Source organism: Telopea speciosissima, chromosome 11 (assembly GCF_018873765.1).
Source record: "Telopea speciosissima isolate NSW1024214 ecotype Mountain lineage chromosome 11, Tspe_v1, whole genome shotgun sequence".
Lineage (NCBI taxonomy): Eukaryota > Viridiplantae > Streptophyta > Magnoliopsida > Proteales > Proteaceae > Telopea > Telopea speciosissima.
This window is the reverse complement of record NC_057926.1, coordinates 37,269,388-37,413,566: the sequence shown is the minus strand read 5'-3', so window position 1 is coordinate 37,413,566 and position 144,179 is coordinate 37,269,388. Positions and strand designations below refer to the sequence as shown.

Below are 144,179 nucleotides of genomic sequence, written 5' to 3'. Positions count from 1 at the left end.
CCCCCCCCCAATGATTATGTTGATGAATGAGAATATGATTTGAGCATTACTATTGTCCTGGCGAGAGGATGAAGGGTTGGTGAGAGCCTGGTTGAGAGAGCCGAAATCCTATCCCCCTTATTTTCTATCTTTCTATCTCTTTCTTCTTCATTATCTCTCTATTCCCAATCGAGCCTACTTTCCCTGTTGCTTGAGACTGCCATTGAGTGCTGCTGCAGCATCTGAGAAGGACCAGAAGACAACCCAAACAACTGCTGAAGTTGTTGTTGCTAATCAGAGAACAATGAAGGCATCTACACACCTGTGGTTGCACCTCCTCCTAACTTCCTGCTGCTGCAATTGAAGGAGTTAATCTCAGCATCCTTTCCTCCATCAACAGTGATATTTGGAGGACTGATTCAGACCCTCAAGAGGTCCACTCGATGGTGCTTGCCTTCCCCAACTGCTGGCCAGATTGCCCTCTGCACTAAACATTCTATTTTTAAGTCATCTTCATATCTCAGCCTTCAGCCTTCAGCCTTCAGCCTTCAGCCTTCAGCCTTCAGCCATCAGAATTGGCTGTAATTTAGAGCACAGAGCCTGATCAACATCACCTCCACTCGACCTAACTTTGGTGAAGTTCTGTTTGCTGGTTTGATCTCTACCTCCTAAGTTACCAACTCTGATTTTATTTCTATTTTGAAGTTCTGCTGCAACCTGTCATCTATCCTATTGTAAAGTGGTTCTTAGTTGAACGTCTTCTACATTAGTAGCTCCAATACATGATAAGTTATGAGGAAGTTATTTGAGGAGGCATGGACATGTGCAACGGAGGTCTTAAATGCTCCAGGAAAGAGAGGTGATTTAATTCAGATTGAAGGAGCTAAAAGAGTCGGGGACTCAGGGATAGACTTAAAATGACACTAGGAGAAGTGGTAAGGAAAGACGTGCATAGTTTAGGACTAGTAACAAGTATGGCTTTGAATAGAGCTGATTGGGAAAAAAAGATCCTTGTAGCCGACCCCATTTAGTTGGTATAAGGTCGAGTTGAGTTGAGTTGATTATCCAAGCAGTGCCTTGAAGCGATCCGAAATGCATCTTGCGTTTTATTGTCTGCGTGCTTTACTTTGTTTTCTGCATTTATAGCTATAGTTCATGTATCTGAGGTTCAATGCCATCTTTTCGTTTGAGAGTAAGCAAATTTTTATGTAGTAGAAGGGACTTATTCTGATATTGTAAAATTAGTTAACTTAAGAATAATATTTCCACTATTTTTGTTCCTCTTTTAGTTTCATGTCTATTTGGTAGAAGGCTATACAATGATACCAAAATTCTGTTTTGTTCATATATCTTTTTATATGGATCTGACATCTTCTTTACTCACTTTGTTTCCAGTGCTTGATATCCAAATTCCAAAATGCCGGCCACAGCAGGTCGTGTTCGCATGCCTGCGAACAATCGAGTTCACAGTAGTGCAGCCCTCCAAACCCATGGTATCTGGCAAAGTGCCATAGGGTATGATCCTTATGCTCCCAACAAGGATGATTCGAAGCAGTCATCCCATCAGAAGTCTAATTCTGAACCTGAGGCTGAGAATGCATATGCTAGCTTTCAAGGTCTTCTTGCCCTGGCCCGTATAACTGGCTCCAATGCTGATGAAGCCCGGGGGGCCTGCAAGAAGTGCGGTCGTGTCGGCCACCTCACATTTCAATGCCGAAATTTTCTTAGTGTAAAGGAAGATGCAAAAGACAAGGATCCTGTTTCTGTCCAGGCTGCCGATGCGTCAGGAATGGATAAATTGAAGGCAAGTGGAGGAAAGATGGAGAACAAGGCTCCTGCAGAGAGCTCTGAAGCAAGCTCGGAGGTGGAGGATGAGACTGAGAGTTCTGATTCCGATGCGGATTCAGAGATTGAGAGGATAATTGCTAGGCGGTATGGGAAAAAGGGTGGCAGCAAGGTGAGGTCTTCGAGTAAGAAGCAGGAGGCATTAGAGGAAAGTGGATCAGACTCTGAAGATAGGAGGAAGAGAGGTAGATCAAGGAGGAGGAGTAGTCGCAAGAGAAGGGATGGTGATTCTGATGATGGAGATGAAAGTGATCAGAAGAGGAAGAAGGACAAGAGGAGGAGAGGGCATGACTCATTGGTTGAAGAGGCTGAACGTCATGCACGTCATAGAAAGAGTAGGAAGGAGAAAAGGAGGAGGAGAAGTCATCATCACTCTGATGATTCATCTGAGTCTGAAGAGTCTGACAGAAGTCGCAAGAGAAAGAGCAGGAAGGCAAGGTCACATTCTGATTCTGATTTCAGTGACTTGGACGATTCACGGGTTGGCAGGGGCACAAAGCGTTCTGAGAAGAGGAACAAGAACTAGAAACCTCTAGTCAAGATGTTGTTTGCGTTTATGAGGTAGTATCATCTTACCATTTACATGAACTTTGCGTATCTTTCTGGTGCATATTATCTTGCTTGAAAAAGGAACTGGAAAAATTATTGCTTGTTTGTTTCATAACACCTTGTGACTTGTGCCATTTATCTGTGTCTTCCTGTAATTTGATTTTTATCTTTCATCCTATTCATTTCAAGTCTTCTAGCTCTTGTTGTCATTCATCACCACATTTTACATTTTAATTTATTTATGTTTTGTTCTACTTTATAGTCCATTTATCATTTGTTGTATGCTTAATGAGAAATGACAAAATTGATTCACTATTATCTTAATAACATGACCTCTTAGGCTCCTGCACTCATTCTTAGTAGGTTTTATAGGACAGTTATAAACACTCTTAGTGTGTTTGAAGTGAGGATGTTGGGATGGATGGGTGGTAAACTAAAAAAGATAAAATAAGGAATGAACAAATTAGGCTAATTTAGGAGTAGCTCCAATACATGATAAGCTGAGAGAATGTCATTTGAGGTGGTGCAAACATGTACAATGGAGGCTTCTGAATGCTCCAGTATGGAGCAATGATATGATTCAGATTAGAGGAGCTTAAAGAGCTAGGGGTAGGCCTAAAATGATCCTAGAAGAAGTGGTGAAGGACTTGCATACTTGGGCATGGTAACAATTATGTCTTTGAATAGAGCTGATTGGTGAAAGAAACCCTATTTAGTTGGTACTTGGTATAAGGCTGAGTTGAGACATGCAGAAACATCACTTAGTGATAGGTAATGTTCATTTTGTGGAAAGATGCGATGATTTATAAGCTACTCTATGCAGGGCAGTTGTTTATCAAAAGGTGCTCAAATTTAGTAAATTCTAGCAAAGATACTGTTCATATTGGGTAGTTCAGTAGGATTTATTGTTAGTCTTGTTTGACTAGCATCAGGGTTAATTATATCAATTCCATATTCTATAAGTGAGGGATCTCCTGGGAATTGACATGAAACTGGGGTGCCTTTTTTGGGTAAATGAGAAGTGACATGATTGTTTTTGCTTCCATGAAATGTTACATCTACTGTCTCCCCCACTTGTGACACCTTTTTGGTCTATTACTTCGGACCAAGGGACATGCTTTCTGGGTTTGCTGCTGCTTCTGCTTCCTTTGGCAAAATTAACCCGATTATCTAATTTTTTATTGGGTAAAGGTTCTCTGAGCAAGCGGCATATGGGAGCACATGAACAAGGAGTGACGTAACGGTTTCGTGCATGGGCAGGCAGAGAGGTCATTTCATGTGAGGAGGAGAGAGATAGAAAGATGCAGTCGGCTCAGAGAACCTTTTCCCTTTTTTATTTTGGTTTTCGATTTGAACCTTTGTCTCTCTCGTAAGTCTGATTTTTTAAGCCCAGACTGTATAGCAAACTGCTGAGCTGGTTACCGTTTTGACTTTATCTAAACTCTACTACTATTCAAGTTCAAAACTGAGGTCAAAACCTTACCGGAGAGGGCAAGTATGTCTGAAATCATAGACAACAATGAAACCCTAGCACCATTGATATTTGCTAAAACTCGTAGATAGACTACATCTCTAACCACAATTTTCATATAGGCTTCGTTGGGTTGCAAAGGGAATTAAAGGGAAGGGAAGTGAAATTTTTAAACCTAAAAAGGAAACTTTACCCCATGTGACTCTATCACTAAGTCTAAATCATTCCATATTTGGTTATTAAATTTCACTTTACTTTGCATCCATTTCCGTTTGGTTTAAAAAGTAAAATTAAAAGGACATGTAAAATGTATCATTACTAAATATGGTAAGAAATTTAAGTAGTTTATACAATCGCATGGTATAATGCTTACAAAAGTTCCTTTTTTAGGTTTAAAAAAATTTCACTTCCCTTCCCTTTAATTCCCCTTTCAACCAAATGTAGCCATAAGGAGTTCAATTCCCACTGCAAAACTTGGGGTAAATTTTTGTCATGATGATACAATTTCTGTATTGATTTCACTGTTTGAATGGTGGATATTATGGGCCTACTAGGATGACAACTTGTGGGAGTGTGACATTCTTCACATTGTTGGAGGTTGGTACATACAGGCATTGGTGTATATTGTGGCATTGATTTCGAGTGACATCTTACCACATGGAAAAACTCTTCAATTTTTTAATTTTGGATACGATATCCATAGTAGTGGTAACTGATTGTCACAGGATTGTCAGCTTTAGACATTAAAACTGATGACCCAGACAGAACAAAGATCTGCCTCTCTTGTTTGTGCTCTTTTAGCAAATCAGCCAGCAATGTCCTTTATCAGACGTAAAAAACAATCCAAATGGTTAGGGACTACCAGTCTACCACACTGCTTGGACTACTTGAATTGTTTTTTAAGCAGTGGCAATGCCCTTTGCTTTGGGAAACTGAAGATGCATCTTGATGAGTGTAGGACATACTTCATCCTTTTCATTATTGATTGATGTGGTTCATTCCTTTTCTGTAGTCGGTTCTTCGATTGGGTGGTTGGGGTGGCGAGGAATACACAATAAAATCATCATATTTGTTACTGTTTTCGTGATTATAAGTTTTTCCTTTGTTATATTGTGTGATTGATTCAGATATGCGTGCATACTGATAATGGTGGTTCAGGTTTTCCTTTTGCAGAAGCGTGTGTATGTGCAATGGGCCTAATGCTAAATGGGTAAATCACTGGCTGACGAATTTGTTGCCCTTTTTGCAGGTTTTTAAGTCACGAGGTTATGAACCTTGAGTTTGATTCTGCTGAATGATTCCCGATCTGTGTGGAACTGGAATGAACCAATGTGTGTTTTGAATAAATTAAAACTCCATTCAAGTGGAAATTGGAATTTATGTGTTCATGTATGAACCTTGTTTAAAATTGGCTCTTGGTATGTAAAAATGTTCATGTTGATATGACTGATTGATTCTTTGAGTGTGTTTTTCTTTATCAGCTTTATTCGTGACTCCGGAAATGAATTTCTTTTTAGAAGGGTCCTTTGTAATTGAAAAATGCCGCCATTCTGGGACCACCCTGTTTTTCTCGTTAAAAGGAAAGCGATGAAAGAGAACACTATTTGGGCATGTGTGGTGTGCTACTCCTACAACCCAGACACACGGTGCAAAATGACTCTTGTACACCGTGGAAAGGCAGAAAATCCTGTGGGTATGCCTGTCATTTTACGTGTCCATGTGTGGATGTGGTTGCGTTCTTTATCCGTAATAAATATGAATAAATTAACCCCAAGGGGTTAGCGCAGCTGACTTGGAGGGGACATGAGATTCGGCCTCAGGAAGCGAGGTCTTGTGATCAAACTTTCGATGCTGCATAATTTCTTGGGGCCACCTGCATGAGGCTCACTAGGGCCCAGAAGCTCCCAGTTCGTGCATAGCGTGGGGTTCATGTACAAGCCCAGGGGGGATTTAGTCGACCTAAAGTCAGATACCCCTCCTGTCTCCAAAAAAAAAAAAAAAAAAAGAATAAATTACATGAATAGATAATAAAGTCTACCATAAGAGCAAAACTAGAAAGTGGTTATTCAAGAGAAAAACTAGCAAGAGTTAACCGCTTTCAACATCGCCATCAAATAGATAACCACCGGTAGCATTTATAAGCAATTGCCCCTTTCTTTAAAGGTTTTAGACACATTATTTAAGCGCACTCTGAGAAGTTGGAATAAAAAAAATGACACATCAAAGAACTCTTTTAAATTACTAATACGTAGAGGTTATTGTTGTTCCTTCAAAAGGTTTGTTACAAGCTTTCTGTCGTATTTAGTAGCGCTTCTCTTTCCTTCTGCCAAAAAAACCACACCATTATCTAGCCTGCTGCACCTAATTCCTTCTCTTGCGTCTTATGAGCCATCGAAATTTGGAATAATTGTCCCATCTGATATAATAGCACGCTTACTCCCAGAAGTTGATGGCAATTCTTGGATCGTCTTATGTCTTTGTAAATCAGAAATAACACTGAAATCCCAATCCATAATTATTTGTTGTGTTATTATGTTCATGGTTCTAAGTATCAGTATCATACGGCCGATACGTACTAGTTTGGTACATAGCCAATCTTGATACTGTGCCAATACCGTATTGGTGACATGGTACGGATAAGGGGTAAAATGGTTAGTAAATCTATTTTTTAAGGATAATTTTGTCTATAATACCGATTCATTCTGATATAGTATCGATATTGTATCGATTTTGCACGTGACCGTTACCTGATCCGATTCAGGGCACTATAACCATGGTTATGCAACAAGGCAACACATATTTTTTTGATTAATTAGTTATGCATGTAACAATGGAAGGTGATGTTTACGAAAATGACAACACAAATATGATCCATCTATTTTTATGGTTTCTTTTAAAAATATTCTAAACCGTCTATTCTCGCTTAGAGTTGGGAGAATATTGTATGGTAATGTCTAGAGTTCTGGTACACATAAATGGATATACATGGGATGTGTGTCGATACAATAGGGGTATTTGATTAAATTAGATTCTAAAATTTGGATACATGACTAATCTAGGTCATGTCTTCTCTATCCACTGCTGAAATGGAAATATCATTTGTCCACGCAACTAAATAAATGTTCTATAAAATTTGGAGATATGACAGACTTCAACGATGATAATAATTGACTATTTTCTTACCCGAGTAAAGACATCATTAGAGATAATAATTTTGGTTCAATCCAACCAAGCTTGTAGCCATTTGACAGTGAACTTGACAAAGCAGACTACCACATTACAAACAAATAGAGGTGGGACTTAACCATGACATGGATTATTCAATTAGGGAAAGCACCTCTTGCATTGAGCTCCTCTCGAGGGACCCCAACGTCTATGGTGTGTTCAGGGGGCATACAACGGCTGATTGGCGCACATCAGGATGTGTGCTGCACAGCCCAACAGTAGGATACCCCATGGCACTGGGCTCCTTGGAGAGGAGTCGGACCCCTCTAAGCGTGATGTTGACTCCAATACAGTAGGACACCACCTAAGTGCCTAACGCTTAAAGTGACTAAGTCCAAGGAAGTGGTCTCCCCCATTAGATGTTAGACGCTGCTGTAACTGGAGCGCTGCTGTTGCACCGCACGATGCGCACAACAGCGCTCCAGTTACAGCAGCAAATAAAAATTCGATGTTAGACATCCTTATTTTCCCTGACCGCCTCTTCTCTTGGGCTGCCACCTCTACTAACCTATGGGCTCTTGGAAAGATCTATTCCCCCCCTCCCTCCCTCCCACCCACCCACGGCACCCCCTAAAAATAAGGAGAGATTAGTCCAGAGACCAATCATATCGTCAAAATCAATGTGGACGAAAAGATTCTTTCTTCATGCAGCTGGCGGAGAACTTTCTCCGTCACTCTTTGAATCGGAAACTACCTAAAAGCTTGAAAATGGAAATCCTAAAATGCTAAATTATAGTACGTAACTTGGAAATGGAACTGGGTTGGTAATTTGCTGCAAAATTTTTAGGTGTAGTCCCGAGTTCAGTTGGAGTTCTTGTTGCATTTCTAGTTGTGTCTCTGCACGAAAACCCTAGAGGACCACTGGGGTTCCATTTCCCTGTTTTGGATTTACTACGTATCTCATTATTAATCCTTTCTCTTTTCAAAGTTTCCCATTTTGTCTTTGTTCCCGACGGTCATCCTCTTGCTCTGTTTTTTTTATTCTATTTATTAGGTTTCCTTCTCTACTTTATGGTTCCATCAAGTAAGTCTGCGACTGAGTTGAAAAAGGTTCCATGCTAGCTGAGATTGGTACATCTCGTTTCTCTGATGATTCATGATCAGAGCCTTAGGTCGATTTCTTGGAAGAGTTGTGTTGCTTCCCTCTTGTAACAAATTCCAAACAGATTACATCTTTTAGGTTTCTTGAGCATTGATTCAAATCTCTGTGAATTGGGTCTTTTGCGGAAGATGATTGGGAGTCAATGGGTTCAGCTGTCTACTTGCCCACCTGTATCACGCACTCCCCTTTTTGCCTTCCAGGGTGAGTCGTCCCGCAACTTCTTGCCATATAGAGCATTGAAGAAACTCGTTCACGTCCGAGCGAGCTCAGCCGACACAGGGGTAGAGTCCACCGGCGTCGTCCTCTTCGGAAAGGAAGAACCCACTTGCGGTTATTTTGGATGTCCCTGCGACTATCTGGAGGCAAACTTTGCGTCCCCTTAGCGATTTTGGGTTTGGTAAAAGGAGCATTTGGGAGGGAGCTGTGGGTCTCTTTGTGGTTTCTGGGGCTCTTCTCTTCTCACTGAGTTTGGTTTGGCTGAGGGGTTTCAATATGAGATCTCGATTGAGGAAGTACCACCAGGGTGTGTTTGAGTTTGCTCATGCTTGTGGCATTTCCATGGGAACGCCCAGTCAGGATCAGAGGTTTGACAGTTGGCAATGTGATTCGTATCAATCCTTCCTTGAAAAGCATTCTTGAAGCGGTCGTTGAGGTGCGTTGCCTGCATTCATTTCTTTGACTTTCGAAAGTTTTGTTAGAATTTGTCACTGTGAGAATTTAATTCTTGAGGAGAAACAATCTCTGATTTACACTAGAATTTGAAACCGAGCCATACACTTTGCAGTCTTGACAGATAAATAATTATTCTATTATTCATACTGAGATGGCTCATTGAGTGGGATCAATGATTGTTGACATGGTTTTGATCGATGATGTTAGAGTGGGGTTAAGGAGGCTTTCAATGGTACTTGTTGGATTCAGAGTTATATTAATGGATCTTGGAGATTTTCAACTTTGTGAGAACTTGGTGAAAGAGGTGTGTCATTGAAATTGAACCTACCATTCAAATGGACACAGTGGTCCAATTAAAGGAAAGATTATTTGAAGATAAGTTTAGGACTGTGACAATTCATGCTTTACAGGAGGGCAACAAATCTATAAAGGTTTTTTTTTTTTTTTTTTGGGTAGAACAAATCTATAAAGTGAGTCAGAGCATTTGAAATAGATGAGTACCTAAATTGGCATATATTGAAGATCAAATACATGTGAGGATTCGAACCACAGATCTTGCAGAATCTTTGGAAAAAAAGTGCGTATTCAGTGCATGAGGATCCCACCACTGTGGGATCTGGGGAGGGTCATAATGTACACAACCTTACCTACGCTTCACGACGAAGCTGTTTCCGGACTCTAATCAGGTCGCAATGGAGCAACCTTACCGTTGCAGAATTCTTGGATCTGAAGATATTTGGTTTCCTAAAATTTAGAATCTTGGTTTCTATTTTCGGCTGTGAGTCATGGATCAGAATCCAGCGTTGGGTTCACTTGAAAGTTTGATGTTTTTTTTTTTTTTTTTTCTGTTGGTTGAGTATTGCACTATTGCCTAAGACCAGAAATTCAGAGAAATCAAAGTCTTGGATTGAGTGTTCTCAGATTTCCTCTAAATCTGGTTTCCTTTACTTGTCTGCGATCCTGTCCTGTGGTTAGCACCTGAAACCTTTAATCAGGTTATATCAGATTGCATTGGGAAGGCTTCAAAAGTATAGTAGAGAAATGGAGAGAACATGGTGGAGTTAATAAGAAGATATTTGAAGACTTATTAATTTGTCTTATCAATAGAAAAGAAATTTTAATAGAAGATAAGACTAAGGTAAATTGGAATGATGTAACAGGATCCATGTAGCTAATTGCAGAAGTTTTTCTTCAGATCCATTTTCGGGTGAAAATCAAATCTATTTATCAGATATTGAAGAATATCTGTTGCTGAATGAGGGTAAATTACAATAGACTTGATATTCGACCAAATTATAAATGTACTCAACTAGTATAGTGCATATGTTCATCCACAGATTTTGATGAGTAATTTAATCATTTCTTTTGTAGGTTGAAGATGAGAATGTAATCATACCTCAGAATGCACTGATTGAGGTGAATCAATCTGCCCTTCTTATGGAGACTCGGATTGATATTATTACTCCTCGGGATCCAATTCCAACACCTTCAGTGGGACCTCTTGATCCTGAATGTGTTAAAGAAGGTCTAATTGTATGTGAGAGACAAAAGATATGGGATGGGCACATCAAGGAGTAAGAGTTTTGATGCATTGGTTGGTATATATATTCACTCGCCTTGGTCGTGAAATGGAAGAAATAGGCATTTCCAGAAGCTATGAATTGGCAGGAACGAGTTGCATCTGTTATTCAAGAGGCAAAACCACTCCTTTAAGTTCTTTTTGAAGTTCATGGAATATACGATGAGAGATGCCGCAGTTTAATCATTTTGGATTCTGAGAAGGATCTTTTAAAGGCGGTGCTAACCCCAAACCAGGAGTATCCAGTAAGAGATCAGCTTGGTGATAGGGTCACAGGGAATAAGGACAAACAAGAATTGAGAGAAATTTAAATAACTAATGAAAGAGGACTTGTCTAATTATGCTCAAATTCTGGTTGAAGGTCTATTATGTACTGAGGACCAGTTTTGCAAAGTTTCACTGGAATCTGAGGGTTAGATCCTCGATCAGTTTTGGAGCAATCCTACTTGAGATGTATTTTTAATAACACAAAACAGGTCCACCGACTTTAAGAAGTTATACCACCTAATAACTAAAACTCCCCTCATAATATAACATCATATCATATCTAAGACTAAAAATAGAACATAGCAACCATAGAAATTGAGACTATACTACACTTACCACTCCCCCTCAAGCTACGGCATACACATCACCCATGCTTAGCTTGGAACATCCTTGTAGAATAAACATTACGAAACAAAGCTTTGGCAAACAAATCCTCAAGTTGGCTATGTACGCTGACAAAGGTAGTGAAGATCAACTTCTTCATCATTGCGTCTTGAACAAGATGACAATCTCCTTCTATATGCTTCGTCCTTTCATGAAAGACTAGATTGTTAGCAATGTAGATGGACGCTTGGTTATCATAGATCATCTCCATGGGTTTGGTGGTTGAATAACCAAGCTCTTGAATAAAGGACCGAAGCCACATCAACTCAATTGCAGTGTGTGTCATTGCTTGATACTTTGCTTCAGCACTCGAATGGGCCACAATAGTTTGTTTCTTATTCCTCCATGTAACAAGATTTCCTCCAAAGAATGTACAATAGCTTGTGGTAGACATCACCATCCGCTCCAGCCCAATCAGTATCTGAATAACCAACAATACTAGTGTGACTATGACAACGATAAATAAGGCCTTTCCCGGGTGCACCCTTAAGTTATCGATAAACTATCTTTTAATGAACTTGCTTAGGTGTTTGCATGAATTGACTAATTACACCAACAACATAGGAGATATCAGGTCAGGTACTAGTAACAATAAGATATAAGTTTGCCGAGAAGTCTTCGATACTGATATTTATCTTCAAACTCTGTCACCAGACACTCCAAGCTTGACATGAGGGTCCAGTATCTATAGGCTAGCATCCTTGTCTCACTTAGAAGATCAAGAACATATTTCCATTGAGACAAACTAAATCCTTTCTTACTACGAACGACCTCAACACAAAGAAAATAATGCAGAGAGCCCAAGTCTTTCATCTAAAAATGTTGTTGTAAGTCTTAACCTATGTAATCCCAGACATGTCATTACCAGAAACAATGATGTCATCAACATAAACAAGCTGTATAATAACTTATTAATTTTAGAGTCCTGACGTTGAACAAAAAATGAGTGGTTTGAATAACACTAAGAAAAACCATATGCAGCAACAACTTTGCTAAATTTATCAAACCAAGCTCATGGGGACTATTTCAACCCATGAATAGTTTTTTGTAGCCAAAAAACTTTCATAGTGTCCTCCTCCTTAGCAACATACTTAGGAGGTTGCTCCATATAAACCTCCTCCTACAAGTTACTATACGCATTCTTGATGTCTAACTGGTAAAGGAGCCAATCAAGATTTACGACCAATGATATTAGGATCCGCATAGAATTTAACCAAGCAACTGGAGAGAATGTCTCAAAGTAGTCAACCCCATAGGTCTGAGTGTAGCCTTTAGCTGTTTAGCAACCAAACGAGCTTTCAACCATTCTATTGAACTATCAAGATTATACTTAATAGTATTTATCCAATGACATCTTAAAGGTCTTTACCGGGAGGTAGCTCTACCAATGTCCAAGTCATGCAAGACAGCAAGGCCCATCCATTGCAGTTCTCCATCTAGGGTTTGACAAAACAGCTTTGTAATGGGGATGAATGGAGTGAGATGTAGAGATTAAGCAAATTGACGAAGGGAAGCAGGTAGATCAGAGATAGAAACATAATTAGCAATCAAATAGGTAACCAAGGAGTTCTAAGTACAGGAACGAGCACCTTTCCGAAGGTAAATAGGGAGATCAGTGTCAGAAGGAGGATCTACTGGCAAAGGTTCAAATGGTGAGAGTAGAGAAATGACAGGAGCATACGATAGTTGCTTCGGGCAGTGCTTGTATAACTATAAGGGCACTCCTGGAGGTTTGCTGGTAGTTGCAGGAGGTGTGGGTTCTGAAACCTTAAGGGGAATGGGTTGAGGAAGAGGTGGTGGACTAGGAGAAATAGCTCAAATAAGACCTAAATTAGAACCCCACCAAAATAGGGTGTGTTCTCAAAGAAGTTAACATCAGAACTAACAAATTACTGACGAGTAATAGGGTTAAAACATTAGTAACCCTTTGGGTATGGGAGGACCTCAGAAAGATACACTTAGTAGCCTAAGGAGACAGTTTAATGAAGCCAAAACAAAGATTATGGATAAAACATTGACAACCAAGAATGCGAGGTAAACCAAACAAGGAACTGTTAAGAAAAACAACGGAAAACGGGGTGTGATTATGAAGAACAGAAGATGACATCCGGTTAATAAAAAAACAGGTGGTCAACATAGCATCACCCCAATAAATTTTTGGAACATTCATGTGGAACATAACAAATGGCAATTAATGCGCTCTGCCAAAGCATTTTGTTGAAGTGTATAAGAACAATTGGTCTGGTGAATAATGTTATTGTTAGACCAAAAAGATGAAATCTCACATTGGGTAATCTGTTGGGATAAGGTTGAGTTGTTGTTGTTTGTTGTTCACATTGGGTAATCTACAAAGCATTGTCTGTACGCAAAATTTTTAAACACACACCAAATTGAACTTTTATTTCATTATAAAATTATTTGAAGACAGACAAATTCTGAACAATCTTTTAAAAGATACGGCTTCGTCATGCAAGAGTGGTCATTAATAATGGACACAAAATAATAAAAACTGGACTGATTCTTGACCCTACATCGGCTCCAAATATCAAAAGGAACTAAATCAAATAAAGTCCTACTCCAAGACTCATTAAGTGTGATGGAAAAACCAGTACAGTGATGCTTGGCAAGCTCACAAGTTTCACACTTAAGGCAAAAAAGAGACTTGCAACTATGGATCATATGTTGTAGCTTGGAAAGAGAAAGGTGCCCAAGTCGGCAGTGCCAATGTAAAGGAGAAACGCCAGTAGAGGTAGCAGATGCTACTGTAGAAGAGGAGGCAATGTCAAAGTAGTATAGGCTATCCCTCTCATGTTCATCACCAACCGTCATCTTTGTCTTGAGATCTTGAAACACATAATGAGAAGGGTAAAATGTTATGGAGCAGTTGAAATGTTTCGTCAATTGACTAAACAAATAAGAGATTAAGAGGCAATTTGGGAACATAAAGAACAATAGATAATGAAAGCATGGAAGACAAGGGGACAACACCATGGTCAGTAACATTAGTAGGAGATCCATTGGCAAGAATAAACTTTGATGGAGAATCAGATTGCTAAAATGAAAAGAACAAATATGGCTTACTAGTCGTATGTAATGACGCACCTGAGTCAATCACCCAAGGAGTGGAGGATGAGGAAGTGAAACATATAGGTGTACCTGAATGAGCTAATGTTGCCTTGAATGTGGAAGATGATGTCTCAAGTTGCTAAACTCTTTTTAGAGGTTGATTGATCATATCAGTATGGGATGAGACACCACCTCCAGTTGAAGGACCATGATTAGTATCATTAGGGGTCATTGGTAAATTGCTATTATGCTCGCTAGGGCTTGCCATACTTCATCCAACATTTATCAATAGTGTGATTAGGGCAACCACAATGTGAAGTTGCTGAACTCTTTTCAGAAGTTGATTGATCATATCAGTATGGGATGAGACACCACCTCTAGTTGAAGGACCATGATTAGTATCATTAGGGTTCACTACTTCAGTATTTCCATCAGAGGCAGTAGTATTCGAAAATTGTTGTTGTGCCCACTAGGCCTTGCCATACTTCATCCAACATTTATCAACAATGTGATTAGGGCGACCACAATGAGTATACCAACGAACAACTGGATCAGAAGGTGGATTGCCACGACCACCCTTACCACTTCCACAACCTCCCTCTGATCCACAACATCTACCGGATGCACCATTACCACGACCACCACCATTAGCAGTGAAGGCTGAATTATCCTTGGAAAAGGGAGTGGAATCAGGTTTGACCCGAGAGGCAGACACAATCCACTGAATTTTGCAACAGGCCTCATTCATAGAGGGGATCTTCTCACCAACTAATATTTGACTCTTGATGGGCTGAAGATCTGAGTCCAATCCAGATAGAAACTTATCAGCAAGGAACTCAGCATTTTGAGTTTTGGGAACAGTAACATCAATGGAGATTGGTTGATTTACATTAAGTTCTTCCACATGCCTTTAAGTGTACTGTTGTAGTCTCCAACATGCCTTCCATTCTGCTCGAAGTAGAAGAATTTTTCATACAAGTCATATATGCGGGAATTACTTTTGTCTTGAAAAAAACTCTCTTTGACTTTGTTCAGACACCTTCTACAGTCTTATGAAACATGACATTGGCAGCCAGAGGGTTCCATGCTGTTCCAGAGCCAACAGAGTAAAGTAGCATTCTCAGATTGCCAATCCTTGTAATTATCAGCAGTGGGAGCAGGTGGAGTCCTAGTTAGATAATCCCTCTCTCGTTTGGCTGTGATATAGACTTCAACACCAAGGTACGTAATCATGGTATCAAGATCGGATTGGCCAAATAAGACGTATTTGCCCCTATTTTTTCATAAAAGCTGTTTTAATTACTATTTTTCCCTTGTCCGTACAGGTGTATCGGATCGGTATCGGGATTGGTCTCGGCTGATACCGATCCGATCCAGGCGATTTTACCAACCTCAAAACAAGATTATGAACACTGTTCCACACCCTATGGCCAGAGAAATAAGGAAGCGCCGTTTAACTTAATAGAAGTTATTTGGACATTAACATTGTCCACATGAGGCTTGGATTCTGCCATATTGATAAAATAAAATACCAGCAATCACCACTGCACTTTGTGAGCAACAAAAATCCCCAGAACAAGTGCTAGAGACAATCGAAATCCCAAGTCAGTGAGGGAAACCGTAATCAGAAACAATCTACATCGCTGAACCTTCCAAAGGGAGAGAACACTGGCCTGAAATATTACTTGAAGAATAGAATCATATGCACAGATTGAGACCTGCCCAGTAAATGCAAATCAGAGTAGCACAGGCAGTTGGAGAGAAAAGTGATTCCAGCACATCAGAGGCTGGGAACAGACTATAAATCAAATCGAAGAACCAGTGTATGAGGACCTTTATTAATGCCCCGAAATCTCAGCCAAATTTATTGGACAGATCTGGAGTAATTTCAGATACAAGATTTCCCAGAAAAATCCATAAACAGCAATGCAGCAATAAAAGAATTGAAATTACTTCGCATTGACAGCTTGGATCAACTTCATATGAGTATCAAAGGTCCCATTCAGAGGGGGATTTGATGCCTTAAAAGCTTGAGAAGATCCAATGGATGGATCAAAAGTAACTGCGATTCAATATCCGCAAAAATCTACCAAAAACAGATAAAATAAAGACATAGGCCTCTAACTAGAGTAACTAATAAAGTAAATTCTCTCTTCATTACCAAAGTCCCAACATGTATAGAACTTAACCCAAGGTTTATTTCACTAAAATAAACCTACTTTTGCTGATTATCTGCATCACTTCTTGGTGGGACTTGCCAAATGAATGGATTTGAGAATGCACCACCATGCACGTAATCCCTCCTTCAATAGCCATTTGGTTACCATTGATGATCATGGAAATGGTGTCCTATCTGGTAAATTATCTGGCAAGGTGTGGGATATGGTTTGCATTTAGAGTTAGAAGGCTAAGCCTGGTTAGAGTGTCTGCAAATCACTGTCACGGAGGTCTTACTTGATTATAATTACCTGTCGTTTATGATTTTTTTGTTGTTACCTCATACTGAATCAGAATACACAAATGCAAATAATACATTTTCTAGTCTACTGATGGTTATTACAGCTGAAGAAGATGTGCAAGGAGGGTGGTTATTGGGGTAAGCCTGAGTAAAGATACAAATGTTTAATCCTGAGGTTTTGTCTGTTTTCAGTGATTTTACTTTTGCAAGGCCCACGTGTGAGGTTTGAGTTGTATGTGAGATTGTTAGTGTACCTTCTATTTTGGGTTTTTAGAAGATTTGGGTTTACCCTTTAGTTTAAGTTTTCATAAAATTTAGTCTATAAATATTTTAGAGACTGGTTAATAATGAAAGGGAGGTTTTTTTCATGGTTGAGAATGGTTCTCAATTCTTGTTTTGAAGGGCATACCATTGAAAGTTGATCGGAAGCTTTCAACTTGGTTCATGGGAACTTAGATTTCTCTTCTTATTTTTTTTTGACTTCTGCAAGTATCTTTGCTTGTGTGCTAGCTTGTTACTAGGTCAGAAGGATATGTGTGTACAACTTGAAGTGTGATCATAATCCACAACCTATAGAACATATACGAAAAACTATGCATCAAACAAAGAACCACAAAAAAGCTGAATACATCACTCTCATTAAAGCATGGAATCCCAGCTGGGAGATGTGCATCCTCTAGCCCAAAAAATTATGTACATGCCACACAAAAATTTAAGTACCTGGCAATATCAGCAGATTTCTTGGGAAAAGCCCTAGGATTTGTCTTAAAAAAAAAAAAGCCTACTATTTCTTTCCTTTTGTAACAAGTTTTAGTTTTAAGCAAGCTAATGATAGGGCATACTTAAACTAAGCAAGACTAGGATATTTCTTAATTTGAGTTTCAATCTTCTAGAGCAAGAAATGTGGTTGGATTGGATGGTTGTCACAATCCCTTCCAAATACTGTTTTCACGTTTTTTTGTGAAGTACAATAGACTAAATCCTTTTAGTTGAGAAAAGAAATTATTGTTGGGTATATTTTGATAATTTTGGAGTGCTATTGGGACAGGTTCTGGATTGGAACCAGGAAGGGAAATTTGTAATAATTGTAAGAGTAAATTCAATAAGACCATGTCTCATTCTGTCATTTCCTTCTGAGGCTTTTGCAGAAAAATGCGATGCTCGGAATTGTATGCTGAATGGGTTACCATGGCTGATAATGGCAGAATGAGGGAAAAATCTCAGTGTCAGTAATCAGTATTAATTTTATGGAGAAGCGATGCGGGACAACCTATGGTTATGGATTTTCTAAGGCTGAATTACAAGGAAAGGTGGTGGGAAAAAGAGTAGGGTGGTGGAATAGAGTTTTTAGAAATAGAAATAATAGGAAAAGAGGAAGAAATAAGCAACTATCATGGACTGAAGAGTAGGGTGGAATAGAGTTTTTTAGAAATAGAAATAATAGGAAAAGAGGAAGTATTATGGACTGAAGAGTAGGGTGGAATAGAGTTTTTAGAAATAGAAATAATAGGAAAAGAGGAAGAGATAAGCAACTCTATTATGGACTGTGAATAGAAACTACGATAGTATCCGAGTAGTAACTGGGGAGTATCAAAAAAGAAAGGGGTAGTAACTATGGATAACAGAAAAAACAGAGAACAATGAGAAAATCAATGGATCAGAGAAGATAACAGATTCGATTTCATTTTATTAACCTTGTGAAAATCACATGGTTCCAAATTTTGTGGACAGGTAGACTAGGTCCTACTATACATGTTAAATTTCAGCCTTATCGAGGCATTCCACTTGGCAAAACATAGATTTTATAATCCAAATTCTTATTCAGTGTTTTATTTTTTGTTTTGAGTTGCAATTATGTTCACTGCTCGCATATAAAATTTCAATCCAAATGGAGTTCACTAACTGGCAAACCAAGGTTTTGAAAAATCATTACTATGGAAGAATGTGCAACACTGGTCGGAGTACAATAGACATACATGAACATACAATTGAGATATAAATATATATATTAAATAAATAAATAAAAAAGATATACCAGTGCAGAGGGGGTTGGGAAATGTCATAATGTATACAGCCTTTTACCCTTGAGAGGCTATTTTCCGACTCAAACCCGTGACCACCAGGTTGAAATGGAGCAATCTTACCATTATGCCAAAGTCCACCCTAAACAAATGGGGTTTATTTGATTGAAATGGGCAATGGAATTTGATATGTTACTAGTCTAGAGTCTCTAGAACATGTCTTCTCCACCCCGCAGTTAGAACAGTCACATTATGTGTCCATGCGACACAATAAGGGTAGGTCACATGGAAAGGCCTGCGAGATGGGTTTCTCAGTGGTCATGTTTCATGTTTGATAAGTGTTGGGAGTGAACCAAAATGCCCTGCCCAGATCCCGGCTCGGGCGAGGGAGCGATGCTTGCTGGCTAGTGTGCAATAAGGAATTAAAGTTGCATCTTCCCTCACAAGGCGTCTTTTGGGAGATTGATAAGTGCTTAATCCTACAATTGATATCAGAGCAGGTGATCGCGAGTTCGAGTCTCCCCGGTGCCATGGGTGCTCTGATACCACTGTTAGCATATTAGCATTCTATTAACCACAGAGGTTTAGGGATTACCTGAACCGAATGGAATCGCAGCGGAAGGGATGATAGAATGCGACTTGCAGTTGCGAGTAGATCACGATCACGAACAATCTCGAAAGGTTCCTTCACGAAGAAGAACTTTATACCACCAAACCCTAGGCAACGATGGAAACCCTAGGATAATACAGAACTTGAAAGAGAGGGAGAGAGACGGCTTCTCAAAGAGATATCAATTAATTGTGTTAGGGTTTAAGCCTAATACTTATTTATAGACAAAAACCCTGGGTGCCCCTCTCACTTGGTCGACTTCCACTAGAAGTCTAAACCGATCAGAGAAGGGGAGGGGTTGGTCACTTAAGTGACCGACCCCTCCAGAGCTCGGGTCTCGCGCGGCCAGCCCCTTGTCGGCGCACAAATTTGGCCCAGCCCATTAACATTTTACAATAAGTAATAGAGTAAAAGAAGTGGAATTAAAATCTTGAAGTGACTATGCAATTAAAACTCTAAAATCCTAATCAGACCAACCAACCAATAAGACTTTCAAACTCCAAATGCTACTTGGAGTTTAAACCCTATAAACTCAATTTTTAGGCCTTATAATTAAACTTGAAAAATTATCAACGTCACCCTCTGAGGTTTGTCAATATTTTAAGGCACCCACACAAAGTAGGGCACTTATTAGCGATTTCCTTGATTCTGAAAAAAAAATTACACACACCCCTTACCGTTAGTCAAGGACTGTTAAGGAGTGATGTCAGCAGGTTAAATTTTTCTTAAAAACACTTCTGCCCTTGTAATGACATAAAGTACCTATTCTACCCTTCCGATTAAAAGAACCAAATACCTCTCCTTCCTCAATCGAATACTTCAACTGAGGAGAACCATGTCTTCAAGCTCCACTTTCAACTGCAACTCCACCAATTCCATCCCTCCTTCCCAGAGACGTTAGTGGATTATCCTCTTCATGGCTGCCACCATCGTTGATGCTTCCACTGCTTGCAACTGGAGTAGGAGCAGGATCAACAACATGAGCTTCACCTACACCACCATTACTATGATTATGTAATAACCCCAAAACATTACAAATCTATAACTGTATTCCCTTAAAATTTTCCTTATTTCAATCAAATTTCTTTAATTTGAATAGGAAATAAAGGTTCCATTGTCATACTTGGTTAGAATTTTTGTTAGTTAGGTAACCATAATTACAAAAATTTGCTCTTTTCAAATTAGTTCCCTTTCTTTTAATGTAGTTTTATTTGCATCCAGACGAGCCTTTGAAAAAAACATCTCTTCCTCATTATAAATCCATAGAGTTTGTGAACTGAAATCAATTGCGAAACTGCTCCAAAAGTTTCAGGAGGCTGTAGGTCTCATCATCTGGCCTAGCCCCTCCTAGAATCATCTTTCGCAAAAGATCTGGATCATAAACCTTAGCCTTAACATGGGCCCTTATCAAGGTATTATACACAAAAGTATATCTGGTATACCTAGATTCCTTCAACTCCCCAAACAATTTCTTTACATTCTCTATATCACCCATGTCTGCAAAGATTTCAACTATTGAATGTGTGGTTTCCAGCCATGGGGCTGATCTCCTGACCTTGGTAGTGGTTGTTTGATCCATCCCTACTTCAAGAGTTTTCAAGGCTTCCTTCACTAACCCTGCTTTCAAGCAACCGAGTGCAAGATGTCGATAGGTTATTGCATTCGCATTGCACACACTGATCTCCATTTCTTTGAACAATTCCGATGCTTTATCAACAAGCCCATGTTTGCAATATACAGATATAATGGAGTTGTATTGCTCAGTGTACCTCAATTGTTTACTTGACTTCATTTCCAACCAAATTTCTTCAGATCGGTTTAGCCATCCGATTCTTCCAAATGCTTCAATGGAAAGCACAAAACTCTTGTTTCTAACATGGGGGAGTTGTTGTACAACACGCCATGTGCACTCAAGCTCCTTCTCCTTCCCCAAATAGCCATATAACATAAGTAAAACATCCAAGGTTGACCAATTATCCCCTGTTTTCACCTTCTCCACTGCTTCAACATAGGCCTCTGACACGGCATATAACCTTGCCACGACATGGGCTGTAGCCAAAATGCAGTATGTTATTTCATTAGGCTCGACTTGTGCTCGTTTCATATCATCAAACACCTTTGTCAACCCTTGAATGTTGTGCTGGTTAGCTTCAATTTTCAAGAGAATGTTATATGTGGAGACGTGAGGGACAACGCCATCAGCCTTCATTTGAGTGAGGATTCTCGGGATGGCTTTCCTGCGGCCAGGGGAGGAGTGGAGGATTATGAGGCGATTGAAGACATAGGGAGAGATGGGGTGTCCCAGTTCCCTCATCTTCTTCATGTATGCCAATGACAGCCTGATGGCGGCCTTTTCCAAGCAGGCCATGACAAGATTGTTGTAGAGCAACTCATTCTGAAACTGGGGAGGTACACGGGAGAAGAGACGCTCACCTTGCGATATCCCATGAAGCTTAATCGTGAACTCCAACAGATAAGAGTAATCGAGCTCCTTCAACTTGTAGGGTCTTTCCCTAATCACCCATTCCATTACCTGTCACAAAGTAGCAGAAATTCAACCTCAACTCTTTTTTATATGTGCCTCTTTCTTATTCACACACATTGATTTTAGTAAATCCAATGGGAAATAATGAGCACCCACCCAAAAGAAAATGTAACTTTTTGATGTAGTACTCTACGAACATTGCAGAGATTCAGTTGGTGGCGTCGTTGTTCTTGTAAGCATTTAAGCAAATGCATAGTGTGCTTTTAAGGAATTCCACATTAACATGCATCGTAAGAGGTACTAAGCAGAGCAAAAATTATAAAAAGAAGAGGAGAATCACCTCAAGGGCGCGTTTATTCATATTGAGTTTCCTCAGTCGATTAACGGTGTGGAAGATATCGCCTCTGTGAACGGGAAATCCATCGCCCATCCAGTTCTGAAAGGCAGACTGGACGGGTTGTCCTCTGGCGAGCTTCTCAATCTTCGAGGATAAGCAGTTTCTAAGCTCCTCCTCTCGAAGGTCTTGGATTTGGTTTCCCACCTCAGAGGAAACATCTGGATTTTGGGTGCAGAAGGTGAAAGAAGAAGAGATAATTTGGTGGAGCCGCGGAGTGAATCTGCTACGTATAATGGTTGTATAGATGCCGTGAAAGGCCCTCCTTTCGCACCACATAGCCACTGCATTCATTCTACCAATTTATCCACTAAAGAATCTCTCTTCCATATTGCGACTTGGCTTAAAGAGTTGAGCGAGCGCTCATACCGTCCGTTTGAATCTCTTAGCGGGGCTCTGTCTCTGTGCCACGAACTGATGAACTTTATGTTTGGGGTCGGGGAGTGTGGGCGCAGGGGCATGCATGGTTTGTGATCTCGGTATCGGCTGGATCGGATCGGATCGGGATCATCCAAACTCGGGCAAATATGACACTTTTATCTCTGTTTTCTTATAAAAAACATTAATTTTGTTACATTTTTATTCTTATCCGTACAGCTGGATCGGTATGAGCGGTCGCTCCTAGCAGTGCTTCTCTCACTTATGTGAGGATGGTGGCAAAGACAGACAGTGAGAAGTTGGAATGACCCTATCTCAGTTTATGATAGTTTGGTCAGGGAAACTCTACCAACCCAGAATGGTTTAGTTTGAGTTGAGTAATTTAGTGAACCAACTTTTTTGTATGCATGCAAAGTAGTGTATGTATGGAAGTCTAAGGTCTTCTTTGATATGTATTTTCGGAATAGATTTTGGATCTAGAATGCGTTGCAGAAGCAAGAAAATAAAGAAGAACCGGATTTCACAATGGATCTTGAACCCATAATGTATTCCAAGAATGCAACCCACGTAAATTAACACTATATGTATTGGGTTGACTATGTATTTTTTCATCTCTCAGAATTTGCCACATGGGCTTTAGCAACGAAACTAATTCCCCACTCATGTTCTGTGTAATTTGAATGGGTTCTAACATCTACTTTTTTTTTTTTACAGTTCTAGTTCTCAATAGATTCTAGGCACTCTTCCAATATCTAACATTCCAAACCTAAACATACAAAAATCTATACCTAAGAACATAAATAAATAAAGATATAACCTGAAAACCAATTAAAGAGGAAATCTCCTTTCCTAATGGAACACATAAATACGAAATTCCAAAATCCATATCACCAAATAAATATCCTAATAGGTTCCTAGTCAATCATTAAGTTCACAATTAGATTGATTCTTGAACCGTTGAGACTCTTGGACTAATACCAGCCTGCCCGAATTATTAATGGGATGAAGGTTTCGGTTTTCATTGGGTCACTTCTATGGAGTCTCAACTTGAGACTCTCAAGGGTTCTGGTCCCAAATTGACATATCCATATGTGGCAAAAATTGGAAGAAAGAAGAAGAAAAAAAAAAAAATACCAATTACATCATCCACCCGATTAGGTCAAATGCCAAAAATATATCTGGAGTCATACAAGTGTAATTACGAAGGGAAAACTTTCCCACGTTGTCAGAGTGCAATTTTCCTCTCACATGTTTTTTTTTTTTTTCTTTTATCATCTTCTAAATATGTGGGTTTTATGTGAATGTCACATTTTTCAAAAGAGTTATTAGTGTAGCTTGCAGATTCCTTTCCACACCGATAATGTGAGAAACCCTCTCCTATAGGCACACTTTTCAATCTCAATTGTGAAGTTTGAAGGCTATCGCAATTTTCATGAGCCAACCTATGTCCTGCTTTGAAGTTGGAAGACCATCATGTAAATAAGGCAGACCACTACAACTTTCATGATCTAAATTGTGAAGTTGGAAGGCCATCACAATTTCATATGAAGATACAACCATGTTTATTGCTGCATTGGGCAGTAAAAAAAAAAAACAAACACATGTATTTACCTTTTTTTTTTTTCTCCCCCTCCTTCCTTATTGTCCACTATAAATTGTTGATTGCTCTATAGATTGAGGATCATCTCGTGGATGCTTGGAACTCAGTTTCAGTTTGGATCTATGGCCTTATTTTTGAGATATAGGAGGAAGCTAATTAATGAAATATTTACAACTAACTCGGGTTGTTCTACGTTTGGTAAGATATAACCTCGATCTCCTCAGCCTCTACCGTACGAGGAGAGAGCAGGTCTCTTCTTATACACTCTTAGATGCCATGCATGTGTCATTTGAAAAAACTGGCAACTCTTTCTTCTGGTTTAGTTAGTGGTTGCTATTTTTTATTTTTTAAAATATGAAAATGAGACTCCATTTTCCCTATTTGGGAACATCTACTTCGGCGACGTTGCCATCTGCGGCTTAAATCCCTATTGCAGTGCCAATTTTGGTCTTCCGTACATGTTTCAGGGTCCTCAACTCCCGGGAGGTGGATCAGGGCTGAAAGGAAGGGTAGCGAGAGCAAGCAGGAAATGGAGCGATGTTGCAGAGGGTGGGTGGTGCATGTTTTACTGTTCTGGAAGGGGTGATGAAAGTTCTCTCTCGTTTCTGTGCAAGGGGTGGGGGCTTTCTCTTGTTTCTATGTACGGGTTGGGTGTTGCGAAGAGGAATGAGGAGATGAGGGTGGGCCAATGGTGTTTGGCGAAGAAGGAGAAGAAGGGGAGGTGGGTTGCGTGGGTCTGCGCCCAGACACATGTGACTGCTACATAGGGGCAGGGTGGTCATTACGCCCACCCCATGTGTTTGGGCTCAGGCTACACTATCGGCACAGAGAACATTCTCCCATAAAAAAAATAGCGCTCACGAACTCTTAATTGGTAGAAAGAGTTGCCCGTTTTTTGAAGGACACATGATTGCATCGAAGAAGAAGCGTACTAGAGAGACTGTTTTATTCTCCTAGGAGGAGCTGAGCCGGACTCCTTCGATTATAAATCTCATGGGTTGGGCTTATTAGAATAGTATACAGTAAATAAATCTTCTGGCCGATGGATGGAGTTATTGCATCCTCCTCCTCTCTTCCACATCTGTACAATACAATGTGTGTTGTAGAAGATTAATCAAGCTAATCATAGGTTAGGTTAGGTTAGCTATTTTATGAATTAATCATCAAAACAAAATGCCACATACTTTGATTGATGGGAAAATATCAGGGACATCCCCTGTAAGTATATGAATATCACGGACATCCTAAACTATGTTAAAATATCAATCTTCTCCCTGACATTAAGTACAGTTAGCAGCCAAAGTTGAAAATTTCATTTTCACCCGACCCGAAGTAGTTATTTAAATAAATAAAATAAAGTATAGAACCCCATCCTCCCATCTTCTTCAACTTTTCTTTCTATTTTCTGATATATACCAGAGAAGTTTGGTATCTTATCAAACATGCTTCAGAGCACGCTCAACAATCTACCGAGTTCGTTAGTTGCTGATCTCGTCTGAATCCAGATTTCAAGAAGTTTAAGAGTTGTGTTACTATATAATCAACCCCCAATTATCAGGGCCTTAAGCCTGAATCTGAGTTTAATTTCTGGTTCATTGTACAACCGGGTGCTCTGTTACTTCGGTCCCAGAGAATGTTGATGTGATCCGGAACTGAATAGTAAGACCCTTGCACCGGGAGCGACCGAATAGTATTCAGTTCAGGTTTGAGCCTAGCACAATTAACAAACACTCCGAGTCGAGCTCAGTCGGGCTAATCGGTGCGAACCTAGAATTAACACCCCTACTCCTAGCACTGCTTCTCTCACTTACGTGAGGGTGCATGGTGTCAAGGACAGACAGTGAGTGGTTGGAATGTCACTGTCTTAGTTTATGATAGTATGGTCAGGGTTGAACCAAAACCCAAAACTCTACCAACCCAGAATGGTTTGGGTTGAGTAATTTAGTGAACCAACCTTTTTGTATACATGCAAAGTAGTGTACATATGGAACTCTAAGGTAGTGTTTGATATGTATTTTCAAAATAGATTTTGGGTCAAGAACACATTGTAGAAGCAAGAAAATAAAAAAGAATTAAACCGAGTTTCACAATGAGTCTTAGACCCAGAATATATTTCAAAAATGCAACCCAAACATAGACTAAGTTTATTAACACTATATGTATTGGGCTGACTATGTATCGTTTCTATCTCTTAGAACTTAATTGCCACATGGGCTTTAGCAATGAATCTAATTCCACACCCATGCATGTTCTGTGTAATTTGAATGGGTTCTAATTAAATTCTACATTTTTTTTCAGGCCATTCGCTTTACTGTTCTGATTAGCTAATCGATCAGTTATTTCATATTAGGAACCAGTATCAATTATTAATGGGTGGGACAGTTCTAGGCACTCTTCCAATATCTAAAATTCCAAACCTAAACATACAAAAATCTATACCTAAGAACATAAATAAATAAAGATATAACCTAAATACCAATTAAAGAGGAAATCTCCTTTCCTAATTAATGGAACACATAAATACAAAATTCCAAAATCCATGTCACCAAATAAACACCCTAATTGGTTCCTAGTCATGACAGTCATTCAGTTCAAAATTGGATTGATTCTGGAACCGTTGAGACTCTTGGACCAATATATACCAGCCTGTCCGAATTATTAATGGGATGAAGGGTCCGGTTTTCATTGGGTCACTTCTATGCATGGAGTCTCAACTTGAGACTCTCAAGGGTTTTGATCCGAAATTGACACCCATATGTGGCAAAAATTGAAAGAAAAAACAAAAAAAAAAAAAAAACCAATTACATCATCCACGGATTAGGTTAATTTTTTTAAATTGGTTTCTTAAAAAAAGGGGAAAATTTTTGTTTTCCTTTTTTATCTCTTGGTTCCGAACCCAATAGTTTTGTTCTCGTGGGAAAGAAATCAAGAAAGTGACCAAAACCTTCCCAATTAAAGGACTCTCCTTAAATTTCCATAATGCATACTTTTTTATTTCATTTCTATGTTTCTGCAGAAGATGGATGAATTTTTTGAGGTTGAAGATACCATGGTGGTGCTTGCGACGATAAATGTAACTTGTATTCTTGGCATGGTGAGTTACATACAACCAGAGGTTTTCTTGATGGGTTCTTACTTAATGCATTCTATGATTTCATTTCTATGTTTCTACAGAAGTTGGATGAATTTATAATAACATACTAATTTCATTCACATGAGACATGCAAAACACTATCATTTATTTTTATCAAATAATGGAACTAGTCTGTATTATGTCTTGTTTTATATTTAATTAAAAAAATCAACACCACCACCCTCTTAAGTTAAGATAATTTACAACTATGTTCTTAAGATAGCATTCTCAAATGAACCTTTAAATTATCAATCAAAACTTTGGTAAAATAGTATATAAGACAAATGGTACCAGTCAAAATGAAAGACTGAAAAAATAAAGGTTTGACTCTTATGACCTTAAAGTCTTAAGAATTATATAATATACAGGGTTAGGGTGTGATTTGTTCCAGTTACAATGGTTCCTAATTGGTAGATCCGGAACTGGAGCAATAACTTATCGGTAGATCCCAAACCGGACCAATAAACTATTAGGTGGGTCGATTCTGGTTCCAATTCCTAGTGGGTCGGTTTCGATCTAATTCCCGATTCAAGTCCAAAATTGACACCCTTAAGGTAAAGCTGTCTTGGTGTCAAGCTCAGTGTAACCAACCACGGTTACACCTAGCAAGACCCATTAAAAAACAAGCCCACATCAGCAAAACTAGCAATCTATCTCGTAGAATCTGAGTTCGGTTCCTCTGCACGTACCAACAGGTGAACGTATATCTCAGAGTCAACCACTTGTCCTATGTTTGCCATTTACAAGGGGAGGAGGGGTTTTTATGGAAACAAAATTAAAATGTGATTGGCTCTGAGATGTACGTTCACCTGTTGGTACGTGCAGATGATCCATTCTTGTAGAATCTCTTGTGTTAGTTTTTCTCTTCCTTGTATTCAATTCTCTCATTTGCAACTTCGACGGGCTTTGCTGGTATGAAACAAAAGAAAATAAAGGAAGGGAGGTGAAGTCATCTACTTGAAATTTTTGTTGTTATTACTTAACATAACAGCTCGTAACCATGCGGTTTTTTGTAGGTGTGATTTTGATCTTAGACATACTATGTGTATTGTGGATATTCTAGTTGTTGAAGGTAGGCAAGTGGCCCATTGGTCCGAGCAGTTTCAACCAACACTCCCCGTATCTACTATTACCACTCTCCTTTTGTTGCCAGATTTCTATCATTTTATATTCACAGATGGTGCATGGTCTTCTTCTCATTATAGTGGTGGTCGTGGAGTGGTTCTACGGAATAGTGTTGGACGTTTCTTGGTAGCAAAAAGTATTGTTGGTTTTGGCTTCTCTCCTTCAGCTATGGAAGGGCTTTGTGTGATAGTCTCCTATTGGCTCACCACTTGGGTTTGCAACGCAGGGTTATCTTCTCCGATTATCAGGACTTAGTGGTGGTTTTACATTCTTCGTCTGGTACGGTTGATTGGGCCACATTGGATCTTGTAGGTGATAAAAAATTTCTTGTTTGCCAATTGTCTTCTGTTTTATTTCCTTAGCTATACATTCCCCGGAAGCTCAACTCTGAAGCTCATTATTTTGTTTTACGATCTCCAAATTTGTTCCTTTCTAATGTTTGGTGGTTATTCCCCCTTTTCTATCCCTGTTGTACTTCCAATTCTTCCCTGGAATTTTTTCTAGGGGAATTTTGATTAATAAATCATGGTAGTGTTGTGTAATTAGCATAAGACTCCTCCATCACTTTCATAAGTCCCATTTGATTGGACTTGGGAGGAGTGTTTTCACCCAACACAATTGGGGAGGGAGCAAGGTTTATAATATTGGATCGGTCGATTTTGGCCAGATCGGATTGGCATCGGCCGAGACTGATCCGATCCACCTATACGGACAAGGGTAAAAAGGTTTTAAAAAAATTAGAATTTTTTTACAAAAAACAGGGGTAAAATTGTCATATTTGACGATGATCCCAATCTAATCAAACCGATCCAATGATCCGATCTCGATACCAAGATTTTTTTTTTATACAAATCCCGATACCGAGATTAGGAACCATGCCGTGGGAGTTTATGTTGACAAAAATCTAGAAAACTTTCGCTATATAAACTGGCTTCAAAATATTTCTAAGTGTGGAGCAAGGCCCAATAGAAAAAGGCCACATCAGCAAAACCAACAATCTCTCTCCTAGAATCTCCCCTCTTACTTTCCTCGGACGCAGTTTTCTCATTTGCAATTAGGTTTTTAGTAATCATCTCGGCTGATACCGATCAGGGTCGGCCCGTATTGATTTGCATCGAGCAATTTTACTCCTAAATATCAATAAAATTTTATTTTATTTATATTTTTACCCTTGGTTAGTACTTGTGGATCGGTATCGATCTTCACCGAAACCGATATGAATTTGCTAATATGGCCCATTTGATACTGATTCCAGGAACCATATTTGTGATTCCAATGACCTTTGTTGGTAAGGGGAAAAAAGGAAGGAAAGTGAAATTTATCATAAATAAATAAGAATAAAAATAAATAAAAAAAGAAGTTCCCTACATGGGAGGGACGTAGGGGCCACGCCCATGCACAGTGGGAGGCGGAATGGCTGTCATGCCCCCATGTATGGCGGAAATTCTGCCACCCAATGTGCCACCACAGGCGCTCTCATTGGTAGGCGCGTGCGGTGTAGTCCCTACGTCCCACACAGGGAGCAGTGCCCAAAAAAAAGTGAAAAGTGGTATCCATGGTTTTAGTACACGGTATCAGAATGGGTATTGGCAACCAGCAAAACCGATATGATACCGATATGGTACGGCCTGGATCGGACAAAATTACTCCTGAATGTCCTTAAAAAGAGTTTTCTGACCATTTTACCCATTGTTCGTACCGTACTATCGATACGATATCGACACGGTATCAATATCAATGAATAGCAAAACTAATACGTATCGCCCGATACAATACCAACACTTAGAATCATGATGGTATCATCAGAGTTGAAATTTTTATAATCATTACCTAACATATTATAGGCGCTCATTTTCCCTTCACTCACCAAATGAAAGAGGAATCCTCTCATCACTTATATATCTCCCATTTTATTGGAAAATGAGAAGTGTTTTCAACGGTACACAATAGGGGATAGGGGACAGAATAAAAATCCTCTACTGTGCCGCAGCCCGATGGATGGTAGAAGATCTTGGTCCTAGGGGATGGAAGTTTATGATGACAAAGAAAACTAATCACAAAATCAAATCACTAATGATGATAACTAATTTCAAAAAATTCCAACTAGTATTGCCGTTAATTCATGTACTTTACTTTGCAATCAATGTTACACGTATCATCATCATATAAGCCGTATTGATATTGTAACGTCCCAAGAAGATGGCATAGAACCGATCTGTCTGGGATATCGTTGAGGTGTTTCCACTAAGAGATAGCTTAGTACCGAGGGGTTTGAAAGATCGGTGAGAGGGTGCAAACTTAATCCCACATTCGTTAAGGAGGGAGATCTTAAGCTATTGATAAAGAGTAGTCTCCTCTACTTGATATGATGAGTTTTAAAACCGTGAGAGACCCATTAACCAAAACAGACAATATCATGCCAAGGAAGGGACTAGGTCTTACATGTATTGTTGGAGCCCAATACTAATACAGTTAAAAAGTGTCATTTTGATTTGGAATTGGATTAATATAGACGTATGGATATCGATGTTGATATTAATATCAGCGGTGATTGACACGGTACCTGATACCATGTGTTATGTTCTTGTTTGCGACATGTATTACCAACTTACTAGTCACAATTACAATTAGGGTATCAAACGGTCAGTTCAGCCCAATTTCAATCGGGCTGAATCAGTGAGACCAAAACCAAACTATTAAGGAACTTTGGTTTTCGATTGATTTTGGTTCGGTCTAGTATGATTTCATTTTATTTTGATTTTTCAGTATCGGGTTAATACCAGTTTAGATTGGTTTATTTTTGGGCTAGAACCACAATGAAATCTTACATTCATGACCTGTAGTGAGGAAAGATTAGATAAAAACACTTTAGATCATATTTCCTAGAGTCAAACAAATAAACAACTAGGAATAGAAAAATTGATTCGATGTGTTCATGTTGTAATCGGAACAAAGAAGAATAATTGTAAGGGGAATATATATAACTAATATTGAAATCAATGGATAAATAGTGTTTATAGCAAAATCATTGTTACAAATCAAATTATTGTTTATCATTGTAAAGGGAAGATAGTTAATATTAAAATCATTGGATAACTAATTGGTGAGAAAATAACTAATATTAAGATCATAAAATAAACCTCACTATCAAATCCATTTAACTGTCCAACTAATTTTGTATAGTGAACAAGAAGATCAATGGAAGCATTGTTACAAATTAATTTCCTTTTTCATAACCTCATACTCATTGATTTGTAACAATTTCACTTACAACCACAAATCTTCTCACTAATATTGAAATCAATGGATAATCAATTCTATTCATAACCTCATACTTAATGATTTTTTTATCTGTATCTTTCGCTTCAATTTCGTTCTAGATATCGATCGGTTTGGTGTGATATGGTTTTCAACCGGTCCCATCATATTCCAGTCCAAAACTAGTCCGATGACATTTGTTCAGTTTGGTTAGGATTTGGTATATGTATCTCTATATAAATTTGTTTTTTACTTCCTTTTTCTCCTTATGTCTATTGGGCAACAATATTGGAAATAGAACTACAAAAAACTGGAACCAACCCAACCAATTGCATATTGTTTAGGTTCTAGATCTATTGCTAAATTATTTGTCTGGTTCTGGATCTATCGATTAAGTTATTGGTCAACGATTCCATAACCAATAGACCAACTAGGAACTGTTGGAACCGAAACCAATGTGACTGAAATAAATCTACATCCTAACCCTATATATTTTGGTAAGTAGTTTTTAGTCCGAAAGTGTGGCCTATGCCATCACTACCATGTGTCCATCTCTCTCCTCCTCAAAACAAGTAGACATGAGTGTTTTTTCACATGGGGAAGAGAGAGATAGACTCATGGGAGTGTTGGTGTATGCCACACTCTTGGACAAAGTTTTTTTTCCCACACTATATAATTCTTAAGACTGAAGGTCATGAGAGCTACAGTCAAGTTTTTTATTTTTTTTGTTTTCCAATTTTGACTAGTACCTCTAGTCTCATATACTATTTTTCCAAAGATTCGACTGTAAATATAAAGGTCCATTTGAGATTTCAAACTTAAGAACGTACATTAAAATAATCCAAATTTATGAGGGTGATGGTGTTACTACTTATTAATTGAATATAAAATAAAAGGTACTATGGACTAGTTATGTGATTTGGAAGAAAAAAAAATGATGGTAGATTGCATATATTAGTGTCTTATTTTTTACTCAAAAAATTAGTTATTTATTATAATATTACTGAATATATGTAATATGTGTTGGGGACTTCTTTTTTTTTAATTTTGGACTGCTTGGAACTGATTAGGAACCAAAACCAGCTCACCCATTAGTTAATGGTCTTGAATCTTAGGTTTGAAACCAATTAACTTACTGGTCTGATTCTAATCCTGACCCCTTAGGGTCGGAATCGTTAAGGAACTAGACCAATAACACATAACCAGACCAATTGACACCCTTAATTACGTGTCATATTTCTATAGTTAGACGGAGATCGAATGATGAGAAATTGGTCCAATCGCATGGAATTTCATTTTTTTTTTTTTTTGAAAAACAAGGTTTTTCGGCCAATTACGTGAAGCCCCATGAAACCTGACGGTGTTAGTCTGTTGTTAGTGGTTGAATGAAAAAGTCCATTATACCCTTATGAGTTATTCAATTGAAACTTGTGAAATTAAAATGACCAACTTACTCTTTAAATGTTTTAACCTGAAAAAACGAAATAGGTTGTCTTCAACCTCTTGACAAAATGCAACCAGTGCGAGAGACGTCAAGTGCGTTCCATTAGGCCCTTACTATAGGGTCTCAAATCTCTTGAGATTTTCACCTAAAAAAAAAAAAAAATCTCTTGAGATTCTAGAGACAAACTTGCAACATCCAACTCCATGGAATTCCCAAACCATAGCGGAAGAGAAAGGACCGGATTTGGTCTAGGGTTTTGTAGATAGGATTGCCCAAAGCTAGTGATTAAAATCCCCAAGTGCAACAGTGACAGAAAGCGTGATTTTCTACGAATTTAAAAATTCCGTATACATATCTATTCCAATAGTTGAAGAAAAAAAAAATTAATTGGTGTTTTCATTTTGGTTTCTCTAGTCGTGCTCTTCCAATCCCTCTTTCTCCTGGAAAAAAACTAGAAAAACAAGTAAGTATGGTTTGGGGTTTTTTGTTGAACAGCGGTAAGATGTTCTTGAGTTGTTTGCTTCGTTTTTCTCCCGCATTTACAAATTGCCACAATAGCAGCAAATGGAGTGGAGGTTTGTTCAACAATGAACGAGAAGGCATCTTCCCTTCTATAATGGTCAAAGAGTAAAAAAACCAATTCACTAAACTAAAAAGGTAGTTTAGACATTTAGGATTTTTTAATCCATGACATCATCATGAAACGGTGACTAACTAACAGACAGACAATTTTTACCAAAAAAAAAAGTAACAGACAAGAATTAGCTGTAAGACATCTTAAAATGCAGGGGCCTTTAAATAATACGTTCAAACTTTGAAGGTGGAGTAATCGAGCGATGGTATAGGGGGTGTACAAGTAATTTATTCTAATTTTATTGAATAAAAGGGTAAGAAATTCCTGGTGCGAAGAATAGCAAGATCTACAATGAACTCCAGCAGACAGAAGAGAAACAAATAATCGTGATAGTGCGCATGTCACAAGCCTATCTGATACCTGACTTATAAAATCCGAACCGGATTAGTGGCTTTTCCCTCCCAACGTACTAACGGTCAAAAACTCAAAATTCACAAAAGCTTTTCTACCGTTTCTATTTCTTTGTTCACGAGGGTGAAGACTCATTCTCTCAAGTTTGTCTTCTTCGGAGTTGAAAGGGGTTGGTAACTCTGCAATTCGAAATTCTCTCTCTTTCAACTTTCAAGTTTGTTTCATCGTTCGATGGAAATCCATACAGAACTCACCGACGCCGGCACAATGGCCAGATCTCCGGCTTCCCAGAAACCCTTGCCGTCTAAAGTCAGGGTAATAGCAAGGTTACGCCCATTTCTCCCCTCTGAAATCGCTGCCAGAGGTGGAAATTCAGCCCCATGCATCTCCGCTCTCGATCCAGATTGTGGGTCTGGCGAAGAAGTTGTCGTTCATCTCAAAGATCACGAGTCCAGGTGAGAAGAATTTCTTTTCATTTATCCCATCCTGTATAGATTGTGCTTTTGATCGAATCACTGATTTTGAGAATACTGAATCGAGGGTTTTGCTGGTATTCTCTTTCTTCCCATTGCAGCCGGAAGGAATGTTATAAGTTAGATTCGTTCTTCAGTCAAGAGAACGACAATGTGACTCAGATCTTCCACAAAGAAGTCAGCCCTTTGATCAATGGGATTTTTGGTGGCTTCAATTCTACTATTTTTGCTTATGGCGCAACTGGGAGCGGAAAGACTTACACGATGCAGGTATTATCCAGGCTTCTTCTCCTTCTTCTGGACCTCTTCCACTCATCTAGTTTCTTAACCATATTTGGTGGTACGGTCCATGATCTGAATAAACCCACCCTCAGGTTCTTGACCACTCACCTATTCATGTTGTCTGGCTTCTTGTAATTCTTATTTACTGTAAATTTAATTTTAATCGAGGTCTAAATGGTAAGGTTAATGAACCTGCGATTGCAGGGATCTGAAGAGCTACCGGGTCTCATGCCTCTGGCCATGTCAACAGTTCTCTCTATGTGCAAGAATACTGGAAGTTCAGTAGAAATTTCTTACTACGAAATATACATGGACAGGTGTTTTGATCTTTTCGAACCCAAAGCCAAAGAGATTTCTCTGTTGGAGGACAAGGATGGGCAAGTTCAACTCAGGGGACTTTCCAGGGTACCTGTAAGCTCAATGTTTGAGTTCCATCAAATTTTTGCTTCTGGAATCCAAAGCCGCAAAGTTGCGCACACAAGTCTTAATGACATCTCAAGTAGAAGCCATGGAGTGCTTGTGATTTTTATTTCTTCAGCTTCAGAGGATGGTTCTAAGGCTCTTGTTAGAGGGAAGCTGAACCTCATAGATTTGGCAGGTTGGTTATCTACCTTGGAATCTTGTTATTGTGGTATAATGGATTCTTCAAATTTACTCTCTTTCTTTTCTTTTCCCTTTTTTCTTCTTCACATTATCTATAACTTTATTCAACCAGGAAATGAAGACAATAGGAGGACCTACAATGAGGGAATTCGTCTACAAGAGAGCGCAAAAATCAACCAGTCCCTTTTTGCCTTGTCTAATGTCATCTACGCTCTCAACAACAATAAAGCCAGAGTACCATATCGCGAAAGCAAACTGACCCGGATATTGCAGGACTCTCTTGGAGGGATGAGTAGTTGTTTGATGGTTGTTTGTCTGGTAAGGAATTTGGGATGCTTTCTTCCATGGCTTCTTATTCATTCTGCTGCATTAAACACTTTTGAAACTTGATGGGTACTCCTTTTTTTCTTTATTTTAAATTATAGAATCCAGGAGAGTACCAGGAATCAGTTCACACTATTAGCTTAGCAGCTCGATCGCGTCAGATTTCAAATTATTTTTCTTCAGATAAAAAACAAGATACTCCAAAGGAGAAAGTTGACATGGAAGCAAAGCTACAGGCTTGGCTAGAATCAAAAGGAAAGACAAAGAGTGTACAAAGAACAGTGGCACCTTGTTCTCCATTTTCAATCAAAACTCCCAGTTATATGAGTTCTTTTAAGAGAACCAAGCTGCATCAAACTCCTTCAAAAGGAAAGGCTACTGGCATTCAAAGAGAATCAGCTTCCAAAGAGAGGTAAGGCCCAACTACATGGAGTCTCTGAGAAAAGCAACCAACATTGTACTTCAAGTTTACTTAGTGTTTTATGTTTCCTTTTTATTTTTTATGTTTCACAGAAACCTATGCAATTCTGGAGCTCTAGTTGCACCTTCAATGGAGGTAGTGCAAGCAATGGAAAATCATCAATTAACAGATTTAATTAAAGAAGCAGTAAGTATTTTGGCATTTAAATTAAAGGAATAAATGGGCACCATCTATTCACATTATCTTTCAAATTGACAAGTCTGTGAAAGATGAATAACAAGCTGAGAAAGCAGTCATTAGTAGATTTCCGTTGTGATAGCCCAAACCCTGGGGCCTCAAAGCAACCAATTGCAAACAAATGGGGAACCTGCCTACTGCAAATATTTTTCTATATCTAACAAACAGAAAAACAAGTTTTCTCCCTGTACCCCTGTTTTCATTTAGGGAACATATCATCTTGGAAATCATTGTCCGTGTATTGTCAACCTCCATTTCTTAATTCATGAGATTTATTGCTCAAAATGTTCAAAGCCTATTTGAAGCCTGTTTCAATTATCATGAAAGTCGAAGCAGAAGCACATATAGTGAAGGCTTAGGGATATGGAAACCACCATTAAATAAATTCCATATGACTGTAGCTTTTCTCTTCTTGGCCATCATATTATCTTTCATGACGACCATTTTCTGTACATGGGCAACTCCATTGATGCCAATAGACAGATTTGCTCTGCTGATTTTTTACTTGTTGAAATAGTTGGAGCTTTGGATCTTCTTGTAGTTGACTGGATTATTATCTCTGCAGACCATTTGCTTTCATAAAGTAAATGGTTATAAGGACCATTGAGGTACCATAGGAGATGATGAATCAAGTATTACTAAAGATAAGAGATGTAATGACTGCATCAATATTGCACTGTCTGTTGATGCTCAGATATACACATCCATTGCGGGTTTTCCTCAATGTAAATGTGGATGAATAAACACATGCACAGCACCATTTTCCTCCTTGACAGAAGTTCTTGTTGCAGGACATGGGCCTTAAGACAACGGAGGAATGCTTAGAAGGCAGTGATGCTACAAGAAGCATGCTCAGTGTTCTAGAATCAGTAACTTTACCTGGTACTTTCCTTTTCCATAGAATCTACTGACCATCATGTTTTAGAAATTTCAAGACAATCATTGTAATCTATTAAACTTGTTGGGTAAGTTGCTATAGAAAATTTGAGGGAATAAAATGAAAGTTATTTAACTTGTACATTTCTACTAGGCATATCAAGCAGATGAACTGGGTTTGAATTGGACGGTCCCCCCATCCCCAACCACCCCAAGTAAAGAAAAATGAAAATAAAAGAAAATCCTGGAGTTGTAATTTTAATGTTATGTTCTGTTTAACTCTTGTGCAGGTGAGACTTCAGACAAAGTAAAGAAGACAACCATGCCATCTTTCAACACTGTGGGATCATCACCAAATCGTGAGTGTGATTAGAACAATTTTTTTCACATTTCTTTGGAAATATATAGTAATCAAGTGGATACATAACTTCATCATCTTTTATTGCAGGTAAACCTTTGGGCAAGGATGATAACATAAGTGCAACCATCCCATCTACCAACTCTCTAGGATCGCCACCAACTAATGATAGGATCAGAGAACTACAAAATTCTATAAGAAAAATTCTTTCTCCCATCAACCCCAATATAAACACTAAAACCCTTGAAGACCTCTCATCCAAAGACAGAGTATGTTTAGTTTTCTTTGAGCCCACGACTCCTAAAACACCTTATCCTATAACCTATGATAGCAATGGAGTTCAAATAACTGGCACTCCACTTGATAAGTTCAATGCACGGAGTTCCAATTTGAAGGTTGGTACAAGCATTGGCATCAGAAATCTTCTCTCAAGTCATTTCAATTTTGGTTCTAACACTTATTTTATCATTTTGTTGATTTGGACTTACAGAGTTCCCTTGTTCAAGAGTACCTTGCATTCTTGAACTCTGCCAGAAGGTAGTTTCTGTTTCTCTATCTTAGTAAGTTCATTTTCTGTTAATGTGGAACACTTAATATTGTACATTTTCGTCGCTGATGTTGTTTACTTTATTCTTGGATTACAGAGAAGAACTATTGGAGCTAAAGGTATATTCCAGTAGATAAAATTGTAAGAAAAGAAACCATACTTCATGTTCCTGATGGTTTTTATCTTTCTTCAACATCCAGGGGATTGGACAGAAAAGAGCAGATTATATAATCCAGATCAGAGAAACAAGCCCTTTTCAATCGGTAAGAAATATTTGAAACCTGTGAATTTAGAGTCCAACAAATTTCTTGGTTTTAACCCTCAGAACCACTAAAAAGAATAGCTTGGGTTTTTGCAGTTGTGCGACTTGGAGAAGATGGGCCTTTCATCCAAGCAGGTAAGAACACTTCTCAGTTTTCCTCGCAAACTTTCAGTTCGATACTTAATAAAAATCAATAACTACTTGAAACTTTCCCACAGGCCCATGATATCTTTAGGAGAGCAGCAAGAGGAATCTTTAACTAACCAGAGAATTTGCTCAGAAACTAGAGAAGGAAGAGAGAGATAAAGATAGAGATGTGTGTTTCCATGGGCTGTCATGGATTTGATTTGGTGTCAAAGTCTCCCTGAGGAGAGGGAGAAAAAGGGTATGGGGGGGGGGGGGGGGGAGGAGGTTTGAGGTATCAACTATGTTGTTTCATATTGGGGATACTAAGTAGAGTTGCACTTGTAATGTTTTCAAAGTATTCCAAGGTAGGAATAGCAATCTTCTTTGTAATCCAGGGTGTTGTAATGTATAGACAGATAACATATCTCCATTTTTTCTTACATGCAGCAGTTATAGACATTCCAATTCCTAGTGCTTGTGAACTAACATGTTATTGAACATATATGCACTTGAGTCATCATTGTCAAATTAAGAGAGGCCAATTAAAGCAATCTCTCTTCTATACTAGTTCAATGAGAGTAGTAGAACTAACCTACTTAGTTATTGCATATATTATGGAAACAACAAAACTGCAATCTACAGTATCATTATTATATGGTGATGAATGATGGATAGTTGTATCCTTCCACACATCATCCTTATCAACTGGCATTGTGAACAGAACCAGTTTTCTTTCCCAGCTGTGGTCAATGATATATGACTTGGCAGCTCAAAGTTATCCATATTTCTTCAGCTTGTCCACTTTCCACGTGGTTCAGTATTTCAAAGCCTTGTGTATGTTGAAAAATGAATAATATTTTGAGGGATTTGGGGAGGTTGGGGGGCGGGAGGGGGGGCTTGTACCAAAGAAAATATTAAAAAAAAAGGTTTGAGTGGATCAAGTGTTGCCGTACAGCACAGATTCATTCTCCTATAATACAAAAAAGAATGGGCAAAGTTATCGGATTTTTATCCGCTGTTGTAACTGCAGCACTGCTGTACTCATCGTGCGGCGCTGCAGGTGTATCATGTGGGGCCCACTGTGTACACATAAGCACCTGCAACGCCGCACGATGAGTACAGCAGCGCTGCAGTTACAACAGCGGATAATGAGGGAGGGAGGGAGATTGGAAGAGGTGCGAGAGAGAACTGTCGGTTTGTACCCAAACACTTCATGCACTAATGAACTCACTTGATTGTGAAGACTCAATACTGAACATTAGTGGATTTAGATATCTACCCAATCTTTTATGGTGGAATAGTTTAGGGGTAAATCGAATTTGGATCGTCTACTGCTGAGCTGCCCGGCAGGACTGTGCTGCCTTGACACGGGGCTACGCGCAATCTCTGCCTTACCCCTGCCCAAAATGCCTTGCCCGAGTGGGGGCAAGGCGGTAACTGCACGTAGCCCCGTGTCTAGGCAGCACGGTCCTGCTGGGCAGCTCGGTAGTAGACGATCCAAATCCAGATCCGGGGTAAATCTGTCTGAAAATTATTTTTTAACTGAAATTGGAATTGAGGGCAAAATCTTGTGTTCGGCTCGATATCAATATGATTGATCTGTATCGGTTTTGATAATGATTCTTGTCATGTTGTGAGATGGCGAACCGGCCAATGTCTTGTCCCTTATTTCTTTGTGACCATAATGAGAGAAAAAAAGAGTTCTACCAAAAAAAAGAAAGTTGAGAGAAAAAAGAGAATGGTTGAACCACAAAGTGTTAGGGGTACTAACATCATATTTTAAATATGGGCAATGCGCGAAAATGTGCACATAGCACAAAAAATATATACACCTATAGAATTGTGTATAACATACGAAAATGTATATGCAACAATAACAAACGAAGAATGTAAAACAAGTACATACACAAGAGATTTATCGTAATTTGACAATACTATTTACGTCCACGGAGTGATACCAAACTTCTATTAAGATGATCAATAGAATAATAAAATCCTTGTAATTTGATTCCTAAACCCAAGCCCCATTGTACACCTTTCTCTCATTTTCCTCCTCACATTTTGGTTTTCACTTTCTTCTTGGGTAGATAGCTCTCTCTTTTAGTAGGATTCATCTTCCATCCTTGAAAGACTTCATCCCTTGGAAGAAACACTTTCTTGAAGAATTCATCTCCTCCATTCTCTTGAAGACTCCACTCTTGACGACTCTATTTCGCTTAAAGATTTCAACAAGCTTGGAAGACTCTTACCTCTTCCACTCTTCTGTACTTTAGTATTTCTCTACCTCCCCATTAGAAGACCCTAATAAATAACCCATTAGACCGTTGATTAAACCCATCAATCAATTTAGATAAAAGACACAAAACCCAACACGTACAAAGAGGGTGCTTTATGAGAGATGTAGCACAAGAAGCACTATTTGGTGCAAAATATTGTACAGATATTAGTATACATGGAATGGTGCACGTGCAGAGAATAGTGCATATAGAATGGTACATACTCAGAGAGGTGGTGTTCTTTGTTGACTTTAGTTAGTGGCTAGAGTTGTACAGCTTGCAGTTCTTCCTATGTTTGTCTGATCCGTGTTCTGTATTGAGTTGAGAGAATTTTACATTGTGAATCAACCTTATAAAGAAGTGAGAATTATTTTGGGGAGAAAGTTCTCTCTTCGGGAGTGTGGCCTATGCCAGCACTCCTATGAGTCTATCTCACTCCTCCTCATTTGAAAAGACATTTTTGCCCCCATGTTTTGAGGAGGAGAGAGATAAACACATGGGAGTGCTGGCGTAGGCCATACTCCCGGGCAGAAAACTACTTCCCTGTTACCTAAGAAGGATTATTATTGTTCTTCATCTCTATAGCCTCTACCATTGTCTAGAGAAGATATGTATTCTTATTATTAATTGATGGAAAGTAGTACGTTTTCCATCCGAGAGTGTAGCCTATGCAATTACGTACTCACATGTCTCTATCTCTCTCCTCATCAAAACAAAAAGGCAAAAGTATCTTTTCATATGGGGAGGAAAGAGATAGACTCATGTGAGTGCTGGCGTAGACCACACTCCCGGACAGAGAACTTTCTCCCTTAATTATAACAGAGATTTCGTTAGGTTAGAGTCAGTGGATCCCCACATCTGCAGGTGGTCCTTCTAATCCAATGATTGGGATGCGGACGATCCTCAGGCTAGCATTTTCCCTTTAGGCATATCTCTTTTAAACAAACTACTAAGAAGCCTACTTGAACAGCTTTGTAGGTTTTTTGACCTTTGGACATAAGGAATTCTTACATATTATCATTATATATTCCTGGCTTGGGTGATGGTATTCTATCCATATGACTGATATGAGTGATGATGACTCTAAACCTGCTACTTAACAACTTTTAATAAAGCACTTACAAAGTTGTTTAAGAGACTTAATTGGTACCACACAATATTTTAGTAAGACTAGAACATCAAGTTGTAGAATTTAAAATCGAAAAAAATAAAAATAAAAACAGTAATAGAGTATAGAATGGAAAAATAAAAACTTTATGACACTCTCACAAAGCATTCATGACTTATTTGGAGATTAGTCGATGGGTGCAGTACTTAGCTATGTCTCTGATTTTAAATAAATGATGTATTGATCTTGATACGATCGATATCACCAGGGAATGATACTATAAACTACATTTCATACTCTTATTCTGATCATGCATGTGAGCCTTATATGGGTGATATCATTTCCCAACCCCTCATTGGTTGTAGTGTGTAAATTCTTTCTTACATTGCTCCTATATAAAGGGAGTGTATGAGTTTTTTTTTTTTTTTTTTCCGGTATAATGGGAGTGTATGAGTGACACCTCTATGGTTCTATAGTTGTGTTTAGAACTTGACGTCTCCTTTTCATTGCCTCGTGTCTTATTTTCAAAAGTTATTTAATATAGTATTTAATGCAAATGTAAACAAAAAAAGTTATCAATATACTGAATGTCTTTGTTTTTTTTGGGTAAACAACTGAAAGTCATTTTAATTTCTGCAATATTTAATGTGCTTTTTATGTGAAATGACAATATAAAAATGTGTTAAATTACCAGGGCAAAAAAAGTAAAGTTACAAATTTTTGACATCCGACAGGATGTCAATAAGAAAATCCCAAACATAATTATCTTGCATTATTTCCATTTTTATACTTGATTATTATATTTTGTATTATTTGGGGGAGGGATTGACATGCTATTGGTGTTTTGGAATCTCACCTGCCATGTCAATGGACACACGAGAAGAAGTGTATTCCAGTTTGTATACAAGGGAGCCACATGGTTAGAGAGGAATGAGGAGAGAGAGAGAGAGAGAGAGAGAGAGGGGGGGGGGGGCAAGCACTAACAACAACATGCAAGTCGTTTTTTTAAGGCGAATTATTATTGTTACAATGGCTTGTTATTTTTTACACACCAGAAGGTATCTATTTTGCCATGTGGATAGATGATATGTCTATTCCCACCGTTGGATAGAGAGGACATATTCTAGATTAGCTACTTGTCAAATTTCAAAGTCTAATTCAATCATATATATACCATGTATAGTCTAGAAATTACGGTGCACTCTCCCAACTTTGAGTGAGAACAAATGGTTTAGAATTTAAAAAAATTATTCAAGTTTGTTACATGGATAACTATCTCTTTTCTTAATTATTTAATTATTATCATGAATTTTTTTATCTTATTTTACACTCAGACCATTATGTTCAGAGTTCAGACTTCAATGACTGAGACCACGTCCGGTAAACTAATTTTTAACCACGTTCTGCAACCTTTTATCCCTTATACATTTTTAAGGTATGTTATGATGCTTAAAAAAATCTTGATATTAGTACATTTAAGACATCACATCTTTTAAATATAATTAAAGAGAAAAATATTTTGTGGGAGACACAGGGGACACCCAGAAAGGGTGAAATGATCCTCCCCATGAAAAGCGAAAATCTCGCCACCCGCCTAAAAAGTCAGTGTGTGTTCTCATTGGCTGTCACACACACGTGGTCCCTGCGCTCCCTCAAAAAAATGTTCTCTACACCGAGAACGTTGGATACGTCAGACACATGTGGTGGGCGAAATGACCGCCCCCCCCCCCCCCTAAATCACCGAAATAACTTCCCTGTCCCCCAATGTGTCTAGGCGAAATCTGCATCCTCGTACACACCTGGATAGGGAACATTGCCCCTTGTTTTTTTTTTTTTTTGGGGGTAATACCCCTATATTTTTCTCAAAATTTGTTTAATATAAAGGACACTAAAGGATTTTAATACACATATTAATCGACACCTTTTAATTGTGCCTTTGTGTTATTACCAAAATTAAATTATTTGACAATTAAAAAACCCCATAATTAATTAACAAGTTCAAGGGCTTTGTATAAAATCCTAAGCATCTACATATATGTTTATATCCCAAACACATTTACATATGTTTATTTTTCCCTTCCAATACTTAATAGTCTTAATACTAACATTTGCACAACCCTTTAGGTGGATTTTTCCTTTTTATTTAGTTAAATTCTTTAAGACTGTTACGTGTTCACAAAATGTCAATGTCGTCCATGTCATCCATATCCAAAGTTTGCATTTCCCAAAGGACCCAACCTCCCAAATAGATGATGATGATGATGATGATGATGATCCAAAGAAAAAAAATTTATTGATGATACGGACTTCTCAGACGATCATACTCACAAACTCTTAAGCCGGATTCCAAATTCGTATTAGTTGCTTGCGAGTTGTGACAGGGGAAGAAGTGGGAAATGAGGAAGGCGACCAGATCCACCGATGAGGGGAACCCTAAAGCCGGAAAAAAAACAAGAATGTAAGCGACGATTACTGAAAATCGTAAGCCAAGGAATTAGAAGAAACTTAAACCATAGAAAGGGGTTAAGATTCGCTCATTTTCATTAACAACCTCTTTCTTTCAAAGCAAATACGCTAAACAAAAGCAACCATAAAAGACTACTTTGTTTGGAAGCTTTTCCCAGAAAGTGTACTCCTAAGAAGAAAAGCTTCACACCAGACCAACGACATAACAAAGAGAGAACATATATTATTTTTGACAAATCCTAAAAATGAAATCTAGGGTTATGGATCCCGAATCCGTATTTTTAAACCCTGCTATCTTATTCTATCCATCCACTCCCTAGTCCAACCCTGTGTTAATATCGTCTTATTCAAAAAAGTTTTTTTTTGTTTAATAAGATGAATTTTATTTATTTCTAACATGTAAGTTCGTGACTAGAAAATACATAACTCAAGAAGTCATGGATCAGAAATGGACCACACCATTGTACACATTACCGATAGAGCCTTCTTTGTTAAAGAGTCAACCAAGCTATTCTTCTGCCTTGGAACAAAATTTTCTATTCCAAAAATTTTTCCTATGCCCTTGTGCACTCTCAAGTAGAGAACATCGCCCCATAATATATTTATATTAAATAATTATTTATGATTTTTTGTTATAAAAATAGGTTTTTTGGTATGACATTGTTTATGAAAATCTTGAGGAACTGTATAACCATTTAATAAATGGCTCTCTTTTTTTCATTATTTGAAATCCTTTAATAACGATTTATTTGATTTTTTGGAAAGGAAAACCCTAGCCCATGACTTACATCAAGCTTACTTAATTTGGAATTTTTTTTCCTTTTATTTATTTATTAATTAATTTTCTGACATTGAAATTGGAAAGGCATGAGGAAAATAGTGAAGATGATGTGGGAAGTGGGACCTGAGAAGCATCCCTTGACAGAAAAAATAAAAAGATCATATCCCCCTTTTGTTTTTTTTCTCCGGGTAGAAATCATATCCATTATTTGCTTTCCATGAACGCCAACTCACCATGTAGTGGACTTCTTGTCTTTTCCTAAGATGGAGATTGAGTCAAAGGGTTATCATTGGATGTTATATTACAGGGAAAATGATGTTCACTCTAACCAGGTATAATCCAGGGAAAATTACATGATTAGTTATTTTTGAGTTTTTATTTATCAAATTATTCACCCTATGTTTGAGTTAACAAAAATAAACAAAAACAATTAGTTTTACAAAATTAGACAAAATAGTGACTCTTCTTCCTTCCTCGGCAGATCCCCTCTGAAAAAATCTCTTTTTTTTTTTTTTTCCTCTGTTATTTGGGGTAACAGAGAATGGTGGCTAGGACAAGGGTAGGGTTGCATAGAACGAAGGATGCCTGGGCGAGAAGGCAATGACAGGGGTAAAAATATTTGAGGGAGAGACACTATTTTATCCAGTTTTGTAAACCTTAACCTATTTTTGTCTATTTTTGTTAACTCAAATATAGGGTGAACAGTTTTATAAATGAAAACCCAAAAGTAGCTAATCATGTAATTTTCCCTATAATCTAATCAACTTATCAAAAAAAAAAAAAGGTATAATCAAATCTTATAGCTAGGTATAATTATAATCGGATGGAACGTAACGCATCTCAGTCGTTTGATCCAATGCCATTGCATCAAACACAATTTGTCAATGATAAACATTGCTTCTTTTATATAGATGGGGGAGTAAAGAGTAACACTAAAACAAAGTATAATTGAATCTCTCTCATAATAAGGTCCAACTGTAAATAAGCTTACTTTATATTTTATACTTTAAGGCTCTGAACTGGAACTCATTATTCATTAAGGAAACCACCCGTATTAGGGTCCATCCAATCAGACCTGCCATTCAACATCCATCCCCTGATCTAAATCCCTGTAATAACTAGATGTTAGCTTTCATACATGTTGAAAATGTTGGAGATTCTCAACATAATGGTGTTGGGAATAGTCCCACATTGGAAACGTAGGAGTATATACTTTGGTATATTTAATATAGCCCTATCTATAGTTTAAGTTATTAAACAAAAGGATGCTACGGTGTATGTCGAGCTGTGTATGGCGAGGTCTTTCGTCCGTGAGCACGCACGCGCAGCGTAGTGGGCAGGCGTTAGTGATCAATTGCAGCTTATGATGCTTATATTTCTGACCGGTTTTGATCAAGTGGTCGATTTGAATCGATGAATCAACGGATGTTACTAGGTTCAAAATTGATCAACGACTAGGTTCAAATTGATCATGCTGTTATGTGTTTGGATGGTTTAGATCGTGCGATTCACGATCTAACGGCCCAGATTCAAAGATGGAAGAATCCATCGATTGGGAGCAGTGCCAAGTGGCTTATTAATATTCAGAGGATTTTCAAATTTGTATAGATCCCAAAAACGTTCTCTTCTTTTCCTCATTCTCAGAGTGATCTTGCAGAGAGTTTGTTTTGCTGCAGGAAACAGATTTCTCTGCTACTGGCTTTCTTGTTTTCAAAAGGGTTTCTGAAACCATTTCTATGCTTCGTTTGTGCAATACGCAGCCAGGATAATCAACACAATTTGAGGCTTCATTATATCCTGGGAGACAATTCCTCTGCAACCTATTTGCATCTGGAAGTAGGGACGAATTTCGTCTTAAGGAAAGCGACTCTGTAACGCGCCTTGAAGGTTCAAGCAAATTCCTGTTTTAACAGAAAACATTATTTTCCTTCACTTGGGTAGCAGAAAGTCATTGTTCCAATCTTAGATTAGGTAAAGTGTCATCTCTAGTATTTTCTAAACCAAAAAAAGAAGTCAAAGTCCATAGACTTTGGGCTGCAGGGAAAACTGGGAAAGAGAATCTAACTTCCTCCCAATTTATCAGAGTTCGGATAAAATTTCATTAAAATCCCCTATAACAACAAAAAAAATCATGAACCAGTCTGATGTAAGTAGACAAAGGTTCCCAACAATGAACACAAAGAGAGGATTGAGGAGCGGCATATAAGCAAACTACACATCATGATCTGCCTACTACATCATCCAAGAAAGAAAAAAAAAAAACCACAAAATATGTCAAATTATCCACTTTGAAAAACTTGATATTGGCTGACACCTACACCGTACCCACATACGATATTGGCCAGCACCAACACCCACAGGAAAGAGACTTCTCTACTTCCAAGGCGGGTTGTACTTCCGTGTGCCCAACTTTGCCCCACATACAAGGCGGTGGAAGCCTTGTATGCTGGGCAAAGTTGGGCACACGGAAGTACTGCCCGCCTTGGAAGTAGAGGAGTCGAATCCACACCCACATGCCACCCTGATCTAAACCTTCAGCTCCCTCACTATTAGCGAAACCCACGGAATTATACGGACTCGCCTCCTGTCAATCTAGGCAGCAGTGCTGCATGTGCAGTACCTGAGATGAGGTGGTGCGCATTTACCACCCCCTGCCCAAACACCTTGCCCGAGCAAAAGTGAGGTGGTCAATGCACCTGCCTCATTTCAGGTGCTGCACACTGCCCGGATTGATAGGATCTTTTTCAAAATTATACTGGCCAAAGGATTGGGGGAAATAAAACTCCTCATAACTTCTACATTTAGTTTCATATTAAAACAAGATATTGGGCTTAACATTCTTTTGGGGAAAACATTTAGTTTAACATAAACTCATGTTGAATAGAACTACCTTTCACCGGAAAGAAAAAAAAAAAAAACTCATTTTGTGTCTTTCATTTTACTCGCATGAAATGATGTACTATCATCAATATTGTTTTATTACACCTCATTACTGCACTCCTCTATACCGCTTGCTCACAAAACTCTCTCTCAAATAGTCAAATATGGTTTTAGTAAGAAGAAATAACTTTAGAAAATCGAAGCAGACGACTAGCTAGTAGCAAGGAAGATGAAAGAGAAGTTAAAAACCCAAATGGAAGGATCGTGTGTAAATAGCCAAAATCCGTTTCCGTATCCGTGTCTATATCCGTTTAGAACTATCCGGATCCGTCTGAAAGCTAAACGGATACGGATATGGATAGACTATAGCTATCCGAAAAGTTATATTTACATGTAAACGGATAAAATATCCGATCTGCATTCGTGTTTGTATCCGTTTAGCACTATCCAAGTCCGTTCAATAGCTAATCGAATGCGGATGCGGATATAACACTATCTGAGCCGAATCCGATCTGTTTACAACCCTAATCGTGTGTTTTTCTAAGGTTCAATCATCAAAAAGTGACTCCTCTACCAGAAGGACCCCAAGGAAGGACGAAAGCCACTCAAAACCTGGGACCACCATTACCCAAAGCCAAAATGAGTACTATTACTTTAGCCATGTGGGTGGTGGCACCGGTGGGTTCCTTCCCGTCCGTCAATCTAAAGTACAAACTATTAAATATTCCACTGCTCTTTACCTCTCAATGTTTGTTCCTTTGTTTGGAGCCATTGAGAGTTGCAAAGAGAATCATGTTTTGTGGGGTTCTCTCTCTCTCTATTGAAAGTACTATTTAGGCTTTGAAGCAAATCAACTTTTCTTTCTTTCTTTTCATTGAATAGATTGAATGGTGAGTAGCGAAATCAACTTTTCTTTCTTTCTATCTGATGAGGAAAGGAGAGTTCATTTTTCTCTTTGGGAATAGTCTCATTGTAATCATCTCTGGTACATAGAGAGTGTAACCATTACATTGAAAAAAAAAGCGAGCAATTATAAATATGGGAGACGGTTCCCTCCAACACCATGAGAGATTTTCGCCTTTTCATGGGGCACTACGATCATTTCATGTGGCCCTATGTTTAGGTGTAGGAACCATTGATCCAGTAACATTCTTTTTCCTATATTTATATATAGGAGAGGGATAGATATGCTAGCGGTGTACCATATGTTAGCATCTTATATGTCTCTCTCTCTCTCTCTCTCTCTCTCTCTCTCTCTCTCTTCCATCCTGTGAAATGATTCTCTTATCCCTCAAAGAGAGGAAGAGAGAGATAGACACATAGGATGCTAACATACAGTATAATTGAATTAGATTGAAAAGAAATCAAAATGATCGAAACCGAATTTTAGCATAATGATTTGGTTTTGGTTTTGGGTTAACCTATTACCAGCCCAAAACTGGTTTAACCTCAATCGAAACTGAGATGAACCGATTGATTGACACCCTTATGATCAACTATTGCCTATTAGAATGAGAAAATAAAAATAAAAATTTCGATGTGATATTTGACACTATCCTTATACTATAGAATAATCTGATATTTAATTTAGAGAAAAAAAAACAGAATAATCTGATTTTGAGTTGGTTGACACTTGAGAGAGGGAAAGGTTGGATTCTAGAATGCAACAATACTATAAAATAGGATTGAGCTTTATCGTCCTTCTATAAACTTCTTAATAACCTTTGCTTGATCCAATTATTATTGCCCCAAATGAATTGGGCAAACGATAACGAATCGTGTAGTCCCTACACCAGTGTAGGGCCAATGAAAATGCACACTCTACTGTTATGTGGGGTGAGAAAATCATATCGTCTAGGTAGTATTCTTTTTCCAAAATTATTGATTATACTTTTTTTTTTTTTGTATTGTGCTTGCAGCTAGTACTATTATTCAGCGAAGCAAATTGTACATAAAGTGGTACTATCATTTTTTTTGGTGAAATATAAATTGGTACTATCAGTTTCACAATTATTGTACTATCATACCAAATTACCTAATTACCATGTGTCCACATGAAAATTACATATGAGAGAAAGGATTACCTACGCTGCCAGTTGGCGAGGTATGCCACATTAATGATTGTTTAAAAAAATATTATTTACATAGGATTCATATATTCAGATGAGAAAAAAAAAATTCGTGTTTGATTGTGTGGTTCCTACGTCCAAATATATGAACACAAAATACCATTCTATTTGCATAAAATAAAATATCTCATCTGTATTGATGCCCCTTTGTGCACTCTCATTGGCCACGTGTTGATGTAGGGACCACGCAATCTGACTCCCCCCCCCCCCCCACCAAAAAAAAAAATATCATGTTTGAAGAAAACTTCACTCTGACATTGTGGTGAAGTTTTTTCCTAGATTTATGGCTCAATGATTCTTTATAGGGATTTGGGTTGTTTTCATCTTTGGCAATTATTTTGCTATTATTAATAGGGGTACACGTATCCCCCTATAATGCACCCAATATTCCTCGTACCCCCCTAAGCGGCTTAATATTCCACGTACTGCCCTTCAATATTCCACGTACCAACCCTGCTTTACATCCCAAATGCCAGATAGGTCCAATCCGTTAAATACCACCATTAGATGCCAAAATTTTGACCATTTTACCCTTTGCTCCATTATCTTAAATCTGAAAAGACTTAATTGTCCTCATTTATTTGTTGCCCTAAACTAATTAAAAATGACCATTTTACCCTTGTTTTATTTTTATAAAGGAAAAGATCTAATTGCCCTCATTTATATATTACCCTAATCAAATTTGAAAAGACTATTTTACCCCTAAATATTTGTTCCTTAAAACTCCAAAATGCCCTCATCTTCCCCAAATCATCTTCTTTTACATACCCACCACCACCACCACCACAGTTCAAACACCTGAACCGTCTTCAACCTCACGCTAAATGATGGTTGCAGAGGCTAGCGTCTGAGCTGGAAAGGGGGAGTGAGAACCTCCTGGTTGCGACCAATGTAAATAAGTCGCACCGACCTTTAATCCAATCCTCAACTTTTCGAACTCCAAAAAGGGCTGAGAAGAAGAAAACCCTAAAAATAAGACGTAATAGGAGAAAAAGGCAAAGCTTGTGCGTGAATCTCTCTCTTAATCAAGTGGGTTTCACGCTCCTCTTTCCTCCCTTTTTCCCTCTCCTCAATTATTCCAGAGAGTCTCAAACTAGCCTTCTTCCAGTTCACTCGAACCTGCAATTAAAAAAAACAAAACACCACAATTAGTCAAATTGAACGTCTCGTGACATTTCACACAACTCTGCCAAACCATTCTTCTCTTTTCACTTTCTCTCAACACAAAACCCAAGTTCTGAACTTGAGGAGGAGCTAAGGAATTCAGAAAGACAAAGCTTCAAGCTTTCAGATTGAGTCAGTCGACATTGGTGACCATATATCCAAGTCCAGAGGAGATTCACACCAACATCCTCCATCATTGCATCCCGTAAAATCGGATCCAAAACGCAAATCGATGAAACGGAGAAATTTCACAAATCAAACGACGATGAACAGATTAGCGTGAGGTTGAAGACGGTTCAGGTGTTTGAACTATGGTGGTGGTGGTGGTGGCGGTGGTGGGTATGTAAAAGAAGATGATGATTTGGGGAAGATGAGGGCATTTTGGGGTTTTTAAGAACAAATATATAAGGATAAAATAGTCTTTTCAAATTAGGTTAGGGTAATACATAAATGAGGGCAATTAAGTCTTTTCATTTATAATAATAAAACAAAGGGTAAAATGGTCATTTTTAATTAGTTTAGGACAACAAATAAGTGAGGGTAATTAAGTCTTTTCAGATTTAAGAAAATGGAGCAAAGGGTAAAATGGTCAAAATTTTGGCATCTAACGGTGGTAATTAACGGATTGGACCTATCTGGCATTTGGGGTGTAAAGCAGGGGTGGTACGTGGAATATTGAAGGGTGGTACGTAGAATATTGAGCCGCTTAGGGGGGTACGAGGAATATTGGGTGCATTATAGGGGGGTACGTGTACTTTACCCTTATTAATACGCACCCCATGCAACCTAGCACTTGGGCTGGGTGGAGTAAAGGTTCGTTCTAGCTGATCTACGATCAAAGAAGAAAGGATGCTCTACGATCAGCTCACAATCTATTACTAAGACACGTTAACATGCTTTGATACGGGAGCACATTTTCTTGCTAGGTGTGACTGGCATGAGAAGCTCTCGTTTGCACTCTAAGTCTATTGAACGTCTATTCCTACTAATGCAATGCCCTTTTCATTAGTTTATGGAATAGAGGCTAGGGAGGGAAAAAGGACAATACCCCCGGATAAGGGTGTCAAAATGAAACCGAAATCGAATATCCAAATCGGAACCGACCGTTTACGATTCAACCGAATCGGACTGCAAAAAAATGGTGTGATTATGATTTCACATGTTCTCTATCCGGTTCGGTTCGGTTCGGTTCGGTTTAGAACCAGATAACCGTCGGTTAACTGCCAATTTTGAACCGAATAGAACCGGATAGAATCCAAGAGTCCATAACTAATGTAAAATACCCGTGGAGGGTTAGCTTGTTCAGTATAGGTATCAACTTACGATTTCTTCATTTATCTTTTATTACATTCAAGAAATTAACAAGAAAATTTTACATTCACTTTGCATAACAGGGAGGTGTTGGAATCTCTAGAGCAGAAAATTCTAATGGGTGGAGACGGGAACATCTAAGCTCATCTTTGTTGCATTGGAACTCTTAGAAGAAGGTAAAGAATGCAAATTAAAGTGACGTGGATGCATCTTTGTAGAATGTCTATGGTTAATTATGGACTGTTGGATTGAGAATGGAGCTTGGAAGCATAACATTATAGAATATTAGATTATTCAGTCATTTTTCCTTGGGGATAATTTTGATGATTAGAACTTCTTTTGTTTGCTTGATTTTGGTGGTGTCGGAAATCTTATGGAATCATCTTTTGAACAAGATCAAGATCTTTTATTTAATGTTTGGTGTTAATTTTTGATAGGGTTCAATGTTGATTGCTTATATTCTGATTTGTTTATGAAATTTGCTAATTGAATTAAAGGGTATAAAGGTGGAAGGTTGAGTATTAATTATAAGGTTTTGTTAGTGATATTCTGATTTGTTAATTATATTCTAATTTGCTTATGAAATATACAATTTCTCCCACATAACAAGGAAATGGATGATAGAATTAAAAGATACAAAGTTGAAACTAGATGTGAATTGGTATGGCAAACCGCATGTAAATCGGTTGTTAGTCGTATAATAAAAACCGAATAGAAACCGCGAAAACCGCACAGCATATAAAACGATTTTGATTTTAGGTGATTCTTATCCGGTGCGGTTTTGATTTCTACCTTGCAAAATGTGCACCGAACTGGAACCGCACCGTTTGACACCCTTACCCACGGACATAAGAGCACATGAAATTACCGCACCACACCCATGAAATATAAAATTCCATCTGTGTTGATGTCTCTGTGAACACTTTCATTGGTCCTCGTGCTGGTGCAAGGACACTACGTGATCAGGTAGTAATCTCTTGCCCAAAAAAAAAAAAAAAAAGAAATCATGTGAGAAGAAAACATCATTTTGACAATGTGAGAAAGTTTTTCAGAAATGAACTTCCTCAAGCCATGGCGGGAGCTAGAGGGTCCAGCCCCGCAAAACAACAACAAAAGTAGGGGTGGACTGGTCATTTCACAGGTGGATCCCACTTGGTCCCCACCTTTGAAATGACCAACCCCCCCTGTATTTGGGGTGTTTTTCGAGTGCTGGACTCTCTAGCTCCGGCCACAGCTGGAGGAGAGCCAGATCCAAATTTTCCTAGATTTATAGCCAAGTGGTTCCTTTTAAGGATTTGAGTTGTTTTCATTTTTGGTTATTGTCTTGCCCTTACTAACAAGGAAAAAGGGCAATGCCCATTATTTTCGCCTCTTTTAGTGAAGGAAATGAATCTTTCCCCGGTATATTTCTCTTTCAAAAGGGCGCTGGTTCTTTATTGTTTTATTTCTCCAATTCTGAATATGTGGACTTCATGTAAATAATACTATTCTCCGCGCCATCATTGGTGTGGCATGGAAATCCCTTCCCAAACTAACCTTTTGAGGAACCCTCCCTCTCCCAAAAATTACTAAATAATATATATTTATACATGTTTCTTATCCATATATTTTTTGGATAATAAAAATAGTGCATTTTTTCCTTTTTTTCTTTTTTTCTTACTTGTAAATATAAAATAGGGAAAAAGAAGCATACCCAGCCAGAGTGCAAATTCTAGCATACATCCTCTCATATAATGAACAATGTGGTTCACACTGACACACTCTCTCTTATTTTAACTGTGTGGACCCATCAGAATCCCATGTAGATGATACCTATTTTTTTACTCTCATTAATGTATAATAAAGATTCTTTCTTACACTGGCAGCATGGAAACCCTCTCCCTATAAAGTAAATCTCTAACCAACTGATTCTGTCACTACATTTCATTTTCCCGGCCAATATGTAATAACCGTCATTGTCTCTTTCGCCATCTCAGGCAATGACAAGTAGTCACTACGGGCATATATAGTCGTTTTTCATTGAAAGTTAATAATGGATGGAATCTTTTTATTTTATTCAGTCAAGGGATGCTTTCAGGGTCACTCTCTCACTATCTCGATTTTCCTCACAAAAAAGATAATATATCAAAAAAATACAAATTTAAGATATATACATTTCCATGTCAGAAATTCAATTAAGTAAACAAAATAAACAAAATAAAATTCCAAAAGCTTCTAAACTTGTCATATATGAACCAATAATGTAGGTTTTTGGATTTGTCACATGTTAAATTTTAGAGTCAAAATTAATGACGTATCCCCTTGGCAAAAACATTATTTTGTTACTAGGTTAATCGACGGAAATGGTGGGTCTATAACCTTAGTTTTCGCATAAGAATTGCTTCCTTTGGGTTTAGATTGACCATAAATGCACTTGGATCATTAGTTTTTGACCATTTCTTCTCTTCTGGTCATTTAAATAGAAGACTATCTAATGGACATCTCATATGTTTAGAACTTGTAACTTTCTTTTGATTGTCTGACTTATTCTTAAAAGTGCTTTTAAACCATGGTTAAAAATGAATTTTCATATTAATTTGAAATTAATTTATTATTATATCATTAGCAAAAATTGTCATTGTCTCTGTATATTTTTTTAATACACAAGTGAAATTATGGGATTTGTCTTAATTGAACAAATCAAGTGTGTTATACTAAAAAGACAAAAAGTAAAACTTCAATTATTTGACACCTTACGGGGTATTGTAAAATAAGAAAATCAACGAAACTTAACCAAAATAGTAAAAGTCACAAGGGTTTTTTAATCAAAATCTCTAAAAAATAGGTTTTAAATGATAAAGTGCCCGCTTGATAACCTTACGGGTGTTTCTAGTTATGTGTTGAGAAACAGCAAAATAGTTTTTTCATTTTCGGTGCTGAGAAACCGTTTTTGACCCGTTTGGTAAACCTGTTCTTGGAAACAAGCAAAACCTTCTTTTTTTTTAAATTAACAAAAGGATATGTTTGACACACTTTTCTAATTTTACAAAAGAGCATAGTGAACGAATATAGGAGTTTTTATTGGATACACTTTTCCAATTTTCAGCCAGGAAATGACAGAACATGTCCAACATGTTCTGTCAAAAGTCTTTCAAGGAGCATAAATTTTGATTTATGTTTTCAAAAACAGTCACAAAAAATACTTTGTTATCAAACGATTTTTAGGTGTTTTTCCGTTCTGCAAAAACCAGAAACTGTTTCTCGTAAGATTATCAAGCGGGCACCAAATTGTTTTACATAGAAAATTAAAGAAACTTAAGTAGAATAGTAAAATGTACCAGGTTTTTTAATAAATAAAAACTCTAAAAAATTAAAGATATATGAAATATTTACTTAGTATTCCAATAGATCGATTTCGATCCAATTAGAGTTGGAATTGATGAAGTTCTATGTCCAATTATGGGCATTAAAAACCTAGATGTTGGTTAGAGATCTAAATGGATTGAATACAAGTAGGATACTGATTAGATGTGATTGGATCTGAATATTTCTTAACCAGATATGGATATCCCCAAATGGATACAAATGCGAGTTGAATTCAGATTTTCAACTATCCATTTACATCCTTAATTTGTGTAATTTAGATATTCTTCCTCCTTGTAAATATGATTCGTTCTTAGTACATGTCTCTCAATTGTCTTTAACTATTTTCCTCAATTTTTTCAGAAACTGCCAAATCTTTAAGAACTCTCAAGATCATTAATTATTTATTTTTTCAATATTTATTGACATCTATTCGGATGAGATTTTTTCTGAATTATCTAACTTTGGATGCGGATACCCATGGATACGAATCAAATTCGGTTTCGACTGTCCATTTACATCGTTGCTTATTGGGTGTCAAACGGTCTGGTTTTGATTTTACATTGCGGTTCTGGTTCGGTGCACATTTTGCAAAGTAGAAATCAAAACCGCACCAAATAAGAATCACCCAAATTCTGAATCGTTTTATATGTGGTGCGGTTTTAACGGTTTTTATTCGATTTTCGTTATCCGATTTACATGCGATTTGTAATATTGATTTTACTTTTGTACCCTTTAGTTTTATTTTCCATAATCTTGTTATGTGGGAGAAATTATATTGTTTCATACACATCTAACTCTAGGCAAAGTTCACTTAGATATGCTAATTGCAATGATAATTTTAAGTGATTACTCTAGGCTGCTAAGTACAGCCAGAGAAACCAACCTAAGGACATCACTTATCCATACCCCACTCAATTTATTAACAAAATCCACTCAGACATACTCGTACTAAAACCTTCAGTCCATTCATAAATTTGATACTCAAATTGAAATTAAAAAAAGATCTTAGTAAGGAAGCTATTATTTTAGAGTGCTTAATTCCATTCTTAAACAAATAAGAATATTTCTAATTGCGGTTTTCTACTTTGATACAATTCGGTTAATCGATGATTTTACCAATTTTGAATCAAATCAAACTGATAATAGAACCTACGAAATCAGAATTGCGGCATTTTTATGCGATGTGATTCGATTCGATCATAAAGAGTCGATTCGTCAATCAATTTCGGTTCCACTTTGACACCCTTTCTTGCAAGTAAACTCGTCTCGGAACTCGACTTTGAAAACCGAGCGAGTCGAGATCTCGCCGAGTTGGTGCATTTTTTTCAACTCGCCTCAATCCCAAGATCGGACCGAGATCCGAGATCTCGCGAGATCTCGAGATCTCGCGAGATCTCGCGAGATATGTCGAGTTTTGTCAATTAGGTAAGGTATTTAAGTGGTAGGTGGGTTAAATAATGGGTTGAAACCGAGATCCACGAGATCCACAGATCCGAGATCTCGAGATATGACTTTTGAGACTCCAAGCAATCTCGTCTCGAGATTTCAAAAATCCGAGAAACTCGGCGAGATCTCGGCGAGATCTCGCGAGTTCTCGAACCTTGTTTCTTGCTTGATCGGTTCCACTTTGCCACATTCTCCGAATACGTCGCCACTTAGACCTTTGGTGGGACGGATGCGTCTGAATTTATGGTTCGCCTCAGATGTTGACAAGTGTATGGTGGATAATATCGGTTTCTCTCTCCCCAACTTCCTTTAAATAGGAGTCCAAGTTCCTCATACCATTCATAACAGAGTCGGTTCGAGCGTTTTCTGGAGTTCTATTTATTGTTATCCATTTCCTCCATCTTTATCTCCTTCTTCTTCTTAATCTGTGTTTCTCCTTCTTTTGTAAAAGAAAATGTCTTGCTGCGGAGGAAACTGTGGATGCGGTTCTGGCTGCAAGTGCGGCAGTGGCTGCGGAGGGTATGAAATCAATTCCTCTTTTCATCTTCCCAGAAATCTGTTTTGGGGCTTTTAAAAATTGATGTTTAAGTTTGTTTATTTGTTGCGGTGATCGATCTGCAGGTGCAAGATGTACCCAGATTTCTCTATCTCTGGAGAGACGACAAGCACAGAGACCATCATTGTTGGGGTCGCTCCTGGGAAAGCGTATGTATCGTTCCAGTCCCCTCTTCCCACGCCAAATTGAAAAAATTCCTTTTCAATTTTCTATCAAGAAATTATTTTTACTATTATTATGCGTTAACCATTAATTGTTCTTGCTATCCTTGTGAACAGGTATTTCGAGGCTTCCGAGATGGGCGTAGGGGCCGAGAACGATGGCTGCAAATGCGGAGCTAACTGCACCTGCGATCCTTGCACCTGTAAGTGAGGATCGGATCGGATCGGATCGGAGAGTGATGACTTACTAGAAGATGTTTTTATAACCAAATAATATATAAATGTATGTTCTCACTGTGTTGTGTCGTCTGTCTGGTGTGAAGCTTTTCTTAGGAGTCTTTTGTTGGAGAAGCTTCTAAATAAAGTAGTTTTTTTCTTCTTTGTTTTTTTGGTGGATATTGCAAGTTCTACTAGTTGGGTGTTGCAGTTGTTTCATGGCTGCTTTTGTTAGTGTATTTGCTTTCAATGAAAGTGGTTGTTAATGAAAATGTTAGAATCTTAACCCCTTTCTTCATTTTTAATTTCTAATTCGTTGGGCCTGTGAAATGGGTTTTCTTGTTTCATCTCAGGGTGTGGGTTTGGATGATTTTCAGTAATCGTGGGAGTCATGTATTTTGTATTTTTTTTTTCTGGCTTTAGGAGGAGAGAGAGCTCAGGGAGAGGGCACTTTTTATTGTGCAAGTTCTCTGAGTTGATGCCATGAAAAAAAAAAACTTATAGGGAAGAGAATACGAACCAGGATCACGTTCATGTATATGAATGGATGACAACGGCTCACAGTCGTTTAGATAGAATCTACTATGTGGGATTCTCATGGAGTGGCTTCCATCTGAACGGATGTGAGCTTGAGCCCAGCTTAGAGAATGCTACCTAGACACGTATGGTGCATTGCTTGACACACGGGTGATACAGAGTTATGTGAAATGATCCAAATCATAATATATTTGATATATCTGTTGGGTTTTTCTTTTTAATGGGTGCTCGTATTGGTATTCGGCTCTCCTCAAGCCGTGGTGGGAGCAGGAGGATCCAGTTTAGCAAAAACATGAATGTTTAGGTTATTTCACAAGCGGTATCCCTTGAAATAACCCCCTAATTTTGCTAGGTTGAATCCTCGAACGCTCCCCACAGCTGGAGGAGAGCCAGGTCCCTCCTGTTGGGTATCCTCATCATTAAAGTTAAGAAGAGAGAGCCATATGACTGGCGATGATGATGATAATGATTAAAAGACGATATCTGATTAGGTTTAGATTTATCTATATCGGCATCGGTGGTGTCTTGTCTGATTTGTATGGAAAGAATTGTTCATTTTTTCGGTAGAAATGGAAAGGATTGTTTAAATTAAAGGCAAAACTATTATAAACCATTTGATTTGGCTCAATATGACCAATCACTATGGTTTGGGTATCGGTCGAGATATCTTTTTTAAAGCAGACGAGAAGCAAGATGTGATCTTTCTCTCTTGTAGTCTTGTTTATCGAGAGATGAGTATTGGAAGCACTCTATGGTGCATAGAACACAAGTACACAGAATTGCACAGAGATTGGTATACATGGAATGGTGCACGCATAAAAAATAGTGCATATAGAATAGTACATAATAGTGTAATAATGTTCTCTCTATTGAGACAAAAAGGAAAGGCATTGTAGTTGTTCTTGTGTACTGCTCACATACCCCCACCCCCAACCCCAATGAACTAAAAATCTTATCCAGTCAAAGACTCCTACACACACTCTTATTGGCCCTCGCAATAGTGCATGCAGTACTACAAGATCAGATTGCGATCTTTTGCCGACCATCATTATTGCACGATTGGGTGATGGTATATTGTACTCGTCAATGATGAAGACACTAAATCTACTTAATAATTTTAAGGGCAAATTTCACGGACACCCCCTATAACTATTCGAAAAGGCAAGTACACCCTAAATTTTGCAAAAATATCACAGACTACCTTTATTTTATATTTTTATTTCAACTTAATCCACTCCGTTAGGTCTGTGCAGATAAGTGGTTGTAAACTCTTTTATAATGGTGAAATTACCCTTACCATAGGGTGAACTTCCCATTATACCCTTAAGGTTAAATCCCCAATATCCCAAATACAAACCAGAGAGCGTCGCCGGCGGTGAGCAGTAGCACCGCCCCCTAACCTCACCCGCCCTCTCTAACCCTAACAATCCTATACCAAAAGCTTTTGAATTCAAGAACTACAGAAGATCGATTCGTTCTCGAATCTTTATCGCTTCTTTATCTTCTTCTCAATACCAAAGAACTACAAGGAATCGATTCAATAGGAACAGAAAGGGGAATCGTAACAGCAATGAGTAAAGCCCTGTAGATCGAGTTCTATAGTAGGTTGCAGAGAGTTTCCATGGCTTCTGGCAGCGATTCTTGAGTCAATTTCATCATCATTAAAGGTATTGGTTCTTGACTTTTTTGCGAGATTTCAACTTTGATCTAGTTTCAACCTTCTCAGTTTGCAGAGGAGAGAGAGAGAGAGAGAGAGAGAGAGAGAGAGAGAGAGAGAGAGAGAGGAGAATAGAGAGGTAGATTGGTCTTTGATTAAGTGTGTATTGATTCACAGAACTTTGTGTTTTCTCTTCAATTGGGTGTTCATGATGCCTGAAGGAGGTTATTATAGTTCTAAGAAGACGGATGATATATGTGAAGATGTTTGTGGCGAGGTATTTCCTCTCTTCTTTCCTAGAAAGGTTTTATTTTTTTTATTTTTTGCGTTTAGGTTGAACTCTCCTTTCCTCTTTCCTCTTCTTTTTCTCCATCGATTTTTGGTAAGTCATATAAAATTATTCTGTGCTTTTGGTTCGTTTTACAGTCAAATGGAAAACGACTTCCTCTTTTATTCAATTTGTGTCCCTGGATGTGTACACTTTCCTGGTCGTCGTCATCATAATTTGAACCCTATCTCCGTTCACATAAGGGTTTAATTATCCGTTGTTTTGTTATCTATTTAAAACTGGGTGTAGATGTTTGAAGAGAGTGCATATTTGAAAAAATAGTTGCAGAGAATGAAACAAAGGAAAAAGGTGGAGGAGACTGGAGACGGTGGTGGCGGGGTTGCAGGGAAGCAAGAGAAGGAGGGCTGGAGGGGGGTGGCGGTGGTGGCGGCGGTGGAAGAAACAACAGAAGGAGAAGAAGGAGAAGAAGGGGAAATGGGTTTCACAGTTCGATTTGGGAAGATGATGGAATCTTTGTAATTTAAATAAAAATTACTAAGAGGGTAAAATCGACATTTTAATTTTGGGGGTAACCTTGCTTAACGTCAGGGGGAAGGTTGACATTTTGACAAAATTTAGGGTGTACTTACCTTTTCGAATAGTTATAGGGGGTGTCCGTGAAATTTGCCCTAATTTTAATTTTCAGCGCCACTTCTTGACATTTGCTTATATAACAATTACCCATTTTTGAACGGTGTTAACTTCTGAAATTCCTTTGACGAAAATACCTTTTACACTAAAACATAAAAAGGCAACAGATTCACTAAATTTAATCCATTTTCAATTAGAATCTTTGTCGTCACTCCTTCAACGCGCTTAAGTTGTTGTCATCCACTCCGACTCCAGTTGATGTTGTAAGGTCACACCACCACCGTCGGCACCCTCCCTCACCGCCTATTCTCCTTGGCGACTGCCACAACGACTGTGACTCATCTTCATCGGTTATTGATGATGGTGATATTGCCTCTTCCTCCTTCCGCAGACCCTTGCCTTTCGATCTCAATCTCCTACCCTTGGATGAAGTTGATGTTGACGCCATCGGTGACGATTTCCAGAGAACGACTTTATGCTTTTGATTGATGCTTCCAAGGAGTTCTGCATTATCTGGGTTGGTTTCAATTCTTATCCTTTATTTTTTCTTTCTTTTTTTCCCCCACTCTGCTAATCTCTCTTTCTTATCTCTCACTAGGTGTGTAGCTTTGCCTCTGTTGGTCCGAACCCGCCTTGACCCTGAGGGCGGTCAGGGTTGGAAATTTCTAACCCTGAGTTAGGGTCGAGTTAGGCTAGGGTTGAGGCCTCCAATTGAGCCTAGCTTGGCCCGGCCCGACCTTGTTTGAAGTTATGGTATAAAATATATATTTATATAATATGTGATAATTTTTTCCCCGGCCCAGTCCAGCCCATGCATCTCCCGTACCCCCTCCCCATGATCAGGGCCAATCAGGGTTAGCCCTGCCCGACCTTGAGGGCGGGTCAGAGTTTGATTTTTTCAGGCCTTGAATCAGGGCCAAGTCGAGCTTGGGCCCAACTAAAGGGACTCAGGGTTGGCCTAGGGTTTTAAAATCCCGGCCCAACCCGAACCTGTTGTAGCCCTATCTCTCACTTGATAGAGAAAGGTAGGAAATGATAACAGTTTGTGGGTGCCAATGCATCGCTCGCTTGGCTGGGGGGTTGATCAGGATTGGGTTCTCCCCTCCCCCCTCTTCTCCTTTCCCACTTTTTCGATTTGTTCCCCAATTTTGTCTTTGCTAGATTTTATGGGAATTAGAATCACCACAAGATCAGTCAATTGGAAGAACTATCAAAACTTTGTAGATTGGCTAGCAAATTTTGCTCAAACCCCCATGGACATAGATATCTGTATAGACACTTTACCCCAACCCCTTAGGAATCTCATTCATAGAGAGACCAAGAGCCAATTTTACCAAAGGATGTAAATCCTCCTTTATTTCTCCCTCTTTATATAGATACAAAATTCTTTCCTTTTCAAAAAAACAAAAAAACAAAAAAACTATGAAATTCCCATCTATCAGCTTGTTGTATCATGCATCTGCAAACTAAAAAACTGCTCTGTGTGATTCCATTTTGTCGCTCGTTATTTAAGAGAACCAATCATTTACCCCATTAAAATCGAGTAGAACCATCATAATTGTAGACTAATGCAAACAATTATAACTGAAAACCTGGGATATATTGCTCTCAAACAATGCGAAGTCGGCAAAAAACTGAAACCCCTAACTATAAAACAACATCATCAACAAAAATATAACACAGTAAACATAATACTATTTATGCCTGGCTGTTTTGATGGCCGGAGTAGATCTCTTCTTCAGAAGACGGTAGGTTGCAATGGATGTTCTTCAAGGTCGTTGGTGAGTTTGCCCACTAAGAAGGGCTCTGTGTGTAATTAGTTTGTTGGTAAAGCAGGAGAGGTGGTTGATATTATGGTAGTTAGTGTAGATAAATGTGTCATTTAACATATTTATAAAAAAACACGAAAGCAAAACGGAAACAGGTTAATTTCCTTCAGATAAGGAGGCCTGATGTTACGCCCACCGTGGGGCTCGAACCCACGACCACAAGGTTAAGAGCCTTGCGCTCTACCAACTGAGCTAGACGGGCTTTTGTATTGACGTAGTTAAATGCTAAATATTCATTATTATAAAAAACAAAGGTAGAGTCGACCAAAGCATTGCTGAGTTTCTCGACTTATTCAGAGTTAGAGAGACCTGAGAGGGAATTAGCGTACAGTGTCGAACATCAGGTGGGTATGGACAATCGCGGAACTCTTTGTTCTGTTAGCTCTGCTTCTGATCTTAGGGGTTGGATCAGCGATTTTCCTTCAGGCATTTTGGAGAAGATGCAACCACGACCAAGAGTAGGGCTTTTTTCTTGACCCTTTTTGTCTTTTTCTTTTCAATTCGATCTCGATTATCTTTAATCTCATTGCCTGATTTCTCCCCTCCTCTAATCTTGAATTCTCCCATTTATTCTTCAGTCAAGGCGATGCTCAAGCGGTCTTCGAGGATCCAAATTCGTTGAAACGGGTAAACTGCTTTCTCTTTTTGGTGATTCTTTCAGTTCTACTTACGCAACTTTGATCGATTACGATATGAGAATTTTGGTACATTGAGGTTTTTTGGTTGTTTGGTGGTGTATTCAATTGGTAATAATTAAATTGAGAAAGAAAACCAATATCATAATCATCTTTCTATTAAGTCACTTCGTTGAAAGTCATACAGATCAGACTTAATTCGTCGCAGCATATATCTCTACGATTTTCTTTTCCTCTTCGGATTTCCTCCTCCCCTTTCAGATAAGTTTAAGTTTCTATTATTGAATTTTATGAAGCTAGTGTTATAGTTGAGTAATTCCAAACCAAACCCAAACCCCCAAAAAAAATAAAAAAATAAAAACCCCATTTTTGAATTCACCCAAGAAGAATTGGTATGCAAATGTGTAGGAGTAAGCTCACTCAATCCAAGGCTATATTGACTTATTGAGGTCAGTTTACCAGACAAAGAGTCGTGTTTACTAATTTTAGGATTTATAGTTTGTGATACTGAGGATGTTGGGAGGTAACAAGTTTGTGTTGAAGCTGAAGCATCTCTTTGGAAAGAGGTTGTGTGTTTTTGACAAATGCGCTGTCATTGTAACTCTGATAATTAAGGTACATTGATAGAATTTGACTTTGTTATTAAACAATGATGCAAAAAAAATAAGAAGGATGGATGAACTGGTTGGGAACCGGCAACTTATAAGCCACTAGATGAGGACCTTTTAGTTTGATGATGAAGATGGTGATGGATGATGGTGGTTGATGATGATGATGATAATTGATGGAGGTATATAGTTTTGGCTGCTACAGTCCACTAGAGCCTCAACAAGGAGATCCACCTTGGATATGATTGCTGAATCCATAGCCCACTTGAGTCCACAAGCTAAATCTCACAAGAGAGTACTTTGTCTTCAAAATCTGGTGTTCCAGAGAATAGCCCATGGTTTCATTATATAGAGGGGAGGCATGAAAAGCCCTTAGGATACATCAACTTACATTAAATAGACTTTTGGATTTTCAACACCTAGAAACTAAAACCAAGACTTAGATAACATCCCCAAGACATAGAGAACTACAACCAAGAAAGTGACTTAGAAGAATTAAAAGACTCTTAATGACAAATAAGTAATACCCAGGAGCCTGAACAATCTCATAACTCCACCTAGGAAAGAACTTCACTTTCTAGTTTCTATCTTCCCTTCCCAACTCTCAACTTTATTTTAACCATCTCTCTCTCTCTCTCTCTCTGTTAAAGCAATCAAGCAGTACCAAAGAAAGCAATAAAGGGTATCAAAAGACCTAGGAAACTGAAAAGATACATAGTAAGAGTAAATACTAGCCTAGGAAAATGAAAAGGCAGAACCACTGGGTTTAATTCACCCAGGCCAGCATGGGTGTTGACCTATGGGCTGGGCCTTTTAGGGCTGGTCTTGCTGGTCCTGCAGGCACAAATCTGGCCTTGGGCTGGGCCTGGTAGGCTAGGCCTGGTGGGCTGGCTGAATGCCCTGCATCAATCTTCTGCTTTGATTTTCCGTTAGTAATAATTCAAATTTTGTACAAAATTGAAATTATTCGCACCTAATGTCAATTTTCTGTTCAGAAAATATAAAAAGAATAAAAAAAAAGCATCTGCATCTGAATATTCGTTTATTTATCTTATAGTGCTTTTCTTTTCCTATTTTAAAAATTTTGAAAAGAAATAAAAGTGTTGCAACCTCATGGCTTGAATTAACTCTTGAGCCTTCTGAGCTAAGAGAGCTTCCAAGTCTGTGAGGTATGACCACTACTATATTATGGATATTTGACATTATTCTGCTGGGTAAATGTGAGAATAATGAAGCTCTGTAAGTACAGTTCATTGAGACCATTAAAATTGTTTTGGAAAATACTGATAATGATGGATCAATGTGTGCCAGGTTCCATGCCCCTGGATATTTGATCCTGCAGAGAAGTACATATCTTTGATAATACCTGCATTTAATGAAGAACACAGGCTTCCTGGAGCTCTCGACGAGACCATGAGGTAAGCTGATGCATTCATATTAGTGTTTATGTTGGTCACATCTACTCTTTGTTCATTCACTTCCCACCATCGTCCTCGCCATTGTCCTAATTTTAATTTTGATAAATTATTATAATTAATATCTATGTGCTTCTTCCTCCCACCCAAAAAAAGAAAGAAAGAAAGAAAGAAAATACCTTTGCTGTCATGTTGGAAATGAAATGCCAAAAAGTAAGTCCAAGGTACTTTTTCCTTTTCACTAATATATTTTTTCTGAGAATGTATTGAATCTTCTGTCACTAGTATTTAGTGTGAAGTTGTATTTTTGGTTTTGATTTGGGAAATGTCTTGTGGACACCAGGGTCAGCCATCTAGTGGACCCCCACACAGGATTGGACTTCAAGGAATCAAAAGTCCCTGAAAAGGATGCAATGAATTAGGGAGTTACCATGCGGTGCAAGTGCATTGGGGGCCTGGTGGGGTCCTCTAGATAGTTGACTCCAGGGTCCAGCATTGCTTTTTTTTTTTTTTTTTTTATTTCACCTGCTGCTTTTTTTCTCCTTGTTTTGCATTTTTTTGGGAAATGCTGCCAGTTAAACTTCTTTGGTGATTTGCAATTACATATGCCCATCTTGCAACATTTCAAAAATATCTGAACTCCCTACAGGCTTTTCTTTTTCTTTTTTTTTGAGGGGGGGGGGGGTTAAAAAAAAGTACTCCCTAAATCCAGTTTGTGTAATGGGCTATGTAAACTTGTCTAATAACTGAGAGGGGGGGGGGGAAGGGTCAGTGACATGATAAAATCATAGGAAATTATTAGATTATAAATGATGCTGTCAAGATTCAATACTGACATTTTACTGTCTTTATTATCATCAGTATCATCAAAAGCAAGCACAGCTCATCTCACTATAAAAGCCTCAGCCAACTATTTGTGGCAGTTGATAAAAATCTAACATCAATTAATAAATAGTGAATGGAGATCTTGAGTAAATAAATAATGAAATAAAATTTTAGTTGAGACACTATTTTATATCACCATAATCTTGTGCTATGTTTTCCAAGTTGAATACTGAAGAGATGTTTCTCTGTTGTGCTTCTAATTGGGGATTATGTTGTACAAGTCATGTAACTTATAGATAAACACTGAAATAAACTACAAATCGGCTGAACTGTCCGAAGAAATTAAAGAAATCATTGGGAATCTAGATCAGTATTAGGACTGGGTGGCCTTGTGTAATAGTCTTTGGAGAAATTGGTTTTTGTCCTTTATTTCTTGGTTGACAACTTGAAGGTGATGTAGATCCAAGCCTCCTCGAATTGAGGAAGCCACCCTAAACCTAGAATTTTATTAGGAGCCTTAGGATAGTTTATTTCAGTTCTATACTTAGTTTTTTTAGCAGCCTTGAGGACTTAATCCTATTGGCTGAGATTGTTTTATTCTTATTGGTTCCTAGGGTATCTTTTATTTAAGTTGTTTTAAGTTGTCTTAAGTTATTAGGGGTTGATGAGTCTTTTCCTTGTAAGTTTAAGTTATTTTAATCTAGCTACTCCCATCCACGATTGATGAAGGAGAGATTGAATTGTATTCTGTTTTTGGCCCTTAGGCCCTTATATATAAGAGAATCGTGGGAGAGGCTCCCCCACAGTTTATTTTGAAAAAATATTTCGTTGCTTTGCTGCCTTTGCTGCTGCTGCCATTGCTCCCTTTGTGTGAGTGTTGCCTTGTGGATCTCAAGGTGCTAGGGTGAGTGGACTCTCACGACTCCTTGCGTCTGTCCAGTACCGGGAGGTTCTTCTTCTTCTTCATTCAAGCTTCTTCAAGCTATTGTTGCTGCAGATCTACAAAACCCAGTGAGTATTTTAAAGTTTTTGCTATTTAACAATCTTCTTCTTCTTCCTCCAGCTTACCCTAGTCGACCCCCATAACCCTAACTCCATGTAGAATCTGTCCAGCCCAAATTTGACAGTCAAGCCCTTTAAAACTTTAAACACAACCCCTTCACAGCAGACCCTCCACTCGACTGCCATCTCATCCCCAACTTACAACTCTAAACCCTAATCCCCTCATCCCTCTAAAACCCCAAAACCCTAGGATTCCCATATCAGCCACTTCTGCCCATCAATTCCCCTCCATATTCTGATCGAGTGTTCTTCCCCCTCATTGGAAAACTCGACCAGAAACCTGAGTCCAAACTCCCATCTTAAAACCCTAGTTTCAGCCTACAATCTGAAACCTAAAACTCGAAACCCTAACCCTAATTCTGCAGATTTTTCAAACTTAACCAAATCCTATTATTTTTATCCCATAATAACCTCCTAGACCTGCATATTAAAACTATATAAGTCCCATTCCCAAATTCCCCTCCTAAACCCTAGAATTAACCTAAATCCTAGTGCTGTCCATTCAAACCACCAACCCCTTTGGCTGTTTGGTCCTGTTGTTTGGCTCCTAGTAGGTCTCCTACCTATCTAGGACTACATTAGAAGGATTTGTGCAGCCTATTTGATTTGGTCATTGTCCCAGTGGTGAGTGCCAAATACTATGATTTACAACTCAACTCAACTCAGCCTTATCCCAACTAAATGGTGTTGGTTACATGGATTCTTTCCCTCCAATCAGCTCTATTCAACGCTATACTTGTTACAAGGCCTAAGCTATGCATGTCTTTCTTCACCACTTCTCCTAGAGTCATTTTAGGCCTACCAATGGCTCTTTTAGTTCCTTCAATATGAATCAAATCACTCCCCTGTACTGAAGCATCTAAAGGCCTCCGTTGCACATGTTCAGCCTGATGTTCACTTTTAAGTACTTAAATTGCTTTTGTAGTTGAAGTTATTGGCATAAAACAAATTGGTTTTACGTAATATTAGTTTCTTATCTCCTGTGAGTTTCAGGTACTCTCTCCCATAATCTCATAGTATGACTCATTAGTTTTATGCCTCTATAGTTAATTAGTTATTACATCTTTGAATATTACATTATTACCTTTATTATATAAAACAGAACCACAATGCTGTCCTCCATTCATCTGGCATTTGTCTTGTGTTCATAATCTTATTAAACAACTTAGTTTTCTTTGCTAAAAGTCAGCAACGTATGTATTATAATAAAATTAACAGATGGTACAGAATTACAATTCAACTGTATAGATGCCTAGCTGTGGCATGCCCTTCTCATCCTTACAAGTAAAGCTCCAAGTCCTCTAACCAAGACGCCTAAGCGAATCTGTAATGTGGGCGATTCATTGCCTCCCAGCCTATCACTCTAGCTATGATCTAGGGTGTACTATTCCACCTTGTCGTTGTTTTTGTTTTCGCTGCATGGCTTGCTAGTGCGTCCGCAGCTGAGTTACCTTCCCAATAGCAGTGTATGATCCGCCACTGAATTGTAGCAAGGTAATCAACCACCGACCACCATAGCTGTAAAAAACTCCATGGCATCCTTCCAGTAAGAACCGAGCTAACCACGGCTGCAGAATCCGACTCGATCCATAATTTTCCAATCTGCAGCTCCCTTGCTTCCTTGATACCTGCGAAGAAGGCTGCAATTTCCGCCTCATAATTTGTTCCTACTCCCTCATAAGATGCAAAGCATCTTATGGCAGCACCATACTGATTCCTGATAACCCCACCAGCGCCCGAGTGCCCCGGATTACCCAGTGAAGACCCGTCAGTGTTGAGTTTCGACCATTCTAGTGGCGGCATTTTCCATCTCACTTCCAGTATTCTCTGTGTGGGCGGCGCCTTGATGGCTAATTGAAACTGCCTTGCTAACATGAGCTCGTTTACCGTCTTCACTCGGACTTGTATGTGATGGGTGCATTCCTTTGCTTCCATGAGGCAGATCCTTACTATTTGGGACGCTGTTCTGTTCAAGTTTTCGAACCTCCTTCTGTTGCATTCCCTCCATATATGGTGGCATTTGTCTTGTGTTCATAATCTTATTAAACAACTTAGTTAGCCAAGATAATCCACAGATTCCTAATTTTTCCACACCTCTATTGGAACCCCATCCAGATTTGTTGCCTTACCTATTTTCATCATCCTTAAAGCTTCTTTTATTTCAGGCACCCTAATTTTTCATATATATATATAGTTTCTGGATGGTTACTGCAACCTTTTAGAACACTATTACTCATATTGTCTTTATTTAGTAAGTTGTAGAAATATTTTTTCCATCTCTCTTTAATATCCTCATTACTTATTAATACTTTATCATCTTCACTTTTAATGCATCTAACATGGTTGAATTCTCTACTCTTCCTTCCCCTCATTTTAGCTATTTTATAGATATTTTTTCCCCTTATTTTGTGCTCAAATTGTTATAAAGATCCGCATATTTCTTAGTACTTGTTTTTCGACAATCTTCTTGGTTTCATTCTAGCAAATTTATACCTTTTTAATCATCTTCATCCTTAGCCCTTTTCCATGTCTTAAAACTAGATTTCTTATCCTTAATGGCTGCTTGAACCTCATCATCCCACCACCAAGTTTCCCTAGATGAATGTCATTTTCCTTTAGATTCGCCTAGGACTTCTTTAGCATTGTTCTTAATACAATCATCTCGTTCCGCATCATATTAGCGTCTCCATCAAAGTCCCACCTTCCTTGTTTGACCAATTTATCAGTAAATGTTTTCAAGTTTTCTCCTTTTAAGTTCCACCATCTTATCCTAGGGAAAATAATCTCTCCTTTCTCATTATTTGGCTTATTAAGACACATATCTATGACCACTAATTTATGTTGTGTGGTTAGGTTTTACCCTAGTATAACCTTACAATCTTTACATAAGAACCTATCGGCCCTTCTAGTTAGAAAGAAATTCATTTGGCTACTATTTTAATCACTTATGAAGGTTACTAAATGTTCCTCTCTTTTCAAAATATATTTTACTATGGATAAATCATAAGCCACAACAAATTTCTTTTTCCATACCAATGTTCTCCATGAACTCTTTCATAATCTCTACGATCTCTTTCAATATGTCCATTTAGATCTCCCCCTATAACAATCTTTTCTCGTTGACTAAATATTTGAGCTAATCCATCCTTGTGTTCCCAAAGTCGTAACTTACTATCACCAAATCTTTTAACATCCACAACATTATTTTTTAAATCTTTATCCATTACTATTCCCACCCCACTTCTATTACTTTTATCTCCAGTATACCAAAATTATAGTCATCTAATTCGTTATCTTTTTTACCCTTCCATCTAGTTTGTTTAATACAAGCTATGTTAATTCTTTTTCTCCTCGTAACATCTATCAATTCTACTCTTTCCTGTTAAAACTCGTATGTTCCAAGATGCTAATCTAATCCTATGCTTTTGGACTAACTTCTTTACTCGCACTTGTCCATGGTGTGAGAACCCTTGACCTACTTGTCACTGCAACCAGGCACCGAAGCGGTGTGTCGCTTACAGAGGACACCCTAGCCAGCCCTTGCTCACTATTCACTACACCCAGGTCAAGGTGTAGCATGTCGCTTCCGGGGTATGCCCTTGCATAAGGTTGAAAATATAAAGTTTTAGGATCCATACGAAAGGGTTTGGCTAATGTTTTTTATAGTGTTGGCTGCCGACCTGATTCACCAACCCTCCTTTATCTGAAGAGGAAATTTTTTGGAAACAAAAATATCGAGATAACTATGTCTGTTTGGGTGACTGCAATACCTGCTATTTTTATGCCTTTACCTGTAACAGGCAGTGTTCTAATAGAATTCTTTCAATCCAAAGTACTGAAGGTATTGTCCTCTCCTCCCCTCCCCCCCCCCTCCCCCCCTCCCCCTCCCACTCCCACTCCCAGAGATTGCTTCTGTTTTTACTGATTTCTTTTCTAACCTTTTTCAAAACTTCCGGCCCTCTAGACCTGAATTGTCTGGTAGACTTATTTCAGCCCACTTTCTTGGCTGAAGACAATAAAGGCTTAACCTGCATTCCTTCACTTGATGATATCAAAGAAGTGGTTTTCAGCATGGACCTGGACCAGATGGCTTTCAGGCTTTTTCTACCAGAAATGCTGAGATTTGGTATCCCCTGATTTGTACAAACTTGTTTATAATTTCTTCTCCAACTGCTTCTCCCCTCTCCCCTTCCCCCCCCCCCCCCCTCCTCCTTCCCCCCCGGGGAATTAAATCACACTTTGCTCACTCTCATTCCTAAGCAAAAAGGGGCTAATCGTGTGGATCTTTTTCGGCCCATCAGCCTTTTGTAATTTGGCCTAAACCGATGGCATATAGGCTACACCCATTCTTGCATCGTTTTATCTCTCCGCTCCAGATAGCTTTTGTTAAGGAGTGCCAGATCACGGACAATTTTATCTTGGCCCTAGAAAATTTCTATTTCTTGAGTTACAAAAAAGGAATATCAGGTTTTTAACCCTGAAGATTGACATGTCTAAAGCTTATGATCGAGCTGAATGGGGTTTTGTGTGCGTGCCATTATGAAAATGTTAGGTCTCAACGACTAATGGTGTAACCTTGTATCTTTATGCATGTGCTCCTGTTCTTATTCTATTAAACTCAACGGATCAGCTTTCTCTCTTTTCACTCCATCCAAAGGACTTCGTCAGGGTGACCCTCTCTCACCCTACCTCTTTCTCCTTGTAATGGAAGGATTGTCCTGCATGATAATGGCAGCCCAAGAAGATGGCTTTTTCAGAGGTATTAGGTTGGCTCATTCAGCCCCGATCATAGCCCGTCTCTTCTTTGCAGGTGATTGTTTTGTTTTTTTGTTGTACCACTGAAGATGATTTCCTTGCTATAAAGTCTGTCCTTGATCTCTTCGAAGACATGTTGGGACAACAGGTCAACCTCGATAAGAGTTTTATCCATTTTAGTGCAAACTGTTCGGATTCAACTCACCAATCTCTGTCTAGACTTCTTGGTTTCAAACAACTCCTTGTATCTGTGTACCAAATTATTATGGCCCCGGGCTGGATCTTCTTCCTTCCAGGATATTTGACAAACTTGAGAGCAAACTGGCTGGATGGAAAATGAATTTACTTTCACAGGCTGGACGCACCATGCTCATCAAGTCTGTTCTGTCCGCTTACCCAACCTATAATATGGCCCTTTACCGATCCCCATTTTTCATTTGTCGTAAAATTGATTCAATCCAAAGAGATTTCTGGTGGGGTCACTCATCTTCAAAGAAGAAAATCCATACCATCTCAGGGAATGCATTGTGCCAACCCAAATCTATAGGGAGACTGGGTTTTCGTAGTAGTACAAATCATAATTTTGCTTTACTACTCAATTTCTGCTGGCGTCTCATAAATAACCCATCCTCTTTTTGGGCCTACGTTCTAAAAGCGAAATACTTTCACAATTCTTCACTGTTAGTAGCTTCTACCCCTAAGAGTTGCTCTAAATTTTGGAGGGATATTTTAAAACTTCGACCCACTCTAAAAGAACTCCTCTGTTGGCGAATTGGATCTGGCAATTTGGTGAAGATCTGGTCAGACCCTTGGATCCCTTCCCTACCCTCCTTTGCTATTCCATATTCTCCTTCCACCTCTCCTCCATACTTTCAAGTGGCGGAATTAAGGGACCCCAATGGTGAATGGAATCTTCCCCCCGAATATAGCTCCTTCTATTCTTTAGGTGAAGCTTTCACCATCAGTCACAAGGGATGAACTATTTTCCCCTTTTCCTAGACTAGACACTTTTCCACAAAAATTGCGGCCTCATGCCTTGCGAAAATCAGTACTAATATTTCCTTTGACACCCACCCCTCTCAACCTGCTATTTGGAATCACATTTGGAAATTAAAGGTACACCCCAAATTCAAGCTATTTCTTTGGAAACGCTGTCATAAGGGTCTACTCACCAGATCTTATCTTAATAAATTTTTTCCCATAGAGACCACTTGTTTAATGTATCTTGATGCTGCGGAATATTTGTGGCATCTATTCTTTGAATGCCCCTTTTCTCGTATTATTTGGTTTGCTAGTCCTCTTGGTTTACGCATTTCTTCCCTTTCGGTTTCTTCCTTTTCATCGTTGTCTTCTTCTCTTCTCAACTCTTTGTTTTCCAAAAGAGAAATTAAACATGTTTTGGAAATCGGTTCATCCATGTTATACTTTATTTGGACGGAAAGGAAACATGCTTTTCATGAGCAGGATCGACCAAACCCCCATTGTGTTCTCTTCCATATTCATCAATGGAGTGCAACTTTAAATCATAATTTCCCAAGCCCACAAATTGGTGCCACCTCTCCCCAGAGACTACTGAATCTCCTCCTCCCCCAACCTCTATAACTGTTTGTCTTCAAAATTTCGGTTATCCTAATGGTCACACATTGTTACTTACTGATGGGAGTTTTCATCCTACAACTAAGGAAAGGGGTTGGGCATCTATCTTAATGTCTTAATGAAGAGCTGTATGTTTTTTCCTTTGATTATGGTTCCGTAGATTCGGCAGATGAAGCAGAAGGGAAAGCAATTGAACAAGGTATCCGGACAGCAAAAGACCAAGGCATCAAGCGCCTAGCTATTTGGACTGATTCTGCACATCTGGTTGAGTGGCTGCAGAAAGAAAACTTTCATAGATGGCCCTGGCAGCTTTTTCATCTTTTCTATAATATAATTTCTTTTTTGAGTTTTTTGAATCAGCTACTGTAAACAAGGTTATTCGAGATGTAATTTGGCTAGCACATGTTCTAGCTAATAGGCTGGATCCACTAAGACTGCTGATACGATATTTGGCCGTGATTCTGAACTTTTAATTTCTAGTTCTATTTTGGTGTCATAAAAGAAAAAATCTCCTTTATCTGAGCTTGGAACCGGCAAGCATAAAACACTGGCAGAGTTTCCAAATACCATGATTTACTCTTTCAATTATAGTACTTACCCGTAGACCATGTAGAATGCGACAAGTTTGTTTCATGTACTGATAAATATAGTGATTTGGTTGCAAATAAACTTACTTGCCTTGTGATATCTCTTATCCAATATATCTCAATCAGGCATAATATTTTATATTTATGTTCTCACTTTTCTTTTGTAGTTATTGTGTAACCCAGTCATTTGCTATCATAATCTTATTGTTAAGCAGTCATAGAAATGATATTGTAGGGAGAGATTTGGATTATAATTATTGGAATTTTGCATTGTAGTCATCTCCAACAATGTGCGGCGAAAGGCAAGTCTTTTTCTTATGAGGTATAATTTTAACTGTAATAAATCATTTGAAATAGATTTCCCAGCCATATTGATCATTTTATTTCAGTTTTAAGCTTAGCGCCTTCAGGTGCATGTGTTGCACCTGGGGCCACAACAAGTCCTATTTGCCAGGTGGTTTTGGGTTGTAGAAGACGGGCTTGAGAGCTTTTCCTTTGGAGATTATAATTTCTAGTTTCTAAGTTTGTTTTGCCCAATCATATTAACTTTCCTCCTAATGCCTCCTTTCGTCTCTCAAATCTTATGACATTACAACAACTACTCAGCCTTTTCCCAATCAAATCTTATGACATTGAACATGATAAATTGGTTATCTTTTCCAAGTCACGTAGTAATATTATTGTATGTCAAATAATTCCTCCAACCATTGATGAGTTCTTGAGCAGGTGGTAATAGTTGATGATGGGAGTGGTGATGGGACAAACAGAGTAGCTTTTGACTTTGTTAAGAGACACACAATAGATACTGTTAGGGTCATTCTTCTTGGAAGAAACCATGGCAAGGGAGAAGCTATCAGAAAAGTGAGTCTATCTAAACTGTTCCTTGTCTTGTAACTGAGATAGTCTTCATTCTCAATATCTATTTTTTATATTGTATAAATCACAAGAATTGATTGAAGCTCTTTGATATTGTGAAAGCATTGTAAAACAGGAAATGCTGCATTCACGTGGTGAACTACTCCTAATGCTTGATGCTGATGGGGCAACTAAGGTTAATGACCTAGAAAATTAAACTTGAAAATCAGGTTTGGTTGGCAACCATTTGCATTTTCGATGCACTTGCTCTGTTCTTTCATAATTTAGTAGTATGACTCATACCTGAGATTCAGGATTTAGGTTTCTGGTTAATAGGTGGGATAATGAATGTGGTATAGATTACATTGACATTTCACCTATCAGATACGTGCAGTGGCTAGAAAGGAACTCCAGTTGGGGGGATGCACCATCTAGTGATTTGAGTGCAAGAGTTTCTGATATACCAATTGCTGCATTTGGTTCTCGTGCTTATCTTGAGGAGAAGGCACTGGCTACAGTTTAGTCTTGTTAATTTTGTTCACCTTTTTATACTTGTAATTTTTTACATATCCTCACTTCTCTTGCTTATAGCTTATTACTTGATGTTTCAGCGGAAGTGGTACAGGAATTTCCTTATGAAGGGTTTCCATATTGTGGTTCTCTTGACTGCTGGTCCAGGAATTCGAGATACACAGGTGTTTTTTTGCCCCAAAAACGACAGTAGTTGTTAAAATACTAGTGCTCACTAGTAGCACCTTCTTAAGCCTTAATTGAAGCTAATCACTTACAGTTTTTGTACATGTTTCACCCCTTTTCTTGTTTCTTTTGTTGATTGTCAGTGTGGCTTTAAGATGTTCACTAGAGCTGCTGAGGGTAGATTGGGGTTAATTCTAATCTTTAAGCATTTTTGACATAAAGTGGCTGCCCTTAGACTTGAATATGCATCTTCAAGCTAGCAGTAAGTTTTCACATTACCAAGAAAAGAAAAAGGTTTCGCATTACACAAAGCAACAAACCTTATGTATGGCCTATTAGTTTAGTATTATTAAGAAAAGCATTTTGAATGTTCATTTATCAAAATTTTCAACTATTATTTGGATAACAAAGAAAGAAGAAAAAAAATCTCTTTGAACCTTTATTTGCCACATGGCTTGATATTGAGGAAGGTGAGGTTTACTGCTACTCATTTCAAAAATTGGCTGGTGAAATGGTTGTGTGAATCTTTATAATATTGATCGAACCATTGTTCATGCTTCAGTCAACCATTCTCAAGACAAATATTTATGGTTCTAAATCTCATTTTGTTATCAGGATTTAAGAAATTCAATGATTTGAATGTGCTAACGTAGGAATCATTGCCTGAAAGATGGGAGGAAATAAGAAAAGTGGAGCCTCTTTTTCTTCAATCATTTATGACCCTCCCCAGACCCGACAGTGACGGGAGCCTCGTGCACTGGGTATGCCTTTCTATAGAAAAGCACAGAGCATAAAAAAATAAGAAAATAAATAAGGAAAAAGGATCAGAGGCTCAGAGCCCTACTAGGTCCATGAAAGAAGCTACTTTTAAACAAAATGCTCTTAGTTGCTCCTGATACCTATTTTAAATATATTAAAATGAACATTGATGGTTCATTAGGAATTTCTATAGTGTTTGTTTGGATAATAGGAGTTTTAACCTCTATGATTTTTGGGTGTATGTATGCATCCTAGTTATCACCACATTTTATTTTGGTTGCAGTCTAGTTTCCATCAATGATAGGCAAGTCTTGTTACCCAAAAAAAATTGATAGCCAAGTCTCATGTTTCTGGGAGTTGAAAACCCCATGTGTTTGGTTGAGATTTTGATTACTACAATCACTTGACCTAAATGTAGAAATGAACATCTAATTCCCAGGATGCTTACTCACATTAACTAATCAAACATAAAAAAGACACCAATACCCCACAGTTTGGACTCTCAAGATCCAAACTGAGCCTAAACATATTCAGCTTGATTCAAATTATAGATCTACAACCAAAAAAGGTAGTTATTGGTCTCTACTGATTCAAAATGATATACATATAAAGTATACATTAAAGGCCTCTCTACTGATTCAAACTGATGTGTAAATAAAGCAAACATAGAAGGCAAATGATAATAAATATCAAAGGGCTAACTTTTAGTCTGATTGTGAATCAAAATCGAGATACAATACATTCAGAATCAGAAGCAATTACAGGGGCTTTTCTCAATGGGAGCTAAGGTATCTTTGGGATTGTCCTATCCGCAGATAGTGATGCAGTGCTATTTCAGCCTCGCAGAACAACCACTGGTCTGCAAATGCAATAGAAGTAATGCCCCAAAGCTCCCAAGAGAAACTCTGGTGAAGCCAACAAACGTTATAGACAAGGGTATCTTTAACACATTTCCAGTGAAAGTGGTCTTCTAACATGGAAACTCATGTATCAGCATACGCTAGCAAATTCCAGATCCAAGATTAAACAAGTTTGGTGGGTAAGTCCACTCCCAGTTCTTTCCTACATTTCTTTCAGTTTTCCAATCATAAACCAAGCTTACAACCACTCTTCTATTTACCAATAAGATCCCTTTCCTTTTAGCAAGACAAGAAAAGACATAGGCAACGGGCAAATTTGAATCACATAGTGTAACCTGTTTTGAGAACCATCTCTGCAGCAAGGTCATTGACTTTGATAATTAAAGAGAAAAAAAATGGTGATAGCCCCTTACTGTAGAATTTGAGCAATGGAGAAACATATGACACACCTAAAGTGCACAAAGCATGTTCGCAATTGACATTCAAGGGAACCCTTATTGTCAACCTTGAATATCATTAACATGGTTTAAACCTCAATGGTCTCATACTCTCATGCAAAAAAGTCCTCAACTATTGAGTGAGATCTTTGGAGTTCATCATACTCATGAGTATCAAAAGGCTTCTGAATTTCTGGAAAACGGGCTCTTGTTTTAATCGTCGGAAATAATACACAATCCATTCTATAGCCAATTAGCCATCCTCCCTTACCTGTCAGTCAGTCTTAGACTAATGCAAAGAATTCAAAAACAAGGCAGCTTTGTGATGAAAAATGTTGCAGCCTTAATTAGCATAGGACTTAGTCAAGCATAATTCTATTTAATTCAACCCTTTGTGACTCTACCCCATCCATGAGCATTCGAAGGCCAGCTTTAACTCTGGTATCCCTCCTCCAGCACTGCACAGATAGGAAAAATTGTAACACCTTGAACCCTGCTCTTTAATTCTTCAAAGACATCCTCAGTACCCTCCTCATCAATCTTATTTGCTACCACTAAGGAGGGTCTATCTGTCAAACCTTCTTGATGGTATTCAAGCTCCAATACCAGATCTCTCAGCTGTTCCCATGGCGGAATACCCTTTCTTCCATCTAGTCCTGCTGCCAAATCTACCACAAAGGCTAGCACCTTTGTTCATTCTATGGGCCGGAGAAATGCATGCCCAAGTCCACGATTCTCATGTGCCCCCTTTATGAGTCCTGGAATGTCAGCCACAGTGATTGAGAAGTCATCATAGTTCAGATTTCCTATATTTTGCCTCAAGGTTGTTAAGGCATAATGGCCCACAGCAGGCTTAGCCCTTGAAATGGCCCCTAGAAGAGTACTTTTACCAGCATTTGGCATCCCAACTAGGCCCACATCAGCTATACTCTTTAGTTCTAATATTAGGACAGCTTCTGAACCAGGTGAACCAACACTAGGCGAGGATTGATCTTCATCTTCTGATAACTCAAGTTCAGGGGCTCCATCCTTATGGTTACCATGCTTCATGTGTTTATGGGCCATAAAGACCTTTGCAGAAGAGACATTACCAAGACCACCCTCTCCTCCCTGAGCAATGACAACTTGCTGACCTGGTTCTTTTAATTCAGCAACATTATATTGTACAATTTCCACTTCTTCTTCCTCATCCTCTTCCCATTATTCCCCCGACATACTGTCACCAATTTCTACATCTTCATCCTCACTCTCACCTTCTTCAGAGTGGGAGACAGATTCATCAATACCTGCTTTGTATTGTTTGCTGAATGGAGAAGACCGAGCATGAAATCCATCTGATGAACCCTGGACTCCGTGCAGGGTGCTAGGTGATTTGTTGTTGAAACTTTCAATGCATGAAGATGAGACATCAAAGTCCTTTCTTTCCAATACCTCCGTTGTACTGGGGATAATTGTGTTCTGTCGATTGGATGTAGACAAACTATCCTCATTACCCTCAAATTCACCTGGGATATCCCATGGATCCAAAATTGTGTTCTGTCGATTGGATGTAGACAGACTACCCCCATTACCCTCAAGTTCACCCGGGATCTCCCAAGGATCCAAAGCTGTTGAGGAAGACTTCGCAATAAAAGATGGAAATTCACCCTCAAGAAGATGAATTGTAGTGCCAACAGGTACTTGCACAACCTACCATATGAAATCATGTTATTAGCGAGTTTCAGTATTCTCCCACCATATGATTGCTAACAAGAAAATAATAACATAAAGGGACCTCACAAGGATAACAGAATAGCTTATAAATCAGAACCTTGTCTGCCCCTCAGCTTCCTATCTTATTCTTTGAGGCTCCATGCCCCCCTTTCTTTGCATTCTGCGACACATTCCATATGTTACTAATAATGGTGAATGTTTAACACAATGAGCTAGTAAGAAGATAACGAATTGGATTCATGCTTCAATCACTCATGATGGTCAGTCATGAATGAAGGAGAAGACTGAACTGAATGGAAGGGAGTGTGGTACCAAGTGATGCTGCAGATTCCTGAAGTCCCAGACTGCGGCTGAACATTCTAGAATCACATCACCACCTCTTCCACCATTCCCACCTACATTAATTCCCAAATTGAAGAAAAAGAAAAAGAAAATCATTACTAATGACGAAACAATTATAAAACTCAATAAAACAAACACCCAAATTCCAGTAGTTAACTCTTTCTTCTTTTTGTTTTTTTTTTTTTTGGGGGTAAGGAGAAATTAAGTAATTCGGAGGAGAGAAAAACAAAAAATTAAGTAATTCCAACATAAATCTTGACCCAGAAACAGAATGGGGGAGAGGGGTGGGGAGGAGAACACGGAAATTAAACAGAGAGCTAAGCCACCATCGGGTTTGCCCCGGCAATCACATCAGCTGCGGCGAAAGCTGGAACACCCGTTGCCGGCATGGCCTCCTTTAGCCCACAGCCTGAACTTATCAATCATTCTCCTCTCCTGCAGAAAAATCACAAAAGAACCCAGGATGGAAAGGTAAGTAAAACAAACCAAAGAACATATTCAATTACATTTCAATAACATAAAAGCTCGTATGAAAAAAATGTGGTAACAAAGAAGAAGTGGAAGATTGTGGTGGAGAAGACATTTTTTATTTAGATAAAAAAAAAAAAACCCAGGCTTGAAAGATACCTGTAAAGAAGCAAGCTTCAGCTTTTTGCAAGGAGCGTCTGAGTATGAATAGACGGAAGTGAGAAGACACTGAGACCTGGGCGATCTCCTCCAGGCTCCGAAGTAGGGAACCACTGTTATACGTCGCAATCACATTTTTGAGGCAGAGATTACTCTAGTGGCCGTAGCGACGGCTGTGTGTTTCAACTTTGAAGGCTTTCCCCTCCGGTCAGGGTTTTAAAACTTGGAATCGGAAACAAAACCGGTCAGAGAGGATTCCAATTCAAATCGGCTTGAATCAGAGCATCCATTAATAAGCTTGTTACGATATAATCTTCGCATGCCCTCTTCTTTTGTCTCCTGATAATGTATCATTTCAGACAGCTTACCCAAAAAGCTTGTTAAAATGCACTGAGTGCTACCTCCTTTGCCTCATGATAGCATATTAATAATAAGTAGAGGCAAACTTAAAGGAATTCTGGCTACTTGACTGGAGTTTAAGCGAGCCCAAACTACCAGACTAGAAAAAACATTTGGTTTCCCCGGCAATACCCATGCACAAAGAACATATATAGGCAAAAACTTAACCACATAATCAGAACCTATTATTATGTAGCGATCCACTTTAATAAAGCAGCATGCTAGTATTCGAAGAGCATACAAACCATTGACGTGTGGAGGGATAGAAACCAGAACTCAGATATTTCCAACGCTCAACAGGGGTAGAGGGGGAGGGGAAGCAAACATATATCACAATATTTCCAACATTTGCTCTCTGAAATCTGCATTCTCATCTAATATAGGAGAATCGACTTGAATTCAGCGTAAACACATAATATGATCAAAATTGTTAGAAAGATACCAATAAAGAAGAAGCATAATAGTTCCGTACTTCTCAAGGGTTGAATGCACAGTACGGTATATCAACAGAGTAAAACGTCTGATTAAAAACGAAACCCTAATCATCTGTTGCAGAATAAGAAATTTGTGGTAAAACAAGTTAAATTTTTTGTCGTGCATTTGATTAAAAAATAAGGGTCGAAATTTTATAAAACTAAGAATAAAAATGTAGAAAGTAAACATATCTACTCAATAACACCCAGGAAATCATGAATTTTAGGTCTTACAGTATTCAGCTTGGAATTCGCCTTGTCGAGCAGTGTAAATTCATCGAAGAAACGTTGAAGAAAGACATTAGCATGAGAAAGGGTGCAGTGCAGACTCCAGAACTCGGAAAGGGCCCGACCCGGAAGGCAGAAATCAGAAATGGCTATTTTCTTCTGTGTAAATTTCTGTATTCAATAACGAGATAGAGAGTGAGAGAGGGAGAGAGAGCGAGACAGAGAGAGACAGAGAGATAGCGAGATAGAGAGACAGAGAGGAAGCGACAGAGAGAAAAGAAGAGAGAGCGAGAGAGAGATAGAGGGCTTCACACCTGCAATTTGGCGTCTCAAGTGGCTGTGAATCCTTCTCTTCCCCTTCGTTTCCCCTTCTCTTCCCCTCCTCTTCGCAAGACTTTCTAAAAACCCAGGACTGTTTTTCACGGGTTTTGCTCGGAGACGGTCTGTAAAGAACGTTCTTTGTTCGTTCTTAAAGAACCAAAAAAGGAACCGTCAAGTCAAACACAAATTCACCTTTTTTTCTTCTTAAAGAACGCAAAAATAGTGCTGAACACTGTTCAGACATTTACCAAACGTAGTTTAGGAGTGCGTTTGGTAAATGTTTTAACAGCGTTCAGAGCACGTTTTTCGTTCTTTAAGAACAAAAAAACGTGAAATTGCGTTTGGTTTGACGGTTCGTTTTTTTGTTCTTTAAGAACGAATCGGAAGAATCTTTGAGGTAAAGAACGTTCTTTACAAACCGTCTTAGAGACGGTCTGCAAAGAACAAAGAACGAAAGGCTCGCGATTGACGATCAAAATCGTGAGCAACCCTCGAAGACAATCAAAAACACAGAAAACCCAAATCTAGGGAAAGGAAGAAAGAGGAGGAGGCGAACCAGCAAAAGGGTGATCTCCTATCTCTCTCTTGCTCTCTATCCCTATCTCTCTCACTTTCTCTCTCTGCTCTCTCTACCTGTCTCGTTCTCTCCCTGTCTCGTTCTCTCTCTCTCTCGGTCGTTTGTTGGGATGGATATCTAACTTTGCTGGTTTCTCCTTTGTCGCAGGATTTGGAGTAACATCCCACGCATTTGAAGGTTTCTTCTACAGTGGACCTCTCTAGCACAACCTTCTCTGCAACTGAAAATCACAACAATGAAGGTGACTCTCTCTCTCTCGCTCCCTCTCTCTGTAATTAGGTCTCTGTTCTTCGTTTTTCTCTGTGATTGCTGGCCCATTTTTTCCTGAAATTTGTAAAGCTTATCAGAAGTTCTTCTCCATATTTTTATTTTATAGAGATTTTCTACTAGCCGATTGTTGTGAGATTTTCATCTCTGTCAACAGATCTGGTTACCGAACTTCTTCTCCATATTTTTATTTTATTTTTTATATGTATTTCTTCTCCATTTCCGTTCTGTGTACATATCCATCTATTGTTTTCATACCTAAAGATCCATTACTCTTGGAGACAATAGCCCTGTTGGTTGCTGGGTTAGTTTGGGCTCTTATTATTCTGTCAAAGAGAAACATGAAGATTGATGGCTTGTTGGGAGCAGGGCTTTTAGCCATATACTTGTTATCTATTTCTTTGAGAGTTATCCAATCCATTGGATCTACCTAGTTTCATCATTTTGTACAGTTAACCATACGATATGTGAAATCAATGGATCAATTGTAGTTAATAGCCTAGGATTGTGAACAATGTGATGATTGACAATGAGTTCTACTTCTGGTTTCTCTGTCTTCAAATCAGTTTTTTTTTCCCCTGCAGAAAGATGGGTTTGACTGCTCTATTACCTTTGCTTGATTGATGCTCATCCAGGGCTGGGCTGTAGTATTTTATTTTCTTGTTCAGCAGGTAGCCTTTTCTAAGAGGTAAATTAAAAAATAGTTTAAGAAAATATTTAGCTGTTAAATATAGTGTAAGTTACAATAAGAATTGCAAAGAGCCGCTGTACATGGTGCTGAATGATTGTGGGCCATACCATTCTTGAAGAATCTATATCTTCTTACTTTTTCTTTTCTTTTTCCTTTTGTTCCCTTTAGCTCTATAACCATGGTGCTGAATGATAACTTGTCTCAGTCGTATGTTTTATTATATATTGATATATCTAGTCATTTCAATGATTCTTTTTGAGTCCATGAGTTCTTATTGAGTAAATAGGAGGGCTTTAGATGTTGGTGTGAGAAAACTCCACTGTCCATACTTCAATTATGGAAATCTTGCTTGTTAACTTTCTCATGCAAAGATTCATTTCATTGCAACTCTCTTGATTTATTTATGTTTTAGAGCTTTGGTCATTGCATTCCTTATGTAGAGATTCATGCTACTTTAATTTTTTTGTTATATTTCTGTTTTGCTTTCATACATCCCTTCCTTTGTTAGTCAGACTTGATGTTGGTAATGGATCAGTAGAGCTTTGTATAAAGCATGTGTATGTCATCTTCTTTTTAATATTGTTTGTTATCTATATTCAGATTTTATGGCTACTGCATCAAAATCAAAAGGAAAAGCAAAAGTAGGGTCTATCTCTTGGTCCAACAATGAGACTGCCATACTAGTTAGGTTCATGGTAGAGAATGTAAGGTCTGGCAACAAGAGTGTGGCAACCTTTAATAGAAATGGATGGGATGACATTCATACTCGGTTAGAAGCCACGCTTGATAGGATTTTTGATAGGGAACAGATAAGGAACAAGTTCAACAAGCTGAGGATAGAGTACGAAAGTTTTAAATCATTGCTTCAAATGACGGGCTTTGGATGGAACTCAGTTACCAACACAGTTACCGTTGATGATGACAACATTTGGGATAAAGCTATAGCGGTAAATACTATATACTACTATTTTTTCTTGGTTGAATATAGACTATTATATTTGTATCGTATAATTCTAATATTTTATTTTATATCGTATATAGGTCAATCCTGCATGGAAAAAGTTTAGGCATCAAGGCTTGTCACATTGGCATGATCTCCAAATTATATTTGAAGATTCTTATGCCCGTGGAGATGGTGGAGTAGATCACACGCAAGACTGGATGACTACTGGACTTGAAGATCTAGAGGTTGAGGAGAAAATTACTACACCACTCCACAACACTCCAACAAATGTAGATACTTTGAAAGACGGTGAGGTTGAGGAAAGGATCCATACTTCAACCCATAACCAAGATAGGACTCCAACAGTGAAACGAAGGCGCAGTGTCAGCAACAATCTCTCAGATGCTTTGGGATATGTGGGAAAGTTGTGTCAAATGAAGATAGAAAAGGCAGCTGCAAGTACTGAAGCCATTTCTGCAATTTCAGGCTTTGGCACATCAGCTTCCATCGATACTAGTATATTGGCATGCACACGTGTCCTTGACGAAATTCCTAATATAGGCAATGACATGTATCTGAAGGCCTCAAAGCAAATTAGGGAGTCAGCTGCGTGGAGGGAATCATTCATTGGTTGTAGGCCCGATAGGAGGATGTGGCTGTTGGAGGAGTTAAAATAGTGTGGTGTTTTGATTGAACTTAAAACAATTATATTTATTTTGAATTTGTGGTTGTTATGATGCTAGAACTTATATGTTATTTGAGTCTGTTTGGTTTAATTTGGGTGGTATGTTGTTAGAACTTGTGCTTTATTTCTATGAATTTCTGTTTGGAACAATTTGTTGCTACAATATGTAAGTTTGTGATATTATATTATGTTTATGGTAGAATCTGTTATTTAAAGTTTTTTATATTGTTATGCTGTTGTAGCAGCTATAGAACAAATACACCAATTCAGTTATGATTCATCAAGTGATGATGATGATTTGATTATCATATCCACAATTTTAATTGCGGCACAATCTTTATACACTAGAGAACCTTATAGGGATGGTAGATATCCAGGATCCATAAAGGTCCATGAGGTTCTGACTGGTCATGCAAATCGCTGCTATGAAGAGTACTACATGGAAAGACATGTGTTTCAGAATCTATGTACACTGATGGTACACCGAAAGTGATTGAAAGACACTCAATATTTAAGGGTGGATGAACAAGTAATTATGTTTATGCTGATAGTGGGTAAGGGTTTATCTAATCGAAAAATTCAAGAGAATTTTCAACATTCTGGGGAGACCATTATCCGTACATTCAAGAGAGTGTTAAGAGCGATGGAAAAATTGGCAAAAGAAAGGATCAGACCACCAGATGTCAAAAAAATTGAGCATGATATGCGTGCAAAACCTAAGTACTATCCTTTCTTTAAGGTAATATGCAATAATACAAAAATTGCAAATCAATTATTTATATTATAGTATTCAAGTATGATAAGTTTTGGTGATTCTTCTCATTGTTTTTAGGATTGTATTGGAGCAATTGATGGTAGTCATATTAGTGCCATAGTCCCAAAGGAAGACGCTACTCGTTATAGAAATCGCAAGGGCATTATCACACAAAACGTGATGTGTATATGTGATTTTGATATGCGATTCACGTACGTTTATGCGGGTTGGGAAGGCAACATTAATGATTGTCGTATATTTGAACAAACAAGGAGGGATCCCGCGTTAGAGTTCCCACACCCGCCTGAAGGTAAAACCCATTGAATCGTACTGATAAAATAAATCAGTTCGTATGAAATATTTCAATTGCTAACTTGGGTTTTTCTTTACAATGGTTTGTATGTAGAAAAATATTATGTTATGGACTCTGGGTATGCAAATCAACTTGGATACCTAATTCCATTCCGTGGTGAGAAGTACCATATTTCCAACTACCAGGGAGCTGAGAGAACCCCAAAGACTGCTAAAGAGTAGTTCAACTACAGACATTCCTCACTTAGGAATGTAATTGAGCGTACATATGGGGTTTTGAAAAATATATTCAAAATATTAAGAAATATGTCAGCTTATGCAGTCAAACTCCAAACCTACATTGTGATTGCATGTTGTGGAATGCATAATTATATCCGTGATGAACACATGACGGATGCTGAATTTACTGCCTTAAGTGAGGACGACACAGTAGTCATAGATCCATTAAATTCTGACCCCGAGCCGTATGAAGGATCTATGCCTACTCTCAGTCAGAGAGACAGTGCAAGAATCATGAATAATGTGCGGATACACATTGCACGTCATTTGGTCAGAAGTTGTAGGATGACAGAAATCGGACTTACATGAGTTTCTTTATGTGTTTGTGATCAAACTATGAAACTGTTTATATAACTTATGTTGAATTTGGTATGACAAACTTATAGACGTTGATGGGTTATATGCAGAATATTTTATTTTGAATCTGTTGTTATGATGTTTAATATAACTGTCCTATTAACTGACAATTTGCATCAAGTCATTGCAATTTAAGAACATTCATATTCAATGTGCAGATGTCTACTAATGTGAATTTATATTTTGTCGTAAAATACGAAAAATGTGAAAGAGAATGCATGATATGGACATCTAGTTCTGAAAATAATAAAGGAAGAGATTATTTTCGATGTCCCATAGGATGTTCATTTTTTCTCTGGGTGAATCAATTGAAATGGTGTCCATGTGCACAAGGACAATGTAAAGTTAGGACAGCGAAAACAAAAAAAAATTGTGGTCGCTCATTTTGGTGTTGTCCAAATTCAACTGGGGTACGATCACCATGCAACCATTTTATTTCGTTTATTTTACATTATTTATCATTAATTTACATAATTATATATAATACTCATAACATATATGAATTTACAGAATGATAATCGAGGCTGTGGGTATTTCAAATGGATAGAAGAAGATACGACTTCATCATCTAGTCAACAAACTAATGTCTCAAGGGTTTATCCCTTAGGGTCAATAGCTGTATGGGTTACGTCTTCATCGAAATTTCTGAAAGGTTATTGCAAGAGTGCAATTACATCGACAGAAAATCAAGCCAAGACGTTCAAAGACATCCTTGAAGGTCTTACTAAGCTAAACCTGAAGAAAGAAGAAGATTAATACAAGTTTTAAGTGTTAAAGTTGTAATAATTGTTTTAATTAACTATAACATACTATATTTTAATTTATGGTAAGGTTGGTTATGGATTTTATATTTAAAATTATTTTAATATGTTTTTATAAGATATTTTTAATTTAAGTTTGTTATGTAAGATACATTTTATTTTATTTCCTTCTATGGATGACATTATTGTAATTAATATCAAACACCGTTCATAACAGGTTTTACCAAACACGATTTCTGTTCTGAACGGCGTTCTTGAAACCGTTACCAAATAGTCATTTTTTATCTCAGAACGCCGTTCTAACCGATACAGCTGTTGACCCTGAAGGACAAACCCTTGAGACATTAGTTTGTTGACTAGATGATGAGGTCATATCTTCTTCTATCCATTTGAAATACCCACAGCCACGATTATCATTCTGTAAATTCATATATGTTATGAGTATCATATATAATTATGTAAATTAATGGTAAATAATGTAAAATAAACAAAATAAAATGGTTGCATGGTGATCATACCCCAGTTGAATTTGGACAGCACCAAAATGAGCGATCACAATTTTTTTCTGTTTTCGCTGTCCTAACTTTACATTGTCCTTGTGCACATGGACACCATTTCAATTGATTCACTCAAAGAAAAAATGAACATCCTATAGGACATCGAAAATAATCTCTTCCTCTATTATTTTTAGAACTAGATGTCCATATCATGCATTCTCTTCCACATTTCGCGTATTTTGCGACAGAATGTAAATTCACATTAGTAGACATCTGGATATTGAATATGAATGTTCTTAAATTGCAATGACTTGATGCAAATTGTCAGATAATAGGACAGTTATATTTAACATCATAACAACAGATTCAAAATAAAATATTCTGCATATAACCCATCAACGTCTAAAAGTTTGTCATACCAAATTCAATATAAGTTACATAAACAGTTCCATAGTTTGGTCACAAACACATAAAGAAACTCATGTAAATTCGGTTTCTGTCATCCTACAACTTTTGGCCAAATGACGTGCAATGTGTATCCGCACATTACTCATGATTCTTGCACTGTCTCTCTGACTGAGAGTAGGCATAGATCCTTCATACGGCTCGGGGTCAAGATTTAATCGATCTATGACTACTATGTCATCCTCACTTAAGGCAGTAAATTCAGCGTCTGCCCTTTGTTCATCACGGATATAATTATGCAATCCACAACATGCAATCACAATGTAGGTCTGGAGTTTGACTGCATAAGCTGGCATATTTCTTAATATTTTGAATCTATTTTTCAAAACCCCAAATGTACACTCAATTACATTCTTAAGTGAGGAATGTGTGTAGTTGAACAACTCTTTAGTGGTCTTTGGGATTCTCCCAGCTCCCTGGTAGTCGAAAATATGGTACTTCTCACCACGGAATGAAGTTAGGTATCCAAGTTGATTTGCATACCCAGAGTCCACAACATAATATTTTCCTACATATAAACCATTGTAAAGAAAAACCCAAGTTAGCAATTGAAATATTTCATACGAACTGATTTATTTTATCAGTACGATTCAATGGGTTTTACCTTTAGGCGGGTGTGGGAACTCTAACGCGAGATCCCTCCTTTCTTGTTCAAATATACGACAATCATTAGCGCTGTCTTCCCAATCCGCATAAACATTCGTGAATCGCATATCAAAATCACATATACACATCACGTTCTTTGTGATAATGCCCTTGCGGTTTTTATAACGAGTAGCGTTTTCCTTTGGGACTATGGCACTAATATGACTACCATCAATTGCTCCAATACAATCCTAAAAACAATGAGAAGAATCACCAAAACTTGTCATACTTGAATACTATAAATATAAATAATTGATTTATAATTTTTGTATTTATTGCATATTACCTTAAAAAAATGATAGCACTTAGGTTTTGCACGCATATCCTGCTCAATTTTTTTGACATCTGGTGGTCTGATCCTTTCTTTTGCCAATTTTCCCATAGCTCTTAACACTCTCTTGAATGTACGGCTAATGGTCTCCCTAGAATATTGAAAATCCTCTTGAATTTTTCTATTAGAAAAACCCTTACCCACTATCAGCATAAACATGGCTACTTGTTCATCCACCATTAAATACCAAGTGTCTTTCAACCAGTTTTAGTGTATCATCAGTGTACATAGATTTTGAAACACGTCTTTCCATACATTACTCTTCATAGCAGCGATTTGCATGACCAATCAAAACCTCATGGACCTTTATGGATCCTGGATGTTTACCATCCCTACAGGGTTCTCTAGTGTATAAAGATTGTGCCGTAATTAAAATTGTGGATATGATAATCAAATCATCCTCATCACTTGATGAATCATAACTGAATTGGTATATTTGTTCCATAACTACTACAACTGCACAACAGTATAAAAAACTTTAAATAACAGCTTCTACCATAAACATAATATAATATCACAAACTTATATATTGTAGTAACAAATTGTTCCAAACAGAAATCATAGAAATAATTGTTTCAAGTTCTAACAACATGCCACCCAAATTAAACCAAACAGACTCAAATAACATCTAAGTTCTAGCATCATAACAGCCACAAATTCAAATAAACATAATTGTTTCAAGTTCAATCAAAATACCACACTATTCTAACTCTTCCAACAGCCACATCCTCCTATCGGGCCTTTAACCAATGAATGACTCCCTCCACGCAGTTGACTCCCTAATTTGCTTTGAGGCCTTCAGATACATGTCCTTGCCTATATCAGGAATTTCGTCAAGGACATGTGTGCATGCCAATATACTAGTGTCGATGGAAGCTGATGTGCCAAAGCCTGAAACTGCAGAAATAGCTTCAGTACTTGCAGTTGCCTTTTCTATCTTCATTTGACACAACTTTCCCACATATCCTAAAGCACCTGAGAGACTGTTGCTGACACTGCGCCTTCGTTTTGCTGTTGGAGTCCTATCTTGGTTATGGGTTGAAGTATGGATCCTTTCCTCAACCTCATCGTCTCTCAAAGTATCTACATTTGTTGGAGTGTTGTGGAGTGGTGAAGTAATTTCTTCCTCAATTTCTAGATCTTCAAGTCCAGTTGTCACCCAGTCTTGCGTGTGATCTACTCCACCATCCCCACGGGCATAAGAATCTCCAAATATAATTTGGAGATCATGCCAATGTGACAAACCTTGATGCCTAAATTTTTTCTATGCAGGATTGACCTATATATGATATAAAATAAAATATTAAAATTATACGATACAAATATAATAGTCTATATTCAACCAAGGAAAAATAGTAGTATATAGTATTTACCGCTATAGTTCTATCCCAAATGCTATCATCATCAAAGGTAACTGTGTTGGTAACTGAGTTCCATCCAAAGCCCGTCATTTGCAGCAATGATTTAAAACTTTCGTACTCTATCCTCAGCTTGTTGAACTTGTTCCTTATCTGTTCCCTATCAAAAGTCCTACCAAGCGTGGCTTCTAACCGAGTATGAATGTCATCCCACCCATTCTTATTAAAGGTTGTCCTACACTTATTGCCAGACCTTACATTCTCTACCATGAACCTAACTAGTATGGCAGTCTCATTGTTGGACCAAGAGACAGGCCCTACTTTTGCTTTTCCTTTTAATTTTGATGCAGTAGCCATAAAATCTGAATATAGGTAACAAACAATATTAAAAAGAAGATGACATACACATGCTATGCACAAGGCTCTACTGATCCATTACCAACCTCAAGGTTGACTAACAAAGGAAGGGATGTATGAAAGCAAAACAGAAATATAACAAAAAAATTAAAGTAGCATGAATCTCTACATGAGGAATGCAATGACCAAAGGTCTAAAACAGAAATAATCAAGAGAGTTGCAATGAAGTGAATCTTTGCATGAGAAAGTTAACAAGCAAGATTTCCATAATTGAAGTATGGACAGTGGAGTTTTCTCACACCAACACCTAAATCCCTCCTATTTACTCAATAAGAACTCATGGACTCAAAAAAAATCATTGAAATGACTAGATAAATCAATACATAATAAAACATACGATTAAGACAAGTTATCATTTAGCACCATGGTTATAGAGCTAAAGGGAACAAAAGGAAAAAGAAAAGAAAAAGTAAGAAGATATAGATTCTTCAAGAATGGTATGGACCACAATCATTCAGCACCATGTACAGCGGCTCTTTACAATTCTTACTGTAACTTACACTATATTTAACAGCTAAATATTTCCTTAAACTATTTTTTTAATTTACCTCTACAGCCCTGGATGAGCAAGAAAATAAGATACAACAGCCCTGGATGAGCATCAATCAAGCAAAGGTAATAGAGTAGCCAAACCCATCTTTCTACAGGGGGAAAAAAAACTGATTTGAAGACAGAGAAACCAGAAGTAGATCTCATTGTCAATCATCACATTGTTCTCAATCCTAGGCTATCAACTACAATTGATCCATTGATTTCACATATCGTATGGTTAACTGTACAAAATGATGAAACTAGGTAGATCCAATGGATTGGATAACTCTCAAAGAAATAGATAACAAGTATATTGCTAAAAGCCCTGCTCCCAACAAGCCATCAATCTTCATGTTTCTCTTTGGCAGAATAATAAGAGCCCAAACTAACCCAGCAACCAACAGGGCTATTGTCTCCAAGAGCAATGGATCTCTAGGTATGAAAACAATAGATGGATATGTACACAGAACGGAAATGGAGAAGAAATACATATCAAAAATAAAATAAAAATGTGGAGAAGAAGTTCGGTAACCAGATCTGTTGACAAAGATGAATATCTCACAACAATCGGCCAGTAGAAAATCTCCATAAAATAAAAATATGGAGAAGAACTTCTGATAAACTTTACAAATTTCAAGAAAAAATGGGCCAGCAATCACAGAGAAAAAAGAAGAACAGAGACCTAATTACAGAGAGAGGGAGCGAGAGAGAGAGAGTCACCTTCGTTGTTGTGATTTTCAGTTGCAGAGAAGGTCGTGCTAGAGAGGTCCACTGTAGAAGAAGCCTTCAAATGCGTGGGATGTTACTCCAAATCCTGAGACAAAGGAGAAACCAGCAAAGTTAGATATCCATCCCAACAAATGACCGAGAGAGAGAGAGAACAAGACAGGGAGAGAACGGGACAAGGAGAGTGTGAAAGGTAGAGAGAGCAGAGAGAGGAAGCAAGAGAGATAGGGATAGAGAGTGAGAGAGAGACAGGAGATCACCCTTTTGCTGGTTCGCCTCCTCCTCTTTCTTCCTTTCCCCAGATTTGGGTTTTCTGCGTTTTTGGTTGTCTTCGAGGGTTGCTCACGATTTTGATCGTCAATCGCGAACCTTTCGTTCTTTGTTCTTTGCAGACCGTCTCCAAGACGGTCTGTAAAGAACGTTCTTTACCTCAAAGATTCTTCTGGTTCGTTCTTAAAGAATAAAAATATGAATCGTCAAGCCAAACGCAATTTCACCTTTTTTTGTTCTTAAAGAACAAAAACCTGTTCTGAACGCTGTTCAGCCATTTACCAAACGCACTCTGCGTTTGGCAACGTTCTTGTTCTGAGAACGCTGTTCTTTTGCAAGATCATCTTTTCTTGTTTTGTCTGAAAGTGGATTCTTTGCCTCCAAGTGATTGTTTGGTAAACCTGTTCCATAACAGGTTCCAGAACAGAAAAAGAAAATCAATGGTGTTACAGAGCTCTAGTATCATTGAAATTACCAAAACATTACAAAAGCCAAGAAGATACTTACATCTTTCGACAATAAGTGCTTCGCAGATTAGGGAGGAAAAGGAGAAATTTTGACTCATCAAACCAACATCAGAAAATGTGTGAAAACAATTTCGGCTATATTGTCCAAATTAGGGCTTCTTCTCCTATTTCAAATGGGTGAAACCAATTTTGGACAAACAGTATGTATTACGGCTTCTTCCCAAGTTTCACGCGGTTTTTTGGGAACGAAAATATAGAGAAGCATGGGAGAAGAAGAAGAAGAACATGATGATGAATGAAGTAACCTCCGAATCCGTTTGCACAAAATAGAAGTTTCCAGGCCAGTTTTAGCAAAAAAGAATGGGATTGCAGACCACTTTCAATACAACTGAGATGGAGATTTACGAGGGCTTCACCTATCGTTGGATGTCAACGATCCAATCATCGACGACGGAAACAGTATTGGTTAATGTAGATTTGGCGGTCGTTAGAGGGTCAATCCTCCTCAACATCTTTGATGTGGATGGTTGTGCTTGTTGTCTTTGTTTGCTAGATTCGACGGGTGGGGTAGCTAAACATGGGATCCAACTCGAGGCTGGTTGGGACTCGTGTTGAACTTGAAATTCCGAATTTGAGTTTTGTTCGCAGATAACTGCTCAAAGCTATCTTCACATGTACCAAATTGAATTCTCCTGCTTATATAGGACAATGGCTCCAACCAAACATTCCTCTAGGCATGACATTAGTAAAATCAATAGATGGCAAGTTGAAAGGAGACCCAAATCTGAATTCCACACCAATGGCGCCAGGATTGGACTCAATGGTGGGTCGTACACCTTGTATTGATCAGATTGGACTTCATCTCGAGGGAACAGTGTATGGTTGATTGGTGCATTGGTCTCCTAGGTTTTGGTCACTACTTACTAGGGTTGTCAAACGGTCGATTTGGTCTATTAGTTTCAATCAGTTTTTTTTTCCCTAATTTTTTTGCATATACTAAACCATATCGAAACCAGACCAATAAAGCTATTGGCTTACCTTATTTTGATTGTCCCTGTGCATGCTTACATGGCCGTGTTTTAAAAACTTCCCCCTTTATTTATCATTATGTTATTCTCAAGAGGGGTTGTACTGCGCAATTTTCAAGTACACATGAGAAATGACTGGTGCCCAGCCATGTCATCCTCTCTCTTTCTCCTTTGAAAAATATTTTATTGCTCTCTTGTGTCCAGCCATGCTATTAACTTACTAAAAGTTGGTGGCATGCCCAATCCTCCTTGGCAGCTGTAATGATGGGATCACGGAACCTGATTCATCATTTGTGATTGAATGCTTCCATCATTCGCGAAGTGTCTTGAAGCTAAGTTTATGTCTGCGATTGAATGAGCAAGATCGCTCCATGTAACATGTCTTGGAGCATCAATCTCTCTCCCTCCAATGTACATCAATTCCAATTTCCAACCATACCATTTTGTAATTACATGTATACTGGAGAGTTCCAAGAGAGGAAACAAGGAGAGGAGCCTAAGTCCCACAGTGGGACCCACACCGCCTCATCTCCTCTTTGTTTTCTATAACTGGGCCTCTCTAGTCAATGAAAAGGATCCTTGCACCTTCTGTAAGATTTTCATAAGGTGGGTTGACATAATCCCACTTTTATTTTAATAAAATCGATTTAGTTGTGTTGATAGGAGCTACCTTAATGGTATGAGTCCAATTACTATGTGTGGACCTAAAGTATTGTTTCCTTAATGGGAAGGAAACCTCAGTTTCTATGCAGGATTAGTCCCTACCCTCACCACTATAAATAGTTGCCACTGACCCATCAAGTGACTAACTTAACAAAACTTAAAGTGAAGTGGAAGAGGGTAGACCAGACCGACTTTTGTGTGTTACAAGGATCATAAAGAAAATATTCGGTTTCGGCTTCCATAACCATGGGTTCAGGTATGTCGTTCATACCTCCATAATTATGCTTATATGCTCATTAATCTCCATGAATGTTCCGCATAAATTATTCTATCACCTTCAAGTCTGGGTTTGATTGAATCTTAAAAGTGATTCCTCCCCCCCCCCCTCCCCCTCTCGCTCTCTCTCTCTCGTTAAAAGAGATGATATGGGTGAATATGATTTGATCATGTTGGAATTAAGTTTGGGCAATATTTTTCTTTTACTTTTTTGAAAGAAAAAACTGGTTGGGTGTCTGCGGCATTCAAGTGAATAATCCAAAAATTAGAACAGTTTATTAACTGTACAAAGTATTTGAATTTTGACAAGAAATTTTTTTTTTTCCCCCTATCTTCAACTATATCTATACAAGGTTTTAACTAAAGAAACCCTATTAGTTAGACAATAAATAAGAAGACAAAACTTCATGTATGAGTGAAAACAAAGAAGAAAGCACCCTAAGATAGAGTACTTCAGTTAGACAATAAATAAGAAGACAAAACTTCATGTATGAGTGAAAACAAAGAAGAAAGCACCCTAAGATAGAGTACTTCAGGTCACCTCAAGCTCAAGATAAGTTCATCCAGAAGATCATCCCATATCCACTCCTCAAGTTCAAGTCCAACACACTCACTTTCAAACTGGAGGTTCATCCACCCATCAGCCTTAGCAAGATCACGAGCCACAATGTAATCCAATGATTGACCAATCTCGGGTTGATAACTTAGAAACCAACTAATACTGGTCCATACCTCCTTAAGAACATGGCACCCCACGGGCATTGGGCGGATGTTCAAGTTGATGGACAAGGGTCTTGGCCAGTACATGAATGATCTCTCATAGATATCTATTAAGGTATCACCAATTACATCGAACAAAAGCCGGTGATCAAAACTGCTGCCAGTTTCCTGTCCAGAACAGTCTACTTCTTCAAACAATGAAGGGTCAACTGGCTGGTCTGGTAAATGCCTTGTACCGAGGTTCCCATTCCCACTGAAGCCTGATAGCTTGAGCACTTCCCTCACATAATTGAAGTTGGATTCATCCTTTTTATCCACCTGGACATGGGGAAGGCCACTATCAAAATGCTTGCTCAGACTTTTCACATTCTCAATCTCCATCGTGCTCCTATTCGCATATGGAGAATCCAGCTCATTGAAATCAATAGGCCTGGGTTTCAACCCGTAATCTGCTTCTGTTTTAAATGGAATAGCCACAATTAGCATCAATATTCATTTCAGAAAACATAATCTAATTAAATCAAAAATACTGCCACCAAAATGTTTTCTTTCAAAATATCTGTGCACACGAAAGTTTTTTATAAAAACAGTTTGCAGTCTCAAGAACTTAAATTTCATCAAACCATTATATTTCTACCTATCAGTTCTGTCGATATTTATTCCACAGATAGTGATATTAGTTGTTGAAAGCCAACAGCTCAGTCTTGTGCAAGGCCATTGAGATCAGTACTGATATTCACATGTTTTAGTTATCAAATAGAAGTAGTTTGACCTTTGTTTTCCCCTTACAAAACAAAATAGTTAATAGACAAATTGACAAATATCATGTCAGGTACACCGTACACTATCTTACTAAGTCTTCATAACAAGGTTGTGTTTTCCATTTCAAAGGAGCCATTACCAGAGAAGATAATTCTCCCCTGTAGATGAAGGATAACGGTAGGATATATATTTTAAAAAAAAAAGTCCATATTTTTAGAAGGGCCTATACTATGTCAAGGGGGAAATGATTTGTGCACGGGAGATTCTGTGCATCGATTCGTCAAATAGGGGGAAGGGGTGTTGTGGTCATTTAATGCCGACCGTGCATAAAACTTTTGCCTTATGTTAATAAACACTTTAAAAAAATTAGGATTATGATTAGAGTGTGTGAAGTAATGCTTTAGTGTCTGGGGAAGAAAATAATTGGCATAAGGAAGTTACCTTCTGTGATGATAAATTCTGAAGTGTCAGAGTCTAGAACAGAGTTTGGACTTAGTAGTGCCTGTTTAATACAAACATCTGGCGCAGGCTCAACTTCCTGTAGATAGTGAGAAATAGATATATTCTCCAGCATTGTCTGGTTGTCCAAATCATCAATTGATTTATCCTCATCTGCATTGAGTATCAGTTCCACCTGATCCTCCTGAATTAGACTACTTTCACTCACTTCCACCAAGATTTCTTGACTTGCATTTTCTGCAGAAGCCTCTGACTCGCTGTCATTTTCTGTACCTATAGGAAGAACAGCAAGCTTTTGACTGGACTTTTCCTGAATTAGACTGATACTCAATGCAGAAGCCTCTGACTCGCTGTCATTTTCTGTACCTACAGGAAGAACAGCAAGCTTTTCTCTGTGACCTTTCCTGAATTAGACTGATACTCAATGCAGAAGCCTCTGACTCGTTGTCATTTTCTGTACCTACAGAAAGAACAGCAAGCTTTTGACTGGACCTTTCCATATTAGCAGGGTTGTCCATATGAGTGCCACTTGGCATCCCCAAACAAGAAGTATCATGAGACACCTCACTTTGCAGAGAACAAAAAGACTTGAGTTCGGGTAGAGATAGAATCCTGCCCAAGGCTTTCGGGGCAGGTCCACCAGGGGATCCCGCATCTTCATTTGTCAGCTTTAATCTGCAAGATAGATGTTGCTTAGCTTCTTTGCTGAAAGTAGAGTCGAACAATCGAGAGTATCTATCCAGTGATTCTCTAAGAGAGGCTGTTCTTCTCAGGGGACGGAGTCCACCCTTGCCAAGAGCACAAATAGGGCTGTCCTTATAATCACTGTCTGTTGTGAGCTCCTTCCAGTGATCAGACATCCCCTTCTTCCCAGTCTTGGAATGCTTACGGCCATAAGGGATTCTATGAAAGATGACATCCATGGATATCCGGTGACGTTCCTTTCCACTACCTCTGATTGCATGTTTTATCCTCCGCTTAATACTTTTTAAACGATTTGTAGCCACTTGGTTCTTCAATTCATGGGATGAGCCCAGAGAATAACCTGAGACATTACCAGGTTCAGCAGTTCCCATCCTTTCTTTCTCATTACCATCAGTCATCAATGGGAAAGGCTGTGTGACTGTGTCATCTGAAGAATCAGTTGTGGCCAACTTTGCAGACGAACTCCTAGCTTGCAACTGCCCCTCTGGTTTTGTAAAAGAACTAATTTCCCTCAGCTTGTGTTTGAGTTTGCTTGACCTAACATTATTTCTACATGACAAGTAAGCTACAGGGAACGAATCTGACTTGGTCAATTCCCTCTTAGCACTGGATATTTGGACGTTCTGGAACTGATATGCCAGAGAAGAGTCTGGATCTTGCAGAATTTTTAAAAATAATTCCTTGTTTGCCTGAAATATCTCCTGAACATCCGAAAATTCTTTTGACAGGGGGAATAAAGCTTCTCTTATGAGATCCTTAGCATCCATGTACTTCCTTGGAATGCCCGTCCAACTTATCCTGAAAATGTGAATGATTCTCAATTAGCCGCATCTTCAATTCATCAATTTGAATACTCCCGAAAATGTTTACACCATTCATTGTTCCAGACACCTCACAATGTTTACTGCAGAAATCTGTCTCAGGAGGCGTTAGCATGTCTGGGACCAGCTTGCTTGCACAACCGAACTAGCATTATATTGGTTAGGATCAATTCTTGGACTCTTGCCATTTACTCTCATATCTTCAAAGCAACCATCATTTGAAGGTTCCAAATGATGGATGGAATCAGTACGCATTAGCTGTAGTTGTGCAGGGAATGCTGAAGTCTGGCATTCGTGATCATCTTCTTTTGACATTTCTTCAGCAATTAGTGTTTTGATGTGGGCTTTGCTGGATTTCTTGTTGGTTGGGCTCGTCCCAGTCATTTTTTCTTCTATCTGAAAAATGTAAAATTCAGATTCCCTGTCGTCGTATGGAAAGGAAAGATCTTGATGAGTAAGACGGTCAAAAAACAATGGAAGGAGGAATCGTCAGTTGTTTCATTAAAAGGTTGAGCCATACATACCATATTCGCCTTAAATAAAGACTCGAAGAATGTTTACAAAGATCATTGTATGTTACTTACAAGCAATTTGTTCACTTCAGCATCCATGGATTCTTCTTCGGCAATGGTATTGGGGATATCCTGATCCATTTTTGAATATTTAGGGGCTGGGTAAAGAAAAGGAAAATGGCAAAAGAGTTAAAAAGAATTATAAGGCACGTATGCAATAGGAATCATGTGGTGTTACATTGCTAGACATTCCCGTGTCTGCACTACAAGTATACTTGTTCTTCTCAGCATGGGGATTGTGAACTAAACAATTCAGCAGAAATGTCGCATGGGCAACTTTAAATGGACTAAAATTCTGTGTCTGATATGTGTCATATTCAGACACCCCAAATATCCTGGTGTGATACAACTAAATCCCCAACCCTGCCTCTTTTTCCTGATAATTGCATTACATATATTAACATCTAAAATACACCATGATTCCTTCTCCGATAGCAAGTTACCGGGTGACAACAACCGTTTACCATTTTTTTTAAGCCTGTTTATAGGTATCTGAGACATTTCACAGTAAAAAAATACAGAACAATTCACAGGTGATCCCATTGTTAACAACATCTACCTTTTGGTTAGCTATGTTTTTGTATGAGACCCTGAATCTTTGTTTTCAATTTCAGCTATACCAATTCAGGCTCCTCAGAGTTCCAAAGTTCTAGGGTTTAACGTTAATACAACTATACAAGCTCGCAATGCAGAAACAGAAGAATATTCACATGTACGCAATGTTAGAAAGACAAGGTGAAGTTTAAAAATCATTTAGTGTTACAAAGACCACACCCTACTAAAGAAATATGGACAATATTGAAAATTCTGGATTGTTAATCCAGCTATTACCTTCAACTGTCAGATACCATTTACTTGAGAAGTGGAAAAAATTTGAAGTTTTAGAAAACAATAAACTGTCAGGTCTGAGTATGCGGAAGCAGAACCTAAAAAGAAAATTAGATGGCACTAAGAAATAATAATAATATTCTTGAGGCCTATAAATCTTTGGAATAATTTGGTTTTGATGTAGAAGAATCACTCTGAATGACAAGATTATTTGACACAGGAAATATATGGCATTGTACAACAACTGTGAAATTGTCTTCTCAAAATCCAAGAGCTAGTGACTGCTTTGGTTTCATAAGAAATTGAAAAAGACAAATCAGAAAAGGAACTTGTGAGTGGTAAAAATAGACAGATTTTTAAGTTTATCCAAAATTATTCAAAATGAAAATGTGTGCTGTATGTCAGTGACCAAGAAATGGAAAGGAATGGATCCTCATAATTAAATGCCTAACTGAGAATGAAGAAGAATACATTTCACTCAAATGGGCCGCTTGGCAAAGCTAGTCTATAAGAAATTGAGAGCTGTCAGTGGACGGGAAGATCATATACTTGACATGTGGTGTGGGAGCAATACAGAAAATGAAAATAAGACATCCCTTTGTATTCTCTGAGACAGAAACAGAATTTGCTTATGTATTAAGATTGAAATTGGCATCTTGGTTCTTTCTTTTCCAAGCCCACAAAACTTCCAGTGCGGTTTGATGCTTCATTCTCTTTTGTTTGTTAACAGATAAGGAAACTGAACTGGAAAAGAGGTTGGGTGGGTGGGTGGGGGGGGTGTAAATTAAAAAACATGCTGAGTGAGTTGATAAAAAGTTGGAGCTGGTGAAGGCAATCTACACTATACATGAACCTACGAAATTGAACATGAATGATCCATAATGTGTAAGAAGCTAGGTGAGTTCAGATAGATTTCTTACCCCCAGGATGTCTTCCACATCCATGCCTCTTGTATGGTAGCATCTTTTTGACATTATACCATTGATGGAAGTCAAGGATATTAAAAACACCTGACATGCAGCCCCGATTGTGGTCCTCGAATGAGAGGCTGGAGGATTTGCAATGCAATTGCTTTCCCATATTAATCGACACAGCAGGAACAAATAATGCTACTAAATTGTCAAACCTGATCAACAAATTTAATCAGAAATATGGTAGTCCTCTATGAAATATGAATTGCCCACTGGCATTTACATATACATGCATATTCAACACACATAAACTACCAGTAGCATCATGAGTGCATGAGGTTTTAATATTTATTTTAGCAAGTGTATGTTCAGGATTTCCTTTTTTAAGGATGCAATTTATTAGAAAGGAAAGGAGGAAGGGGCCAAATCCCAAATACCCCATCAAATACAAAAGCAGTAAGGTCTAGGCCTAACTCCACAAACAAGAAAAAAAAAAAAAAAAATACACGCAGAGCAGCGAAGTAAAAAAGCCCCCATACTACATTCTAAAAACTCTTCACAAACTCAAGAACAGAGCTGGAATCAAACCCAAAAGCTTCAGGAATCGCTAATTATACATATTAATAGACCTCAAATTGATATGAAATGTCATAATCACAGGTAAAAGTTTAGGGGGTAAGTTGTAGACGCGGTTAAGAAAATATCCAAAACCGATGTTGTTTGAAATTTTTCATTATTTTAACTCGTAGAAGGTGCGGGGTTGGGATGGATGATTGTATGAATGAACCAATAATAATAAAAAAGTAAAGGAAAATTTACACATACCACCCCTGAGGTTTGACGAAAGGATATTGTTATCCCCAATTTTGGAAAATTCTATGTACCCATGAGGTTTGCAAACGGTAACAAATAAACCCATTCCATCAGTTCATGATTAGCACTGATAAAAATTAAACTTGAATTGACGAAATTGCCCTTATAAGAAGAACCCAAAAAAAAAAAAAAAAAACCTGCAACCCAATCTTCCCCATAATCGATTGGGGAAGATGAGTTGCAACTATCCATTTCCCTACAGTGTAGATGTATCATCGATACCTGTAAACAAACAAAATGGGCATAAATCAATCCTTGCCTCTGCTATAGCCGCTGCAGTAGAATCCGTGACCTCAGTACCAATAGACAGGTCAAGCTCGACCAAAGACGAGATTGCCCGCTTTGTACCAATTTCTGATGACCCGATGCCTGTAGATGACAGGGGCACCCTCCTGCTGCCATTTTTGAACCTCCTCCTTGATCAACAATTGGGTTGTGGGATCATCAGAATCGTCCAACACTTGGATAATCAGATTCGACCTCGGCCAATCTAAGTTGCAGACGGCATCATTTAGAATAGAACCAATCGAAAATACCACGGACCCTCAACGACGTCAACAATACGCGTTGCAGTTGCAAGTTGGGAGCCCCAAAATGCCTAACCCTTGATAAAAGCATAGATTCGCCTCTTCACTCTAGGATTCTCATTCTCGATCTCGCTCCCAATGTCTGAATCCGTCCTTCCTGAAGCCAACCGGCGCCTTACAGCGGCAGCGATACCGAACATTGCGGAAGCGATTGAGGTGAGACAACCAGCAGCTCTATGAGCTCTGAGGAGAAGAACCAGAGTGAGCTGTTTGGCATTCTTCCCTCTAACCTTGTCACTCCCGCCTCCGTCAAGGAGGAAGTCTTCTTCTAAAGGACCCTCTAACTCAACCATCGACCAATTAGGGTTCTCCATCTTCACGACCACCGGCGTTCCACGGTGGTTCTTTTTCACCCAGAAAACTAACGACGGTGCCATTTTTTGTTTTTTTCTTTCTACCCTTTTCCCTTTGTAATGTGATGCCAGAGACCCAACTCACTCACAATATCGACCTCTCAAAGATCCCCTTGTTCCAGGGACTGATTAGCTCCGGAAGATGTCGAAACCCACATGACAATTTACCTTCAAAAGAGAGAAGCAAAAAAAAAACAAGAAATGCAGAGTGCAGAGAGTAAGGGGGAGAGAGAGAGAGAGAGATAGAGAGGGTATGCAACAAGAGACACATGGCTAGGGAAAGAGAGATGTTGAAACAAGCGTCTCCAGTTGATGGAGGCATCGGATGTTAAAACTTTATAAAGGGTCCCAGTCCCAGAAGACTTGGTGGATGAGTCCAAAACTCTTTTATTCAGTTCCAGCGTGCACAACGGAGAAAGAGTGAGAGAAAGAGAAAAGAAGTACACAAGAGAGAGAGAGAGAAGAGAACAGCTCAACACGTCTTTGAGATTTTCCAACCCCATACCTGCAACTCATTTTCCTCAATCGATTTTGGGGAAGATGAGTTCCAGTTTTGTTTTTTTGTTTTTTTGGTTCTTCTTAGAAGGGTAATTTTATCAATTCAAGTTTAATTTTTAATAGTGTTAATCATGAACTGACGGAATGGGTTTATTTGTTATCGTTTACAAACCTAGAATTTTTTCAAAATTGGGGTTGAAAATATCTTTTCGTCAAACCTCAGGGTGGTATATGCAAATTTCCCAAAAATAAAAAAGAATAAGTGAATACATAAAAGAAGAAATGTAAAGAGGAAGTAATCATACCGTCCGCTATGTAGGGAAGCGGACACCAAAACGAAGAAGAGAAGACGAATGAAAGGAACAGCAACGAGGATTCCTGCAGGGAGCCTTGTGGCCATTGGGACAACTCCAGTGCAGTTTGAGAGAAGAAAGGAGGATGGGATTAGGAGAGGGAGACAAGAGAGGGGGTGCCGGGGGAAGGGAGGTGGAGAAGTACTAAGATTCCAATGATAACTTCTTACAATTCTATCCAAAAATGAAGATTATAATTTACTATAATTGTTATGACGACAGGGTGGATGGAATTAGGTAGACCGTATTGTTGTCTGCCCAAATAATTTCAATGACGATAGACGAACGAAGAAGAAGAAGAAGATTGATGAGATGAGTCAAGATGGAAAGGGAAGGGAGGTTTGACGAACCTTGGAGGAATGGGAATAATGGAATTTGCTCGGGTAAAGTGTAAACAAGTCAACCCCCTAGGTGGGTTTCTCAGATGGTTGAGCTGTACTTCGGGTTCTCCTCCACACACACGGAGAGACGCAGAACAACCCAGAATTAAAAAGGGGGAAGAAATGCCAATGCGATATAACCTCATCAATCTCGTCCTCTCCTTTCCCATTATCTCTATTTACCCGCCAACTGTTCTCGCTCCTTCCTTCCTTTGCGCCTTTTCTTTGGGAATTTTTAATTTTTGGAATTCCTCTGTATCGTCTCCATCGGTCCGTTGACGCTTGTCCGTCCGGGTCAGGACTGGAGACTTTGTGATTGTGGGGTCAATCGATCGCGTCAAAATTAAACCTTCCTCCTCCATCTTCCTCCAAAGCTTCATAAGATTTTGTGAATTGTTACGCCAAGAACTTCTCATCTCTCACTTGACAAGGAGACAGAATGCTTTTAAAACGTTTCCTTATTTTTTTTTGGGTATTCTTCGATAGATTTTAGATGAATTCGGAAAATAGCAACAACTGAAATTAATTTTCTTGATTTCTTGATTTTGAATTTTTGAGATTAGCATTGGCGTTTGGTAATACTATAGTGTGTAGTGGGGCAAACAGCTCTTGGCCTCTTGGGTTGAGATACCTTGGCTTGGAGGGTGGGTTAGGATTGAGAATTTTCAGCCTTGAGTTAGAATTAGGCAAATTGAGGATTGAGACCTCGGGCTAAGTCCAGCTTGGCCCAATCTATCCCTGTCTTGGCCTATACCAGCACACTCATGTGAGGATTAAAACAACAACCTTGTAGTCAAACTCACATACCTAATATAAGTAATATATTACCTATTTTCAACAGATTCATTTTTTTTTTTCCTAATACTTTTTAAGTTTCACAAGAAAATATTCTGTGACATCGACACATATTAACCTAAAGAGCCAACTCATATAAATCTGCCATTGCCCACACGGACTGGTCATTTCACATCGTAGGAAATGGCTTCATCAACAAGAGCCCACATGATTGAGAGAGAGAGAAAGAGAGAGAGAGTATCAATGCGGACGCAAATGGTGAGAGATGAAGGTGATTATGGGCTATATAGCTGTTGGGCTAAAGGGCAGAAGCTGTCGACATTAGAGGCCATGGAGCTGCAGTCGTACTGGGCATTTCCGATATATAATATTAACATTAATTAATTAATAGAGAGAGAGAGAGGAGAGGACAGTCTTTGGTCCTCCTGATCAGTTTGATATGAGTTGCAGTTAGTGCTGATTGTGTTGGAACCCACCAAAATCTATATGAAGCTTGCCTGTGTATGTGAATGTGATGATCAGTAATTGACTTCTTGTTTGTTTGTAAGTTCCTTGATTGACTAGACCTTCAAAAGACAATTCAAAATGTTGAAGTCTCTTCCACTCTGTACTCTCCATTGGGAGTTGGGAGTTATTTTTTCTCTTTTACATCCGTTTGTTCAAGTCATTTGCCTTCATGTCTGGAGAAGTCCTCCACCGAATGTTTTACTCTTTTGGATTGAACCCCCAATGTGATATCAAAGTTCAAGTACTTTGTTATCACCCTTATATTTAACTATTTGTAGAGTCAAATATATTGAAGTTATATGCGAAGAGTGTTGAGATGTTGAGAATTATAGAGTTATAATCCCACATTGATCACTTCGTTTAGATTCTTGATATTTGATATACTTGAAGATCTCTCGATCTCCACCTAATACTTTTAAAGTTTTGGGTTTGACCCGGCCCTTTGACATTCTCTATTCTCTATGCTATACTAGCAACCCTCTGGTGGTTGCGGTGGCAATAGCAGCCAATGATGATTTGGTGCACACTGGAGTCTTGAGTCTAGAGCTGCATTTCGTATGCGTTCTTGATCAATCATGCATTCTAAGAAATTAAACCAAACGCAACCGGACCCAATCTCTATGTAATGTATATTTGTTATTTCATCTTTTCAACCTCAACATTTTGTGGGTTCCGAGCACCCAACCTCTAAATCGTGGTTAAAGAGAACAAACTATATATACATCTATACTTTGAGAGTACGTATTAATTTGAAATTGTATAGTGGACTTTTTGAAATTAAGACTACATTTGATATGATTTTTTTAAATGAATTATTGATCAAGAATACATTCTAAGAATGCATACCAAACACAACATAGGTCTCTGGACACACTGAAACATGTTATATTATAGAGAAGCATCCAAGTACGATGAGGGCAGTGTTGCTTACTCAATGCCTACCATGTTTCTCTATGGGAAGATCCACTTAACTCAACTGATCAAAAATGGTTACTCACAACTCACCCCACCATGCATTCTCTCATTATAAAGTCATGTCTTGGGACACTGGAGTTGAGAATATATCAGATTTGCTGAAAGAGTTGGTCCCTCCATCTCCTAAAAAGGACAAACAACAGGTGCACTAAAGTGAATATCATTGATCATTTCCCTCCCCATAGTATTTACCCATTTGGATTTTATGCTCAGTCAGAGATAGAGATCAAAGCCCCCAAGCACGCTCCTCTCTTTTCTCTTCCATTTTGTTGGATTGAGTTTCCTTCCCATCAAGCTGTGCTTTCAAGCATTTTAATTATAGACTTACAGTGATGGATTGTAAGGATTGGTAGGGGCTCTCTTGTCTCTTAGTATCATGACTTCAAGGATTAATGAAAACAATAGTAACTTACCATATTGGAAGGATTAGCTCAATAGCGATTTGCTATTGCCTTAATGTAGATTTTTTATTGTGGATGATTTGTGTGTTAGAGACGGCGGACCTTGGTGCAACAGTAAGGTTGTTCCATTGTGATCAAGTGGTCATGGATTTGAGTGTGGAAACAGTATGCCCACTTGATAACTTTACAGGTGTTTATGTTCTGGTTATATGCTGAGAAACAACAAAACAGTTTTGTCATTTTCTGTACTGAAAAACCATTTTTGACCCGCTTGGTAAACCTGTTCTTGGAAACAAGCAAAACCTTTTTTTTTTTTTTTTTCTAAATTAACAAAATGATATATTTGGCACACTTTTCCAATTTTACAAAAGAGCATAGTGAACAAATGTAGGAGTTTTTATCGGGCACACTTTTCCAATTTTCAGTCAAGAAACATGTTCTGTCAAAAGTCTTCCAAGGAGCATAAATTTTGATTTATGTTTTAAAAAACAGTCACAAAAAATACTTCATTATCAAGTGATTTTTAGGTGTTTTTCCGTTTCTCAGAACAAAAAAACACCAGAAACTGTTTCTCGTAGGGTTATCAAGCGGGCTCAGTCTCTCTGTGAAAGCAGGGGTAAGGCTGCATACATTATGATCCTCCCTAGATCCTACAATGGCGGGAGCCTCGTGCACTGAGTACGCCGTTTATAATTTATGTGTGCTAGAGGGTAGATCTCGGCACAACAGTAAGGGTAACTCCATTGCGATCTAGTGATCGCGGATTTGGGTAGGAAAACAATCTCTCCACGAAAAGGGGTAAGGCTACATACATTATGACCCTTCCCAGGCCTCTTAGTGCGCGGGCCTTGTGCACTGGATACGCTCTTTTTTTATGATTTGTGTGTGCTACCATCCCACCACGTTGAGTCTTTGTGGCATCTCTTTCTCTCCACATTGGTAAGGTTGTTCTATTGCAATTTTGTGCTCACATGCTTGAAACAGAAAACAGACTCTCCACAAAGCAGGGGTGAGATTGCGCACATATGCCCTTTCACATACCTTGCAATAGCAAGGCCTTGTGCACTAGTACATCTCTTCTTATAGTGATTTATTTGGATTAAACAAAGAATCGATTGAGGTTTCTGATAAATTCCAACCTAATTTAGTTGATTTGTATTGGAATCAATATCAAAGCTCAATCTCCATAAAAAATTTGAGATCGTAACAGGTAGAGTGCTAATTTCTAAAACTATGCCTACAATTCTAAATATGCTTACATACAAGCAATTTTAAGCTCTTAGGAGACCCGTTCAACTTAAAAGGTGATTTTCCCCAAAATTTCTATGATTTTATACTCATCATCGGTCACTGGCAATAATTTTCTAATTTTCCAAAATCCAAAATCCAGAATCAGAGGAATAATCATCGTGTCACTTGTAGTTGGCTAATGCAACCAATTTTCATTAACACAAAAGGAAGCCACTAGTACTATTGCTTTCATCTTGTACCATGGGTTTAAGTAAAAGAACTCTTTTTTTTCCTTTTTGTGAGAAATATTTTGAATTATTATCTCCATATACATGAATACATATAAATTCTTTTGGGTCTTATTGCGGAAGCAACTAGTATTGTTGCAAAGGTTTTGAAATCTATGCGCATCAATTGAAGGAAGCCTGTATGGAAGTAAAACTACTAAAATAAAATTTATAATCAAGCTCAAGAGTAATAAAAAAAATTTATATAATCTACTATCAATAAAATACTTCTCATTTTTACACTTGAAATATAACATGTGTTCCTTGTATGTACCAAACGTAATATAATTAAAATAATATTTTTATGATTTAAAGGAAAAAATAAGGTTAAAGGTCCATGTTAAATATGCACTTACCAAATTAGTTATCTCCAATATCTTAGACTTTGCATTTGAAAGTTTATTACCATAATTCTTTCTCATAGCCTACCAACATACATGTAGATTAACAAGGAAAGCAGAAAAAAGATGTATAGCGAATGTTTTGGGCAATGTAGTTATAACCATGTATCATGCCTACAATGCATGGTGAGTTTGTGTCAGTTGCTTAGGATCCAGATCCTCTACTGCCGAGTTGCCCGGTAGGACCATGCTGCCCAGACACGAGGCTGCGTGCAATTATTGCCTTACCCCCACTCCGGCAAGGCATTTGGGCAGGAGTAAGGCGGACATTGCACGCAGCACCGTGTCAAGGCAGTACAGTCTTGCCGGGCAACTCGGCAGTAGAGGATCCAAATTCCAGTTGCTCATAACTAAGGTATGCCTTTTAATAGCTCCATCTTATGATGGCTATATAAATTTCTTTTTAATGTAATTTATTTTCTATTGGAAATGCAAACTTTACTTTAAATAGGCGACCTAAAAAGCTTATCAACGTGGCTCATCAATGTTTAGCCATGTGGTGAGATGGTGTGACAGTTCTAGCTTTTGGATAAATAGGGTGACCTAAAAAGCTTATCAACATCAAAAGGGATCCTCCGGTGAGGGAGCCTACATAGAGGAACAAAATAAGCATAAGAGAGCCGGTTTTCTCCGATGGGGTACTCTCCGATGCTTAAGTCAGGTCTCTTTAATAGTAGATAAAAATAACAGTAGTCAAGGTAACTCTGTTATGGTTTGTACCTAAGTATATATAATGTATGATTTTAGGTAGAGTTGATAGTGGAGAGTCATACTGAAAGTCTTCTATTCATGGTAGAATATTCCCTGGTGGAATCCTTTCGGGAGAGTGATCCCTAGTTAGTAGGAATCCTGAGCGCTCTTTATCGGGAGGTAATTTCCTTATAGGAATGTGGTGATAACTGACAGTGGCATATTAGGAGTGCGATTGATCAATCCTCACGTGGGGGGATAATGCCCTCGTGTAATTGAACTCTAGGTTCTGGGTTGGTTGGTGTGTGACCCGATGGACCCTTATCTATTAGACCATTCATAATGATGATGATGTGGCGCGATACTATTGGGTGGTTATACTTAGGTTATCAGATAGCTATAAGAGTATAATGGTAATTCACTCATATTTACATAATGGGAGGGGAGTGTTTGAATGACACTCACATAAGTGTATGTAGGACATGGCATTTTTTTTTAAATTGTTTGTCTTATTTTCAAAAGTTCTATTATATAAGGATAAATAATAATTTTAAAAAATATTTAAAAAATAACATATCATTATCAAAATGCATCATTAATTTACTAAACAAATCAAAAGATATTATTGTTATGCATCTTTTTCGAGTATACATATGAAATGACATTATTAATCTTCGTTAAAAATTTTTTTATGTACTATACTAAAAGACAAAAAAATAAAATTATAAATTATTTGATAATTTTTGATGTATCGATAAGAAAATCAATTATATAGTCACCCTAAATTATTTTTGGGTAAAGTACACGTACCCCCTATAATGCACCCAATATTCCTCGTACCCCCTAAGCGGTTCAATATTCCACGTATCATCCCCGTTTTACCCCCCTAATTCCAGATAAGTCCAAACCGTTAAGTTTAGCCGTTAAGTGCTAAAAACTTGACCATTTTACCCTTTTTTCTATGTTTATAAAATTGAAAAGACCTAATTACCCTGACCTATTTGTTCATAATATGAAAAGACCTTTTTGCCCTAACCTAATTTGATAAGACCCTTTTACCTCCACTATTTGTTCTTAAGAACCTAACCCAACCTAATTACTAAAATACCCTGCTAAGGCATAATTACCAAAATACCCTCATCTTCCCCAAAATCTATTTTCCATTTCTGAAAATTTCTCTCAAAATCCAACACAGACTGGTTTTTGTTCTCTAATTCCCACCTCCTCCTTCCTTATTTTTTTTTCTCTGAGAGAGCAAACTAGGGTTTCCCAAAACCCTAAATGCTGTTCGATATATATTTTATTCCTATTCTGATCGTGTTCTTCTATCTGGGGATTCATTCTACTTTGAAGAAGATTATTCAGTCCCTCTGCTCCGTTTCTATCTGGAGACACAATCGCTAACCAGTTTCAGAAATGGCAAATCTTTTGGGGAAATACGTTTGAAGTAAGTACCCACAACATTTCAGAAACTGCTAACGTTTCAAGCCCCAACTGAAATACAAGTTATCCCCTCTGTTCATATTTCAAACACTACACCGGGTTGCTTTGTTTTTCTCTTTTTGATTTGCTTTGGATCAAGATTCAAGACTAGCTCCTTTAATTGATTGGCTTTATTCTATTTATTACAAAATAACCAGCTTCACCGACCTCCAAGCAGGCACCATCATTATCAGAATTAATTCAGAACGCTTTAGTGAAGTCATTCTCAATCATCGACGCCATGGCCCTCCTCTCTACCTCCAATTTCTTCTTCTTCTTCTCCTTAATATTCTTCTTCATTCCCTACTCCTCATACTATGCAGTCTCTCTACCAACAGCACTTCTCATTCCCATCACGAAAGACCTCTCCACCCTCCAATACACAACCACAATCAAGCAGAGAACGCCTCTGAAACCCACAACGCTAGTCCTGGACTTGGGTGCTGCATTCAACTGGGTCAACTGCCAGAAGAACTATCAATCCTCTACTTACAAACCCATTTTCTGCAATTCCTCCCTCTGCGCTTCCCTCAAATCCTTGGCTTGCTCCAACTGCTACGAACCCCCTCGTCCAGGCTGCGCCAACGACTCCTGCGCACTCTTCCCGGAGAACTCTGTGACTCGGGATTCCACCATAGGCGACGCCCTCATCGACGCCATCGCCTTGCCCACCACCGATGGATACAACCCGGGTCGACTTTATTTTTGGGAAAAGGTTTCCTTGCAGAATTGGGGAAGATGAGGGTATTTTGGTAATTATGTCTTAACAAGGGTATTTTAGTAATTAGATTGAGTTAGGTTCTTAAGAACAAATAGTGGGGGTAAAAGGGTCTTATCAAATTAGATTAGGACAAAAAAATCTTTTCATCTTATGAACAAATAGATCAGGGCAATTAGGTCTTTTCAAGTTTATAAATATAAAAAAAAAGGTAAAATGGTCAAATTTTTAACATTTAACGATTAAACTTAACGAATTGGACTTATCTGGCATTTGGGGATGTAAAATAAGAATGATATAAGGAATATTGAGCCATTTAAGGGGTATGAAGAATATTAGGTGCATTATAAGGGTACGTGTACTTTACCTATTATTTTTCAACCGTTTGACTAATCATAGGTGACGTGACAATTCTCAAGATCAATGGTAGACGTGTTGAACAAAGCATTCTGGTCTACTGCTACTTGTACTCATTTCTATAAATAGAATAAACCAAACTCATTTCCAAATGTTTGAATCCAAAATAATACATTTTCCATCAAACCAGACCAGAAATGGTCACTACGCTGTAAGCTCAATTATTTAGTGGATACTGTATAATATGTTAAAATGTCAAAGTTTCTTAGATCGTACATCCTGGCCGTTCGATTAGAATCTTGGCAGCTGAATTGATGGATGGAAATCCACGCCAGCGTGTAACAGACAAAATGGTATCGGCTCACCAACAATCAGTCGCGGCTCGCGGGGATGATTCATGAGAAATGAGCTGATACTGGACCCCACCGTAGAACCTTCTCCTAAATCATTCAGATTCCAATCCAATGGTGGATAGTGAGAATGTTCCACTGGAAGACCAACATAAACCTGTTCAGCGGTTCAGATATTTTTTTAGTCGATCGTGTCATTTAAAATTCTATTTAAAAAGGCTGGTGAAGACTGGAGCTCACGAAAACCCACTTGGCTGGTTTTTTTTACAGCTTGAAACCTTACACGTTATTCGCGGTTGATCTCAATCTAGGGTTTTTCAAATTTCAATTTTTTTCACGAGTCCATGGATCAGAGCTTGAGGGACGACTCTTTTAATCAGTAATACAGTCGCTGAAAGTCAAAGTTAACTTTCTGAGCTTTCTTGGCTTTTCTTCTTGGTTTGGAGAGTGTGAACGCAGGAAAAGAAAAAAAAGATTCTAGGGTTTTTAGTTTCTGTCGATTTTGGATCTACTCGACTAAATTTGACGGAAACAACGGAGCTTTGAAAGATTAGCGTTGCTTTTGGTCAATTTTAGTGATCTACTCAAGAAACTCAGTTTTTTGGGTTTTCTATTGTAGAATAATGTTTTGAGCTTCCAATTCGTTAAGATTGTCGGAACCAAGAAAAGGGTACGCTTTCTGCCTTGAATTTGCTTTAGCGTTTTTGTTGGTTCGTGGTGTGAGAATCTTTTGGTGTTTTGAGGTTTGGGGATTGAATCGGAGTTGGGAATGATTTAGGGATTCGAAAATATTATTTTTTTTTCTTTCTGGGGGAGAAAGTTCAGGGGTTATTGAGATGGAGAATTCGAATTTATCGAGGAATAGGCATGGGGAGCATCTGGGTGTCAACAAAATGGGGAAGAACATCAAGAAGAGTCCTTTGCATCAACCTAATTTCGCAAACGCAAAGCCACAGCCACAACCTCAAGTTTACAACATAAGCAAGAACGATTTCCGGAGCATCGTTCAACAGTTGACTGGCTCTCCTTCACAAGACCCTTCACCACGACTGCCGAATCCGTCTAAACCTCCAAGTATGAGGTTGCAGAAGATCCGTCCTCCTCCGTTGACGCCAATCTACCGACCCCCGATTCCTCCTGCACCTGCTCCTTTTAACAACAGTTTTGTTAGACCTGGTCAGATTGGTCAACCATCGGTGTCTCCAATGCCGACACTGGCCCCTGGTGACCAAGTTTGGGCCGCAAACACAGCTGAGTCCCCAATCTCGGCTTACATGAGATACCTTCAGAATTCTATCATCGACTCAAGTCCAAGGCAAACACAACAACTTCAGCCTCAACTTCAAGCTCATCCGGCACATGCCCAATTACAAGCACAAGCACAAGCACATCAATTTCAATTTCAAGCTCAAGCCCAAGCTCAAGCTCAAGCTCAAGCTCAAGCTCAAGCTCACGCTCAAGCTCATGCTCAAGCTCAAGCTCAAGCTCAACCTCGGTTACAGGGTCAAGTGCCAATTCAGCCATCATCCTCGGGTTTACTTCCGACACCGCCGACTTACCCATATCCGGGAGCTCCTGCTTTCCCTTCTCCACGAGGGAATGCCGCTGCACTTTTGCCTTCTCCTACTTCTCAGTTCCTCTTGCCGTCTCCAAGCTTTTTTTCGAATCTGTTGTCTCCTAGGTCTCCTCGGTCTCCTTATCCTTTGATTTCGCCTACTTTTCAGTACCCTCCACCTCTGACTCCTAATTTTGCATACACTCCCACTTCGCAGTCAGGGATTTTGGGTCCTGGGCCACAACCTCCGCTCTCTCCTGGCATTTTTTTCCCATCCTCCCCTTCTGGGTTTTTCCCCTTCCCAAGTCCTAGATGGAGAGATCAATAAAATCCCTGACAGGCACTTGTTCATCATTTATTCCGAAGTGCCATGGTTGACAGTGTCGGGAGGATTTTTATTTGCCTCTTCAAGGAGCTCTTGTCTGGGAAATGTAACGTATGCCAGTGTAAGGAGTCTGAAGAAATTTTAATCCCTTTCTTGTTTTCCTTTTTTGTTCTTTTTATCCCCATGCTAAACCCTGTTCTCAATTTGGAGCTGTAACAACTGCATTTTGTGCTGTTAACCTGGACAACTGTTAATTTAGGTTAACTGACTGTAATAGATTGAACCCTACTGGATAGTGCAGCGTCAGGAAAGGAGTTAGGACCACAGATGTCAAAATTACTCTGTATGTTACCTTGCTGATGTATTCTTGTAATTCTGTGAATGAAATATTTTTAGTTTGGAATTTTTCAATCTTTTTTCTTATCAGCTGCAATTAGTTGTTTAGCTTTTGATAATATGCTCTTTGTATGATGCTTCTGCATATTGAAGGACAAATTGTCGGTTATGCCAATTTACTTTCAGGAATTTGAGGAAAAAGAAATACATCCAGGAAGCATCTTCTGTTTAATGTACTGAGGTGTTGATTAATTTTTATTGGTGATATTGTCATGTTGGTGGTTATGCCAATTTACTTTCAGGAATTCCAGGAAAAAAAAAATCCAGGAAGCATCTTCTGTATAATGTACTGTGGTGTTGATTAATTTTTATTGGTGATATTGTCATGATGGTCCTGGCGCAATAATATTGGATGGTGTAGCTTGAAATCATATCAGAGAAAGCTGTTACAAACATGCATTCATATATCCGTCAAATTCAGAGGTATTTCCTCTTGATCCTGTGGTCAGAATTTTGCCTCCATCTGGAACACATTGGACATTTACTTGTTTCTATATTTGTGTGTCATGTTAATGATTTAACTACTGGGCACCACACTAAGAAACCATATAATTGGATTGTCTCATGTTATTTTCACTAAACATTATCTGAAACTCTGATCTGTTGTTGATTGAGTATAAAAACAAGTCCAAAGGAGATAGTCGTCACTTATATGGTTGTAAAGGAAAGTTGGGCATGGAGGAAGTGTAAATTAAGAATGTTAAACCACAGAATAATCTAGCATTTCCCATGTTAATATGTCATCCACCAATATTATGGATCTTATTAAACTTGTAAAGTATTGCTGGGGCCCATGCTTTTCATGCAATATATTCTTGGAACGCTATAGGAAACTATTTGAATGACTGCTCCATATTTTTTCTCTTGTTTGCTTGTAGTATGGAGTGTCTTGAGGATTCTACTTTGCTTCTACACCATGTTAACCTGATTCATGTGTCATTTCTTCATGAAAAATCATCATTTTCTAGATGTGTGTAATTTTAATGAAACACTGATTCATATTCCTTATTTTACATATTGCTTTCTATCATTTTTTTTTTTGGGAGGGGGGGGGGGGTGGGGGGAGGAGGTGGTGGTGGCCTTCCATTGGAATTAGTTATGCATGTAATGTGGAGAGTGTGCATGGCTTTAAAGAGTGTCGGTTAGCAAATGGAATCATATGAAAACAACTTGAATAAATCCACAGTGAAAAAACAAAGAGCAAGGTTTATGAAAAGGTTGAATAGGCCTTGTTGTATAGTGATGGTTCAGTTTAAGATGTTTGAGAATTCAATATTATAGCACATCTTACAGAAGATGCTCCCGACTGTTGATGGTGTTCTATTCCTTTGCTGGTATACTGAAGGGCCAAATTTTGACTCAGATTGAACTCATTGTATTGGTGCAACAGTTCTTGATTCTATACAGTTAAGAAATTTTCAGAATGAAATTGCCAGAAAGCAGCTCTGACAACATAGTTTGTTGTCTATAATGAGCTTAGAAATGTACATACCTAGCACTTCCTGACATTTTAGTGCTATGTTTTGATCGTAGGGTGTTTATGAGTAATGCACTAATGCTATGATGGCAGATATGCTTCACAAGGAACCAACGAAGTTAACATTCCAAATAAATTGGGACATTTCTTTTGAAGTTATATTGGATGGTGAATGAATGGGAAGATAAGTTGAAATCCTTGGCATGCATCTGGTGAAGATTAGAACCTTGGTTCTGAGGATAGTTATTCTTAATAATCATAAAAATTATGCAGTGTTAAGTCTTTAGATCTGGATGTGTACATTGAACCCATAAGCTTTGGTTTTAGTACCCATAGCATGGTTGACACTGCCTGGGGAACCTTCATGGGGAGTGGGTACCTTGCAAATGTTCTATGGGGTAGCAGGGTTGAGTGACTAAAGGGAGTCAACTACTAGCCGCATGGTTAGGGTTTTTTACAAAGACATTGAGGCATGAGTTATTTGTACTAAGGGGATAAGATGGAAGAATTTAGATCTGAGGCAATCCCCTGTTTAGGTAATCTTTTGTGCGATATATGCGATTCAAAATCAGGAATATTGTGTAAATATGTGCCTGTAGTTTTGGTGATTATGATCTGAGATTGTTGTCTAGAGAAGGGACAAGATCTTTATTCTTGTTTTTTCCCCCTTTTGATAACTAGGAACACATCTTTATCCTAGCTTTTGGGATGGCATGACCTCCTTTTGCCGAAGTTCTACAGTGGATTTTGTTGATTTTTCAGTTAACTCCCTCGGGTTTACCAAAAGACGTTGTCACGAGTGCCTGGTAAATCCATGCACTCTACAAGCCTACTTTTTTTTTTTTTTTCAAAATTTTGCTGTTATTGACATCCGGTGTCCATGTAGAAAACAGTCATTTATGCTTAATTTGATACACAAGCCGATAAATTTCTTGCATCAGATTCCATGTTGCATACTGGGATCTGCATCTTTCCTGTTGCTTGCTTAGATAATGTATGTCAACTGATATAAATGTGTTTATAATTTTTTTAATGGGATTTTCTTATTGACCACTTAAGATGTCAAATTATTTGTAACCTTTTTCGCCCTCTTGGTATAATGCATATTTTCTTTCAGCGAGGGTAAAATCCTATCATTTCACACTTGTACTCGAAAAATGTGCAACTCCTTACTCAGCAGCTATGGTAACTGGTCACTCGTCCCTGTCCTTAAATTGACATAGACCATCTCCCCTTCCCTCCGTACCTGTCAACTAAAAAGCTAGTAAGCAGCCTATTGATTTGTTATGGTCCCTCCTGTGAACTCCGACCAGTGTGGCTCTCTTCACTCTGCCGCTGCTTGACTTGACTAAGCCCCGCTTGCGCATGTCTTCCGTCATAGATCCATATAGGGACGTGTTTCCTACCATGCGGATTACCCCTGAGACTTATGGTGATCTATCTATACAGCTTTCATACACGGTTATGTATGAAACATGATCAACATTTCAGCCGTTGGATAGGCGCACGAGAATCGAGTGTTCCTATCCAATGATTGAAGTGTTGTCCGTGTTCATACATAGTCATGTATGCAATCTTGCATTTTGCTGGTATTGATTATGTTTGACATTTAATGTCTATGTTAGACACTGGTTAATGCAATTTACGCGTAGGGTTAAATAGGGGTTATTTTTATCAATTTTCATTTTTTACTAACATTATTTCTTTGTTAGATACTTAGGAGTGAGAGTCCAAAATAAATTTGAACTCTATTTTCAGTTTTAGAGTTTGTTTAGGAGTTTTTGCTTCTTTATTTATAAGATTGTAATCAACTATGAGTTTGGAATCAAGAAGATGATTTTGCTGTTACAATATGACTTGTTGGAGCCAAGGTTGGTTCATTTAGTCTTCTCCTCCCTCCCTGTTCAGTTTTCTCCTTCTGGTTCATCCTCGCAGGTCAGATCGTTTTCTCTAATCTCCTTCTATTTCAGTTCATTTAGATATATTCAGTTGTACACTTTTCCAGCGGTACCAACAGCCCCTTCATATTAGGTATGATCTCCCTCATGCTCTCTCTTTCCCTAAGGTTTGGGATGGGAGTGCCTCTGGTATACGTGACCCAAACCTTCAAGTTCCAGCTCCTAAGTCCTCTGTGGTGGGATTCGAATTGAGTTTCAGGAGTGGGTCTAATAATGTAAGAGAAGTTCAAGTAAGAACCACTCTACAGTAGGATCGTACTCGAGATTTGCAGTAGAACAATCAAACACAGATTGATTGGAAAATAAAAGAAAATTGAAGTTAGAAGAAGATGGATAGATTGAAGGAGGGGGGGGGGGATAGGGATGGGTCTCTCACGCACGGCTTCTCACCACACTCTCTCCCAGAGCAATTGTCTCTCACAGCAATATGATTGTCAAACAACTCTTTTCTCTTTTCATTAAATCGTGTGGAGGCCTCTAAAACTCAAGGGTTGAGTCCAAAATAGAAATAATAATAGAAAGTTTTTGCTACCAAGTAACTTACAACCAAAATAGAAACTTCCTATAAAATCTAGTTGCCATACATCAAAATAGAAACTGAAACTTCTATTTTAGAGGACAAAATAAAAATATTAACAAACTGAAATTAGAAACTAATAAAGCATTATAGAATCCAGCCTTCTAAACAAACATGGATACTAGAAAGAATGAAACAAAAGTAGAAATTACTAGATAACTAGACTTAATAATTAAGAAACTATTGCAGAAATAGAAACTAAATTAATAGCAGCTTCTAGTAGAATATTCAATGTAGTTTTAGATTGGTAGGAGACCAACTAGAAGCCAATAAACCAGGATCTGCTATGAACTAGGTAATTCAGCTAGGTCAAATAGCTGAAAATTGTGAAATTAGGGTTAGGGTTTGATGGGACCTAGGGTTTGGTGGTAGGGTTAGGTCAAGTTGATGTAGGGGAGTCTATCAATGATGGTCTCGTTATGTTTTGTCAGGTTTAGGAGTGTAATTTTGGTATGGCAGCAATTTAGGTTTTGGTTTTTGGGTTTTTGAAAAGAGGAATATGGGGGAATCTAGGGTTTAGGATAGGAATTTTGGGCAGGGGCTTGGATCGAGTTTCCCTAAGGGTGAGAGGGAGATTCCGTCCAAGTTTGGGCTATTTCTGATGGTTGGTTTGGTCTGTGGGAGTTTTAGAATTTTGGGGTTTGATTTGAGATGGAGATATGCTAGGGTTTTAATGGATTGAATGGGCAGCAAAGGAGATCGAGTTCTCCTTGTGGGCAGGGAGTTGCGTGGTCAAAGTTAGGGGTTTCGTGGATGTCTGGTTAGGTTTGATCTGGTTTTTGATGTTGGAAAAGTGAAATTAAAAAGGGGGATTGCTAGGTTGGGATGTGAGAGCATTAGAAGAAGAATTGTGGGGATGGGGGACACTTCTAACTCACTGTTGTTGCAGAGAAATCCTGGCAGCAGCTTGTTGGAAGTTGAAAACTTGAATAAAAAATGAATCTTGAACTAGAATTTGAAGGAGATCTTCAAAGAACGACCTAGGCATTCAAACCGCAAGGTGTCGATTGGATCAAACACCAATCCCATCACCCTTGATCAAAACACAAGACAAAAATCTTTAATGGAGTAGAAGAGCAGCAAAAAACTTTTCATTAATATCAAAATTCGTGTTTAATACTTACCCCCCTTACAACTTTATATAAAAGACTCAAAAATAGACTCCAACACTAAAAAGGAAAAGCTTAATCATTCCTCAACCCATTAGGTAACTTAAACTGACTAGGAAACTGAAATAGACTCAAAATAGAGTCATAATCCGGCCCCACTAAACACTTAAAGAAAACTACGAAAATCATTTGAATAGAACCATTGGTTGAATTGGTTCAATTACGAACAAAAACACCAAAATAAAACTAAGTATGGAACTACCCATATTTTAGGCCCATAAAAGTGGCCTATTACATAAAAAACGCATGGGTCAAAGGCCCAACATGTATATAACCCAGCCCTAGACTTATTCCTAAGCAAAGAAGCCCAGTTTGGTGATGAATTTGCATCAATTTTCCACCAACATCCAGCATCTAATCTTCACACCTACTGTCCATATGATCCCACAACACTGTTCACGTGAACAGTGTCACATGAACAGAAACTCGTGATACTGTTAACATAAATAGTAACTTTCTTTTTTTTTTGAATTCTGTCTTGGTCCCTTCTCTTCTTCGTGCTTCTATCTGGACTGGGGCTGCCTTATGTGATGCTCTATTGAATCAACAAAAAACCTGCCACATCATCAGGTCAGGCTGACTCCCACAGCAGTTGAATTCCACAACTACACTGGGATGGTTTTGGGGGTTCTTCTTGCATCTACACATGGACCTATGATCTACATCCAGATCTTTGTTTATCGCCAGAGTCTGTTTGCAGGAAATAATAATATTGAAACACTCGATGCTCAACCCTATTGCTGGTCGATTTTGAGAGACCTAGTTGTTAAGGACTTATGTGTGAAATTTTTGATTGAAGAAGTTGAGTGAGATATCACACTCAAAATCAGGTTTATTCCTCCGCCTCTATTCTGTAGAGACGTTGAAGACAACCTCTAACGATATTACTTAACCTTATTGCTATACTTACATTAAAGACCCTATAGCTCAGTTTATTTCATTCATTCCCATCCTTATTTTTTAGTTTCTAGAAATACTCCTTAAGCAATTGTTTCTAGTTGAGTCTTGACTCTGTTTATTCTCCCAAAAGGATCCTAAACTGTTCATAATAATTTTGAGTCGTTTGTCACTTGGATGGGCCCATGTCGATCCCAAAATTGGGTTTTGTGACTCGGAATTGAGGAGGCTTATGGAAAGATATAGAGATTGCAAGAAGGATCTCTACATGGTATTTATTGACCTGGAAAAAGCCTATGACCAAGTCCCTAGAGATTTAATTCAGCATGTCCTAGTAAAGAGAGGGGTGTTGAGTAAATATGTGGATGTAATTAAAGATATGTATGAGGGTGTGGTGACTAGTGTGAAATCTGTGGGAGGTTGGGGTTCCCAATTACGATTGGGTTACATCAGGGATAAGCCTTAAGCCCTTATCTATTTGCGCTCATCATGGACCTAACCAAGAGCATTTAGGACGAGGTCCAGTGGTGTGTGCTCTTGGCCGATGATATCCTTTAGATGGATGAGACAAAAGTAGAGATTAATGCTAAACTTGAGTTTTGGAGATCAACCTTGGAAACAAGAGGCTTTAAGATTAGTAGAACGAAGCTAGAGTGTATGATGTGTAATTTTAGTCATACTATGATGGATACTGACATGGTGCGAATTGAGGAAAGAAAGATACCGCAAAGTGACTATTTTAGGTATCTGGGGTCAATAATAAATAAAGAAGATGGCATAGAGGATGATGTCTCCTAGAGAATTAAAGTGGGATGGATGAAGTGGAGAGGTGCATCCGGAGTGCTGTGTGACTGACGTTTGCTTTAAAGCTTAAAGAAAAGTTCTACAAGACTGTTGTACGACTGGCTATGATGTATGGGGCAAAATGTTGGGCAGTTAAGAAGTGTCAATTGAGAAGCTAGGTGTAGCAAAGATGAGGATGTTAAGATGGATGTGTAGAAAGACTAGGAAGGATAAAATAAGGATGATACATTCTTTTAGGGCGACCATGACAACATAATGCTGGTATTCTATACGATGGTGCATGGAACACCATCAAGGTCAAACAAGGGGGAGTACATTTCTAATGTTGCCTCATACATTGGCATCCTCGATGGCGACTGTTTCCTCCTCCAATTATGAGTCAGTCTCTCCTTCCCAGTCATAGAGTTGTGGTTTGACCGTCTTCCTTGAGATACTTGCTACCACGGCATCGAGATGCTATATCGGCATCTTAGGTCCGTGGCTTAACTTGACGAACTCGAATTCTTTTAAGAGTAGGAGAGTTGATGCAGTTACACGTACGGTTAATTGTCAAATTTTCCATTTTTTTTTATTTACATTATCTCTTTGTTAGCTACCTAGGAGTGAGTCCAAATTAACTTTGAACTCTATCTTCAACTGTAGAGTTTGTTTAGGAGTTATTGCCTTTTTTTTTTCTTTTTTTTTTTGTTAATATAAGATTGTAATCCACGATGATATTGGAATGATGAGAGTTGATTTTTGCTGTTACCGTTACTTGTTGGAGTCAAGGTTTGTTTGTTTGGTCTTCTCCTCCATCCCTGTTCGCCTTTCTCTTTCTGGTTCATCCTCGCAGGTCAATCTCCTTATTCACATTATCTCCTATTTCAGTTCATTTAGATCTTTTCAGTTGTACCGTGTTCCAGCTCCTAAACCCTCTGTGGTGAGATTGAGGACTGAATTGGTTCCTGCCAGAGTTTGTTTGCAGGAAATAATAATAATTAGACAATTGATGCTCAAGCTTACTGCTGGTCGATTTTGAGAGACCTAGTTCAGGGCTTGTGTGTGAAATTTCAGATTGAAAGAATTTAAGTTGAATGAGATATTACACTCAAAATCAGGTTTACTCTTCCGTCTTGCTATTCTTTCGAGAGGTTGAATACATCATTGATATTTCTTAGCCCTATTGCCATATTTACGTAAAAGCCGCTATAACTCGTAGTTTATTTCATTCAGTCCCATTCTTATTGTTAATTTCCAGAAATACCTCTTAAAGAATTATTTTCAGTTGAGTCCCGACTCTGTTTCTTATCCCAAAAGGATCCTAAACTATTTTAATTGTTGAGTCGTTTATCACCTGGGTGGCCCTATAGCGGATACCAAAACAGGGTTTTGTGACCCGGGATTGCATCCCTGGCATGTGCCTCCATTCCTGAGTTACGGTGAGGAACCTGTTTATGGTCCTTTGTTATAGAATGGATTTATTTCAGCTATAAAAGAAACACAAGAGGGCTGGTATGTATACTTATGAGTTCTACAGGGTTCTAAGATGTAAATTAGGGTACGGAAACCAATAGGTAGAGAACAACTGAGATAAGGAAAGTCTACCAATTATGTGGCTTGGGTTGAGTGAGGAATATACTTTCAGGATCTTCTTAGTATTTAGTGAACATTCATGGAATTTGGTGCAAGGAGGAGTGATATTATTTAACTTCTTTTTTTTTGAGGGGGGGGGGGTGTTGGTGGGGGAAGAAATGCATTGATTTGGGTTAGTTACAAGTATACTTTTGAATAGAGTTGAATGGCAAAAAAGTATCAATGTAGCCAACCCTATTTAGTTGAGTTGAGTTGTTGAATTTACTGAAATTTGAGGATTCCAGGAATTGGGGGAAAGGTTTACCCTGCAAAGGGTCCATCTGTGGATTTTGGAATAGACTCTGGATTGGCAGTGTTAGAAATGAGCCTGGGCTCTGTTGATGCTTTTCAGTCTGGATTGAAATTTGAGGATTCCAGGAATTAGGGGAAAGGTTTACCATGCAATGGGTGCATCTGTGGATTTTGGAAAGACTCTGGATTAGCAGTTTTAGAAATGAGCCTGGGCTCTGTTGATACTTTTAAGTCTGGATTGAAATTTGAGGATTCCAGGAATTAGGGGAAAGGTTTACCATGCAAAGGGTGCATCTGTGGATTTCGGAATAGACTCTGGATTGGCAGTGTTAGAAATGAGCCTGGGCTCTGTTGATACTTTTCAGTCTGGATTGAAATTTGAGGATTCCAGGAATTAGGGGAAAGGTTTACCATGCAAAGGGTGCATCTGTGGATTTTGGAATGGACTCTGGATTGGGAGTGTTACAAATGAGCCTGGGCTCTATTGATACTTTTCAGGTATCTATTGGATATTTGATATTCCCTTTTTTCCTTGGAAGATATTTTGGTTATTCTGAGTACCTACTGTCTTAAAAGCTAACTGTTAAGAAAGGAAGCCTTTGAGCTTTTCTTTGTTCTTGTCCACCACCCCAAACCCCCCTCTGTCCTTCCATAAAGTTGGTTTGATAACTAAGCGGCAGAGCTCAAGCAGTATAACATTTTTCTCTTTGATATGAAACAATTTTCCAGTCTATTGGCACCAGAGTTTGGTTCAAACAGGTCTTATTATTTACGAACAAGGCTTGGAGATCTCCCTGTGCCAAAGTTCAGATTAAGTTGGCATATGGTTGAGATCATAATATAATCATATGTTTGATTTCTGGTCAATCCTAGATTGCATGTTTTAAATAGTGATTTGGAAATTGTTTGAAGAAATTAAATTCTGTTAGAAGTGCAAGGACCCTAGAAAAAATCAGGGAAAGAGTCTTAACAGTTGGATATTTTGAACGATTTTGAATTAATGCTGTCACGGATTGAGCATGTGATCAAAGGGCTGAACCTTTTGTTATTAAAGACAGTTTGGGCAAAACTTCTTTCATCCAGTGTTCTGTTTTGCTCTTTATCATCCTCTGCTAGTGTTCTGTTTTGCTTTGTTGTTGCGAGTCTTCATCTGTACATGTTCTCTATGATCTTCTGCTGTGTTTTTCCCTTCTTCCCCTTCATCTCTTTGATTACCTCTTAAAAAATGCATTTGGATAGTCCAACCCCGCCAAGCCTTAAAATTTTTGTAAATTTTGTTCCATAAATCCAAATTTATTCTTCAAAAGGCACTTGAGGCTAGGGAGAGGGTTCTCTGAGCACGCAAAGTACTCTACACCCTCTGGATTCAAATCCTCTACTGCGGAGCTGCCTGATAGGATTGTGCTGCTGAGACACACCAAGGTGGGGAATGATTGCCGAGCAGGGGTAAGGTGGTCATTCTCTGCCTTGCTGTGTCTCGGCAGCACGGTCTTGTTGGGCAGCTCGGCAGTAGTGGATCCAAATTGACACTTTTCACATTTATTTATTTAATCATTGTTTATCTCACCTTTAAAAAATTACTATTAAAATACATGTGAGAAGTCGTACGCATTAGGCTCAGAGAGCCTTTTTTGTAAAGATTATTTCAAAATTTTTGGGTAAAATACACATACCCCCTGTAATGCATCCAATATTCCTCGTACCTCCCTAAGCTTCTGATAAGTCCACGTACCACCTCTCAATATTTCAAGTATCACCCTTGCTTTACCCCCCCTAATACCAGATAAGTCCAAATCGTTAAGTTTAACCGTTAAGTGTTAAAAACTTGATCATTTTATCTTTTCTTTTATTTTATAAATTTGAACAAACCTAATTGACCGGATCTATTTGTTCATAATATGAAAAGATTTTTTTGCCCTATCCTAATTTCAAAAGACCCTTTTACCCCCACTCTTTGTTTTTAAGAATCTAACCTAATTACCAAAATGCCCTCATCTTCCCCAAAATCTATCTTCCATTTCTGGAACTTCTCCCAAACGAACCTGCTTCTTCCCCACTGCTTCTTTAGTTTTTCTTCTTCTTTAATACCTTAAACCTGTAAACCCATCTCTTTCTCCATATGAAACTGAAACCCAAGCCCCCATCTCCATCTCCAATCTTCTTCCCGCCTTCTCTTTGTGTTTTCTCTGTAAGCAGAGAATCTTGCCTGGCAAAAACGTCTACATGTACAAGTGAGTTAATTAATTTATTCCATCAATTCTTTGCAGTTTCTTTTCTCTCTCTTTCTCTGAAATGTCGATGGGCTTCTTTCCAAGTTCAGACATGCTGGGTTTTGTTTGATTTTGTAATTTCTCCTTCATGGGTTGCCTTTACTATCGATCGACCAATTCTTAATCTCTCTTATATATCTGTTGCTGGTAGATGTTAATGGGTTTCTCCTAGATCTTCTTGATCTTGTTCATTTTGGTCACGATCTTATTGCTTCTATCTTCTCTGGGTCATTTATTAACTTACTCTGTTCGATTTCTCTCACTTTTAGAGGAGATTGAGCGTTTTGGAGCGTTGAGAGCAGGTGTAGACAGATTTTCATGGACGAAGAGAGTGTCCGGAGGAAGAACTGCTGTTCGCCTGCGGCTTCTTCTTCTCATCATTCCCATCGCAAAGAGAGACCAGAAATCAAGCGGGTGGATTCGAGATGGAGATGGGTGCTTGGGTTTCAGTTTCGTATGGAGAAAGAGATGGGTTTACAGATTTAGGGTATTAAAGAAGAAGAAAAAGAAAAGAAGCAGTGGGGAAGAAGTAAGTTTGTTTGGGAGAGTTTCAGAAATTGAAGATGGATTTTGGGGAAGATGAGGGCATTTTGGTAATTATGCCCTAGTAAGGGTATTTTCGCAATTAGGTTAGGTTAGGTTCTTAAAAAAAAATTGTGGGGGTAAAAGGGTCTTTTGAAATTAGGTTAGGACAAAAAGGTCTTTTCATATTATGAACAAATAGGTTAGGGCAATTAGGTCTTTTCAAATTTATAAAAATAAAAGAACGGGTAAAATGGTCAAGTTTTTAGCACTTAACGGTTCGGACTTGTCTGGCATTAGGGAGTAGGGGTGTAAATGAATAGCCGAAATTCGTTTCTGTATCTGTGTCCGTATCTGTTTAGCACTATCCGAATCCGTTCGAAAGCTAAACGGATGCGGATATGGATAGGCTATAGCTATCCGAAAAGCTATATTTACATGTAAACGGATAAAATATCCGATCTGTATCTGTGTCCGTATCCGTTTAGTACTATCCGTATCCATCCGATAGCTAATCGGATGCGGATGCGGATATAACACTATCCGAGCCAAATTCGATCCGTTTACAACCTTATTAGGGAGGTAAAGCAGGAGTGATACATGGAATATTGAGGGGTGGTACGTGGACTTATCAGAAGTTTAGGGGGTTTGAGGAATATTGGGTGCATTATGGGCTATGGGGGGTACGTGTATTTTACCCTAATTTTAAATGGTATGAAATTTAGGGACTGTTTTGGTCAATGAATTTGCCATCAAAGTGGGTCTAACAACGCTGAAATGTAATCTTTTCGTTTTTTATTTTTGATAATAAAATGCAGTCTTTTCCGAAGGGTTCAAATAAATTCTTTTTTCAAACCAACTTTGATTATGAGCATATTGGAATATGAAAATCGTTTTCTTTGGAGAGTTCTGAACCAATTTAAGCCAGACGGGGTAGTTTTTGGTTTTATCTTTAATCCGGCCTGATCGAAAACATTTCTCTTTTTTGTATGGGAAAAAAAATATTACCTGGTTGCATGGCTCTTAAGTTCAGACATAGGAGTACACAAAAGTACTACTCTACCTTTTCTTGAGATTAAAAATTATATCTGTATTGATGCCCTTACTTGCACTCTCATTAGCTTCCTTACAGGCATAGGCTATATAAGGACAATGGTCTCTTGCCCTTTAATTAAAAGTTAGATTCTTTCAGCCAAAATCGTTCTGAACCAATTTAAGCCATACAAGGCAGTTTTTGGTTTTATCCCTAATTCGGTTTTGAAAACTATAGTACATGCCCATGTTTTTATTGAAAGAAAAAAAAGTTGGTGCCCCTAAACCATGAAGATGTTCATTTGATTGGTTAAAAACTTAAAGGGCTCATGTTCTCTGTGCCTAGACACATGGGTCTGCCACTTAGGGGGGCAGGGTGGGCATTGTGCCCACCCCCATGTGTCTGGGCGCAGCTTGCGCCATCGGCACAGAGAACATTCTCCCAAACTTAAAATCGAAAAATCTTGTTGTTACTAATATTGATTACAATAAGATTATCCTATTCTCCAAAGTCATTTATTGATGCATTTAATGCAAAGGTGAAAAAGAGTTTTCAAATAGGACATGAATTGAATGACTTCTTATTTTTTGAAAATCCTTTTTACTGTTACATTAAATAACTTTTGATAATACAACAAGGAAAGGGCAAAAAATAAGGTTTTAATTTGTTAGTTCATTTACTTGGTGATAACAAGATGCACCCAAAACTTAAAATAAGGGATAGCTTGGAGAGGATATTTTTCTAGGCCCTTAAACGAAGTGGATTTGGCTTGGATACGGATTTGATGTGATTGGATTGGGATATTCCTTGGATGAATACGGATACCTCTAAATGGATTTGGATAGATTCGGATGCGGATTAAATTTGGATTTTCAATCATCCGTTTACATCTCTGCCTTGTGTAATCCGGACCTTCCTCCCCTAGCAGATACAATTCACTCTCAATCCTTCTCTTAGATCATGATTTTTTTTCCCTTATATTCTAGAACTTATTGAATCTTAAAAAATCGTCAAGATCATTATTTAATCAATTTTTTATTATTAAGTATTTGAATTTTTTTTTTCGAATAGATTTTTAATAAAGTATTTGTATTTTTTTCCAGATATCTCTATGAATATCCCTAAACGGATACAGATGCAGATTGAATTCGGATTTTCGATTCTCCATTTCGTCAGTTAATTAATACGTAGAGGTTATGGACCATACATTATTGAATCAAGTTGGTTCCTTATAATATTATTTGTTTATTAGTACAAACAAGATTGACAACGTATACAATAGTCTTAGTGATGGGTGTTGTTTTTGTCATCTTCATACTTGTCAAGATTCAGAGAAAAGCATTTAATTATCTTCATAAACTCCTTCCTGCAACAGATTAATTAGTGAAGAACATAAGAGCTGCTCCATCCATCCGTTGACTCAAAAATCAAGTACTACACAACCATGTCAAAGGCCAATCTCCAAGTGATTTCATGTAAAGGTGAGCTTCAATCAAACTCCAAAAACCAGTAATTGTGTTAAGAAGCTTTGTTTTCAATCTTAATTTTTGATTTTCTACAAATATATATAGCTGCTGTTTGTTGGGGAGAAGGGGAAGCTTTGGTGATTGAAGAGATCCAAGTGGAACCACCAGAGGCATTAGAAGTTCGAGTTAAGATGATTTGTGCTAGTCTTTGTCACACAGACATTCTATGCTGGACTGGATATCCTCTTGTTAGTGTTCCTTATTCACTTTCTTTCTTTTAATTTTGCTCCTCTCCTCAACCCCCTACACTGATATGTTTTCTTCTTTAACCATAAAAATTTTATTTTTGTTGTGAAAGTTTTAAGATCATTGAGTTCAGAATACCTAATTGTGTCTCATTCTCTATTTTCCACAGCCATTGTTTCCTAGAGTTTTAGGTCATGAAGGTGCTGGGTATGTAAGATCTCTCTCTATCTCTCTCTCTCTCTCTCACACACACACACACATATATATCCTGCTGAATGCACGAATTAAATCCCCGAATCAGACACGAGATCAGGCGTTATCAGTTCTGATTCAAATCGGATCAAAATCAATTGAGAATCGGCTACAATCAGCCGAAACCGTAGAAAGTGGAATCTGGAAAGAGAAGCAAACATTTCCATAGATCTTTGATTTTTAGAGTTTTTGATTCACCAGAATTGAAGACCTAGTTATTGGAGGTGAGTTTTATTGATTTTCTGCAATTTTACTAATAATTAAAAGAAGAATAAAATGGTCAAAAGAGGGTGGACCTTGGTGTAATGGCTAGGCTGCTCCATTGTGACCAAGTGATCAGGGGTTTGAGTGTCTGGAAACAGCCTCTTTGTGTAATAGGGGTAAGACTGTGTACATTTTGATTCTTCCCAGATCCACAGTGGCGAGAGCGTCGTGCACTAGGTACGCCCTTTTTATAAAATGGTAAAAAATTGAGATCTAATTGCAATCAAGGGCAATTATGTTAGAAACTTGACTAATACGCCAAAAGCTCCAGAGCTGAGGGAGTGCGTTAAATCAAGTCCTTTAACCTATTCCATACTAGGTTGATCCAATCTAGCGCCCATACACTAATGCGAGTCCCATTAGGCACATAACAAATTCCACAATGAGTTTTGATAATCGTCATTAATCGGAATCAGGGTCTGCCAATTCCGCCGATTGCAATTCAACATTTAAATCCATATTCAAATAGCTAATGCCCAAAAATATAAATCAACAATAAAAATCCAAGTCCCATGGTGGGAAAAGGCTAAGAGCTGAGTCTTTTTCAAAACAAGAATAAATAAAAAACTAGAAAAGCCCCATGTTTCAAAAAATGGATTGGAATCGGCTGAATCAGTCCAATAGACTTGGATGGACTAGGGCTGATTCTATTCAACATGATTCTACAGATACTGAGTCCCACCGAGTTAGGCTGAGTCAATGTGAGTCCAACCAATTCCAATATTATTGGACTTGGAATCGAACATGAATCGGTGGAAACAATTATTGTACCTGATTCCAAGTTTTAAAACCTTGAAAAGCCCCTCAATGAGCCTAACTCAAGATTTAAATTTTCGAAAGGCCAAAAGTTTCGTGCATGACCATGCAATGTCCCCCTCTCACAGTAGGGGGCAGGGGGGCGAAATGACCAACCCCTCCCCACTATTTAACGCATCGTAATTTTTTTTCCTTTAATGCAACAGTGCATGAAAATCTTCCCCTTTTTCTTGTAGTATCGTGGAAAGCGTAGGCGAAGGGGTCACAGAACTGAAAGAAGGTGACCTTGTTATTCCAACCTGCATAGGGGAATGCAAGGAGTGTGAAAACTGTGTCTCTGGAAAGACAAATCTATGCCTAAATTATCCTACATTGTATCATGGTCTAATGCTTGATAACTCCTCAAGAATGTCTGTGAGAGGCCAAAGACTCTACCACTTGTTTACCTGCTCAACATGGTCAGAATATACAGTCATTAATGTTAATTATCTAGTAAAGATCGATCCAAGGGTCCCTCCATCTCATGCCAGTTTGATCTCTTGTGCTTTCTCAACTGGTTTTGGAGCAACTTGGAAGGAAGCAAAGGTTGAAAGAGGATCAAGTGTTGCAGTTTTTGGTCTTGGAAGTGTTGGATTAGGAGTAAGTATTATACATTTGAGTTTATTTTGTTATATTTTAAGAATGGACTTGTATAAGGCAATCTATGATACTGTAACCATGGAACTAAATCTCGGTAGAAACTGATCCAAATCTGCAGAGTTGTCTCGGTTTCAGGCAAGGCCGAAACAAAATCTAGGGTCAAAACCCATGGTTGAAATCCAAGTTTTGACCCTGGGTTTCAACCCAGGGAGGGCCAAGGCCAAAACCCATGGTTGAAATTCAAGTTTCAACTCTGGGTTTCAAGTTCGGGAGGCATAGGGTCAAAGCCCATGGTTGAAATCCAAGTTTCGACTTTGGGTTTCAAGCCAGGGAGGCTCAGGGTCAAAACCCAGTGCCGAAACCTCAAAACAAAGATCCAGCACAACTTGGTTTCAGGTCTGACCGAAACTGGATTTTAATCTTCTCCAATTTCTAAAAGTGTGCAGTGCAGTAGTGCTAGGTGGACATGTCGACACCTGGCAGCTCAGACATCCAACGGTCTGACATTGATATGGACCGTTGGATGTTTGAGCTGCCAGGTGTCGATATCTCCACCTAGCACTGCCGCATTGCGCATTTTTATGAATTGGAGAGGATTAATTTCCGACCAAAACCAGGTCCGAAACTGAGATCTCAATCCTTTTGTAACTAAATCATCAAATTTGAAGTTCCATGTATACATTAAGTTCATTCTTAAGTTCTTCCATGGATTTGTGCCTTAGGTTGTAGAGGGAGCAAGAATTAGAGGAGCAAGTAAGATCATTGGTGTGGATTTAAATGAAATGAAGAGGGAGAAAGGGAAAGTTTTTGGGATGACAGATTTCATCAATCCAACAGCATCTGATAAATCTGTTGCTCAGGAAATTAAAGAGATTACAGGGGGAATGGGTGTGGACTACAGTTTCGAGTGCACTGGAGTCGCGTCCTTGATCAACGAAGGCCTTGAATCCACAGCACTGGTATGAACACATTCCACAACTGTGAATTCTTCTACTCTTTACAATCATAGGGACAAAATTGATGTTTTATTTGCTTTACTCTTATCTTTGTGTTTGAGAGAACAGGGGAGAGGGGTAGCAATTGTGATAGGAACCAGTAAAGAGGTTACTGCTTTGGTTAGTCTTACCTCACTGATATGTGGTAGAACATTGAAGGGATCAATCTTTGGAGGGATCAAACCACAATCTGATCTCCAAAGTATTATTGACAAATGCATCAATGAGGTCTGTAGCTTCAACACTCAAATAGTTAAATTGTTAAAATTTGAAGGACATGTTACCATAAATTGGTTAGATTTTGTTGGGTTCAAAGATTATAATTAACCTGATTGCTTTGTATTTTTCTTTTCTCAGGAACTTCATCTTGATGCGCTTGTGACTCATGAGATTCAATTAGATGAGATAAACAAAGCATTTCAGTTGTTGAAGCAACCAGATTGTGTTAAAGTCGTAATCATGATTTAATAGGAACCCTGATGATTGACTTGAGTACTTTATCAAGTAATGGTAAATAAATCACAACTTTAAACATATATGTTTGCATTCCAGTGTAAAAATTCGAGTTGTCTAAGTAGAAGATTTTCAAACAAGATGGTTCACTTGTGTATCTCATGGGGTGGTTTTTTCCTTCACCTGCGGCAAAAGAGGTATTTCTTCATCGTGAGCATTAATGGGAGTGGGATGTGTATCATAAATGAGGGAGTAGTAGTTCAGACCGATTCGGTTCCATGCCTTGTGGGTGTGATTTGAAACCGAACTGAAAAATCGAATCGGTTCTGGGATTGCCAACCAAATCTGAACCTACTCGGTTCGGTTTGGTTCCGGTTCTAATTCGGTTTCCAAATATGGTTCCAATTTGGGTCAAATTCAGTTTCCAACCTACTAGAAGAGTTGAAGGATCCACATCCTCTACTTCCAAAACTCTTACTTCCATCCTACTTCTGTGAGCTTATAATGCGCCACCTGGCCTGACATGCATCCAACGGTTGAGATTAAAAAAATTCAAAATATTTTGAAAACCACATGAGATGATTGTTTGAACCATCTTGAACCCCAAACCAAACCTACTCAACTGGTTCTCAAACACATCAAACCAAAACAAAAATCCAAACCCTAACCCAATCCATTTCACTTTATGAGAAATCCAAACCCAAACTTCTTGTCGATCTGTTTAGTTGGCAGCGCCAGCCATGGCGTTTGTAGGTTTGGTTAAGCTGAACGCCTCGTCCTCACAATGGATGGACAAAAAGGAATTCAATGATGGGTACTATATATATATGCAGCTCAAACAAAAAAAAAAACCGATACACCGGTAGGAAATTAAGACTTAATGCTGCCGTAAAACTATATGCAGCCCAAATTTCACCCTAATCAATCCCAATAATATCCTCTCTTCTCTCTTCCTCACCCGCCATTCCACCCCTCCATCTCTCATTGCGGATTTCCCCTTCCTCTCTCACTCCTCTCCTCTCTCCAGCCTCACCTCGCTGTGGAAACATATGGTTACCTTAAAACGCAGGAAAGGAGCTTGATTGGTTACAGAGCAAGGACTCTCTCGCACACACACAGTAGAACAGAGGACCAAATAAGAAAGAAAGATAGAGAGAGAGAGAGAGACGAACAGAAGCTCTCAATGGATTGAAGCAAGACTTCTGGAAAAGGCACTACATAACGAAAGCTTGCATGTCATCAAGCCATGTAATTTTCACAGGCGACGAAATCTTTTAATGGGAAAAATCCTAGATCTAAGAAGTCTCTCAATGATATCCCCTGCGTTTTTATGTCACCATCTGGTCAAGAGATAGAACAAAAATAAATGCAGCTTGTTCTTCCGTTTCGGCAAAACATAGATGATGGAATGAATCAAGAGATGGATTGCCAAATCTTCCAGCAATCTCAGATTTAATATGATCTTTTGAACTTTAATGATCAATAACATGGCCAAATAAATTGAAACCAAGTCAAATAAAAAGTGCAGGATTTTCTCCCATCATGGAAAAAAAACTCAAATAGAAAACAAATTAAGAATGAGATTTGAGGGTCGCAACACAGCAACAGTTAAACGCTGGATTAAGAGAATGTGATGCACAAGGCATTGAAAGAGAACTTTTTCGCTTCATTGGATTTTTCCTTTTTAAGTCTTCCTTCAATGTTCATCACTGCTAAGTACTTTTTATTGGAAAGAGAACTTTTTCGCTTCGTTGGATGCAAATGAAAACTCTGTGATCTCGAGCTCTGGATTAAAGAGTAATGCATCTGCTGGGTTGAGCGAGATCCATTAATCTGGGCCTTGTTGTTTAGGTACTGCTTCTTTGGATCTCGTGCTGTTGAGTTTGGATTTCATGTCATCTCCCTGAGAACTACTCCGGCAGGAGGGTTCTTCTTCAACGGACGTTGAGGCGGAAAGAAGAACCCTGTTTATACCTTCGAACCTTACCTCTGAAAACCTGTTTGATGATCCCACTCCCAGTCTTAGGGATCTCCTTCGATTTATTTCTTCTAATGTTTTCCTTCAAGCACCCATTTGCAATGATCCACGTGGGATTCTGAAACTGAGAGAGGTTTGGGTTTAGTTTGAGTGACATGGGTTTGGGTTGATGAACCGAACCGGTCAGGTGGGTTTGGTTTGAAGTTCAAGGTGGTTTAAACAACCATCTCATATGGTTTTCAAAATATTTTGAATTTTTTTAATCTCAACCCTTGGATGCATGTCAGGCCAGGTGGCGCATCATAAGCTCACGGAAGTAGAATGGAAGTAAGAGTTTTGGAAGTAGAGGATGTGGCTCCGGAGTTGAAAACTTGAAGTAAATGACTAAAACTTTTTTTCACATACCTCCCCTACCTGAGGTTTGCTTTAATTATAAAAACATCCCTCAGTTTTGAAAATTCTACGTGTCCTCCTGAGGTTCTTAAAAGTTAAGACACACCCCCATTCCGTTAGTTTACGTTTAATAGTATTAAAAAAAAGAGGTAAACTGACAAAAATGCTCTTCTAAGAAATAAAAACAAAAACAAACCTGTAACTCATCTTCTCAAAACGAGTTATCATTTGGCTTGCCTCACTTCTGTGAGGTCCCTTAGCTGACACAATGAAGTTGCCATTCAGATTAAATCCATCCTGTTTATATTCTTTAATGGGTATATCAGTAATGAACAAAGTGGCGTTAGTCATCTAGGATGCTTCTCTTGCAAGTGAGTGCTGCGATTAAAGACAGTTCCACTTTGTTGTGGAAGAGAAAACGTCAAAAGTTGTTATGGCATGGTCTCCTTCGCACGATTAAGAAATTTTAAATCAGCGAAACCCTAAATTTGAAATTTTAGGGGTCAACTCCAATCAAAATCACAAAGCTCAGAAAGGAAACCCATTAAAACACAGGACAATATCTTGCTGTCCCCCAGAAGTCCAGTGTTTCTTACAAAACCTACAAAGCGATTTGGAGAAGATGAGCTGCAGGATTTTTTAATTTTTTTTCTTAGAAAGGTATTTTTGTCAGTTCATCCCTTGTTTTTAACCCCGTTAGACCTAAACTAATGGAATGGGGGTGTGGGTTAACTTTTAAGAACTTTAGGGTAACATACAGAATTTTTCAAAATTGAAGGATGTTTTCATAATTAAAGCAAACCTAAGGGGAGGTAAGTGAAAAAAACCCCATAATAATAATAATAAAATAGAAAAGAGAAACCGAGAAAGGGAAATAGTGGAATTGCTGAAAACTGGAAAATGGAATATGAAAGACCATTCGGTTAGAGTGTTAAAGCGTTACCAAAAAAAACAAAGAGGTTTTTTGATTTTGCTGTTATACTGTTTTGGATACTTATTATTCACCATTTACCCAAAAAAAATAAAAAATAAAAGATATAGGGTTTTGTAATAAGTGTGGTATTTGGTTCGATTTCAGTTCAAATCGACGAGTCTTGACATAAAATCGAAATTGAACCGAATTAAATAACCATATATCAGACTCAAAACCAAACCGAATAAACATCTTAGCTTGGGGTGTTCTTGAGAGATCTCCATTGTAACTTTCTTTGATTTACATAGTAAAACATTTTAGCTTTGCTCGTGTATGTAATGTGAATCATGTTAAATCTCCATGTCATCTTGCTCTGTTTTTGTTTTTTTGTTCGTGTTTTGTTTGATGTTTGTTCTAAGAGTAGGAAAGAGCTTTTTCTTTATCGTCCTCTTCGTAGAGCGGGCAGAAAGAACAGGGAGGGAGGGTGTAGGGAAACATGAAGAACAGGGGGTGGGGTAGGAAAGAAGAGGATGATAATGATCATGGGATCCACAGATTGAGTAAAAAAAGGAAAATTGTTTGAGTGGTCGCAGCGCAACCCTCATTTGATTTAAACGCAACGTTAAGCTCAACGGATCAATGTGAGCCGTTGATTTATTGTGTCTGCAATCTGAACCGTTGGTACTAATTGTACTTGATTAGTCTAATGATAAAGGTACCACCTGTAATGAAAATGACTTAAGGGTAATGAGGAAATGAAAACGATTTTTGACCTTCGTTCTACTTTCGCTAGGAAGACGTTCTTCAGCTAGCGAGAAGACCGTGTATAGAGGTGGTGGTTGATCGATTCTAACCACCGTTGGTGGAGATTGAGAGGTCTCAATAGCAGGTATTAGTATTCTCCATTTGCTGTTCTTGCTCTCTTTATCTGTAATTTATTAGGGTTCTTAAGTGGAATAACCCTTTTCGATTTGTCTTTAATAGTAAGTTCCCCCAATTGCTGGTTGCAGATTCGTTTCCTCGTGCAGCGAGAAGACCCAATATCCCCTATTTTGAGATCCAGAGCTCTGAAGAGCAGGTATACTCCATTTGTTCTCTGTCTGGCTCTCTATATCTTTATATTTTTAAGGGCAATGATAATGGCATTACAGTATTACACTCTTGAGGTGGATAGGTGTACTTAAAGAAATGGTTTGAACATCTTAAATTTGATAGATTCAGATTATATGAAAGACTTTATATGTTTAAGGGAAATTAAATTGTCATTACACTCTTGAGGTGGATATATCCACCTATAGAAATGGTTGGAACAATTTAAAATTGATAGGTCATCAGATTATATGAAAGACTATGTATTGTAAATGGAAATTAAATTGGCATTACACTCTTGAGACAAATATTGCTTTATGTATGATAGGTCATCAGTTTTATGTTATTACAAATATTGCTTTATGTATGATAAGCCTTCTTGGATCCAGAAGATTAGACCCTTTTTTTGGGCAGAAAAGTCTGTTCATGTAGCTGATGCTAGCTCTTGCTGTTAGCTTTTTATTGTTCTCCATTTTCATCTCATAGCTGATGTTAGTGTCTTGTCGGTTGTGACTACAATTGATTCTTGTTCTTGCATTATTGGTAATTTTTTCCTAGTAAGGAAATTTATTGTTTGCCACATTCACTGCCAAATGCATTTTTATCGTATAAGAGCTGTACTGGCCTGAACTTAATTTCTATAATACAACAATTTGTTCATACACATACCCAAGCACAAAGGGAAAAGAAGTGACATGCATCCTTGTTTTCTTACCTTTTCCCTATCAATTAAGCCCTCTGCTACTGCATATGCCCTTACCATCTGCATAAATATTAAAGAACGTAGGATATTTTGTCCTGCATGTGCATGGCACATGGCTCTTCATCCATCCAATATATATAAGAAATTTGGATTGTGTTATTTTATTTGGCAAGGACCGTAATTGGTGTATAGTTGTGTTCCTGATGCTAAAATGGATTAAAAACATAGGTGATTACCTTCCTCTTGTAACTTTACTGTCTTTATTCTTCTCTATATATGTATCTAACTTCTGAGCTGTCCATGAGAGGGTTAAATGTAGTTAAACCAAACCTCAATAAGAGGGTTATTGTGTGCACTAGCCGAACTAGTGATTGATCCAACTGAACTGTGGTTTGATTGGTCTTCAAGGTTCTCTCAGTTCTTGGTTGTAGCAGGCTGTGTTGCATATGTGGTATATGATGCCCTTAGTTTGAAAAGGAAGAAGAACGGAGAGGCTGTGGCGTTGGTTCTGGCTTGGTTCAAGCATAGGATCTCTATTCGAATCTAATAGGGAGGAAATTTCGATAGGAGGTACCTCTGAAACCGCCGTTTCCGAGGTAGATTCTTGCAAATTAGCAGCAGTCGGAACTGGTGGTGTTGATCCTTTATCCAATCCAAAGAGAAAATTAGGGTTGGTTTGCTTGGCGGCTGCCGTAGGGGGGAAGTGCCATTGAGAGATTGCATAGGCAAGGAATTCAATGCGTCGACGAACCAGTCGACTTTGGGCTTAGCGGAAGTAGGAGGGTTGATTGGTAAGAGGAAGAGGCGAAGACGAGCAGGCTTAGCAGAGGCGCGGTGAAGACGGTCATACTCGATCATGTGCTCGAGATCCTCGTCGGTGGTGACGGAGATAAGGGCGTCAATGTCTTCACCTGGGAGCCGGTACTTGAAGCAGACCTCGGCGTCGAGGTTAGAAAGCTTTGAGATGATGCCGGAGAATCTGATGTTGCGGTCAACAACGAGGATCTTGGTGTCACTGCCGATGTAAGTGAGCTGGTTATCTTGAGTGCGAGGCGGGATCTTGCCACCATAGCTGCACATGAATTTCACCTTGTAATTAGGAGGCTCGTCCCAGGTAGCATTCTCTAGGTCGATCTCACGCGATCGGGGAGAGGAGTCACCAGAATCTGGGTAGGAAGAATAAATGTGATTCTCCATCGGCAACGAATGGGTTGAGAGTTTTGAGACTCAAGCCAGAACTAGCGACACCGCCTCTCAGTTCGTCTTCTTTCGGATTGGGAAGGGTTCATAGTTGAAAGGACAATATGGTCAGTTCAGTTAAAATTCTAATGTTTTTTGTCCAAAGTTAACGGTTTGGACTAACTTATCAATTAATATAAAAAGTAGAGGAGGTACAAGTAAAGAGTACATACAGATGGATGCATCGATAATAAACCCATACCACAGGGGGTATTTGTAAATTTCCCTTTTTTTTTTCTATCCTCAACGGATTACAGCGAGAAATCCATGAACCTAAACAAAAATATTGCAGGGGACGACAATGCCTCGACAATTCCATCATACTAAACTCATGGCTGACTGAGGAATTCTACCATACTATATGCAATGACTTTCATAAGCTGTATAGATCTTTAGTTCAAATATCATTTCTTTAGTTTACTCCAATGTCTCACTTTCTTCTAGTAAGATATGATGGAACTGGAAACCATATGAAGAGCAGCATTGTTCCAGTTTGTCATCCTTTGAATTCTTTGTTATATTAAGATGTAATTATATTGAATCAACAAACCAATGAATTTTCTTTTATGAGACACAAAGATTAAGTAAATAATTTCCTTGTACCTTTTCACTACAAATGTATTTCTCTTCCAACGAGTTTTACTTGACGGTCCAGTAACTACTTACACAGGGCAGACTGGTGTGCTTTTCATGTGAATTATGACTGGTGTGCTTTTCATGAGAATTATGGTTGGCATTACCAACATTCACATCATAAGACTTGTATGTTATCCAGAATAGAGAGATGTCAAATAGTTGATTCAGTATGGTTTCAATCTGTTTCTTATATACCAAGTCAATTCGAATCAGACCAACAAGGTGTTCAGTCAATAAAAATCAAATCGAGAATCAATATCTATCGGTCCGATTAGTTTCAATTTGTTATCAGTCTGGTTTAATGGTCGGTCCAGTTGTTTTGACCTTTTAACAGTTTCTAAAATTCAAAATTAATACTGAACCGATAATGAGTTCAATCGATCAATTCGATTTGATCGGTTCAATTGGATCGGTCTGATTCTTAACATACTAATCTGGAACTTGTCTATAATTAAACCCTTTAAGCCCAGCTCAAACCCATCTAAAGCCAGCTCGCCATCCATCCGAAACCCATCTATTTGCCCTATTTTCTTTTTTCTTTTTTTTCATCTTAAAGTCATAGCAAAAGGGAGTATTTAGTAGTTAGGGGTGTAAATGAATAGTCGAAATCCGTTTCCATATCCGTGTTCGTATCCGTTTAGTACTTTCCGAATTCGTCTCAAAGCTAAATGGATGCGGATACGGATAGGCTATAGCTATCCAAAAAGCTATATTTACAAGTAAACGAATAAAATATTCGATCCATATCCGTGTCCGTATCCGTTTAGCACTATCCGAATCCGTCCAAAAACTAATCGGATGCGGATGCGGATATAGCACCATTCGAGCCGAATCCGATCCGTTTACATCCCTACTAGTAGTAAGACCATAAAATGTTAGATGGTCAAACCTAATATCCACCACTTGGTTGATCAGTTAAGGCTTAAATCAGTTGTTAAAAATTGAATCGAATCGGTTTGATTTGGAACAAAATTCAAATTGACTTGGTTTTAAAGTCTAACTGTTGGTTTAAACCCAATCGAACTAGCTAACTGAACCTAAACTAAAAAATGGAACCAAAAACTTAATGCGAACCGAATAAAAATAAATGGGTTGAACTGAATTTTCAAAACCATATAAGAACCACATTAAGCTGAATACATGAAAATCAAATAAGAACTGAACTGAATCGGTTCAGTTTTGGCTTTAGGTTTTTAAATCTATTCAGTTTTGGTTTGTTTATATTGTATCTTGAACTGAATCAATAAATTGAAACTGAACCAATTGACACTCTTAATTGAGGTTTCGGGTTTGCACAGGCCATGTAACTTTACTTAGTCTGCACACAATATTTGGGATCAGGATCGCCTCAAGGGAGCAGGGAACACCCAGGGTGCTGCCAGCCATTGGGCTGTACCACACACATCCCTAGGCATGCATCAAGATTTGTGCGGCACAGTTCAACCGCTGGATGCCCCCTGGTAATACCCTGGGCACATGCCTCCCTGGAGACGAGCTAAATTCCAATATTTGCCACTTGACAGATTGAATGAGACTGAAATTTTGTAGATAAATAGACCAAAAGCCCCTGCCCACATGTCAAATTTCAACCCCAATGGAGTTCGGCAAAAGATAAACAATGCATTGAAAAATCTAGAAATACCAAAGGGTACATGGACCACCTTTGGGGTGCACAAAGGGTTTGAAGCTCAAATTTGACACATGAGCAATTAAGATCATCTTCTTCGATGATCGAAATTATCAAATCATCATTCCAAGTGGCAAAACTATGTCTACCTACCATGTTTTATAGTCTACATATCGCAGACTAGAGGAACCTCAATCACTAAATAAGACGGAAAAAAAAAGCTCTGATTGTACGTATGGAATTTCTTAACTATGTGTGTAATACCAATTGTACCCTATGGGACAAATAAAGACCACCTTCCTATTATAATAAGGAGGGCTGAGTAACCAACCGGGGTTACATCATGAGACAAAACATTTTTGTTTTCTATTATACAATATTGAAATTACTTTCTAGAAGATTTGTTTTATAATACATTTATGGGAAGAGTTTTCTGTCTGGGAGTGTGGCCTACGTTAGCATTCTCATGTGTCTATCTCTCGACTCCTCAAAATAAAGAGGCACATGTGTCTTTTCAAATGGGGAGGAAAGAGATAGACTCAAGGGATAAACAATTAAATTTGTATAATGATGGTTTTCCTATATGGTCTATTTGGAAACTTTTCCTAAATGTCATAAAAATATGTCACGTAATAATTCAACCGGCAATAGAGTTTGCCAAGAGACAAAATAGAGCTTTAAGAAATTCTTTTTTTTAGGTAAACAAGCTTTAAGAAATTTGAGATTATAGGAGAGTGCAAAGTAGTGGTTGGAGTATCGTATGCATGCATAGACTTATATGGGAGGATATTTACTGTTTAAATGTTTAAGTATATAATTTGAAAATTGGTTAATCCAAACCATATTCTCTATTCTTTTCTTTTCTTTTTTTTTTCAATTTTTTTTTATAGAAAAAAGATACTTTATTATTAGGTAAAAAGAACATTGCTTGGTCTCTATTTGGTAAACCTTTCCTAAATGCCATAAAAATATGTCACCTAATAATTCAACCTGCAATAGAGTTTCCCAAGAGACAAAATAGAGCTTTAAGAAATTCTTTTGGTTTAGGTAAACAAGCTTTAAGAAATTTGAAATTATAGGCGAGTGCAAAGTAGTGGTTGAAGTATTGTATGCATGCATAGACAGATAGACTTATATTGGAGAGTATTTAAAATTTAAGTATATTATTTGAAAATTGGCTAATCCAAACCATATTCGCCATTCTTTTTTTTTTTTTAAGAAAGAGGATAATTTATTATTATTTAAAAAAGCGTTGCTTGGTCTCTATTTAGGAAACCTTTTCTAAATGCCATAAAATATGTCACGTAATAATTCAACCTGCAATAGAGTTTGCCAAGAGACAAAAGAGCTTTAATTAAGAAATTCTTTTATTTATAGGTAAACAAGCTTTAAGAAATTTGAGATTACAGGAGAGTGCAAAGTAATGGTTGGAGTATCGTATGCATGCACAATGAGATAGACTTATATGGAAGAGTATTTAATGTTTAAATATATTATTTGAAAATTGGCTAATCCAAACCATATTCTCTATTCTTTTTTTTTTTTTTTGATAAAAGAGGATCATTTATTATTAGGTAAGAAGAACGTTGCTCGGTCTCTATTTGGTGGGAAACCTTTCCTAAATGCCATAAAAATATGTCATGTAATTATTCAACCTGCAATAGAGTTTGCCAAGAGACAAAATAGAGTTTTAAGGGTTTTTTTTTTTTTTTTTTTTTTGTTTAAGGTAAACAAGCTTTCAGAAATTTGAGATTATAGGAGAGTGCAAAGTAGTGGTTGGAGTATCGTATGCATGCATAGACTTAGATGGGAGAATATTTAATGTTTAAGAATATAATTTTAAAATTGGCTAATCCAAACCATATTCTCTATTCTTTTTTTTTTTGATAGAAAGAGGATCATTTATTATTAGGTAAAAAGAACGTTGCTTGGTCACATGCCTCTACACCTAGACACATGATTGACAAAATAACCACTCTACCCTCCATGTTAGAAGCTTAGGCACACACTCCCATTGGCCCCCTCACTGATGGAGGGACCATGCGATCAAACAACGTTCCCTCTCCCTTATTATTATTATTATTATTATTATTATTATTATTATTATTATGTGAAAAACACAAGACATCCGCTTTACAAAAATCAAACAGCCAGAGTGGAACTTGGCCAACTAGTCCTACATGCACAGAACATGGCCTTTCGAACCAAGGAGTCAGCCAAGTGGTTAATCTCTCTTGGAATGTGGTGAAGAGAACAAGTCACAGATTAAGTAAACTATATATACTACAACAAATATGGTTTTTTGCAACGGAAAATTTTGTCGTAAAAACTCTTTTCCGTCGCAAATATTTCATTTCTGACAGTAAATTTTCGTCGCACATCCGTCGGATAGACTTCCGTTGTATCCAAATATGACAGTAAAATAACCACTATTGGTTCTGTTAGTTTTTACGACGGGTACAAAATTCCGTGGCATAAAATAAAGTATAGACGATGGTAACAAAATACCGTCGTTTAAAATTAAATATATACAATGGATATAAAATACTGTCGCTTATAATGAAGTGTATACATTATAGTATTATACTAGTGTTTATATGACAGAAATAAATTTTCGTCATAAATAGTATGACATTTTTAAAAAAAAATTTGGATTTGCACAAGAAATTCCTATAAATACATCCGCTGAAGAAGGGGAAACAAATTTCACTAAAGCCCAACATCCATTAACATCCATATTACTCATGCCAACATCTACTAACATTTATTTCACTACTGTCCAACATCAAGCCAATATGAAGTAACAACAAAATGACAATCCATTTCACAAAACATCTTTTTCATTATGAAGAAGAA

The 144,179-nt window shown here is 38.2% G+C and overlaps 8 protein-coding genes, 1 long non-coding RNA gene, 1 other non-coding gene and 4 pseudogenes across 13 annotated transcripts; 8 read left to right on the top strand and 6 right to left on the bottom strand.

The window, feature by feature from the left end:
* Window positions 1-1,374: 1,374 nt before the first annotated feature.
* Window positions 1,375-12,648, top strand: LOC122646098 (CAX-interacting protein 4-like). 2 transcript variants are annotated; one of them, XM_043839579.1, is made up of 2 exons: window positions 1,375-2,385; window positions 12,638-12,648. In XM_043839579.1, the coding sequence occupies exon 1, from the start codon at window positions 1,397-1,399 to the stop codon at window positions 2,348-2,350; it is 954 nt and encodes a 317-aa protein (XP_043695514.1). In that variant the 5' UTR covers window positions 1,375-1,396; the 3' UTR covers window positions 2,351-2,385; window positions 12,638-12,648. The 2 variants fall into 2 exon arrangements, with proteins under 2 accessions (XP_043695514.1, XP_043695513.1); XM_043839578.1 differs by lacking the exon at window positions 12,638-12,648 and adding an exon at window positions 5,094-5,327.
* On the top strand, window positions 8,090-10,556 carry LOC122646099 (annotated as a pseudogene).
* Window positions 12,649-20,460: 7,812 nt separating the features above from the next.
* Window positions 20,461-22,409, bottom strand: LOC122645535 (pentatricopeptide repeat-containing protein At1g07590, mitochondrial-like). The gene is made up of 2 exons (XM_043838846.1): window positions 22,054-22,409; window positions 20,461-21,761 (listed from the first exon to the last, which is right to left on the bottom strand). Exons 1-2 carry the CDS (start codon window positions 22,399-22,401, stop codon window positions 20,511-20,513), a joined length of 1,599 nt encoding a protein of 532 aa, XP_043694781.1. The 5' UTR covers window positions 22,402-22,409; the 3' UTR covers window positions 20,461-20,510.
* An 11,852-nt stretch (window positions 22,410-34,261) lies between these two features.
* Window positions 34,262-38,777, top strand: LOC122645058 (kinesin-like protein KIN-10C). The gene is made up of 14 exons (XM_043838405.1): window positions 34,262-34,485; window positions 34,605-34,773; window positions 34,990-35,383; window positions 35,501-35,706; window positions 35,814-36,124; window positions 36,226-36,319; window positions 37,162-37,252; window positions 37,537-37,605; window positions 37,695-37,999; window positions 38,095-38,141; window positions 38,249-38,270; window positions 38,352-38,414; window positions 38,510-38,548; window positions 38,632-38,777. Exons 1-14 carry the CDS (start codon window positions 34,262-34,264, stop codon window positions 38,674-38,676), a joined length of 2,079 nt encoding a protein of 692 aa, XP_043694340.1. The 3' UTR covers window positions 38,677-38,777.
* LOC122645613 lies at window positions 37,533-37,724 on the top strand. Its single transcript, XR_006330489.1, has 2 exons — window positions 37,533-37,605; window positions 37,695-37,724. It is a non-coding gene; the product is annotated as an uncharacterized LOC122645613 (long non-coding RNA).
* Window positions 38,778-57,826: 19,049 nt separating the features above from the next.
* LOC122646332 (metallothionein-like protein 2) lies at window positions 57,827-58,392 on the top strand. Its single transcript, XM_043839868.1, has 3 exons — window positions 57,827-57,964; window positions 58,067-58,150; window positions 58,280-58,392. The coding sequence occupies exons 1-3, from the start codon at window positions 57,900-57,902 to the stop codon at window positions 58,371-58,373; spliced, it is 243 nt and encodes an 80-aa protein (XP_043695803.1). The 5' UTR covers window positions 57,827-57,899; the 3' UTR covers window positions 58,374-58,392.
* A 5,057-nt stretch (window positions 58,393-63,449) lies between these two features.
* On the bottom strand, window positions 63,450-63,522 carry TRNAK-CUU. The gene has a single exon. It is a non-coding gene; the product is annotated as a tRNA-Lys (tRNA).
* Window positions 63,523-72,593: 9,071 nt separating this feature from the next.
* LOC122645056 lies at window positions 72,594-76,569 on the top strand (annotated as a pseudogene).
* Window positions 76,570-78,690: 2,121 nt separating this feature from the next.
* LOC122645055 lies at window positions 78,691-81,221 on the bottom strand (annotated as a pseudogene).
* A 15,063-nt stretch (window positions 81,222-96,284) lies between these two features.
* Window positions 96,285-99,239, bottom strand: LOC122645439. Its single transcript, XM_043838740.1, has 3 exons — window positions 98,215-99,239; window positions 97,737-98,027; window positions 96,285-96,988 (listed from the first exon to the last, which is right to left on the bottom strand). The coding sequence occupies exons 1-3, from the start codon at window positions 99,224-99,226 to the stop codon at window positions 96,351-96,353; spliced, it is 1,941 nt and encodes a 646-aa protein (XP_043694675.1). The 5' UTR covers window positions 99,227-99,239; the 3' UTR covers window positions 96,285-96,350.
* Window positions 99,240-99,301: 62 nt separating this feature from the next.
* LOC122645438 lies at window positions 99,302-99,949 on the bottom strand. Its single transcript, XM_043838739.1, has 2 exons — window positions 99,865-99,949; window positions 99,302-99,676 (listed from the first exon to the last, which is right to left on the bottom strand). The coding sequence occupies exons 1-2, from the start codon at window positions 99,931-99,933 to the stop codon at window positions 99,389-99,391; spliced, it is 357 nt and encodes a 118-aa protein (XP_043694674.1). The 5' UTR covers window positions 99,934-99,949; the 3' UTR covers window positions 99,302-99,388.
* Window positions 99,950-113,535: 13,586 nt separating this feature from the next.
* On the top strand, window positions 113,536-114,786 carry LOC122646787 (protein HAIKU1-like). 3 transcript variants are annotated; one of them, XM_043840391.1, is made up of 2 exons: window positions 113,536-114,219; window positions 114,277-114,786. In XM_043840391.1, the coding sequence occupies exons 1-2, from the start codon at window positions 113,665-113,667 to the stop codon at window positions 114,709-114,711; spliced, it is 990 nt and encodes a 329-aa protein (XP_043696326.1). In that variant the 5' UTR covers window positions 113,536-113,664; the 3' UTR covers window positions 114,712-114,786. The 3 variants fall into 3 exon arrangements, with proteins under 3 accessions (XP_043696326.1, XP_043696325.1, XP_043696327.1); XM_043840390.1 differs by having other exon boundaries at window positions 113,537-114,182; window positions 114,234-114,786; XM_043840392.1 differs by having other exon boundaries at window positions 113,537-114,229; window positions 114,302-114,786.
* A 14,247-nt stretch (window positions 114,787-129,033) lies between these two features.
* Window positions 129,034-132,898, top strand: LOC122645863 (8-hydroxygeraniol oxidoreductase-like). Its single transcript, XM_043839258.1, has 7 exons — window positions 129,034-129,155; window positions 129,246-129,388; window positions 129,556-129,593; window positions 130,895-131,297; window positions 132,020-132,256; window positions 132,362-132,520; window positions 132,650-132,898. Exons 1-7 carry the CDS (start codon window positions 129,119-129,121, stop codon window positions 132,758-132,760), a joined length of 1,128 nt encoding a protein of 375 aa, XP_043695193.1. The 5' UTR covers window positions 129,034-129,118; the 3' UTR covers window positions 132,761-132,898.
* A 5,326-nt stretch (window positions 132,899-138,224) lies between these two features.
* On the bottom strand, window positions 138,225-139,032 carry LOC122645054 (annotated as a pseudogene).
* Between the last annotated feature and the right edge of the window lie 5,147 nt (window positions 139,033-144,179).

Coding starts and splice junctions, on each gene's coding strand:
- LOC122646098 (XM_043839579.1), top strand. CDS start 1,397: ATGCCGGCCACAGCAGGTCGTGTTCGCATGCCTGCGAACAATCGAGTT.
- LOC122645535 (XM_043838846.1), bottom strand. CDS start 22,401: ATGAATGCAGTGGCTATGTGGTGCGAAAGGAGGGCCTTTCACGGCATC. Junction 21,762..22,053: donor TGAATAAACGCGCCCTTGAG/GTGATTCTCCTC, acceptor ACTTTGTGACAG/GTAATGGAATGGGTGATTAG.
- LOC122645058 (XM_043838405.1), top strand. CDS start 34,262: ATGGAAATCCATACAGAACTCACCGACGCCGGCACAATGGCCAGATCT. Junction 37,606..37,694: donor TGTGGGATCATCACCAAATC/GTGAGTGTGATT, acceptor CTTTTATTGCAG/GTAAACCTTTGGGCAAGGAT. Junction 38,271..38,351: donor AAGAACTATTGGAGCTAAAG/GTATATTCCAGT, acceptor TTCAACATCCAG/GGGATTGGACAGAAAAGAGC.
- LOC122646332 (XM_043839868.1), top strand. CDS start 57,900: ATGTCTTGCTGCGGAGGAAACTGTGGATGCGGTTCTGGCTGCAAGTGC. Junction 57,965..58,066: donor TGCGGCAGTGGCTGCGGAGG/GTATGAAATCAA, acceptor ATCGATCTGCAG/GTGCAAGATGTACCCAGATT. Junction 58,151..58,279: donor GGGGTCGCTCCTGGGAAAGC/GTATGTATCGTT, acceptor CCTTGTGAACAG/GTATTTCGAGGCTTCCGAGA.
- LOC122645439 (XM_043838740.1), bottom strand. CDS start 99,226: ATGGATGCTAAGGATCTCATAAGAGAAGCTTTATTCCCCCTGTCAAAA. Junction 98,028..98,214: donor GCTTGCTGTTCTTTCTGTAG/GTACAGAAAATG, acceptor TTCTTCCTATAG/GTACAGAAAATGACAGCGAG. Junction 96,989..97,736: donor AGAATTTATCATCACAGAAG/GTAACTTCCTTA, acceptor CATTTAAAACAG/AAGCAGATTACGGGTTGAAA.
- LOC122645438 (XM_043838739.1), bottom strand. CDS start 99,933: ATGGATCAGGATATCCCCAATACCATTGCCGAAGAAGAATCCATGGAT. Junction 99,677..99,864: donor CTGAAGTGAACAAATTGCTT/GTAAGTAACATA, acceptor TACATTTTTCAG/ATAGAAGAAAAAATGACTGG.
- LOC122646787 (XM_043840390.1), top strand. CDS start 113,665: ATGGAGAATTCGAATTTATCGAGGAATAGGCATGGGGAGCATCTGGGT. Junction 114,183..114,233: donor CCTCAACTTCAAGCTCATCC/GGCACATGCCCA, acceptor ATTTCAATTTCA/AGCTCAAGCCCAAGCTCAAG.
- LOC122645863 (XM_043839258.1), top strand. CDS start 129,119: ATGTCAAAGGCCAATCTCCAAGTGATTTCATGTAAAG. Junction 129,594..130,894: donor TTAGGTCATGAAGGTGCTGG/GTATGTAAGATC, acceptor TTTTTCTTGTAG/TATCGTGGAAAGCGTAGGCG. Junction 132,521..132,649: donor TTGACAAATGCATCAATGAG/GTCTGTAGCTTC, acceptor TTCTTTTCTCAG/GAACTTCATCTTGATGCGCT.